At 44.8% G+C, this 124579-nt stretch overlaps 2 protein-coding genes across 2 annotated transcripts in view; one reads left to right on the plus strand and one right to left on the minus strand.

Annotated features, from left to right (window-relative positions):
• Positions 1-286: 286 nt before the first annotated feature.
• On the plus strand, positions 287-64103 carry NRDC (nardilysin convertase). The gene is made up of 31 exons (XM_068239073.1): positions 287-501; positions 5025-5265; positions 8509-8590; positions 10580-10733; positions 12227-12300; positions 12430-12525; positions 16307-16429; positions 16513-16570; positions 17714-17787; positions 18024-18093; positions 18210-18287; positions 20570-20690; positions 22266-22324; positions 22406-22460; positions 23956-24060; positions 27685-27808; positions 30856-30942; positions 32329-32448; positions 32581-32632; positions 34437-34587; positions 36790-36917; positions 40956-41118; positions 42534-42565; positions 44804-44942; positions 45020-45067; positions 49365-49417; positions 54625-54708; positions 55713-55803; positions 55969-56085; positions 57563-57652; positions 58789-64103. The coding sequence occupies exons 1-31, from the start codon at positions 296-298 to the stop codon at positions 58984-58986; spliced, it is 3273 nt and encodes a 1090-aa protein (XP_068095174.1). The 5' UTR covers positions 287-295; the 3' UTR covers positions 58987-64103.
• An 18581-nt stretch (positions 64104-82684) lies between these two features.
• The window catches only part of RAB3B (RAB3B, member RAS oncogene family), a 180522-nt gene continuing 138627 nt past the window's right edge, over positions 82685-124579 (minus strand). The window contains exons 3-5 of the mRNA XM_068239074.1: positions 98431-98549; positions 94242-94366; positions 82685-83052 (exon numbers count right to left, since the gene is read on the minus strand). Coding sequence (XP_068095175.1) covers positions 82865-83052; positions 94242-94366; positions 98431-98549 — 432 coding nt within the window. The 3' untranslated portion in view covers positions 82685-82864. The remainder of the gene's footprint in view (positions 83053-94241; positions 94367-98430; positions 98550-124579) is intronic.

A 124579-nucleotide genomic window follows, 5' to 3' on the forward strand; every position in this document is an offset into this window, starting at 1 on the left:
CTGTCCCAGTATTCTGCCTGATTAACATAGCGGGACTAATGTGACGAAACACCTACACCGGACACGTGCTCTTACTTCATCAGCTACGTCACAGATTCCCAGGCTGAGCAATTTCCTCATGAGTTGGGATCCCCTCTGCCCCCCCCCCCCCCGCTTCTCCTCTCCAGACCCAGTAAGAGCTTCCCCCTTCTACCGCCCCCTCCATGTCACGTGCTCCTCCTCGCCTCCCCGCCCATTCCCTCCGCTACAGTCTCCAAGCCCGCCCACTGGGGGAGGAGCCTCGCTGCTGGCGACCATGCGCTCTGCAGGTAGAGCGCTGATTGGTGGAGCGCTCCTCCTCAGGCACAGCAAGGCCCGTGGTGGAAGCACCAGAACGATGCCGGCCCGGAACCCCCACAAGACCGCCTGTCCAAGCCCCGCCGGCTGCGAGACCCCCGCGGGCAGAATGGAGGCAGGAGAGGCGGACATCACCAAATCTCCCAGCGACCCCAAGACCTACCGGTGAGTGCCAGACGTGCGCCTGCGCGCCCCCTGTGACGTCACTGCCGCAGCATGGATCTCCACGTGACGTCAGTGCCCTGGCCCTGCTCTCTGACGTATGTCTGCCCTGTGACGCAATGTCTGGGCTAAGCACCCTCTCTGACGTAACAACTGCCCTCCCAGGTGGAGTTGGCTGTCCATGAGATACGTTGTAAAGTTTACAATACTTACATGGCACATGTACTTTTTCCCCAGAGTGACATGCGCTGTAAATGACTGTTTCATGTGTAGCTGCCACTAACAGTACAGATTGGGCAGGTTTTGATCTAGAGCAGTGATGGCTAACCTTGGCACTCCAGCTGTGGTGGAACTACAAGTCCCATGAGGCATTGCAAATACTCTGACCGCTCTAAGCATAACTCGAGGAGGCAGATGCATGATGGGATTTGTAGTTTTGTCACAGCTGGACTGCCAAGGTTATCCATCACTGATCTATTCTAGAGTAACATGTACTTTGATTTACTTTTTCCTATGTACCTGTTACTTACAGTACAGATCATATGACAGGTTTTGATCTAGAGTAACACATACTGTAAGTTACTTTTTCCTATGTAGCTGCCTCTTACAGTACAGATCTGAAGTTTTTGGACTAGCGTGACATGTCATGTAAATACATTTTTGCTATGTATCTGCCTCTTACAGTACAGATCTGAAGTTTTTGGACTAGCGTGACATGTCATGTCAATACATTTTTGCTATGTCTCTGGCACTTACAGTACAGATCTGACAGGTTTTGGACGAGTGACATGTACTGTAAATTACCTTTCCTATGTAGCTGCGCAAGTTACAGTACAGACCTGAGGTTTTGGACTAGAGTGACATGCACTGTAAATAGTTGTGCTCTCTGCCTTTATTCTTTGCAAAAACATCCTCTGGAAAGGAACTTTGCAAAGATGCCAGCTGGCCTGCACTTGCACACCTTTTTAGCATCTGGACTGAGCAACTGTGTTTCCATTTGAAAATAAGAACATCTTGAGACCCTCTTATCAGTCTGGGATAAATGTACGGTAGATTCTACATGTATGTGGTTAAAATTTTACAATTTTTTTTTTGTGATCTTGTAATTCTCTTTTTGAGGTCACTACTTCTGACCTCACATTTGCCGGGCCGGAGCAGTGCTTTTCAGCGCTGCTAGATTTGGGCGCAGCCGGCGCCTCCATAGACTTCAATAGGAATCATTCCTATTGAAGTGCTCAGTGAGTAACGTCGGCTCCGTCAGAAGACGGAGCCGAAGTTGCTTAAAAACATAATAATTCGGCCTCCAGCAATCGCTGGAAGCCGAATTATTTCATTCCCCTACTATCCATGTCGGCCTGGAGGGGGAATAGTAATTAAATCGGCCCGGACTTGTGCAGAAGCAGGATCAGCTATATAACGCTGTATCCTGCGCCCAAGTCTACCGGCGCCGATATCAAATGTACGCTGCCGGGCTGATATCTCCCAAGTTATTCCTTAAAGAACAACTGTAGAGAGGCTGCCATGTTTTTTTTTTCCTTTTGTGCAATACCAGTTGCCTGGCTGTCCTGCTTTCCCCAATTATGATAAAATTGATTGCAAACTCTGAAAACATTGCTGGGGTGCGTATATTAATAAATTGGCAATCTAAAGCACATTATACAATCTTTAGAACAATTGAAGAAAAATTTCCAGCATTACGGATCAATAAAAATCAGGAAAAAAAAAGGAAATCCGGTCGGATTTTTCAGTCGAATGAAGAGAGAAAAAAAAAGCTTCTGATTTTTTTCAGGAGATGCGATCATATTTATCGAATTGCAGCAAAATCGGATCATTTTATTGTATCGTGTGTGTGGCCATTTTTACCTTTTTCCTCCCTAATCTTATTGCCTTATTCTGCTCTCTCGTCCGATGAGATGCTACCGAGTTTGCTGCAAAAAATATGCAGCCTAAACCAAAATTTTCTTTAAAGTGAACCTCCAGACTAAAAATCGACTCAGCAGAACTGAAAAGGCTTGGTGTTTCTTTAACCGTTTCACAGCAACAGAACTTTGTTTTTCTTACCAAAGCCTCATTTTTAGCTGCACAGAAGAAATCTGCCCGGGCTTTTTTCCCGATGCTGTGTAAAGCATGATGGGATTTCTGCTGTTGTTCTCCTTCTGCGGTTTTGGCGCAAATTTGTTTTTGTAAATTTTGAATTTGAGATTTGAAGCCTATCGCGCGCAGCTGGGAGGGGTGATCAGGACACAGGATAGTTGGAACCATGTCTCATGCTCCCTGTCACCTCCTTTCAACCAAAAAGATGGCTGCCCCCATGAAATCACAAACATTTTCCTGTTCTTTTAAAACAGGGTGGATAAGAGATTATATTACCTAACTAATGTAACTTAATGACAATATGTTTGTTTAGGCTGAAGTTCCTCTTTAACTTTTCAGTAAATTGTCCCCTGCCCTGCTGGCGTAACTCCCAGCGTTCTCTGCTGTCGCCTGTTATTGCAAGTGCCTGTTTTATGTGACACCATGCATGCACTTGTGACATCACACACAGGCCATATGGTACATGTGCCACATTGTACAGCATTCGGGGTGACAGCAGAAGAGTACAGGAGATACATTGGCGAACAGTTGACAATTTAAAAAAGGGTGGTGGGGGGCACACACGTCAAACTTGGTGGGGTGGCCAGGCAGGCGGCGTCGCTAGGCCAAATCCTGATCTGATAGATTTCATGCTGAAATCTAACAGTAATCAATCAGCGGCGTATGGGCAGGCAACATATTTCTCTGTCTGATCAGAAAGACATCTGTCTCATGGTCAGATTTGCCCATACATCACCTGGTGTAGGGGCACCATCAGGAAGGCATTACTCAAAAGCTTATGCAGAATACTGACCCTAATGCAAACAGAATTTTTAGCACTTGTACTGTTGAAGTGGAGCTGAACTCAGAACTTTCTCACTGCTGTAAAAGATTAACAGCATAACAACCTTAAAGAAAAACCTTTATTTGTTTGCGGATATAAATCTGCAGTGTCTTCTTCCTGCTTTCATGGAAGCAACGGAAGGTTAACATCCTGTGTTTTCAAATTGGCTGCTCTGCTAAGGCAGCCAGCTGACACAGCCAAGAGATCAAATTACAGTTATGAATAGTCACAGATGATGTTGAATTAGACAGGCTAAACTCTCTAAATACATACAGGGTGCATTTCTCTGGTTTCCTTCTGTCCTGTACAAGAGTTCAGCACCACCTTAAAGGTGTGATTTTTAGTTTCCCATAGATGTTCATTCTATGGGATCCAGAATCGGTAGAGGCTGGAACAGATTTATTTTATTTATTTATTTTTTGCGAGAGCTAATTAGATTTTAGAGCAATTTTTTTTTTTTGACTGCTTTAATTCATTTCCAAAGTATGGTAGAATCTCGTAATAGTAAAACTCTGGCTATAGTAAACTCAGTTCCCAGGTCACGACCACGTGCCTGTATAAATATACAATGTATGACCCAGGGCTGTGGAGTCGGTGCCAAAATCATCCAACTCCGACTCCTCAGTTTATGAAACCGCTGACTCCAGGTACACAAAATAGCTCCGACTCCTTGGTCTAATGCTTACCAGGGCAGTGGATTTGGTACAAAAAAATAATCCAACTCCTCAGTTTATGAAACCACCGATTCCGACTCCAGGCACCCAAAATTGCTTCGACTCCGATTCCACAGCCCTGGTATGGCCAATTCTGATGTAGTCAACTTCTGATATAGTAAAATGTCATACCAGGCCAAGTCCCTTTACTGTTTACAAGTTTACTACAAAGGGATTCTGCTGTATTTATCTGATAACTTTTGTGCCAGATTTTTTGATGTTGCTAGATGTCGTAAAAGCATACAGAGGAGCCCAGTGTCTACTGCAAGCATATGAGGCAAGCTATGTTTCAGAGGAGAATTTTACACAGCCCATCTCCTTCCTGGCACAGAGTTTCTCAATCTCGGGGCCAACATGTCCAATGATGGGGCTCGGTCACAAAACCGCGTTTTTGCCCTTTTTTCAAATACAGGCGATTTTCAAAATCACCCTAAGAACGCTTGTGCAATGATTCTTTATGGCAGGGTTCACATCTTAACTGTTTACAGTGATCGAATCTGCTGTATATCGGTGGGAATTCGAGCCAGTTTATGGGTGAGCCGGTTTATGGGTACCTTTAGATTACCTAGCAAGCTTGTGGTGAAGCAGAACTCCTAGAAGTGTGTAAGGGGCTACAAAGGGCGCAAATTACTATAAAAACAGCGTAATTCGGGTGCCAGCAATAGCTGGAAGCCGAATAACATCTTTCTCCACTATCCATGGCGTTCTTGAAGGGGAATGGTAATTAGCACCACCGGGACTTGTGCAGGAGCAGGGTGAGCTGTTTATCGACTTTATCCTGCGCCCAAATCTCCCAGCGATTAAGTCATATGTATGCAGCACTGGGCGGTAACCTATAGCTACTGTCTATTGTAGTGTGTACGTTTACCATGACCTTCCATGCGGTTTTTCTGCAGGTTCATACAGCTGGACAATGGCCTGCGAGCTCTGCTGATCTCTGACATGGCCTCTGCTGGTCATGGCATCTGTGACTCCTCCTCTTCCTCTGATGAAGAAGAAGATGATGATGAAGGTGATGAGGAAGATGACTCTGAGGAGGAGAGTGGAGATGAATCTGAGGGTGATGAGGAGGATGAGGATGAAAATGAATCAGACAGCCTGAATCCCAGAGACAAGAAAAGCTGCACTGAGAAACTGGTATTTTTCATTGTTACTGCCACTGCTTTATTACCCGTTGTTTGTCACGTGGCTATTTCCATCAAGGCTTGTAAAAACATATTGATCATACTTTCATTCATGACTCTTCCCAAAATTGACCTGAAGTAAGGCAGTGTATATTGGGGCAATAGATTTCTAGCATATTTGATCAAATTGATTGAATTGAGTATAAAAATAATTACGTGTATGCCTAACTTCAAGGTGGGGATTCAGAGTTTTGGCAGTGTGACAACTCCTGTGACTTTAAAGTGAACCTGCCGTGAAAATAAACGGATGTGATAAACAATTGTTTTAAGGCTACTTGCACACCAAGACGTTGCGTTAGGTGCTACATTAAGGTCGCATAACGTGCACCTAACACAACATATGCTGCTGCAAGAGCCGACGGTAGAGTGAGCCACGTTAGGCGGCTCGATTCCTATAATGTCTCCCAGAGTGGCGCTGATTGGCCGGCGGGACCACGTGATGCGGAGCGAGACACTCCGCATCACGTGGTCCCGCCGGCCAATCAGCGCCCGCCAGTGCAGTGAATATTAAGTAGCCATGTGCGCGGCTACTGTAGCTGGCTCTCCCCGCCTCCTCTCCGCCCCCCCACTGCGCATGTGCAAACAGTCTAACGCGGCTATAGCCGCTCCAACGCCGCATGCTGCACTTTGCGGAGAACGTGCAGCGTTACATGTAACGCAACGTGGGCTGTGTGAACAGCCCACTTGTGTTACATTGCTGTGCGTTGGGGGAGCGTTACAGGCGCACTAACGTGCGCCTGTAACGTCTTGGTGTGTAAGCAGCCTAAAAGAAGTCTGCATACAGATGCACAGCACTCTGCTCTAATATCAATACAAGCAACGCAAGTCCATATGCATCTTCAAGCTCAAAACGTTAGCAACTTCAGTTGCAGCAGTTTGTGTGCACACCCCACCACACCCTCAAGGCTGGGGGCTCACCCTCTTCCCTAGACCCCCTGCCAGTTGGATCTAGTGCGCGTGTGTGGGATACTCTCAGGCGATCCCCAGCCTTTAACGATACACAGCTTGCTTTCTTGCAGAGTCTTCATAAAGCATACACCTCAGAATAAAAGCACAAGGCTCCCACAGTGTAAAACCATCCAACAATTTATTAAAATATTAAAAATACTCACTCACATGTCCATGACTTTAATATAGGCATATAGTTTTTTTGTATGGGCTCTCCCCCATGTGTTGGCCACCAGGCTAGGCTTGTTGTCAGCGTCTCATGCCTCGCAGCACCTCGGCGTTCATCCCCCCCGCACGATAACTTCCTCATTGGTAGGCCCTAGGGGTCCAGGGAAGAGGGCGAGTGCCCGGCCTTGAGGGTGTGGTGGAGATGTGCACACTGAAACTGCTGCAACTGAAGTTGCCCACGTTTTGAGCTTGAAGATACATATGGACTTGCGTTGTTTGTATTGATCTTAGAGCAGAGTGCTGTGTATCTGTATGCAGAGACTTCTTTCTTTTAAAGCTGTAGCGCTTTTATATGATATTTTTGGTACAAGTTTTTTTCTTTGTAAACGCGCTCCGCCTCAAGGGGCCCATACACCCAACGATTGTCCCGCCGATATACAGCAGATTCGATCACTGGGATCGAATCTGCTGTGAAATCGTTGCGCAAACGCTGACAGAACGATCGATTTCCGTCCGAAATCAATCATTCCCGTCGATCCGTCCGTGCGGAAGATTTTTCTCGATTGCCGGCGGGTCGTGAGTGCCGGACGATCGACACAATACAACGGAGATGCATTACCTCTTCCAGCCGGCGCGACTCCCCCGGTCTCCGCTGTCTTCTTCTCCGCTCCAGGGCTGCAGCTTCACTGAACTTCCTGTCCCGGGAGGAAGTTTAAACAGTAGAGCACCCTCTACTGTTTAAACTTCCCCTGGACAGGAAGTTCAGTGAAGCAAGCCAGCCGGACCAGAGACCAGCGTGGAGAAGAAGACAGCGGACACCGGGGGAGTCGCGCCGGCCAGATCAGGTAATGTATACCTGGCGGCAGCTCCACAAATTGTGATCGGTTTCATGCTGAAATCGATTCACAATCTGTTTGCAGTAAAGGCAGCCATACGATCCCTCTCTGATCAGATACGATCAGAGAGGGATCTATCTGTTGGTCGAATCTGATGGCAAATCGACCAGTGTATGGCTACCTTTAGCGTCTTGCCAGCTCAATAGTCCCATGGTTTTAATTTATATTTAAACATTTACAAAGCAGATTGAATGTTTTATTGCCTCTGCTCAGTAGAAGCCTTTTAAGTGTTAAGAGCCCCAGAGTTAGTAAAAGGTAAATTGTTCATGAATTTAATCTCCCTCTGCTCTAAGAACTTGTATTCTGCCAGGAAAACCTTTACGGCTGTAATTTGCTTATCGGTGATGTTTACTATATTAACTAGTAACCACAAGACAGAAGCTGTCACTTCCATGCCTAGAAATTTAACTCTTTTAGGCAGCAAAATAAAACAAGTAAAACAGCCTGGTTATTAATGTTTTGAGCTGGACATAGCCATGTTTAAAGAGAACCCGAGGTGGGTTTGAAGAATATTATCTGCATACAGAGGATGGATCTGCCTATACAGCCCAGCCTCTGTTGCTATCCCAAACCCCCCTAAGGTCCCCCTGCACTCTGCAATCCCTCATAAATCACAGCCACGCTGCTGACAAACAGCTGGTCAGAGCTGGCTGTGTTTATCTCTATAGTGTCAGTCTGCTGCTCTCCCCGCCTCCTGCAGAACTCCAGTCCCCGCCTGCATCCCTTCCCTCCCTGCTGATTGGAGGGAAGGGACGGGGGCAGGGACCGGAGCTATGCAGGAGGCGGGGGAGCAGCTGAGACTGACAATACAGATGTAAACACAGCTTCACAGCACGGCTGTGATTTATGAGGGATTGCAGAGTGCAGGGGGACCTTAGTGGGGTTTGGGATAGCAACAGAGGCTGGGCTGTATAGGCAGATCCAGCCTCTGTATGCAGATAACATTCTTTAAACACACCTCGGGTTCTCTTTAACTCATCATGTCACATGTCGCCTCCGGTACACTTGAAACTGATATTTGAGCGCAGAGTGGTTGCTAATGACCAGAGATAAATGATCTGTTTTTCTTTAGAGTTACAGCATTGCAGTATTAGTGTAATATTTGTAGCTACCTATGTAGCTTAGACATGGATAGTCCTCTGTGCTAGCTCTGTCTTCATACTCTGCTCTTCCTCTGTCTTTAGTCTGCGGCTGCTCTTTGTATTGGAGTGGGGAGCTTCAGTGACCCAGATAATCTACCCGGATTGGCACACTTCTTAGAACACAGTGAGTATGTTTTTGTTCTGTCTGTAGGTTTAGGCTGTTCGTAGTTATTTACATTCAGTTGTAACTGATGCGCACACAATCTGTATAGTCACACAGGGCACAAAAATGTACATTAAAATTGCTTTAAAGGGAACATAAACTGAGAGGGATATGGATGTTTCCTTTTAAACAATACCAGTTGCCTGGCAGTCCTGCTGATCTCTTTGGCTGCAGCAGTGTCTGAATCACAGACCTGAAACAAGCATGCAGCTAATCCAGTCTGACTTCAGTCAGAGCACCTGATCTGCATGCTTGTTCAGGGGCTGTGGCTGAAAGTATTAGACACAGGATCAGCAGGAGAGTCAGGCAACTGGTATTATTTTAAAACGAAAAATCCATATCCTTCTCAGTTTAGGTTCCCTTTAAGACTATTCACCCCAGGCACCACCTCCATATGTAAGGCCTAATTTGCATACATGAAAAAGGTGCCTGTTTAACTTCTTCCATTGCTCTTCCCGTGTATTGTGGTACAATAAAAAAGCACACAAATTCCACGCTCCTTCCCTCAAGCTAGGACATTTAAACACTTGCAGATGTAATGGGGAGGTGCTGGAAGGGGTACAGGGCCAGAGTTGGGACACCTACGACACCAGGCTACCTCTACGTGGTGTATGTGACTACGCAAGAGACTTTATTCTTGTAACGAAGAGCCCAGCTTTTATCTTAGCTGTAGGGACATCATTGATTGCTGCAGGATTTTTGTGAATGGATTTCCATGAGTGTGCGGAAGTTAATTTTGACTTTGTTGCTTTGCTTGCCACACCCTTTCCAGCACCTCCCTGTTACATCTGCAAGTATTTAAATGTCCTAGCTTGAGGGGAGGAGCCTGGATTTTGTGGTTTTTGTTGTTGTTGTTGTATTTGATCCTTTGTGGCTAGGATTTTATCTAGTGCTCTCCCTCTTCCACTATTGGTGATCTTAAAGAGACACTGTAACATCAAAAATATCCCCTGGGGGGTACTCACCTCGGGTGGGGGAAGCCTCCGGATCCTAATGAGGCTTCCCACGCCGTCCTCTGTCACACGGGGGTCTCGCTGCAGCCCTCCGAACAGCCGGCGACAGACCCGACTGTCAATTCAATATTTACCGCTCCAGCGGAGGCGCTGTGGCTGCTTTCGGCTCCGAAGTAGATGGAAATACCCGATCTCCGTCAGGTCCGCTCTACTGCGCAGGCGCCGGAGACTTACGCCTGCGCAGTAGAGCAGACCCGACGGCGATCGGATATTTCCGCCTACTTCGGAGCCGACAGCCGTCAGAGCGCCTGCGCAGGAGCTGGGAAGGTAAATATTGACGTCACCGCTGTACGGAGGGCTGCAGCGAGACCCCAGAGGGACGGAGGACGGCGTGGGAAGCCTCATTAGGAGCCTGAGGCTTCCCCCACCCAAGGTGAGTACCCCCCAGGGGACATTTTGACGTTACAGATTCTCTTTAACACACAGCTTACTGATGTGTTCGCATGGTACATATGCAGGTATTAGCAGCTCCCTTGCAGGATAAGTAGATGCACTATCTGTCCCAGGGAGGACGGTAAGGATATGTGCTCCTATTCAGTCAGTCAGGACACCTACGACACTGGGCTACCTCTACGCGGTGTATGTGCATACGCAAGAGACTTTATTCTTGTAACGAAGATCCCAGCTTTTAACTTGGCTGTAGGGACAGCATTGATTGCTGCATGATTTTGTGAATGGATTTGCATGAGGATTTGCATGAGTGTTGCGGAAGTTCATTATGACTTTGGTGTATTGTGGTGCGTCCGGTCATTTACACTACATGCATTGCTTATAGACTTCCGTTACTCCACGCACTGTGCGCTAAGTGGGGTGCTTGTGGTAACGCGCCGTTGCCCTTGCATCGAAAAATTACTATAAAAATGAGTAACCTGAATAATTTTCTGCATTCTACTATATGTCACTACAGGACCTATATAATGTCTTTGTCACCTTACAGTGGTATTTATGGGCAGTGAGAAGTACCCTGATGAGAATGGCTTTGATGCTTTCCTTAAGAAACACGGAGGCAGCGACAACGCCTCCACGGACTGTGAGCGCACCATCTTCCAGTTCGACGTACAGCGGAAGCATTTCAAAGAAGCCTTGGACCGGTGAGTGACCTCTGATCTGAGTATAGCAGCTGGACGCTGAACTGTCTGTAATTCCATGTAAAACTGACTGCTGACTATTTATAGAATGTGGGCTTTACTGGGGAATTCCAGGCAGACTACAGGTGATCCCAGCCAGAACACTCTTTGCACAGAGTTTGTATGTTCTTCCTGTGTCTGTGTGGGTTTTCCCCGGGCACTCTGGTTTCCTCCCATACACACACACACACACACACACACACACACACACACACACACACACACACACACACACACACACACACACACACACACACACTCTAGGGTAGGGATTAGATCGTAAGCTCCTCTGAGGGACAGTTAAGTGACGTGACTATATATACTATATATTGCTACATAGTTACATAGTTATTTGGGTTGAAAAAAGACATACGTCCATCTAGTTCAACCAGAGTACAAAGTACAACACCAGTCTGCTCCCTCACATATCCCTGTTGATCCAGAGGAAGGCGAAAAACCCTTACAAGGCATGGTCCAATTAGCCCCAAAAGGGAAAAATTCCTTCCCGACTCCAGATGGCAATCAGATAAAATCCCTGGATCAACATCATTAGGCATTACCTAGTAATTGTAGCCATGGATGTCTTTCAATGCAAGGAAAGCATCTAAGCCCTCTTTAAATGCAGGTATAGAATTTGTTATAACTACTTCCTGTGGCAATGCATTCCACATCTTAATCACTCTTACCGTAAAGAACCCTTTCCTAAATAAATGGCTAAAATGTTTCCTCCATGCGCAGATCATGTCCTCTAGTCCTTTGAGAAGGCCTAGGGACAAAAAGCTAATCCGCCAAGCTTTTATATTGCCCTCTGATGTATTTATACATGTTAATTGGATCTCCTCTAAGGCGTCTTTTCTCTAGACTAAATAAACCCAGTTTATCTAACCTTTCTTGGTAAGCGAGACCTTCCATCCCACGTATCAATTTTGTTGCTCGTCTCTGCACCTGCTCTAAAACTGCAATATCTTTCCTGTAATGTGGTGCCCAGAACTGAATTCCATATTCCAGATGTGCCCTTACTAGAGAGTTAAACAGGGGCAATATTATGCTAGCATCTCGAGTTTTTATTTCCCTTTTTAATGCATGCCAAAATTTTGTTAGCTTTAGCTGCAGCGGCTTGGCATTGAGTACGATTATTAAACTTGTTGTCGATGAGTACTCCAAGTCCTTCTCCAAGTTTGATGTCCCCAACTGTATCCCATATAGCCATCCTATCCAGATCCTGTTGCAATAGGACACTATCTTCCTGAGAGTTGATGATTCTGCACAATTTTGTATCATCTGCAAAAATAGCAACATTGCTCACTACTGCATCTACTAGGTCGTTAATAAATATTTATTGCTTAAAAGGAAATAAATATGGCAGCCATATACCTCACATCTCAGGAACACTTTAATACAGCTTTTAAAGTTAGAGTTCTTTGATAGTAAATGCTCGTGCCCTTGTTTTCCTCCAGGTGGGCACAGTTCTTTATCGCACCGCTGATGGTCAGTGATGCCATAGACCGGGAAGTGCAGGCGGTGGACAGCGGTAAACTTTTTTTTTTTTTTTTTTTTTTTTTCTTCTTTTACTAAGATGCTTTTTGTTTTCCCACAATATATCGTCTACACATCAAACTACGCCATGTGTCAATGTTTTTCCCCTTGTTAACCCTTTCAGAATATGAGCTTGCTCGGCCTTCAGATTCCAACCGCAAAGAGATGTTATTCGGAAGTCTGGCAAAGCCTGGTCATCCGATGAGCAAATTCTTCTGGGGTGAGTCAATTATAGAAACATTGATATGGTGAATATTTCCGGAGAGTGTGATCACTAATGTATGATGCCATTGTGCCGTCACGGTCTAAAAAATGACCAGGCCATAGACTTGGACACTCCCTTGTAGTAATTTTTATTTGAAAGTGTTTCAACACCTTTGGGTCCCTTTTTCAAGGCAACAAACCCATAACTTATCCCTGGACCTTAATTTCTGCTTATGATTATTATTGTTGATTTATAAAGCGCCAACATAGTCTGTGGCACTGTACAAAGTAAGAAACAAACATGGGATACATAATTCAGACAATGGTGTACACCAATATACAAAATACAAAGTTGGTGACAAAATACAAAATTGATACAAAATAAGCTCTAGCAAAGCTATTTGCTGTACATAACTCTTATTATTATTCAGGTTAGTGTTTGTAATTAAAGGGGAACTGAAGAGATAGGTATATGGAGGCTGTCATGTTTATTTCCTTTTAGACAATACCAGTTGCCTGGCAGCCCTGCTGATCCTCTGCCTCGAATACTATTAGCCATAGCCCCTGAACAAGCATGCAGCAGATCAGGTGTTTCAGTGGTTCAGACTTATAAGTCAGATCTGACAAGACTAGCTGCATGCTTGTTTCTGGTTTTAATCAGATACTACTGCAGAGAAATAGACCAGCAGGGCTGCCAGGTAACTGGTATTGATTAAAAGGAAATAAACAGGACAGCCTCCATATACCTCTCTCTTCAGTTCCCCTTTAATGTTACATATCTTTTTGTATGTGGCAACACTATGCAGTATTTATTAATGTCGATTGAATGAGCGCCAACATATTCAGTGTACAGTGTAAGAAACAAATATGAGGTACATAATGAAGCCAGTGGCATACACAAAATTTAGCAGTACCGTAGTTCTTTTTTCCTGGTAGATCTAAATATGGCACCAACGGGGATTGACTGATGCTGGATAAATGTAGTTTCTGGTTGCTTGAGTGTCGATGTTAAAAATAGACCCAGCTTAAAAACAGTACTGTATGCCACACTGTATACTTACCATAAACAAAATAAGACCAATCATAGACTTAAAGTGGATCCGAGATGAACTCTTACTCATTGCATAATTGTGTTCTTTCCTATTGTTTATAGGGCATTCCTCAAGCCAAATACTTTTTTTGTTTTAATACTCTAATTCCCTATAAACTAAACAAACCACACCCACAGGTTTTCAGAGAGCTTTGGCAGTAGCCAGGGCTCATGGGAGCTCCAGTGTTCTCCTCAAGCTCTTTTAGCCGGGTGCTCCACCCGGCTAGTTTTGGTGAGCAACCGGCTGTCATCTCTTCTGAGTTGTGCAGAGAAGTGCCGGCCCAGTATTCCCTCATCTTGCCCCACCCGGCTACTTTTCCATGCCACCCAGCTGGAAAAAATTTCTGGGGAGAACACTGAGCTCAGTATGGGCAGGGGGAGGTGTTACTGGCCATTGATTTCAGAGGCAGAGGGGAGGAGGGGGGGGGGATTAGGTTTTTTTCACAGTCTGAGTGCTGATGGTGCAGATAAGCCTGCCTCTGTGTAATGTTTACAAAAAATATGGCTGCTGTCATTGTATCACAGGAAGAAATAATAATTTTCTATTAAATCTGTTTGCAGCTAGATTTGCTGTGTAAACTCTAAACTTTAGATAAGATATATAGGCAAGTTACTTGTTCTAGTTCGTTTTTCATCTCGGATCCGCTTTAACTTAGTGTAACAGAGGTTTATCACTGTATAAAGAAGTGTAAAAGTAGATTTATACATCCTGAAAGACCAGGATTTTTTTTTCTCTGGTTGCGTGAGACTTCTGATTAACTGACTTCTAGATATTGGGGGTTATACTGTAGAACCTAGGTTCTCAATGTGTGGTACACGTACCCTAGGGGGTAGTTCTGATGATTCCCAGGAGTACTCAGGCATGATATACTTAACTAAATATAAGAAATATATAGTTTTAACCACTTTACCCCCGCGCGTACGGATTTCTCCGCCCCTTTTTCCATCCTTTCACCCCCAGGGACGGAGAAATCCGTACTCTGCGCACTCCCGCCGCTGTCCGCGCTCCCGCTTGTAAACACGCCGCCCGCCGCTAGTAAACACGCCTCCGCCCGCTCGCCCAGAGAGCAACGAACGGGAAAATCCATTCCCGTTCGTTGATCTCAGCCCCGCAATGATCTGCTGCCGCTCGGCTGAGCAGCGCGATCATTGTGAAAAATAACAAAGTCCCAGCCTCTTTCTACTTCCTGCAAGCGTCCGGAAGGACGCTTGCAGGTCGCCTGAAACAAATTTGTAATGTTGCCATCTTGTGGCCAAATAGTAAAACTACACCCTAACCATTTTTTACACACAAACTTTTTACACAAAAAATTAACTCCTTACCTCCCACACTCCCCAATTTTTTTTTTTTTTTGTAATTAAAAAAAAAAAAAAAAAAAAATTTTTTACAATTTAAAAAAAATACATAAATAGTTACCTTCAGGGACTGAACTTTTTAAATATTTATGTCAAGAGGGTATAACACTGTTACTTTATAAACTATGGGCTTGTAATTAGGGATGGACGCAAAACTGAAAAAAATGCACCTTTATTTCCATCTAAAATATTGGCGGCAAACATTGTGATAGGGACATAATTTAAACGGTTTTATAACCGGGATAAATAGGCATATACATTTAATGGGTTTTAATTACAGTAGCATGCATTATTTAAAAACTATAAAGGCCGAAAACTGAATAATAATAAAAAAAATTTCCCACATTTTTTCCTATTTTCCCATTAAAACACATTTAGAATAGAATTATTCTTGGCATAATGTCCCACCTAAAGAAAGCCTAATTGGTGGCGAAAAAAACAAGATATAGTTCATTTCATTGCGATAAGTAATGATAAAATTATAGACGAATGAATGGAAGGAGCGCTGAAAGGTGAAAATTGCTCTGGTGGTCAGGGGGTAAAACCCCTCAGTTGGGAAGTGGTTAAAATATGATAAATCTTATATAAATAACTATAAATGTGCTGAAAAGTTACCCCCTCGGCTTATATGCGAGTCAGTGGAGCAGAACTGATGGTGGAGCAGGTTTTGTTACTGGCAGAAGAGCGTAAGGATTGTGCACTAGTGATTCTGTTTTTGCCAGCTGGCTCCATGCAGTGTCCATGCCCTCCATCCCCTGCAACAGGGTGTGCAGAGTGCACTGCCCAAGACTACCTGTGTCCCCTGGCTTGTGGAGCAGAGCATGCAAGAAGCATGTCAGCGGTGCAATGATCAGGGATTCTTCCTGTGAGGAGACTGCTGTGTCTCAAGTCTGACACCATCTAGTGGCATCTTGAGACACAGCTTGGATCATCCTTGGGTCACATCTGGCTATCGGGAGGGGGACTGGCTTGTACTGGGGGCACATCTGGCTATTGTGAAGGGGGCTTATACACAAGTCAATCACTTTTTTTTCTGTTTTCTGGGGGGAAAGTGGGTATCCCAGCTTATACGCAGGTCGGCTTATATGCGAGTATATACAGTAATTTAGCTAAATAAAAGCAATAGAAAATGTTTGGAAATTGTTTAGAACTAATTATCATGTACTATGATTAAATATATTGTATAATTGTGATAATGTTTAAAAACTATGCTAGGGGGTACTTGGTGAGTACAGGGTTTTAAAAGGGGTAGATACCAATGAAATGTTGAGAAACACTGCTGTAAAACACTTGGTCATAAAACCTTGGCAGTCTTTTATCTTGTCTTGTATCTCATTTTGCACCTTGACAGGAAATGCACAAACTCTGAAGTATGAGCCCAAAGAAAAGAATATCGACACACATGCCCACCTCAGGGAGTTCTACAAGACCAACTACTCTGCCCACTACATGACCCTGGCCGTGCAGTCCAATGGTATTTGCTGAATGATAACTGGGCTTTCTACCAGAGTCTGTGATCAGGGGAGTTGTTCACATCTTCTTTTCTTCTCCTTTCAGAGACTCTGGATACTCTGGAGGAGTGGGTCCGAGAGATCTTCAGCACGATTCCATCAAAGTAGGTTGTGTTCCAGGGCCACAGGGATGCTAATATGGTGCAGATATGCTTGTTCTCCTATCGCAAAACATGAACAAATAACTGCAACTCCAGGCAGGAATGTAAATGTAAACACAATATTAAAACTGTGTAATATTGTGTAGGTCCTCCTTGAGCTGCCACATCAGCTTTGACCCATCAGAGCATGAATTTTACAATGCTTGCAGGCGTGTCCGGTGGTATCTGGCACCAAGACATTAGCAGCAGTCTTGTAAGTTGCAAGATGGGGAATCCGTGGATCAGACTTATTTTTCCACCACTTCCCACAGATGCTTGATGAGATTGAGATTAGAAGGAAGGGCAAAGTGTGATCTATGTCATAGATGCAGGAGACGCTGTTGGCGGTTTAATGGAAAGTACTAACCATTGCACATGGGAAACAACCGCAAAAGATCTGCTGTTTTATGATGCAACACCTAGTTGTCTAACCCCAACAATTTAGACCTTGTCAGAGTTGCTGAGATCTTTGTGCTTGGCTGCTCTGCTGATCCTCTGCCTCGAATACTTAGTCATAGACACCAAACAAGCCCTGCAGATCATGTGTTTCTGATTGAAAAAAAAATCTTCCGACACCTCAGTTTATGAAACCACTGACTCCGACTCAAACTCCGGGTACCCAAAATGGCTCAGACTCCTTAGTCTCATACCTACCAGGGCTGTGGATTTTGTACAAAATCATCCAACTCCGACTCCTCAGTTTTTGAAATCTCCGACTCCACAGCCCTGCAATTTACTAAGCATTAGTACATTTCGCCCCTTTCAATCAAAAGCAAAGTTTACCATGCAGGTCTGGCTTTTCACAAAATTTGCTGTCCGATCCTTCAGGAAGCTGTAGCTGTGCTCCTGGCGGTGTGAGTGTGGACGCTGTGTCTTGGAGGATCGAACCACGCATGGGTGGCAAAAACTGCCTCCGTTTTGAAAGGTGTTTTTTTTTGTGTTTGTTTTTTTTTTTTTTGCACGAACAGCCCTTAGTAAATTGATGCCCAGCTACTTGAGGGAGAAAGGGTCAGTGCAGTTTGACTTGGGCCTGAGTCGCACTCCATAAAAGTAGGACACAGGTTTTTTTGGGGTTGCTCTGTAACGTCTTGTCTTGTGTGTTTTTAGTGGATTACAGAAGCCAAACTTCAGCCATCTGACAGAACCTTTTGACACCCCTGGCTTCAATGCACTCTACAGAGGTAAGTGGGCATAGGCTAGCACTTTATCTGGAGGTCACAAGATCTCATTATGAGAAGGTTTATTACTGAATATTTTAGTGGAATGTTTTTTGCATGATTTTTAGTTATTCATAAACTATGTTGGTTGACAGAGTAATTCCATCCGGTGTTCGTGTCTTGGAAGTGTGCCCTGTGTAGTCTTGTAAAGAATTTGTAGACTGTAAAAATGACCCATTAATATTATCTTGTACTTGCAGTTGTCCCAATTAAGAAGGTCCACGCTCTGACCATCACCTGGGCGCTGCCTCCTCAGGAGAAGTTTTACAAGTGAGACTCCTCTTTTATTTGCAGTTGGCAATGATCTGCTGTAGATCAGCTGTATGGGTAACTAAGCAGAACTTGCTCTTATTCTTATCATTATAGTCCTTTCTGACTCATTTCAGGGTGAAACCTCTCCACTACATTTCTTGGCTGATTGGACATGAGGGTAAAGGCAGCATCCTGTCTCTGCTGCGGAAAAAGTGAGTCGCTAGCTTGTGTATATTGTACCTGTGTATATATAAATAGTAAAATATGATAGTTAGGTTATTACAGCAAAGTTTCCAGCATCTGGTACTGGTGGGGATCGCCGGATGCCTGTGCTTGCCGGTTGCTTGAGCAACCAGCCAAAATATGACAAACCTCCCACCTGAAATACTTACTGTTTGGCAGTCTCCCTGAATCTCCTTGCGGGCTATGAACGGCTTTCCCAGTGCACGGAAGCTGGAGCGTCAGCTGACCCGCATTGGGTCATGTGACACTCCGGCTTTCATACACAGATGCTAGGAGCACGCAGGGAGCTGGAGCCTCAGTAAGTATTTTAAAGTCTGCCAGCCCCCACAGAGAGCCCGCCCCCCCCCCCCCCCCCCATAAGAGGTCCCTGTTATCCCTCAGGCATGCCGGTCAGTTGACACTTCAGGTTGCCTGAATTGTGGCTAACTGGGACCTTGCTGTATACGATAAACTTAGTCAAACCAGGGTAGCCATGTTCATCCTGCAAGAGAAAACAGATCGGTCGGTCAATTAACATACATTATTCATTAACGATCTGAGCTGAAACCCCACGCACAGCAAGCTGTGACTCTGGTAGTAAATAATATAAACTAGATTGTGGGGGGGGGAGGTGTCTTTGGAGGACCATACTGGATTCAGAAGAATTGAGGAGAATGAGGGGGGCCTCCGTGGAGGTGCGACCTGCACTCTGTCATTTGATTTGAATATATGCAGAGATTTTCGATGGTTTGGAATTTTGGGGCTAAAAAAAATCTGTTTTCAATCATTGATGTATCCAGTAGGGACATATAAATAGTCGTTGTTGTGGGGACCTGCACACACCTGCAGACACACAACCACTAATTCAGTAACATTTCACCTGGGCTCTCTGTACCGGTAGTGTGTATGACAAGAAAGAGTCTGCACAATCTTCCCATCAAATGGAAAACAGTCTTTCTAGGGAAGCTGAAGTGACTTGTGAGATGGGCATGTATATGTACAGTGCCGAGCACACAAATAACTATGCGGTGTTCCTTTTTTTCATTCTCTGCCTGAAAGAGTTAAATATCAGGTATGTAAGTGGCTGACTCAGTCCTGACTCAGACAGGAAGTGACTACAGTGTGACCCTCACTGATGAGAAATTCCCCTTTTTACCTCTTTCTTGCTCTCAGAAGCTATTTTCTGCTAGGAAAGTGTTTTATAGTTGGAATTTTTATAAGTGAGGGTCACACTGTAGTCTCTTCCTGTCTGAGTCAGGACTGAGTCAGCCACTTACATACCTGATATTTAACTCTTTCAGGCAGAGAATGAAAAAAAGGAACACCGCATAGTTATTTGTGTGCTCGGCACTGTACATACACATGTCTGTCTCATCATGTCACTTCGGGTATCCGTTTAAAGGAAAGTTGAAGTGAGGAATATGGAGGCTGACATATATATTTTATTTAGTTTTAAATTATACCAATTGCCTGGCAGTCCTGCTGATCCACTGCCTCTAAGGGTGCGTACAGACATGCGACTATAGTCGTTTAAAACGATCGTTACCGACGGCATTGCCCGGCGATCGTTCGTAAAAAGTGCATGAACGATCATTAAAACGACCGACCAACGAGATATGTCGTTGGTAAAGAACGATCCATTCTGCCAGATCTTTTCCAACGACCATCGTTCAAAAAGTAATGTCTGTACAACGATTGGTCGTTGATCGTTCGTTCTCAAAGCTTTGCACATGCTCAAACAGTTCTTTTTGACACTTGTGTATGAAATCAGTTTATACATCATGTTGCGCACGCAACGCTCGTTCCAAGATCGTTCGTACACGAACGATGTTCAAAGTAGCCTTTCTTCAAACGATCATCGGCCGATACCTCCTTTAACATCGTTCGTCGTTCAGAACGAACGATCGTTATCGTATGTCTGTACGTACCCTAATACTTCTAGCCAATTAACTGACAAAATTAGCTGCATGCTTGTTTCAGGTGTGTGATCCAGACAATTCTGCGGCCAGAGAGATCCGCAGGACTGCCGGGGAACTGGTATTGTTTAAAGGGAAATATCGCAGCCTCTGTGTACCTCTCACAGTTATGTTCACAATGCTGTCTAACCATTAGTAAACCAATACACGTGTGTTCACATTCCAGGTATAACGCACATAGATGAAAACTGCAGTATGTTGGGTTTCTGCATATTTTATATGGTGCCTAGCCAACTGGTATAGAAGGTTTGGCCAGTCCACCATGTTTGACAGAGTTGTTTGCTTTCATGTTGCAGGTGCTGGGCGCTGGCTCTGTTTGGCGGGAACAGTGAGACTGGCTTTGAGCAGAATACAACCTATTCTGTGTTCAGTATTTCAATTACACTGACAGACAATGGCTATGAGCACTTCTATGAGGTACAGACACTGCAACTTAACAAATTATTTTATTTCATTTGTTTTCCTGTGTGCTGAGTTCTGTTTTCTGAATTGATTTCTAGAGGGTTTCTATACAGTACTTGTTTTTTATTACACCAGGTATTTGACACAATCTCCCTGATGTCATTCCTACCATTATGCACTACTCAATATATTTGACCGGATTTCAGCAGAAATATGAGGGAATATCAGTTGGAGCATAGCCACTGTTGGCTGTGTAATGCTTGATGCAATGCAGAGTTATGCAGCCAATAATTGCATGCCTCCCCATCAATTAAATTTGAGGATAGACTGATGTTTTATAGTCATGTTTTGATGGGCACATTCCCTTTCCACAAGCAAACACAGCATGAACGTTGAAGACAGACGCAGTTGGAACTGGATGATGAGGAATTTTGGGGGGTTGGTCTCCATTACACTTAAAGAGAAGGTTCACGCTGCACATAAAAAAAAAAAACTGCACTCACCTGGGGCTTCTTCCAGCTCCTGGCAGTCGATCGGTGCCCTCACCACAGCTCCTCTCCCTCCCAGTGTCCAGCGGTGAAGATGCCGACCTCTCTAGGTCGGCTTCTGTGTGCTCCACGGCGGGGGGTCACGTGGTGTAGGGATGTCATCGGGTCTCTACTGCTCAGGCGCAGAATTACTGCGCCTGCACAGTAGAGACCCGATGACGTCACGTACACCACGTGGAACGCACATGACACCGACCCGGAAGCCACCTGGCGAGGTCGGCTTCTTCACCGCTGGAAGAAGCCCCAGGTAAGTGCAGTTTTGTTTTTTTGTTTTTTTTATGTGCAGCGCGGATCTTCCCTTTAAAGGAAACCTGAGATGGGTTTCCTTGGTGTATTTATACTTACCTGGGGCTTCCCCAGCCCCATGAGATGCTTGGGGTCCCTCGCCGTCCTTTCCGACCAATCTATTCTCTTATAAGCACCCTCTGTAATCTGGCCAGCTGCGCTTTTCTGCGCATGCACGGCTTGCATGCGCACCCCTGTCATGCTTCTGCAGCTGGGACATCCTGTGCAGTAGTACTGTGGAAAGATCCCAGGCATGGGGCTGGAGGAAGCCCTAGGTAACTATAAATACACCCATACACCCCATCTCAGGTATACTTTAACAGGCAGGAACTATATCACACCGCGCCTTAATCTTTTCCATCTCACACTTCAGTCACTTTTGGCATAATCTGTAATACAGATAAAGGATGCATTGGGGTGATTTTCTCTACATCTTGCACTTAGCAACCAATGGTGACACACAAAATGTAATCAATATACCGGAACAACTAGTGTTGGTGTTCGCATTCAGCTTATTGAAATTCAGAAACCTGAATTCACCAATCACCACACTTGTTAATCACACGGAGCACAAATAAGTGACCTCCCCCTGACCCTTTGCGCATTTCTGGGTCCTGAGTGTGGTGATGGGCGAATTCATTACAACGTCCTGGATTGCGTTGTTGGTCAGAACAGTTGAATCTTATTACCAAAGACATGTGATGAGAGCCTGGATACTAGAACTCTCATGTAGCTTTCTCTATAAATTGTTCTGCAGGTCACTCATCTGGTGTTCCAGTATATAAAGATGCTGCAGCAGTTGGGGCCTCAGGAGAGGTAATTCCTCTTTTTATATCTGCAGAAATAATCTGAACTTAAATGAAGAAGTTGTGCTAAACAATGTTTTTAATATTCTAGGATATTTCAGGAAATCCAGAAGATCGAGGCCAATGAGTTTCACTATCAGGAGCAGGTATGTGTATTGGCAGGTCGTTCTATAGGAGGATTTCCTGTACAGCACCAACGTAACCTGCTGCTTGTTATGCATCATCCTCCATTCCAAGAAGAGGCCCTAGTGCATGCTGGGAGATGTAGCGTGCCCGGGCCCTAGTGCACACCTGGAGATGTAGCGTGCCCGGGCCCTAGTGCACACCTGGAAATGTTTTGTGCCCGGGCCCTAGTGCACACCTGGAAATGTTTTGTGCCCGGGCCCTAGTGCACACTTGGAGATGTTTCGTGCCCGGGCCCTAGTGCACACCTGGAGATGTAGCAGGCCCTAGTGCACACCTGGAGATGTTGCGTGCCCGGGCCCTAGTGCACACCTGGAGATGTAGCAGGCCCTAGTGCACACCTGGAGATGTTGCGTGCCCGGGCCCTAGTGCACACTTGGAGATGTTGCGTGCCCGGGCCCTAGTGCACACTTGGAGATGTTGCGTGCCCGGGCCCTAGTGCACACCTGGAGATGTTGCGTGCCCAGGCTCTAGTGCACACCTGGAGATGTTTCGTGCCCGGGCCCTAGTGCACACCTGAAGATGTTGCGTGCCCGGACCCTAGTGCACACCTGGAGATGTTTCGTGCCCGGGCCCTAGTGCACACTTGGAGATGTTTCGTGCCCGGGCCCTAGTGCACACCTGGAGATGTTGCGTGCCCAGGCTCTAGTGCACACCTGGAGATGTTGCGTGCCCGGGCCCTAGTGCACACCTGGAGATGTTTCGTGCCCGGGCCCTAGTGCACACCTGGAGATGTTTCGTGCCCGGGCCCTAGTGCACACCTGGAGATGTTGCGTGCCCGGGCCCTAGTGCACACCTGGAGATGTTGCGTGCCCGGGCCCTAGTGCACACCTGGAGATGTTGCGTGCCCAGGCTCTAGTGCACACCTGGAGATGTTGCGTGCCCGGGCCCTAGTGCACACCTGGAGATGTTGCGTGCCCGGGCCCTAGTGCACACCTGGAGATGTTGCGTGCCCGGGCCCTAGTGCACACCTGGAGATGTTTCGTGCCCGGGCCCTAGTGCACACCTGGAGATGTTGCGTGCCCGGGCCCTAGTGCACACCTGGAGATGTTGCGTGCCCGGGCCCTAGTGCACACCTGGAGATGTTGCGTGCCCGGGCCCTAGTGCACACCTGGAGATGTAGCGTGCCCAGGCCTTATTGTATGCCAGGAGATGTAGCGTGCCCGGGCCCTAGTACGTGCCGGAAGATGTAGTTTGCTTGGGCCCTAGTGCATGCCGTGACCGTAATTCTGATAACTATTTTGTTTTTTGATTATGTGCACCTAGACACCTATGCGACTTGCATTTAAATGTGAATATTTTTTGCATAGGATTCCACAGACTTCACTCCAGCTTTTCTTCTGCAGTGATGTTGGTGTCCTCTGTATTGCTGTATTACCTGAATAAACGTGGTGTACTAAGTGACACAAGAGAATGATCTGTATATTAAATGTTTTCTTGTATGCTTCTTCTGGATAGACGGATCCCATAGAGTTTGTTGAGAATGTCTGTGAGAACATGCAGCTATTCCCCAAAGAAGACATCCTGACCGGAGACCAGCTGCTGTTTGAATACAACCCTGACGTGAGTATTGTAACGGTGTACAAATAACAGAGAAACGCTGTTCAGTGCTGCTGCTTTTATTGCAGAAAGCGTGCAACCTCTGTCAGGTGCTGTGTAGGGAGATTTTTTTTTTTCTTTTTTTTTTTTTTTCTTTTTTTGAAGCACAATACAGACATAGTAAAAAACTCAATGTACATTTCCAAATTAATTTTGAACATACACATTTATAACTTGAAGAACAATATTAATTCAGTACATATAAGGTGCATCAATACAAAATTACAGCCAATCAACGGTAGTGGGACACAGTTATTAAAGAACATCCGAGGTGAAAATAAACTGATGAGGTAAACAATTGTATCTATCCTCCTCCTCCTTATAAATGACTTTTTTTTTTTTTTTAGATATCACGCGGTTTTATTTTATATTTAAATTTAGTTTTGTATTGTTTCATTGGTCTCTGCTCAATGACACCTTCATTGAAGTATGCCAGGGCTAAAATCTATAAATTATTGACCCTTTTTTATCTCTTTCCTGTTTCAGGAAGCCATTTACTGACAGTGTTTTATGGCTGTAAATACTTATCAGTGAGGGTTATGCTATGGTCCCACCCAGGTCCTGACCCGGACAGAAACTGTGGCTTGCATACCTGATGTTTAACTCTCTTTCAGGCAGAGAAAGAAACAAATCAACACAGCATAGTTATTTGTGTGCTAGGCGCTGTACAAACACATGTCTATCTCATCATGTCACATGTCACCTCGGGTGTCCTTTAAGGAGAACATCAGATCTGGTACATTTTAAGTGTACCTCAGACAAAGGTAGTGTCAGGTTTTATACTTGGGACCTCCTCCAGCCCCATTGAGGTTGCTTAGTCCATCTGGCTCTCCCTGGGCCAAGCATCCCCTGCTGGACGGCTCGGTACTCTGGCCAAGTCGTGTCTCTCCTCGCAAGTAAAGAGAACATTGAACAATTGCTAAGGGCCTGTTTGGACACAATGTGATACAGGGTGGAGTATACCATTCTGCACTTTTTTCTGACTGTTACTACCCACGTTCCCCTTTCACCCACCTGTTTAGTGTACATGGTTTATCCTGCTGTAGTAGAAATGTTGGCTGGCCACATATTGGTATCAAAATTTTTATTGAACATTTCGGTAATAACTATAGTGTCAACATACGTACATGTAGGGAACAGTGATGCATCCTACGCAGGGGAGCCAGTAAACCCACACGTCATAGGCACAATGGAGTCTCCAGTAGCTGTTAAAGCGAGATTGTCACCATAAAAATCAAATTTCAACAGCAACTGGTCTGAGTGTATTAAGTGATAAAGATGCTAATCCTGCATTCAAAACTTTCAAAACTTTTTCTGCTATGGTTTGGAGTTATCACATACCTTAGGAGCACTGGCTCTTTAATTGCCATCGGCTGGCAGAACAGTTGCATTCCGGGGCGGTCTTTTTTTATCTATAATATATTCCCATTCCTCCTCTTCCCTTTATTTCCCCCTCCTTCTAATGACATAAGACAGTGCACTTCCTAGTATAGAGCTCAGTGGGAGTGGCTGAAGACTCTGGGAGGAGGGTGGGTAACGAATACACAATTAGCAAGAGGAGAAAAAAGAGTGAGGGGGGAAATGTCAGGATTAGCTTCATTCAAAGGTAACCAAGATGGAAACTGCCTACAATAGGATTCTCTGCTTTTCCTTTATAAAATTCACAGGAATCCTAACGTGGACAGTTCAATACATCTGTTATGTAAGTAGAACTAGTATTTATCTTCTTATATATGTTTTTTTTTATTTCTTTTTAGCATGTGCCACTTGTTCTTTAAAGGACCACAGTCGCGAAAAATTGTAAACACATGAAAACGCATACAAATAAAAAGTAGGTTTCTTCCAGAGTAAAATGAGGCATTAATTACTTTTCTCCTATGTTACTGTTGTGTTTACATTAGATAGTAGAAATCTGACAGAACCGACAGGTTTTGACTAGTCCAACCCTTCATGGGGGATTCTCAGCATGGCCGTTATTCTTTATACAGACATTCCCTGAAAACATCTATACAAAGATACTGGCCTGCCTCCCTGCTCACCGCACACTTGGCAGTTGGATGGTGCAACTGCCATTCACCCTGCTTGCTGAAAATAAATAACATCCTAAAACCTGTCGTTTCTGTCAGACTTTTACTACCTTGTGCAAGTGACAGCAACATAGGAGAAAAGTAATTTAAAGAGACACTGAAGCGAAAAAAATATATGATATAATGAATGATTACTAGAAGATTAGCAGCAAAGAAAATATTCTCAGATTTTTATTTTTGGGTATATAGTGTTTTTTTTCTAACATTGCATCATTCTATAATATGTGCAGATTACACAACACTCAGCATTGAAAATGATTCTTTCAGAGCAGTCTGTGAAGTAATGACCTCTCCTCTGGCAGAGAAAAAAGTAAATAGTTCAATAACAGTTGAGATAATAAAAGTCAGAAGACAGCCCTCTCCACGACTTTGAAAAGTCGTAGAGCTTAATGGCTTTTTTGCATAGAGATAACAACTGGAGTTTCTTAACTCTTCATGTACTGGAAACAATTAGACTGATGTATCTGATCTTGTTTTATTTCTTAGCTGTGATACACATACAAATCATAATATCATAATTTTTTTTTTTGCTTCAGTGTCTCTTTAAGGCCCATTTTACTCTGAAAGAAACGTACTACTTATTTGTATGTTTTTACATGTATTTAAAATGTAGCCATTTTTGTGATAGTGGTCCTTTTTATAAGCCTCTTGTACTGGAGGGACCTACATTGTAAACCACAATTGTAAACCGAACAAATAAACCCTGTAGGTCCTGCCGCAAGCAGTGCCATACACCTGTAGTCCTGAAAAGGGAGTATAAATGAGGATAGGGAGATTCCTCCCATCCTCTAGGTGTGCCCACCCCTTTTCCACCTGGGTGGGGAAATAAGGAGATGGGGAAATAAGAGAGAAGAGGTAGAAAGAGGAGGAGAAGGGAAAAAAAGAAAAAGATGGGAGAGAAGAGTAGGCTGGCCACATTTTTGTGTTGGATGTGTGGCTCAATTATATTGACTTGGGCCATGCTGCACAGTACAATATGACAGCCTGCAGCAGGGCTGAGCGTCAATGCACTGCATGCGTGATCAGATCTCCTTGTGGGGGTCTAACTTTACATTTGTGATCATTGCTGCCTTAAAGGGGAACTGAAGTAAGAGTTATACGGAGGCTGCCATATTTATTTCCTTTTAATCAATACCAGTTGCATGGCAGCCCTGCTGGTCTATTTCTCTGCACTAGTATCTGAATAACACCAGAAACAAGCATGCAGCTAGTCTTGTCAGATCTGACTTTAAAGTCTGAAACACCTGATCTGCTGCATGCTTGTTCAGGGGCTATGGCTAATAGTATTAGAGGCAGAGGATCAGCAGGGCTGCCAGGCAACTGGTATTGCTTAAAAGGAAATAAATATGGCAGCCTCCACATTACTTCAGGTTCCCTTTAAGTGGCTTGGATTGGTTGCACACATATTCTGTTCTGGGTTTCTGGCTTACATGGGTGGGTTTGGGCTGTGGTGTGACACAGGATGTTGCTAACTGGTCATCCTTCTTTGTGTAACATTCAGGTAATTGCAGACGCTCTCCGAGGTCTCACTCCTGACAAAGCAAACCTCCTGCTCCTCTCTCCAGCCCATGAGGGGAAGTGTGAGCTGAAGGAGAAGTGGTTCGGCACACAGTACAGTGTTGAAGGTAACGCACGATTGTGATCTTATTTTTGGGATCCTATTGTGGGTCCAAGAAGGTAAATCCATTGCTATATCCTGATAGAAAACGGTTTACTACAAGTACTGCTGCTTTCTTGCCCTGTAAAGTTAGGTTCCCACTTGAGCCAGCAGTAGCGGACAGTGTAGTGTCTGTCCTGACGGTCTGGTTGGAGATCGGGCAAACGCATTTCAATCATAGACTGTATAGGAAACCAATCCGATCTTCTGGAATAATCGCGGACAGCACAGAAGTGCAGTGTACTTACCACAATGAATCCAATGGGACGGTTGCAGACTGACAAGTGTGAATAGATCCTATTTATAAAATAGGCTCCATTCACTTTTAGTTTTCTAATGCAGTAGTGGAAACAAAGCCGGAGTTTTTTTTTTTTTTTTTTTTAAACCTCTTCTTTATCCAGCCTGACAAAAATGTGATCATGGCATGATTTATCGACGCCTTTGTTCAGCCTCTTTTCTACCTCCCTTCCATCACATGAGTTATGCTGTCTGTTCTGCACATACGAGAACACACAGAGCAGCTGTCTTGTTTCTGCACACACCACAACAGACAGTGTGAGTCACCAGAAGGGATTGAACAGAGAGGCTGGGCAGAGCTGCAGATCAATCATGTTATCAAACGTCAATACTGTTTATTTTACAAGCATAAAGGCCCGTAGTAAAGGCAACGACGGGTCCGTCGTCACCTCCCGCTGGGCGGGCGTTCCAGCGACAGTCCGGCATGTGTACGGTCTGTCTGCAGACTGATCAGGCTGTTCCTGAGCGATTCGCCCGGCGGATCGATTCAGAAACGGCCTTATCAGTCCACTGACAAACTGTACACACGCTGTACTGTCTGCTGAAAACCCACCCAGCAGGAGGTGCCGACGGACCCGTCGTTGCCTTTAGTACGGCATGTGTACGGGCCTTAAAGAGAATCTGTATTGTTAAAATCGCACAAAAGTAAACATACCAGTGCGTTAGGGGACATCTCCTATTACCCTCTGTCACAATTTTGCCGCTCCTCGTCGCATTAACCACTTCAGCACCACAGGGTTTTTTGCTTAAAAACCAGAGCAATTTTCACATTTCAGCGCTCCTCCCATTCATTCACCAATAACTTTATTGCTACTCATCAGATGTAAATGATCTATATCTTGTTTTTTTTGCCACAAATTATGCTTTGTGAGGGTGATATTTGCTTTTAGTAATTATGTTATTATCTGTGCATTTTAAAGGGAAAAATGAGAAAAAAAAAGAAAAAATACACTATTTCTCCATTTCCATCCACTATAGTTTTCAAATAAACAATGTTACCATAGGTAAAACCCACACATTGTATTTGCTAATTTGTCCTGGTTATCTCAACATTTAAATAATGTTCCTAGTACAATGTATGGCGAAAATATATTAGTTTCTGGTTTGTTTTTTGTTTTCTCATTGTACTCTATCAGTAATTAAAAGCCCTTATCTTCATGATTAACAGTAATACACTCTCATGGCATACATATTTTAAAAGCTAAGTCCCTAGGGTAACTATGTATTCTCTTTTCAATGCTGTCACTTTTGTTGTTTTTACAAGTATTTATTTGGGGGTATAGAGTACATGAAAATAACAGTTTTATTGCTTTTCATTCAGTTTTCCGGTAAAAAAAATCACATGACTTAGCCCTCAGTTGTCAAACACCACAAAATCTATTCTCTCACTTGTCACGGTTAAAATGACACCCTATATACATAATCAGATAGCTTATTGGGCATACAGCACACTGTTTACCACAAGTACGCCTATCTACTCCCCTGAGCTTCAAGTAAAGTTCTGTGGGGAGTAGATAAGCGTAGCAAGGGTTTCAAAGTGGTTAAAAGTGGTTAAAAACAGTTTTAAAAAGTTTGTTTATAGACAAACAAAATGGCCACCAAAACAGGAAGTAGGTTGATGTACAGTATGTCCACACATAGAAAATACATCCATACTCAAGCAGGCTGTACACAGCCTTCCTTTTGAATCTCTAGAGATCATTTGTGTGTTTCTTTCCCCCTGCAGCTATCTTCCACGGAAGTGTCAGGCTGTTTCTTCCTGCAGCGTGCAGACAGCTCTTCCCGTATGTAATTCATCAGTATGTGAAAGCCCAGCCAGCTCAGAGGAGGATTTATCCAGCTTGTAAAAGATAAGAGAGAAGTTGCTCTAATCTAAATAATACACAGGCAGTGTGCAGAGAGGGGCCTGGATGGGGGAGATGCATCACAGAACCACAACACTGAAGAACTTGGCAGCCTTCCAGACACAGGCCTGACAAGTCTGACAAGAGAGAGATAAGTTGATTTATTACAGAGATGGTGATAGTAGAACGTGCTGCAGTAAGCCAGAACACATTAGAATAGCTTTTGGAACTTGTAGGATGATAAAAAACAGGATGCAATTTTTGTTACGGAGTCTCTTTAACCTTCCTGGAGGTAAGCCCGAGCTGAGCTCGGGCTATGCCGCCGGAAGGCACCGCTCAGGCCCCGCTGGGCCGATTTTCATAATTTTTTTTTGCTGCACGCAGCTAGCACTTTGCTAGCTGCGTGCAGTGCCCGATCGCCGCCGATCCGCCGCTATCCGTCGCGCCGCAGCTGCCCCCCCCCCCCCCAGACCCCGTGCGCTGCCTGGCCAATCAGTGCCAGGCAGCTCTATGGGGTGGATAGGAATCCCCTTTGACGTGATGACGTCGGTGACGCCATGGCGACGGGGGAAGCCCTCCAGGAGATCCCGTTCTCCTGATCGCCGGCTATCATGTAGCGAGACTTTGTCTCACTACATGAAAAAAAAAAATTTGCTGCCCCCTGGCGATTTTTTTTTTTTTTTTTTTTTTTTTTTTTTTTTAGCAAACCGCCAGGAGGGTTAAGGAATCACATCAGTACTCTTGGTAAACACTTCTCTTGTGGAATATTGATTCATGTACTTGGATCTACCACAGGGTCCTATTAAGCAAATCCTGGCTATATCCATACTCGCTATAAGGCTAGACACTGATAATTATTTTGTGCCGTTGACAGACATTCATGCCAAATGGAAGGATCTATGGACCACTGACTTTCCCTTAAATCCAGACCTCCACCTCCCAGCAGAGAACAAATTCATTGGTAAGTATGGCTGAAGTGAATGGCTGTGTGTGTGTTCAGAGCACAAACGATGCCAGACACTGTGTACATTAAAATAGGATGAAACTCCATATTAACTGCAAAAAAATAAGAAAAAAAATCATCCAATAAGAAATGACTCATGTATTTTACATATCCTATTGTTTTTTAGTGTTCATTATCAGATTTAACCAGTTCCCCTCCTCAGACGAGTATCTACGTCTCTGCATATTTCCTCTTCACCTCACAGCTCCCACAGACAGAGCACACTGGCACTGAGCCACACACATACCGCCTGGGCATGCAGCGCCAGCGAGTGGGGATCCTGACAATATGGTGGAGGAGAGCGGCAGCCGGGGAGGAGGGGGGGTGGGCAGGATGCGGTTCTCACCGGCCGCACCTCTCTCTTTGCCTACTCTAATTGGCTGTGTGCTGCTCTGCACAGGGCAGCACAATTACATGGTACAGCAGCGCTGCACAGTCAGTGTCTGGCGTACTATTTTAAAACGCAGACCGCGATCTACCCAGCAGTCCTTCGCGATCCACGCAGTGGGCAGCCCTGCTTTTATCCGAAATAGGAAGCTTTCTGCTGTTTGCATGGTGAGATAAGCTTGTTACTATGGCTAAAAGAAAAAACCTTCCCACAATCCCACTGGCACTGCACAGTTTATGCTGTTAGGCAAATTCACCCAGACCAGACAAAAATTATAAAATTTGGGGGAAGGTTTACATATATTTTTGGGCCCTCATTTTTATTTTTTTGCTTTTTTTGGAGGGGGGGGGGGAAATGTTACAGCCCCCTTTAAAAAAAAAATGTACTGACCTTTGTTGTCCAGAAAACTTTACCATACAGTGAAAATTAAATGTAGTCCGTACATTAATAAGGTTTGTGATTAAAAATGAGTGTTAATTATAGTAGGTAAATTCCATTTCCTAAATTTTTGCTATTTTGATTGTAATTGTTTCGCAGGTAGTCTTAAAGTTACTGTAATGGTTGGAAATTACGCGGTTACATTCATGGAATCCACTAACCAATTTTAAACACATTTTCATGTTGATGAGTAGAATGTGAAAATTACCATAATGTTCCGCCAAACACACGTTCATATTGGCGGGTCGTTCATAAGTCGGGCGTCTGTAAACCGGGGACTACCTGTACATTAAACTCAAATGAACATGAAAAACACATTTTTGCATAGATTAATATTTTTGCAAGACTGCGTTCTAATTGTGTGCAGGGTAAATTTTGCAGTTGTTTTTTGCACTTAAATTGTAAGTTTTGCTGCAAAATTCCTATCATGCTAATAAAGATCGGCCACTGTTAGGAGCATCAGATCTCAATGTCTTCTCTCTCATCATCCTGACAATGACCGGTCATTTGTCACACAGCTACTGACTTTGCTCTGAAGGCCTCAGACTGTCCTGACACGGAATATCCAGAGAAGGTTGAGAACTCAGAGCTGGGATGCCTCTGGTACAAGAAAGACAACAAGTTTAAGATCCCTAAAGGTAAGGCTGGTGCAGTGAGTCATGGGGAGGGGATTCCGTGGCCACTGCTGGTGTCCTATATAAGCAGAGGTCCAGGGATAGCGCTGTTCTTAACTGGTCACTGACAATAACTCTGTTCTTTTCCTTTTCCAGCTTATATCCGCTTCCATCTAATCTCTCCAATAATCCAGCAGAAGCCTGAAAAGTAAGTTCTGTGTGTTGTTGGCAGAGTTGTCCCAACTTCTCTATAAAGGGGAGGGGTTCTGATATTGGTCTGACAGAAACCTTAAAGGAAACCAGAGAGGAACTCTCTTTAAAAACAGAAAAAGCTTTTATACATACCTGGGGCTTCTTCCAGCCCCATACGCACGGATCGCTCCCACGCCGCCGTCCACCGCTTCCTGTATCGGCAGTACCGGGTCCCGTCACTTCAGGCGGACGCGGACAATTGTCCGCATGAGCAGGGGCTCCCTCCATACCTTTACGCGTGCGGATGCTCAGTATGCGGCTGCACGCCTAAGTGTATGCCGGGAGCCCCTGTGATGTGGACAATTGGCCGCGTCCTGCCGCCGACTGGCCGAAACTACGGGACCCGGTACCGCCGGATACAGGAAGCGGAGGACGGCGGCGTGGGAGCGATCCGTGCGTATGGAGCAGGAGGAAGCCCCAGGTATGTATAATAGCTTTTTTGTGGGGCCTCTGGTTCCCTTTAAAGGATAGTAGTCACTTATTAGTAAATGTAAAATAGAAGCCAGAATACACACCTTTCTGCTTATGTAATGTGCTTTCTGGTTTTCTCCGAAGTCTAAGCAGATTAATTCTCAAATTGGAAAGTATAAAAAAAAATTGTGTGTCCACCTTTTAGATTTACTACAGTGAGGTTTTTCTCTGTTGACCATGCCTGAGAGATTCTCGTTGTGTTTTTTGTTTTTTTTACTCAGAACTTCCTCGCCGTTTTAAAAGATAAGCAGCAGCATAATAACCTTTAAAGAAATACATCTTTGATGCAGCTATTACAAATCCTGCAATACAATCTGCAGTGTGTCTACTTCCTACTTTCATGGAGGCAGATATGGGGTTAACATCCTGTGTTTACAAATTAGCAGCTCTCCAGTGGCTAAAGAGATCAAATTACAACTAGTGATTAGTTACTGATGAGGGGGAATTGGGCTTTAAGGAAACCAGAGATAACTGAGAAAGATTTTCGACATACCTGGATCGCTCCCATGCTGCCGTCCTTCGCTGTTTGCAGCTTCGGGAGCCTGGTCCCGTCACTGACGTCATCGGAGCCAGCCTACACAGGAGAAACAGCGCACTTCTCTTTCGCTATACTGGCTCCGACTGACTGAAGTGACGGGACCCGGCTTCTGAAGCTGCAGACAGCGGAGGACAGCGGCGTGGGAGCGATCCAGGTGAATGGGGCTGGGGGAAGACCCAGGTATGTGTATAAAGCCTCATCTACACGAGGCCATCCGGCGACTCAATTAGCCGCCGGATCGCCTCTTCCGCATCCCCGCTCGCGTGTCGGATTCGATCCGCCCTCGTCCCCGCCCGGCACCACTTATCTTCCGCTCGATTCCCTGCCATTGTCCCCTCGTGGGGAACGAACAGGGAATCGGCAGTTGCAAGATCCGACCAGCGGCTCGATTGATAATGCACATCGGAGCCTCATCTACGCGTGTAGATGAGGCTTAACATCTTTTTCATTTTCTGATTCACTTTAACTCTCTAAATACACACAAGGTGCAATTTTTCTCTGTTCTCCTTCTATGCTGTGCAAGAGTTCAGGTTCACTGTAACCCTTTTTATGAAAGAGGAGCAATGTGTGCTTTATTAGGTCTTTACAAAGTGATTGGGTATTGGAAATTGTTCTCTGACATAATGCTGTACTTGCCCATCACTGCATCTATTTTGCTGCTGACTCAGGCAGATCCTTTGCTTCTAATAGCCCCGAGAACATTTCTCCTGGACAGCTATTAACAGTCCTCTGCGTTCTTCTGCTGTTTCAGCTTGGTGCTGTTTGACATCTTTGTCAATATCTTGGCTCACACGCTGGCAGAACCGGCCTACGAGGCGGATGTCGCCCAGCTGGAGTATAAGCTAGTGGCCGGAGAACATGGGCTGGTCATCAAAGTGAAGGGCTTCAACCACAAGCTTCCAGTGAGTATGAGTGCTCTGGCTTGTCAGTGCAGAGGTAATATGGAGCAGCAGGTGCTGATGTACAATGTGACTCTGCTGTGTGTCTTCTCATAACATTATTCAAGCTGCATGTTTGCTAAGCATATCTGGATGGATCCCCATAGTTTCAATAGGAAGTGCCACCCCTTTGACCTTTTTAAAGTGGATCCGAGATGAACTTTTACTCATTGCATAATTGTGTTCCTTTCCTATAGTTTATAGGGCGTTCCTCAAGCCAAATATTTTTTTGTTTTGTTTTAATACTCTAATTCCCCATAAACTAAACAAGCCTTGCCCACGGCTTTTCAGAGTGCCTTGGCATTTTCAGACAGTAGCAAGGGCTTATAGGAGCTCACTCTGGGCAGGAGGAGGGGGAGGTGTTACTAGCCAGAGATTTCAGAGGCAGAGGGGAGGAGGAGGGGGGATTAGGTTTTCACAGGCTGAGGCTGGAGATGCAGATCAGCTTTGCCTGTGTGTAATGTTTACAAACAGAACATGGCTGCTCTCATTGTATTACATGAAGAAATAATCATATACTGTTGAAACTGTTTGCAGCTAGATTTGCTATGTAAACTATCTAAACTTTAGATAAGATATATAGACAAGTTACTTGTTATAGTTAGTTTTTCATCTCCGATCCACTTTAAAGGGAACCTAAAGTGAGAGTGATATTGAGGCTGACCTATGTATTTCTTTTTTAATCCTTTAGAAGCCAAATAAAGTAAAACTTTGTGGCTACAGGGCCAATTATTGTGTCTACCACTGGGTAAGTGTGCCTTCCTCAGCATGGCAGGGTATGCAGCAGTGCGGGCGGTGGTGATAGAGGTGTAATGGAGTCTCTTCCATCTTTTCTGTTGCCCCTCTTCCACCACCAGAGGGTGCTGCACTGCTGACACTATCCTCTGAGTCCCCATCACCTGTAATAACATGTGATTGAAAGTCAGTAGAGGATGCTGGGAATGTATCGCCGCAGGTGACGGAAGGGGAGAGCTCCGCTCTGCATGACCTCAGTAGGCAGGACGAGGTATGCCGACTGAAGTTAAAATGGGTGCCGCATCTTCAACTGAAATATTTTTTTTCAAGATGCTAGCGGGTTAAACAAATGCAAGTTGCGTAGCTGTCCTCCTCCTGATCCTGTGCCTCTAATGGCCCATACTCACGAGGGACTTTTGTCGCCTCAACACGCGGCGCGCGCGTGTTGCGGCGACAGGTCGCCCGTGAGTATGGGCCGTTGCCCGCGCGCGCACCCCGAACTGTCGCCCGTCGCTCATGTCGCCATGCGATTGAAAGTTTCAATCGCATGGCGACAGTCGCCGCCGCACCTCCCCCGCAACTGTCGCTAGTCCGCGTGAGTACGCGGACTAGCGACAGCAACCTCCATTGTATCAAATGGAGCTTCCGGCGGGGGGAGGAGGAACGTCGGCGACAGCTTCCGCCTCGCCGCTGGTCCCTCTTCCGCGTGTGTACGCGGAGGGACCTGGCGAGAAGCTGTCGCCGGCCTGTCGCCCACACGCTCACGTGTGCTGGCGACAGGCAACATTTGCAGCCCGTGAGTACGGGCCTTAATACTTATAGCCATAAACCCTGAATAAACATGCAGATCTTACTGGAGATGCCAAATGCTTGTTTCAGGCGTGTGATTTAGATACTGATGCCAGAAAGATCAACATGACTGCCAGGCAACTGGAATTCTTTAAAAGTAAATGGATAGGGCAGCCTCCATATCGCTCTCACTTCAGGTTCACTTTAAATGTAGATGAGAACTGCCTTATTGTCCCCTAATCACAGGAGGACTTCTGTATGCAGATTGACATCCCACTGTCCAAATTCCTTTCCCCCATATATGCAACAGCTATGGATGAGGAGTGTCATGCTGCAGCCCCCTTCCTAGGTCTTGACTCCTCCCTCCCAAGCAGCAGCAGTCATGTAACCATTGCAGCATCTTTCTAAATGTTTAGGTATTTATCCATTTTAATCCCTTACACTTGGCTTATGTGACTGAAGAGGGAGTGGTTTGAATGTACCAGGAGAGGAGCTTTAATTATTTGATTGGAAGATGCCTCTGTTGTAGGAGCTACTGTGTTGCTTGGCCCTCACTGCCTTGCTTTGGAGTGTGTAAATCAGTGTTTTGTACCGTAAGCAGTAATGACCTCCGCTGTGCATTTCCCCTTCTGTATTTTCTAGCTTCTTTTCGAGTTGATCGTCGACCATTTGGCAGAATTCTCAGCCTCTCCTGACGTCTTTGAGATGATCACACAGCAGCTGAAAAAGACTTACTACAATCTTCTAATAAAACCAGAGAAGCTTGGAAAGTGAGTGTTCATTGCTCCAGATGTTCTGTCAGCCGCCTCCTCTGATGTTACGGGAGTGTCTGGGGAAGTAGCAGAGAACGGTTGTATGTTGGGGAAGTTACCGTATCCCATGGTGCATCTCATGAACAGGCCTAGCGAGGATCGGGGTTCTAGTAGGATGGGCTGGATAGGCTTTTGGGCCAATGCTGAAATCCATGATATTATTGAAATCACCTGATCTAATTGATGGGGTTTGCAGAAATGTATTGGAAGGCCTACAACAATTTGAATCCCCAGCAGAAAATAATAAAATAATTCAAAGGTACATAATACACCAAGCCTGCAGAGGACTTGCCAAAATGAATAATATTGATCTTCTGAGCCGTTTATGATGTGGAGAAAATAGAGTAAAGTTTGTCATAGTGGTATATTTTTTTGAACTACTTTTAGTTCCCTCTTCCATGCAGCATTTGGCGTTTAGTGGTCCCTCTCCCTCCCCCATGCAGTGTCACCTGGTGTCTAGTAATCCTCCTCCCACCTCCTTATTGTTACCTGGTGTCTAGTGGTCCACCCTCCTTCCCCAATACAATGTACCCTCTCTTCCCTCATCTGCTAGTAGCAGAATAATAGCGGCGGAGATGGATCAAGATCAATCTCACCTGATCCAGGGGAGGACAAACTCCGACACTCTTCGTGTCTCCCATCAGATTTGTCCTGTAGCATCTGCGCTCACTCTCCACTTCCTGGTTCTGGCACGCATAGAGCGAGTGCAGGCCCAAGAGTAGAAATAGTGAGGGTGTGCTATATGTGGGAGAGTGCCAGCTCCTATATAAAATAGGTAACCAACTATGGAGAATACTAACTCAGTGAAGCGTTAGTTCTCCTCAGATCGGTCAGATGGGTTCTTAACCAGTCATACCAACAATATATATTTTTAGTATCACATATATCCCCAATGAAATAATGAGTCTCAGACCAAGATCACTTTTTATCTTAAAATAAATGTATTCTTGTAATAATAAACATAGAATATACAAAGATCACATAGAACAGGGTTATTATAAAAAAGGCAATAGTAAAAATATCTAGCAACATTTCTCAGCCATCAGGAGTACATAAATTAAAAAGATACGTACCACCTCCCTTACAGCATATCTCGGCAATGTCTTATCTGAACAGAGCCTTGACCTATATTTATAGGGGACATCGTACCTAAACCAAGTTTCACTCACGTGAGTTCCACAGTCGTCACAAGAGACAGACATGTGAGGGGGAGTTGGCCTTGGATGGGGCCAACTTGAAATTTACGACTCCAGGGTTTATGCACAGTTGAATGGGTCACTTAAAGTTCATTCTCTCTAGGTGAGAGTTGAATTCACAGAGTTTACCTAGAGTTTGAGCTTACTGGGTGAAGGTTCACCAACAGTTTAGCTTACTAGGTGAGAGGGTATCTATAGTTCATAAGCAGTTCATACGGTTATTATAATTCACAGCACACCAGATATAATAGGATTATTAAACACACACTGCACATGATATAATAATGCAAACAGTTACATTAGTCATATACCATAAGATATGCATATATGTTTTTCTAATTATAGTGCTTACACTATTTCAGTTTACCTAATGACAACCTGATAATAAAGATTAAATATGTTTGACAAGAGAGAGGAAAGAAGTTTCCACTCCCCACGCATCTCCTGCACTGACCCGAGTATAAACTGAGATTTTGTTTTTGGAGGTAATGTTAGGAGTAGAGTTAAAAAAAAAAAAAAAAAAAACTTGGTTTATGCTCATATATACAGTATTTCTATATATTACTTGGTTAGATTAAATAAGTTTAAAAAAAAAATGGCTCCTTCGTTTAGTACAGAGATGGAGAAGGGAGCAGGAACATGTGTTGCCGGGAAAATAAGGGGTTTGCACTAACCAGGGCACGAATGAAGACAAAATTCTGTTTGTGATGAATATTTTGGTGCAGAGATTTGAAGCTGACAGATTTTAGTTAACCTCCCTGGCGGTTAATTTTTTTTTTTCCAAATGGGCAAAAATCTTTTTTTTTTTTTTTAAATTTTTTTTTTGTTTCATGTAAAGCTACCAGAGTGGTAGCTACATGAAACAACACTAGAGGGCACATGTGTCCCTCTAGTGCGATCGTCGCCGGCACTAATAGCAAACAGGGGAGCGCGTATATAACGCGTTCCCCTGTTTGGCTTCTCCTGTCGCCATGGCGACGATCGGAATGACGTCAGCCGACGTCCTGACGTCAGGCGCACCTGATCCAGCCCATAGCGCTGCCCGGAACTCATTGGTCCGGGCAGGGCTCTGGCGGGGGGGCCTCTTTCGCCGCTGCGTGCGGGCGATCGCCGCAGAGCGGCGGCGATCAAGCTGTGCGCGCGGCTAGCAAAGTGCTGGCTGCGCGCACAGCACTTTGAATGTAGCGAATCGCCCCAATAGAGCCAGAGAAATCCTCATGCACGGCATAGCCCGAGCTCAGCTCGGGCTTACCGCCAGGGAGGTTAAAGGACAACCGAGGTGACATGATGGGATAGACATGTGTATACATAGTGCCAAGTACGCAGATAACTGGGCTGTGTTCTTCTTCTTCTCTCTCTTTTTTTTTTTTTTTCCCCCTGCCTGAAAAAGTTAATCAGGTATGCAAGTGACAGTTTTTGTCTGGGTCAAATCCTAGCATAACCCTCACTGATAAGTGATTACAGCCATGAACACTTTCTTGTCAGTACATGACTTCTGAGAGCAGGAAAGAGATAAAAAGGGTCAATAATTCATAGTTTTGAGCTCTAGCATACTTCAATGAAGGTGGCGTTGAGCAGAGACAACGAAGCAGTAAAATTTGTTTTCCTCATCAGTTTTTCACCTTGGATGTCCTTTAGCACTGACACCTCACTAGAGTAGTAAAAGTATCCCGCATGATACGCCCAACCCACTCACCTCTATTTAAAGTGGATTCGAGATAAACTTTTACTCATAATTGTGTTCCTTTCATATAGTTTATTGGGCATTCCATAAGCCAAATACTTTTTATTTTTTTTTAATACTCTAATTCCCTATTAACTAAACAAGTCTTGTCCACAGCTCCTCCAGTGCATAGGCATTCTAAAACCCATGTAGCAAGGGATTATGGGAGCTCAGTCTGGGCAGGAGGAGGTGTTACCAGCCAGAGATTGCAGAGGGGAGGAAGAGAGGGGAGTGAAGTTTTCACAGGCTGAGGGCTGGAGATGCAAAGCAGCTTGCCTGTGTATAATGATCACAAGCAAAACATGGCTGCTCTCATTGTATCATAGGAAGAAATAATCATATACTGTTGAAGCTGTTTGCAGCTAGATATGCTGTGCAAACTATCTAAACTTTCGATAAGATTATATAGACAAGTTGCTTGTTCTTAGTATTTAGTTTTTCATCTCAGATGCACTTTAAGGCTAATTTCACACCAGGACGTTGCGTTAGAGGGGGCGTTAAGGTCGCATAACGTCCCCCTAACGGAACGCCTGGTGGTGCTGGATCTGGACGTCAGAGTGAGCCGCGTAGTGCAGCTCACTCTGGCGTCAGTGATGCCGTGATGCGCACTCTTGTGCGCATGCGGCATCACGTGGTCCCGCCGGCCAATCGCCGCACAGAGTGGCCGCTCCAGGAAGTAAACACTGCACGTCACAACGTCCAGTGCATATTAATTAGCCATGTGCCTGGCCGCTCTCCGCTCCTCCCCAACGTTACTGAGCATGTGCAAGCAGTCTAACGCGGCTCAGCCGCGTCTAAAGTACTGCATGCAGTACGTTGCCTTGTGACGCAGCGTTACAATGTAACGCAACGTAGGCACTGTGAACAGCCCCATTGATTTTTCATTACTGTGCGGTGGGCTGCGTTACAGGCTGCTCTAACGTGCGCCTGTAATGTCCCACTGTGAAACCAGCCTAAGAGTAGTACTTTTATTACTCACAAGATGCATTTTTTGAAGACTTAGTGTTGCTGATCTCCATGGTAAAGTTCTTTTTGTGAGATCTTGTATCTGAAGCATGTCTTGTATTTTTTCTCCAGAGACGTTCGCCTCCTCATTTTGGAACATAATCGATGGTCTATGATTGAGAAATACCGAACCATCCTGAAGGGTGTAAGCTTGGAACAACTCACCTCCTTTGTGGAGCAGTCCAGGTCGCAGCTGTATGTGGAAGGCTTGGTACAGGGTAACTTCACCAGCAAGGTGGGTGAGACTTCTAAAATATCAGGATTTAGCACTTGTGTGAAGTGTTTCCAAAGTCGCATGTAACAGGAGGGGTTTCTCAGATCTTTCCTTGTCCATCCAACACTTCATATTTTATGACTGTAACAAGTGGTTAAAGGGAATCTGAAGTGAAAATAAACTTATGAAATAATGAATTGTGTGTAGTACAGCTAATAAATAGAACATTAGTAGCAAAAATAGGTCTCTTATTGTTTCCAGTACAGGAAGCGTTAACAAACTTCACTTGTTATATATGCAAAAGAGCTCTGAGCTCTTCCACCCAACTTGCTACAGTTCAGAACTTCTACATCAAAGAAACAGTGAGAGGCAGCTTCAGATATGGTTTTCCTGTAGGGTAGTTCAAAAGGTCATTAGCTGTACTCTGTTTCATAGTTAAAAATACAATGTGTGGTTTGTAAATTGCATATTGACAGAGTGATGGATTGTTATATGAAGAAAAGCTATATAACTGAAAATAAAGATGACTCTTCTTTTTTTTTTTTTTTTTTGCTTCTAATGTTCTATTAATTATCCGTACTACACATACAGTGCATTATCTCATAATTTTTTTTTATTTTTTTTTCTTTCTGCTTCAGTGTCACTTTAAAGGAAAACTCCTCTTGTGAAAAACTTTTATTTTAGATTGGTTAATTTTGTTTTCTTATGTGCATATAAAGTAGTCACTTTAGTGTTTCTAACTGTAACTGGTAGATAGGTGTGTTAGTTTGCTTACAATTAGGCCAAGTGTAGAAAACGAGTAACAATCTCGCTGGCTCTGTGTAGTGAATTCTACAGCCAGGAAGGAGTTTCTGGATAATGTCTTCATGACCGTAATCCAAACAGAACTGTTGCCAAGTTTGTAAAGAAAATAAACTTGAGGTTACTGGAAGTTTTAGAAGCTCCTAGCTGCTCATAACTCCATCCCCTGCCCCCCTTCGATCTATTGTGGACGCATCCCAAAAATACCTACGTCACTCCTACATTGCTGCCTACTCCGCATGACATAACCACAACCATGCCTTCTTCCTCTCCCCCACCGCTTGATATATGTGGCTGATGCCTCCACATCTGCTTATGTAACCACCATTGAAGCTCCCAGATGGGCCACTGTAGGATCATGGGGGCCCGCTTCCAGAACCTGACAGGGACTAGGATAGAATCCCCAGTGGGATGTCTTTTGAAGGGGTCTTGTGAGTATATGGATGGGAAGTTTCAGGGAAAGGGGAACCACTTGCATGTTAGGTGTGGTTCGATGGTATAGAGGGGAACAGGGACTTGATAACATGCATATTTCTGACTGCCGAGTGTGCCGGGTTTTCTAGTTCTGATAATGAAATCAGTTCTGTCTGTCAGGTTTTTATAACTTCCCAGTTTTTATGTCCTTTATTCCCCAGGAATCCAGGGAGTTCCTGAACTATGTGATCAGGTGAGTCTATATGTGGCTTCTGCATAGTCTATGGTGTGTAGACAGTGGTGTCCTACAGCAAAATTTATATGGGGTGCTCAGATTTAGGCACTCTTAACCTTTTGGAGACCGCCTCTGTTAGATCCTACGCTGCATTTGTGGCTGTTCTAGCCTGATGAGGCATAGGATCTACGCTGCCCGCCGTTTCCGCTCCTGACGAGATCGTGCGCACCCAAGAGGGGAGATTAAGCTGTCATATGACAGTTGACATCTCCCCTCAGTGATCAGGATCACGTGATTACTATGATCACCAGCGGATCATAGTGATCACTGTGACAACTGCAGCGGGGGGGAAGAAGAGGCCAGCATTTCCACTCGCTCTGACGTCAGTACCGGGTCCTTGCTTGATGACATAATTAAGCCGCAACCCGGAACTGAGCGGCAGTACGAGTGGGGATGTCGGCGAGAGCAGAGGGGGCTATTGCGGCTCATCGCTGGAACCTGTGAGGTGAGTAAAGGCTTCTGGTGAAAGGGGCGGGGACATCTGGCTTAAGGGGGGACATCTGGCCCAATATGCCAAACTGGGGATCCGGCTGCCTGACCCAACACCTCCCCCCCTTCCCCCCCCCCCCCCCCCCAGCATCTTGCAGTCGATGGAGATTTATGGGATGCACATCCAGGGCACGAAGCTCCTGTTCCACCACACCCCAAAGATATTCTATTGGCTTGAGATCTGGTGACTGTGGGGGCCATTTTAGTCCAGTGAATTATTTTGCTCGAAGTAGCCACCAGAGGATGGGTACATAGTGGTCATGAAGGGATGGGCATTGGCAGAAAAAATGCTCAGGTAGCCCGTGTCATTTAAACGATGCCCAATTGGCACTAAGGGGCCAAAAGTGTGCCAAGAAAACATCCCCCACAACGTTACACCACCACCACCAGCCTGCAAAGTGGTAACAAGGCATGATGGATCCATGTTCTCATTCTGTTTACGCCAAATTCTGACTCTATCGAGACTCATCAGACCAGGCAACATTTTTCCAGTCTTCAACTGTCCAATTTTTTGGGGAGATCGTGCAAATTGTAGCCTCTTTTTCCTATTTGTAGTGGAGATGAGTGGTACCTAGTAGGGTCTTCTGCTGTTATAACCCATCCACCTCAAGGTTGTGCATGTTGTGGCTTCACAAATGCTTTGCTGCATACCTCGGTTGTAATGAGTGGTTATTTAGTCAACGTTGCTTTTCTATCAGCTTGAATCAGTCGGCCCACTCTCCTCTGACCTCTAGCACCAACAAGGCATTTTTGCCCACAGGACTGCCGCATACTGGATGTTTTTCCCTTTTAACACCATTCTTTGTAAACCCTAGACATGGTTGTGCATGAAAATCCCAGTAACTGAGCAGATTGTGAAATACTTAGACCAGCCCATCTGGCACCAACAACCATGCCACGCTCTAAATTGCTTAAATCCCCTTTCTTTCCCATTCTGACATTCAGTTTGGAGTTCAGGAGATTGCCTTGACCAGGAACACACCCCTAAATGCATTGCAGCAAATGTCAAGTGATTGGTTGATTAGATAATTGCATTAATGAGAAATTGAACAGGTTTTCCTAATAATCCTTTAGGTGAGTGTATATGTACCATCTGCAGTCTATATACGGTCTAAGTTTGAGTCTGTGCAAGGGACGAGCTCCTGTCTCCTACCCCTTCTTTTGTCTCTTCCCTTTATTCATTATTTTGAGGATGGTATCCTGGCCCAGAGTCAAACCTGGGGCCCTAGCACTGCAAGGTAAGAGAGGGCTATTCATTACACCAGTGATCTGCAAAATTGGCTCTCCAGCTGTTAAGGAACTACAAGTCCCACAATACATTTGCCGTTATGAATTATGACTGTGGCTGTCAGACTCCCGTAATGCATTGTGGGACTCGTAGTTCCTTAACAGCTGGAGAGCCAAGTTTGCAGATCACTGCACTACACCATTGTGATGCCCATACTACTCCAGTGTGTCTCCGTTCAGCATAGTCTTCAGCTCACCACCTGGACCATAATTCTTTCTAGTGAATAATTGTCCATAACTGTTTGCTAATCAGTGGCTTTTACAGATACAATATAGAGTTATTGTGTACTTTGGCAGGTTTCATGCAGTCAGTACCTGGGAATAGGAACACTCTGTGTGAACGTAGTCTGAACTTGTATGATAATCTTCATTGTGTGGCTTTCTATGCATCGGATGTAATCTGCCATACTTCTCCTGTAGAAAGCTGCAGTATCGGCCTCTGGAGAAGAAGATACCGGTGCAGTTCCAGGTGGTTGAACTTCCCACCTCTCATCACTTGTGTAAAGTGAAATCTCTCAACAAAGGAGACACCAACTCGGAGGTCACTGTCTACTACCAGGTGAGGGCTGAACTCTCTGCTGATCTGCCCAAATAACTATGTCCTCTACAACATTCTGACGCTTGTGTTTATTACAGTCCGGTGCTAGGAATCTACGGGAGTATGCACTCATGGAGCTCTTAGTGGTAAGTGCCTGTGTCTTGTCTTTGTCATTACATTTGCAATGTAGTATTCTCAGCTCTTCCTCTTGTCTGCTTTTTCTGCTGGATGGGCACGATTATTATTATTATTATTATTATTATTTCGTATTTATATAGCGCCAACATCTTCCACAGCGCTTTACAGAGTATATTGTCTTGTCACTTTACTGTCCCTCAGAGGGGCTCACAATCTAATCCCTACCATAGTCCTATGTATGTATTGTGCAGTGTATGTGTCGTAGTCTAGGGCCAATTAAGGGTGAAGTCAATTAACTTATCTGTATGGTTTTTTTGGAAGTGGGGGTGCCCGGGGAAACCCGCACAGACACTGGGAGAACATACAAACTGCAGATAGTGCTCTGGCTGGGATGCAAGGCAAGAGTGCTAACCGCTTTGCCACTGTGCTGCTCAAGAAAGCATTGGAGATGGCCAATCAGTTGTCATTTACACACACAGTGAAGGATCAGGAGGCAGAAGCCCATTCCCAAATGTTATTTTTTTCCTTTCTGCTGTATGCAGTTCTCTTCTGACCTATCCTGTGTCAGAATGATGGCTCCATTCACACTGAGAGGGGCAGAGCTCAGTACAGCAAGCTGCGTCTGCAAGATGCAAATTCTTAAAGGGAACCTAAACTGAGAAGGATATGGATGTTTCCTTTTAAACAATACCAGTTGCCTGGCAGTCCTGCTGATATCTTTGGCTGCAGTAGTAGCTGAATCACACACCTGAAACAAGCATAAAGCTAATGCAGTCTGACTTCAGTCAGAGCACCTGATCTGCATGCTTTGTCAGGGGCTGAGGCTGAAACTATTAGAGACACAGGATCAGCAGGAGAGTCAGGCAACTGGTATTTAAAAAGGAAAAATCCATATCCTTCCCCGGTTAGATTCACTTTAAAGAGGAGCTGTCAGCCATACTATCTCAGAAAAAACACACATATAAAAGTAGATAAATTCTTGCTCTACTTACATAACATATGTAGTTAATACAGAGGGTGGCGCTACGAACAGGCAGAGCCGAGACTCGAACACTGGTTGCCTGTGTCAAAGGCAGAGCCCTCAACCACTACACTATCCAGCCACCACTGGCTGGACTATTCCGGGATGTATAGTTATTATGCACACAATACAATATATATATGAAAGGATAACGTCAGTTTTTCTAGGTATATAAATTTGTTTATTAAAAGTACAATTTCACATAAATATTAAGGTCTGATAAAAATGCCAGGCTTGCTCACAATTAAAACAATGGTCATCTGAATATTTCAAACCAACAACATTCACTCACATATTTCATACTATTATTAGGTATGCACTCTCCTATGCCGTGTTCTCACATGCATAAATCACTCACAGCTTGCACACAATGGAGCCACCTGATCCAAAAGAGACAAAAAAATGATAAAAAATAACCTAAATAAGAAAAAATGTATACAAAGATCTCTTCTGTTCAAAAATTGCCCTCACAAGTTCTGTGTAGCACTATAGTCTGCTGTAACACTGTAGTCTGCCATTCTAATAGAGCTGCCAAATAGCTTTTGTTAGGAGTGCTTGCAATAGTAGTGCTTAATCGCGTTTCTCATAAGGTTACTCACGCGTCTTCTAACAGTTATTGATTCTCTCCATGCGGTCTCCGGCCGGTAGCCTCGCACTAAAGTCCCCCACTCAGAGTGCAGTACGTCCGCTTCCTATGCGTAACTGTATCCGCGTAGTTCCAGCAGTACAGTAGCGGTGAAATCAGCTCTGCCTATAGCTTCCGGGCAAGTGGTTGACTGGGAGTGACGTCACTTCCCCCTGGAGTTTATTGCGTTCCACCTTGCTTTCCAACGCGGCTGTCAGTCTCCAGGCTCGTTTTAGCAGCCCGTGGATAATGCAAGAGTGTCCACACTGGTAGCTCCTCTATCAGCTTGCTCAAAACTCCTTTTAGATCGACATGTTTCAATGGCTGACGGCCATCTTCCTCAGGATCAGGGTCACCAGCCATTTCCCACTTCCTGTTTTATACACAAGTCCAGCCCTTAGCCTGCTGTCTCCTCTTAAAGGGGAACTGTCCTTTTTGTTATAGTTGATATTATCTTTATGTTCCACAGCAATTCTGTATCTTGTTAAATCAATTGTCAATAATAATTAACCTCCTCCACATTTCTGCAGAGTTACACTGCTTAGGGATACAGGTGTTCCATTGATCAGGTGGTTCCCATTCATACTATGTTAAAAAGCCAAACATTTCCCATTCCTCATTTAAACCCCTTGGTGTCATAGTATTTAAATTAAAAATCCACTGACTTTCCTTCCTAGACATTTTCGCTATGTAGTTGCCACCTCTCAGGTCCCTCCCAACAATCTCCAAGCCAAAGTATACAACATCGTTTATTTTACTTCCATGCTTCTGTTTAAAATGTTTTGAGAGGGGGTGTTCCTCCCACCCCTTTAGGATGTTGTTTAAATGCTCACCTATTCGCCTATGGAGTTCCCTCTTGGTGCGGCCTACATACCTCCTGCCGCACGGGCATATAATGCAATAAATGACACCCTTAGTGTCACACGTTATCAATTCTCTGATTTTATATACTTCTCTCCCTTCACTGAGTGGGGGACTTAGTGCGAGGCTAGTGGCGCCATCCTCTGTATTAACTTTTTTTGCTCCAAGTATTGGTAGGGGTAAAGGGAAACCCCAGACCTTGAGGAATAGGCAGCTCTAAATTAATATAGCAGCGCCCTTCAATTAACTCGTTTACATAACATATGTATTGCACTGTCCATGTTTTGATTTTAGTGATTTTTCTACAGTAAAAAAAAAAGAGAAAATCCTTCTTAGCATTTCCCATTTTAAAGAGACACTGAAGCGAAAAAAAAATATGATATAATGAATTGGTTGTGTACTATGAATAATTACTAGAAGATTAGCAGCAAAGAAAATATTCTCATATTTTTATTTTCAGGTATATAGTGTTTTTTCTAACATTGCATCACTCTATAATATGTCCAGATTACACAACACTCAGCATTCAAAATGAGTCTTTAGGCCCGTACACACGCTAGACAGGCTGGAACGACGGGTCCGTCAGACCCTCCCGCTGGGCGGGCGTTCCAGCAACAGTCCGGCGTGTGTACAGTCTGTCTGCAGACTGATAAGGCTGTTTCTGAGCGATCCGCCCGGCGGATCGTTCAGAAACAGCCTTATCAGTCTGCAGACAGACTATACACACGCCGGACTGTCGCTGGAACGCCCGCCCAACGGGAGGGTCTGACGGACCCGTCGTTCCAGCCTGTCTAGCGTGTGTACGGGCCTTTACAGAGCAGTCTGTGAAGTAATAAACTCTCCTCTGCTAGAGGAAAAGTAAACAGTTCAATTACAGTTGAGATAATAAAAGTCAGATAACAGCCCTCTCCACAACCAAGTTGGTTGGAGAGCTTAATAGCTTTTTTGCATAGAGATAACAACTGGAGTTTCTCAACTCTTCCTGCACTAGAAACAATTAGACTGATGTATCTGATCTTAATGTTTTTTTTCTTAGCTGTACTACACATACAAATCATAATATCATCCTTTTTTTTTCGCTTCAGTGTCTCTTTAAGTGTGGCTATTTTGAAGTCAATCCTGCTGTCATTTCCTCCCTTACTCTCCTCTGCCTGCCTGATTTGCCTGCCCTTCTCTATAGAAAGTGCATTGTCTCAGCATGGGAAATATTGGCCAATCAGAGAGGAACAGAGGTGTGGGAGGGGAAAACAGGAGGGAAAGTGGCTTTCAGCCAATCAGGCTGCATTGGTGAAGTCTGAGGGGAAATAGAAGCAAAAAAGGACAACCCAGCATGCCCTGCAACTTCCTTTTTATGTACCAAATTTTGTGTGTTCCAAATAAGAGTCAGGTAAACTGGGGAATGATCATTTATCAACAAGAAAAGTAATAGTGATTTTAACTTTTGGATTGTCTGGTTAGCATCCTTATTACTGTACTTGCTTACCAGATAAAAATTAGATTTTATGCCCGACAGTTACACTTTAAGCTAGGTATACACGATGCAATTTTCTGACAGATTTACTGTGAGAGCGACTATTTCCAACATGTCCAGTTTGATTTCCGATCGATTTTTTTTCCATCTCAAAAAATTGCACTGTGTGTACCTAGCATTACTTATCCGAAGGAGTTTGTTTTTTTTCTTTCTATTGTTTCTTTTTAATATTTGCATTAATTTAATGTTTCAAAAGGAAGGCCTCAAAAATATACTTTTATTTGAAATAAAGTAATGACCGCAAAATTGACTCTGGATGTTTTGCAGATGCACATGGAAGAGCCTTGCTTTGACTTCCTGCGGACAAAACAGACCCTGGGGTAAGAGGCATCAGGGGTAGACCTGGTACTAGTCATGTATAACTTCAATATTGTGTGCTGTATTGTGTAATGCTGCTTAGTCTGGCCACAGAGAGGATCTCCAGATGATGCATTTGTAGAAATTTCTGAATGCAAATTATAGAAGCTATGCAGGCACTTCAAGCGATGTCTCCTGTTTACATGTATCCCTGAAACACCAATCACCATGTCCCTATACCGATCTGGAGAGCAAGCAAAAATACATGTCTGAGGATAGGGATGGCAATGCTTAGAACTCGCGGAGAAGCATGTGATCAGTTTGGCCAGCTGATAGATTTGTAAAGCTCTGATTTGCTGGTCATGATCATGTGCTAAAGTAGGAAGTCATCACAGCAAATCAGAATCTTACAAATCTATCAGCTGATCAAACTGGTCACATTCGTCTCCATGAGTTCCCCCTAAGCATTGCCATCCCTATGACTGAGAACTTACAGGGCTAATATTTTTTTTACTGGAGTCTGGTTTGAAGTGTACCATACTTACCTGGAGATTCCTGAAGCCCCCTTGAGGCCGCTGGGAGCGGGAGTAGTACTGTTGAAGTGCAGAACACTTCTAGCCACGGTAGAGTGCGCCGCGCCGAGCATGTGTGACTAAGCTCGACTGCCAGGCTTTTGGGCACCATTGTGGTTGACAGGAGCCACCCAGGGAGACTGCGAGGGACGAGCACCCTTAAGGGGGCTTAAAGAGAACCAGAGACGAAGCACCCGCATGTATTTTACCTTATAAATCAGTGGGAACATGACAGTAAACACCTAATCTGCTCTTTGTTTCATTGTTCTCTGATTGTTATCACCTCTGATAAGAATCTCCGACTGAGCACTCAGTCTAGCTTTGCTACGGAAAGATTATAGCTGAGTCTGTCTTCTCTGGTGTCTTTTCAAGCCCAAGCTTGCCCCCTTGTGGCTCTGCTATAATGACTCAGCTATAATTATTCCCTGCAAAGCCAGACTGAATGCTCAGTCCAGGATTCTTATCACAGCTGATAACAGACACTTTTAGCAGTGAGGATGAAACAGAGAGCATGGTAAGTGTTTTCTCTGTTTTTACTGATATATATGGTAAAATACACAAGGGTGCTTCGTCTCTGGTTCCCTTTAAAGCAGATCAGAGATGAAAAACTAATTATAACAAGTTACTTGTCTATATATCTTATCTAAAGTTTAGATGGTTTACACAGCTAATCTAGCTGCAAACAGCTTCAAAAGAATATGATTATTTCTTCCTGTGATACAATGACAGCAGCCATGTTGTTTGTAAACATTACACAGAGGCAGGCATATCTGCATCTTCTGTGAACAAAAACCTAATCCCCCCCCCCCCCTCCTCCTCCCTCCTCCCCTCTGCCTCTGAAATCTCTGGCTAGTAACAGAATCAGAAAACTTTATTTTGCCAAGCATGACTGGGTCATGCCCGGAATTGTTTTTGGCACAATACATCTGGCTCAGAGAGAAGACATAGATAGACATAGATAGATAGCAGCGATAACATCTCCCCCTCCTCCTGCCCAGACTGAGCTCCCATGAGCCCTTGCTACTGCCAAGGCTCTCTGAAAAACTGTGGGCGAGGCTTGTTTAGTTTATAGGGAATTAGCGTATTACAACAAAACAAAAACAAAAAAGTATTTGGCTTGAGGAATGCCCTATAAACAATAGGAAAGGAACACAATTATGCAATGAGTAAAAGTTCATCTCGGATCCACTTTAACCACTTCCGGATTCCGGGTGGTTTGGCTGATCTGTGCTGCGGGGGCTCTTCAGCCCGCAGCACAGATCAGAAATCAGGCAGGGCGATCAGACTCCCCCCCCCCCCCCCCCTCCCCCCCCTCCCCCCCCTTTTTTTTCCCCACTAGGGGGATGTCCTGCTGGGGGGGGGGTCTGATCGCCGCCGCGCTGCTGTGCCTAGCGGGGGGGGGGGGCTCCTCAAAGCCCCCCTCCGCAGCACTAGTCCTCTCTCTGCCTCCTTCCCTCCCTCTCCCGTCCCCTGTGTGCGGCGCAGGACGGTAAGCCGTCCTGCGCCGGATAGGATAGGCATTAGCCTATCAGATGCCGTCGATCCCCGGCCAATCAGAGGCCGGGGATCGCCGATCTCCTCTACGAGCGGCCGTTTCCATGCAATCCACTTCAGGATTCAGGGGCGTAGTTAAGCGTGAAGTGGTTAAGGCAGCCCCAGGTTAAGTATGGAACTGCGGCGCTTCTCCACTCAGGTTCTCTTTAAATGTCTTAGCTCACACTTGTCAGAATTACAATAGCGTCACATCAGCATTGCATTTTTCTACAAGGCTGTGGAGTCAGAGTCGAGGAGTCTGAGCAATTTTGGGTACCTGAAGTCTGAATCGATGGTTTCAATAATCTGAAGAGTCGGATCCATAGCCTTTGTAAAAATTAGACTAAGGATTCGATGAGTCGGAGCAGTTTTGGGTACCTGGAGTCGGTGGCTTCATAAACTGAGGAGTCTGAGTCAGATGATTTATGTACTGACTCTACTGCCCTGTATTTTCTATGTGACTTTCTTTTAGGAGGGATCCAAATTTTCTAGGTGAAAAATTCATTCTGCTTTTTCCCTTGTGCTATGTATGAGTCATATTTAATCCAAGACAATGGCGAGTCTGGAAAATTTTATGTACGGAAAATCATGCGAAATATTGACATTCGATGCATTTTCATGGACATTGACATCATTCTGGTAAACAATTTTTATTGTTTTTCAACAAAGGAAACAATACAAACATATAAACATCCCACACCCTATCCCATCAGTCCCTGAGTCCTGGGCCTATGCCCAAAGTTCTTGATCTGCATCAAAAAAGAACCATGGCCAAGTATATTTAAAATTGTTAGAGAAAGTACAAATCAATACAGGATATATACATCATTCCATATAAGAGAGAGTTACATATCAATTTTAAATTTAGACGGACATTAACATCATTGGTATGTACAGACCAAACACAATCTGAAAATCTGCACACAAAAATTGCAAACCGATACCTGAAAAATCACAAAATGCAGATTTGTATATGTAAAATTTGTACTGAAAACTGTGCTCTGCATCAATCTGGAACAGTGATAATTTATGTAGTACAGGTAGTCCCCGACTTACGAACGGCATTGATTCTGTGTTTCCATGGGAACAAGTAAAAAAAAAAGTTTCATATTAGACTTGTAGTTTTTGAGAAAATCGATTTTTTTAAAAAATTCAAAGAAAAAAATGGCTTTTAAACTTGTATAAGCAGGTACAGAAGGCAAAGGTGACACAGAGGGGGATACTGGAGGCACAGAGGAGGTACAGGGGCAGAGATGGCAGTGTTCCGACTTATGAACAGATTCAGGTTAAGAACGAACCTACAGTCACTATCTCGTTCGTTAACTGGAGACTTCCTGTATTATTTATCTAATGCTGGGGATACACTGTACGTTTTGTACCGTGTATCAAGCCGCTTGATAGATTCCGGCGCGTCCCTGCAGGTGGCTTCTTCCGCTCGTTTCTTCTATTGTCCTGCCCGCCGGTATCGAGCGCGGAATCGATCCGGCGGGGTATCGGGCACGTTGGAAATTATCAATCGAGCCATCAGCGGCTCGATTGATTGATTAAAAAAAAGTACCGTGTATCCCCAGCATTAGTCTGACTTTCAGATACTAGCACCTCACCTCAGGTTTATATGGTGTAGCTATATGGTGTAGTACTGATAGTAATCTGTGACTCCTGCTTGAGAAGTGCACTACTAAAATGTTCCCTCTGCATATGGGGGGGAGGCTACTTAAAGGACAACTGTAGCGAGAGGCATGTGGAGGCTGCCATATTTATTTCATTTAAGCAATACCAGTTGCCTGGCTGTCCTGTTGATCTTCTGCCACTATTACTTTTAGCTATAGACGCTGAACAAGCATGCAGCAGATCAGGTGTTTCTGACATTGTCAGACCTGACAAGATTAGCTGCATGCTTGCTTCTGGTGTGATTCAGACACTACTGCAGCCAAAAAGCTCAGCAGGGCTGTCAGGCAACTGGGATTGTTTAGAAGGAAATAAATATGGCAGCCTCATATTCCTCTCGCTTCAGTTGTCTTTTAATACTGGAGGCACACCTGGCTATCTGTGCTGGGATGGGGGGCTGGTAATACTGGGGGAAAAATCTTGCTGGGAGGAGGTTACCTAATACTGGGGGCACACCATGCTATCTGGGGGGGGGGGGGGCAGTGCAAGAAAATATTAAGCAAGTACACATATCAAATAAGCACAAAGTTCTTACAGGGTAAGACTCTCTAAATGTGACAGATGACAACAAACAAAACCTATTTAAAAGCAAAGTGAAGTGTTCGTGACCCCTACAAGTTTAATTGCCCCTTCATTTCCTGTTCCTGTAAGTATCCATTTTTCATATTAAACCCACAGTGAGTAGGTCCCTGGAAGCAGGAAGTTAGACAATGTCTAGCTAATAGGGAGTCAGACACAGCTAGCAATAAATCCCCGCCATAAGTTTCTAACGCCCTTCATATAATAATTAAAAGTAAAATTAAGAAACAAAATGTTAATATAATTTGGCTTAAAAGGGGAACTGAAGTAAGAGGTATACGGAGGCTGCCATATTTATTTCCTTTTAATCAATACCAGCTGCCTGGCAGCCCTGCTGGTCTATTTCTCTGCAGTAGTATCTGAATAACACCAGAAATAAGCATGCAGCTAGTCTTGTCAGATCTGACTGTAAAGTCTGAAACGCCTGATCTGCTGCATGCTTGTTCAGGGGCTATGGCTAATAGTATTAGAGGCAGAGGATCAGCAGGGCTGCCAGGTAACTGGTATTGCTTAAAAGGAAATAAACATGGCAGCCTCCATATACCGCTCTCTTCAGTTCCCCTTTAAGCACACAGACAGTTTGACTCATCGGTTGTTGGTTTCTCATCATTACAAATTCAGCGGTGAAGGTTACTCTTTACTCCCCCCAACGCCCCCCCCCCCTGCACTCTCTGGTCTCTGCAGGGTCATGTGATATAAAAACAAGTCTGTGCACCTTCTGCAGGACATTTCCAAGTCTTATCCCAGCAGCCAATCACTTTCCCTCTAACTTGTTATGCCAGGACAGGAGTGCAGCACAAAACATTTCACACGTTTGTATCATTCAAGCCTTAAAATTGCAGTAAGGGAATAATACATTTCTTCCATCACATATGTAGGTATCACGTGTATCCCATGTGCAGAAACACGTCTGGAATTCTGGGATTTTCTGTCACCGTGGAAACGCAAGCAAACAAATACAAGTAAGTGTGACAGAGAGAGCTATATGTGGGTATTTATGGGGTGGAAGTCTATTGCAGCTCTAGATTTATTAAAGGAAATCTGAAGCAAAAGAAGAGAAATTTAAGTTTTCATCCATACCTATGTAGAGTTAATGCTTTGCCATACCATAGAGCCTTCCCGGTCCTCACTTCATCCTCTCTTTCCTGCGCTGTCCCCAGTGGTCTATGGGTGGAAGCTGTTCAACCAGGTCTGTTGAAGAGCTATTCAGCACTGCTTTATGCTGTGTATGCTCGAGTTTAGGCTTGCATGTACGCAGTACGGGATGTGCTCACCTTTGGAAGTACTCGGTGATGCAAGAAAATCTGAAGGCACGGGCCGTGTACAAGAGCTAGGAGAACAGGTAGCTTCCACTGGGGGCAGCGCAGGAACGACGGGATGGACTCAGTACCGGGAAGGGTCTATTATATCCAGAGCCTTTGTTCTACATAGGTATGTACAAATGGGCTGCAGGTGCAGGCACGCTATGGACATGATGCGGGTTTGAGCGGAGAAAGACACGATAGTACCATGTGTATGAAAGTTATTATTAATAATTGAAACATGTTTCGAGAGAGTAAACAACCCTCTCTTCTTCAGGCAAATCAGAGGCGGTTTACTCCCTTGAAACACGTCACAATTATAAGTAAATAACTTTTATACACACAGTAGTAATGTATCTGTTATTTCTCTTGTTTTTCCGTTATCTTGCAGAGAAGGGCTGCTATGGTCCACTCACCCTCGGCCCTTGGGGGTGTGGGGTCGGGGGTGTTGGGGGGTTGGTGCACTTGGGAGCTTGCTGCAGCTCCTGAGCCCATGGTCCATTCACCCCCTCTGCCCTCATAGGGAGGGAAACCTGGGAGCCTGCTGAAGCACTCCCCCTCTACCCTCAGACTTCTAGGAGCTCGCTGCAACTCCTGACCTGAATCGCTGGGCTTGGTGCAGCCGCAGAGTAAAGCCAACCAAATATTGTGTTTTTATCCCACAGCTCTGAAGTGGTGGACAAGAAGATAGAAGAGTTCCTGGTCTGCTTTGGTGAGAAAATCAGCAACTTAACTGATGAAGCCTTTGAAACACAGGTATTCTTCCTGGCTCACACATTAGGTTTTTTCAGAACAAAAGTTGGGGGGGGTTTGCCTGTACATAGGACAGCGTATATACGGGTACTGTTGGTTGGTAGATCCTCCCACTGGAAAATGAAAGAATAAGATTGGTTGGTTTAGGCTTGTATTTTGTCTCTGCAGGTAAAGGCTCTGATTAAGCTGAAAGAATGTGAAGACACCCACCTTGGGGAGGAAGTGGACCGGAATTGGGGGGAGGTGCTAACACAGCAGTATCTCTTCGACCGCCTGGAACATGAGGTATAAAATAGAATGGAGCATTCTCTAGTGTCCTGCTTACATCAAGACAGGTCCCCTTTCCATATGTTATTAATGTTTGCCTTTTCTGCGGAGGACAGAATTAGTAGAAGATGCACTTTTGCTGTATTTAAAAGTATACTATCGATTAACATGTGTTTTATAACCTGAGTTTGAAAGAGTTCCAGAAGTGCTGATAAATGATTTATACATTTAATTTGCTTATCTCTTTTGTTTACTGTAACAAATTCCTTTCACTCTGAGGCTACGTTTCCATTGTAGCGTTACATTTTCGCCTGCAAAAAATCGTATAAGGTTTGTCTGGTGAAAATTAGCATGTAAATTTGTATGCTTTTTTTAATGCAAATTTTCGTACGCAAAAAATTTGCATTAGTTAAATATACATAATCTGCCTAGTAACAGCTTAGTCATGACTGCAGACAACTTCCTGTAACCATGGCTCTAGTGCGAATTTTCATGCAAATAACATGAAAATTCGCATTGCCTATACAAAGCATTGTATGCAATGTCCGAAAATATGATGCAGGATCTCAGATTTTTTTCACGTGTACGAACGCGTACGAAAATTCGCATAGAGTGGAACCAGCTGCATTGACTAAAATTAGTTTTAAAGTCTATGCAAATTTTCTGAGCAAAAAAACTAACACAAAACGCACAAGTGGAAACATAGCCTGAACTGATGCAGTCTGCTTATTTTGTGACAGCAGAGTGAACAATGAGGGGAGGGGGATTTCCTCACTGTTATCTCTGTGTGTAACTGTATGTGAGAGAGCTCTGAGAAGCTGCCTGTGTTTCTGAGCTGTCTGCAGAGAGCAGAGGAAATGTAACTTGTTTTAAACATCAATTGTCAGTGACTCAACAGCTTTTCATACCTTTTTTGCTTTCAGGGAAAACACTCTGAAGTTTGATATGCAAAAAACAGCACTGGCTGTGCAATGAAGCAGACACCCCTTTGCAAATGATTTGTCCCAATAGAGTTAAATCCTATACACAATGTATTAAAGCTTTTGCCTCTGATATTTAACATGAAAATTAGGAAAAATTTTACACCGCTACTTAGACATTATTTGTGCATTGTCGTTTTAGAACACTTGGTTATTGATAGAGAAACCGTGACCAAGAATTGAACTTCATCCCAATCAGTAGCCGATACCCCCTTTCCCATGAGAAATCTATTCCTTTTCACAAACTGATCATCAGGGGGCTTCTGTATGGCTGATATTGTGGAGAAACCCCTCCCACAAGAAAAAAATGTAGAGGATCATGGTCCTTTTAAGTTTCCTGTCTGTGAACCTCGTTGCATTGTGGGAAATAGGAAGATAATGGCAACAAAATCATAAAATACTTTGCAAATATTTTTTATATCCCTAATGGGTTTTGTTGAAGCTGTTCTGCCAGTAAGACAGTCACACTAGATGCATTTTTGTGAAACTTGCGCTAATGCCATTTCCTATTGCAGATCGAGGCCTTGAAGACCTTCAGCAAGCCGGAAATGGTGAACTGTTTTAAGGACCACCGAGGCAGTGACAGGAGGGTCCTCAGTGTCCACGTGAGTCAGTGTTTGGGCTTTCAGTGCAGAATTGTTGCCTTGTTGTTGCAATTTTTACTGAAAGGGGTTGGTGCTGCCTTCTCTACTATCTGTTAGATGTATGACTACATTTCCCATGATCCTGGGCGGGGACTGGTGGCTGCCAGACTGCAGCCACTCTCAAGCACTGCAAGGCCAAAATATCCAATCGGCATTCGCTTTTCCTTCCCTCCTAGCAAAGAAAACCTTGCAGAGCCAGCCTCAAGTGTTTTTTTTTCTAAAAGTGGCCAAGACTGAAAACTTTGAACTTCACGGCAGTGTCCCCCGTTTTGTGAACAGGATGGGACAGAAATGAAGGCGCTGCTTCTGTTTTTCACTGTCTGAGGAAGTGGGCTGAGTCCCACGAAACGCATCAGTTTTTGGAGTACGAAATAAAGAATTGTGATGGCCGTATTTTGCTGAATTGTTTATGGGGACGTTGACCATATGGAGAGCGCAACGAAGATGCATTCATCTAAAAATCCTTTTTATGGTTTATAAGTTATACATTCATTATGGATATGTTTCATTCCACTTACCGTATGGTCTCTCATATAGGCCAACCCACATATAAACCAAGGTACCCACTTTTCCCTCTGAAACCAGGAAAAAGTGATTGACTCGTATATAAGCCCCCTCCCCAGTAGCCAGATGTGCCCCCAGTACAAGTTGGCCCCTCTCCCAACAGCCAGATGTGCCCTATGATGATACAGCTGTGTCTCAAGACTCCACTAAATGTCGTCATAGATAAGAGACACAGAGATTGCCACACAGGAAGAATCCCCGAACATTGCACCGCTGACCCATTGCTTGCACGCTCCACTCCACAATCCAGGGGACACAAGTAGTCTTGGGCAGCGCACTCTGCACACCATGTTGCGAGGGATGAGTGGGACACAGACACAGCAGGGAGTCAGCTGGCATGAGCAGGATCACTAATGCATGATCCTTACGCACCTCTGCCAGAAACAAAACCTGCTCCACTATCCGTTCTGCTCCACTGACTCACATATAAGCCGAGGGGGTAACTTTTCAGCACATTTTTTTTGTGCTTAAAAATTAGGCTTGTATGCGAGTATATAAGGTACTTTGCTAACTTTTGTTCTCTCCTTCAACAGGTGGTTGGATTTGGAGAGAAGGAGCCAGATGTGGTGCCCACACAGTCACCCGCTGGGGAACCAGAGTCTTCCTATGACATCACCAACCTGATCTTCCTTTTACCTTCTCCACTCATGGCAGACACTGTGCCAATCCAAGACATTCGCAGCTTTAATGCTACCCTAAGACTGCTGCCGTACCACAAGATCATCAAGTGAGGCACTGTTCATCCAGCATGGAGGGCCTTTCTGATGCTCAATCAGATGCACCAATTCTGATGCACCATCGCCACAAGTGAGGGGATCCAGCCGACAGGATGAGACTTTCGTAGCAGATTTTTACACTTAGAAACTTTTGGGGTGTGAAATAATTTTACAGATTAATCTGTTCAGGGCGTCTGTGAAGTCCATAGCAACCAATCAACATCTCCCTTGGTTTCTAAGGCAGATTTTACAAGTGGATTGGCTTATATGGGCAACACAGATTGGTTTTTGCTTAGGCATTGTGAATCCTGGTGTGGTTTTATCTTATGCTTGGTCTGGGAGGAGGAGGTGGTGAATTGGCTTTCCAGTACAACTCTGCCTAATAAAAATCTGAAAATTCTACAATGCACACAAGCTATTTTACTCTTAAAGGACTCCTGAACTGAGACATATGGAGGCTGCCATATTTGTTTCCTTTTAAACAATACCACTTGCCTGATGTGTCTGAATCGCTTACCTTAACCAGTTCCTGAATCCTGTACGGTATATCTACGACCCTTGAGACTTCATCTTAGCTCCAGGGGCGTAGATTTACGCACTTCGTCACAATCACCCTGCCACTGCTCGTTAGGACGCTGATCAGTAAATGAGAACAGGCGTTCCCAAAGCCGATCATAGTGGCTGTAATGAATGGCATCAGTGAGATGCTGGTGGTCATTACCAAAGTAAAAGTGTGGAATAAAGTGTGGGGACATATAGTGGCCAAAGAATAAACTTACAATAATACGGTAACCTTTGTAAAGTGCTTTTCTCCCATAGGACTCAAAGCACATCTACATGCATTAAAATATATAAATAAAACCCCCATTAATTAACCCCTTACCACCCCCTCCCTATAGTTGCCAAAATTGTGTAAGCAAAAAAAGACAGCATTTTAAAAAACAACAAATAGTTACCTTAGGGACTAAACCTTTTTAATATGTATTTCATGAGGATATATTACTGTTATTTTTCAAATAAGGGCTCTTCATTAGTGTTATGCTATAAAGAAACACAAAACGGAAAAAATACACCTTCATTTCCAAATTAAATATTGTCGCCATACATTGAACATAGTTTAAAGCGGATCCGAGATGAAAAACTAACTATAACAAGAAAATTGTCAATCTATCTTATCTAAAGTTTAGATAGTTTACACAGCAAATCTAGCTGCAAACAGCTTTAATAGAAACTTATGTCTTCCTGTGATACAATGACAGCAGCCATGTTGTTTGTAAACGCACAGTGTTAGGCTTATCTGTGTCACTCTAGTGTCTAGTAACACCTCCTCCTCCTCCTGCCCAGGCTGGGCTCCCATGAGCCCTTGCTGCTGCCAAGGCTCTCTGAAAACCTGTGGGCGTGGTTTATTTAGTTTATAGGGAATCAGAGTAATAAAACAAAAACAAAAAAGTATTTTTTTTTAAATTCCTATTATTCCAGTTAATAAAATAAAATAATTCTTATTAAAAAGTACCACCCAAAGAAAGCCCAATTTGTGATGAAAAATAAAACATTGTATGGACTGTTTAGGTGGGATAAGTAGTGATAAAGTTATTGGCAAATGACTGGGAGGAGCGCTGAAATGTGAAAATTGCTCTGGTCCATAAGGGGGAAAACCCCTTAGTGGTGAAGTGTTTGAACAAGCATGCAGCTAATGCAGTCAGGGTTAGGTTAGAAATATGTGATCTGCATGCTTGTTCAGGGTCTGTGACTAAAAGTATTGGTGGCAGAGGATTATCAGGACAGCCAGGGAATGTGCATTGTTTAAAAGCAAATAAATGTCATCCTCCATATCCTTCTCAGTACAAGTGTCCTTTAAAATCTATGTCTTTCTTCCATAGTGTAAGCAGACCTAAATGATACCTGATGTGCTGGGAGCCATTCTGTAATATTCATGAGTAGCAACAGCTGGGCCAATGAGAGATTCTGTAATATGCTCTAATACAGATTTATGCAGTACAGAGAACAGCCACTCCCTCACTTTCCCCACACGTTCTTTGTCAGTAAAGTGGTGCTAATTTTTTGCTCAAAGAAAACATCAAATAGTATCTCAGGCCAGTGTACACCTTCAGCATGTTGTAGCTGTTTTGTTCACTTGACTTCATGCTTCTGATGTAACGTTCCGGTTTTTAAAAACCAAAACCGTATAAAGCCAAGTCCGCACATTAGACTGTCGCCCATTGGTGATCGTGAAATTTCTCAGATGACCGTTTGAGGCACAATGCTCTGTTCTGTTGGTATGGCAGGAAGAATGGACAGCGCAGGACTGAGCAGCTTCCTGTTTGGGGAAATCCGTAAAGTGAACCTAAGACGAGGGGGCATAACAGGTTTATATATATACCTGGGGCTTCCTCCAGCCCCCTCCGCACAGATCAATCCCTCGCTGCGGTCTAAAGCCTCCTAGATTTTTCCGTAGCAGCCCTGTTCTCCTCGCCAGTCGGCATAGACGCATTGCAGCCAAGCATGCTCCCGCGGCTGGGAGCGTTCTGCGAGAACTCTGCCGGTTTCGGGGTGGACCGCGCATGCGCTGTATGCCCAACTGGCTGCGAAGAACTGCCTGCTACGGGAGAATCTCGGAGGCTTTACACTGTGTTGAGGAAGTGATCTATGTTGAGGGGGCTGGAGGAAGCCTCAGGTATGTATAAAACGTTTATGCTCCCTCGTCTCAGATTCACTTTAAAGGACATCCGAGGTGACAGGATGAGATAGACATGTGTATGTACAGTGCCAGGCACACAAATAACTAGGCTGTGTTCCTTTTTTCCTTTCCCTGAAAAATTTAAAAATCCGTGTATGCAAGTGTCCAGGTCAGACTATAGCATAACCCTCACTGATAAGTAATTACAGCCATAAAACACTTTCCTGTCAGTAAATGGCTTCTGAGAGCAGGAAAGAGATAAAGCGTCAATAATTCATAGATTTGAGCTCTGGGATACTTCAGTGAAGGTGTCATTGAGCAGAGGGAATGAAACCGTAAAAACTTACTAGATTTAAATATAAAATAAAACTGCCGGATATCTAAAAAATTCATTTTTAAGAGGAGGATAGATATAAATGTTTTTCTCATCAGTTTATTTTCACCTCGAATGTCCTTTAAAAACCTGCTGGGCGTTCTGCCGCACGGCCGCGGGAGGGTTTTTTTTCGCCCCAATTTTTTTTTTATCCTGTAGCTAGCCTGTCGCTAGCTACATGATTCCCCCCTCCCTGCTCCATCCCTCCCACCCTTCCGATTGCCGCCGGCGATAATGCCCATCAGAAAATCCTGTTCTGAACAGGGTTTCCTTCAGGGCTTCACCAGGGGACCAGGAGGACAGTGATGGAGCCCACGGCCGACATGGGGCTGAAGGAAGCCCCAGGTAAGTATAAATGATGCTGCTAATTATGTCTCAAATTTCCTTTAAAGCTTAATAGCTTGGCCCACAAACCTGCTCCCTGTAGGTGGAGTCAAGGAGATTGTGTTGATGTCATCACTACCCCTGACCTGCTGGAAAAGTTACACAGCCCATGCTGAATGATGGTAGGCACTGTGACTTTGAGGTTTTCCCCTTGCCCAGTCATTTTAAAAGCAAATGGTGAGAGTTTTTTAACTCTAGATTTGATATTTTATATGGTTTTAATTTGGTTATGATCACTGCAGGCTGACTTCCTGCTGAACGGGACCAATTATTAATGTGGTAATCACAAAGTTCTAATTTGTGTGCCACCATAGACCACAATGTCCATTGCGGACATAGACCTTACTAGTTGATGTGCAGGAGGGGAGGATTCGTGTAAAGGTGGCCGCTAACGATCCAATTTCTAAAGAAAAATTATTTCACGCGATCAGATAATTCTGATAGGAAGCAAAGATTGGTTCATTAATGGTGCAGTGAACGATTTTACTTCCAATCTATCACAACAGACAAGAAAATCCAAATTTTCGTTTGATGAAAATTTAATCAGACAACATTTTTTTTTTTATAATCGTTTGTAATAGATTGTGCCCATCAATGGAGATTATTTACAACCAATACGATCAGGATTTCTGATCGCTCTAACGATTTTTTGCTAGAAATTTAACTGTTAGTGGCCACCTGAAAGGATACCCAAAGTGACATGATGAGATAGACGTGTAAGTACAGTGCCAAGCACAATAACTATGCTGTGTTCCTTTTTTTTTTTTTCCTGCCTGAAAGAGTTAAATATCAGTCTCAGACTCAGTCCTGACTCAGACAGGAGGTGACTACAGTGTGACCTTCACTGATAAGAAATTCCAACTATAAAACCCTTTCCTAGCAGAAAATGGCTTCTGAGAGCATGAAAGAGATAAAAAGGGTCAATAGTTCATAGATTTTACCTTTGGCATACTTCAATGAATGTGTAATTGAGCAAAAATAATAAAACAGTTAAAACTTAAAAAGTAGATTTAAAAATAAGATAAAACTGTGGAATATCTTAAAAAGTAATTTTTAGGAGAAGGAAGATAGATACAATCGTTTATTTCGTTAGTTTATTTTTGCTTCGGGTGTCCTTTAAGGCTTGGGGGGGGAGGGTTAGTGTGAGAAGTAGGATATTGCTGATATTCCACTAGCAGCTTCACCCAGTGCCCTTTTTAACCGCTTTGCATTCCTGGGTTTTCACCCCATAACATTCCTAAAAATGAGGGAAGAGCATTGGACATCGGCGTGTAGGGGGGTGCCATATTTACTCCCTTTTAAACAATACCAGTTGCCTGGCAGACCTGCCGATTGGTGTATTTCTCAAGCCACATTAAAAAAAAAAATCACTTGGAATTATTCCCATCTCATTGACCATCGTTACTGATCACTCTTATAAGAAAAGCAAATTGTTTATAGAAGTAAAGCTGCATTAACAACACCTATACAAGTTCTCCCATGAGCCCAGCTGTGTACAGTTCTCTCCCATATCTTCACTAAGGATATAAATCCGATACGTTAGTGAAGCAGTGCGAGTCCTCTTATGCGTAGGATGCTTGTGGACAGGATGGCTGCCAGCACAGTCTGCTTGGGGTAAATTATTTATTGCTTTATAGTGGACGGGAGGAACTGTGTTCTTAACAGTTTTGTATTTTTATTAAAATGGACTGCTGTGTACCGAGTGTGAAGTGATCTCTTCTTCCTCTGAGACAAAGTCAAGAAGAATGTGGTATAACGGCCATAAAGGCTCTGGGTGTGGTCGGGTGGTTGGTGACCTCACCTCTGAATTGCCACTTCCTGTGAGAGGCTCAGGGCTGAGATTCTACAGATCACAGGCCTGTACTATGGCATCTGCGGCGTGAGATCCTGTTTGGGGAAATGCTTAAAGGGAAGGTACGAAAATATATATTTCATACTTTTTCCTGGAGCTTATGTCAGTGCAATCCAATTCCACCATAATGCCTGCATTCAACAGCGATTCCGGTTCTGACCTCCAAGGTTGGGTTCCCTGACCCAGAACGCTGTGTGCTCATGCAGGCGCAGTAAAACTGTAAATGCGGTTTGAGACAGCGGGAAAGGCACAACACAGGAGGTATTTTTATTGTTCAGGCAATCATCTTTTATGTGTCCTTTAAAGGACTTACGAGGCCAAAATAGGGGAAAACAGTTAATTACCTGCACAGCCTTTTACGGCACGGAGGACGCCGTCCGCACCCTCCGTGCCGATCCGCCGGGTCCCCCCGCTCGTTAGCCCCCCGGGCCGGCTCTCGGCCCGGGTCGGGCTCCCCTGCCTCTCCCAAAATGGCCGCTTGCTATGCCCGCGGCTGCGCAGTCAGCGTAGCCGCGAGTGCGGCTGCGCAGCTCTAGGGCCAACCTCCCTGATCCACAGCGACATGTAATCCGTCATCCCTGAGATTCTCCTCAGCCATTTGGCAGTAGCAGAATTAAAGTGAACTCAGATGAGAGGCATATGGAGGCAGCCATGTTTATTTAATTTTAAACAATACCAATTTCCTGGCATCCTGCTGGTCCATTTGGCTGCAGTAGTGTCTGAATAACATCAGAAACAAGCATGCAGCAGCTAATGTCAGAAACCCCTGATCTGCTGCATGCTTGTTCAGGGGCTATGGCTGAAAGTATCGGAGGATAAGCAGGACAGCCAGGCAACTGATACTGCGTAAATGGAAATAAACATGGCAGCCTCCACATGTCTCTCACTTCAGGTTCACCTTAAAGTGTAACTGTCTGACATAAAATAAAAAAATCAATTCTTTATTTTTATCTGGTAAACTAGTAATATGGATGCTAACCAGGCAATCCAAAAGTTAAAATCACTGTTACTTTTCTTGTTGATAAATGATCGTTTCCCAGTTTACCTGACTCCTATTTGGTACACACAAAATTTGGTACACAAAAAGGCAGTTGCAGGGCATGCTGGGTTGTCCTTTTTTGCTTCTCTAGTAGAGAAGTAGAAGAGAAGCAAAAGATGACAACCCAGCATGACCTGCAACTTCCTTTTTGTGTACCAAATTTTGTGTGTACCAAATAGGAGTCAGATAAACTGGAGAATGATCATTTATCAACAAGAAAAGTAATAGAGACTTTAACTTTTGGATTGCCTGGTTAGCATCCTTTTTACTGTACTTGTTTACCGGATAAAAATAAAGAATTGATTTTATGCCCGACAGTTACACTTTAAAGGACAACTGTAGTGAGAAGTATATGGAGGCTGCCATTAGGGCTGCACGGTTTTTCGGTTTAAAACCGAAACCGCGGTTCGTGGCAAGACGCTCTGCTGATCGTCATTGCCTTTGGTTTTTCGGTCCGCTGTCTGTAATACTTTGCTTCTGGCCCCACTGTGCGCGGATTGGCCAGAAGCAGTGAATATGTATGAGTGTTAATGAGCGGGGGGGGGGGGGGTGGTGGATCCACTCGAGCAGGCGGCTGAGCACATACAGCATTACCAATCACTGGCTAGCGCTGGAATGACGGCAGCGGTAGGCGGAGCTGTATGCTCTGTACATCTCCGCCTACCGCTGCCGTCATTCCATCGCTAGCCGGGGATTGGTAATGCTGTATGTGCCCGGCCGCTCGCTCGAGTGGATCCGCCAACCCCCCCCCCCCCCGCTCATTAACACTCATACATATTCACTGCTTCTGGCCAATCCGCGCACAGCGAGGCCAGAAGCAAAGTATTACAGTCAGCGGACTGGCCAGTGCGCCCCCCCCCCCCCCGCCCCCCAGCATTTGAAAAAAAAATCGGGAAAAAATCGAAATTGCAATTTCTGAGAGAAAAATCGCAATTTCGATTTTTCCCTAAAATCGTGCAGCCCTAGCTGCCATATTTATTTCCTTTTAAACAATACCAGTGCCCTGGCAGCCCTGCTGGTCTACTTGGCTGTAGTAGTGTTTGAATCAGACCAGAAACAAGCATGCAGCTTATCCTGTCAGATCTGACAATAATGTCAGAAACGCCTAATCTGCTGCATGCTTGTTTAGGGTCTATGGCTGAAAGTATTAGGCAGATGATTTCTAGGCAACTGGTGTTGCTTAAAAAGTAGTAAATACTGCAGCCTCCATATACCTCTCATTACAGTTGTCCTTTAAGCTGGCCACCCACTGGTTGATGTGTACATCAGATAGATCCCTCCCCGATCATCATCTGATAGTATTCCTCCTCTCACTACGCACAGATGTGTCTCTAACCACCTACCCTGGCAGTGCAGAGTGTAAGGGCAGCAGAGCTGCTCTCACCTGCCTGCTGGCGCGCCCTCTTGTCTCTTCACTCCTGGTGAACTGTGTGTCACCTGACTGAACACTAGAGGCAACATGGCACATACCTTACATGACCACTCGTGGCCTCTAGTGTTTGTCATGTGACACACTGCTGCCTGGGAGCGAAGAGACAGGGAGAAGCCCCGGCGGTGGAGATAAGACATGGGAGGAAGGATGCTGCTGCATTGCTCCTTGCAAAACCGAACACTGCTAGTGACACACACCTGACCAGCCACAGATCAAGCACAAACTTCCATCCAGCATGATTGACCAAATTAATCGATTTTACCTGAAAATCTATCATATGGAATTGTTTACAACATTGATTTTTTTTTTTTAGCAGAGTTGATCAAATTGGCTGGATATCGATAAAAAGAAAAAAATGGGCCAGTGTATGGCTGCCTTTAGGCCGGTGACCTCTGTTCTCATTCCAGAGCAGTGAAGCAGTGATGATGTGAAGTCAACCCTAGTGAATGCTAATCATTCCAGCTTACAGGCAGCTTAGAATTGGGCCAATCAGAATTGGCAGGAAGTGGATTTCATGGTCCCGGTTCCAAGCTCTGTAAGATTTGTATGCTAGTTGGAATTATCAGCATGTCATTAACCATCTCCCAGGGCTGTGGAGTCTGTCCAAAAATCATCCGGTGACTGAGTTTATAAAACCTCCCAATCCAGGTACCGAAAATTGCTCCAACTCCTCAACTTTGACTACCTTTTTTATCATTTAAAGCTTTATTGAAAGGCCCTTAGTCTAATTCTTACCAGAATTGTGGAGTTGGTACAAAAGTCATCCAACTCCTCAGTTTATGAAACATCAAACCGAACCCAGGTACCCAACTCCACAGCCCTGCTTGTAACCACCATTACAACAATGGGGACAAGGATTTAAATTTGTGTTTTAACTACTTTGTCTTCCTTGACGTATAAAAACGTCAAGGAGGACAGGCGCGCTCCTGCGGCCGATCGCGCGCGTGCACGCGCACTCCCGGCCGCGGATTCGGTAGCCACGGAATCAATGTATCGGGCTATGGAGCCCGATCACTGATTCCTCTCCCCCGCTGAAGAAGCGACAGCTTCTCTCGGAAGCTACGCTTTTTCTGAAGCTATGTCCCTCTAAGCGTACATTGTACGCTTAGAGTGACGTCATGTAAACAAACTCAAGATTGCCGTCTTGTGGCCAAAAAGTAAAACTACAAGTAAAAGTAAAAAGACATTACAATACACAAATATTTCCCCAAATAAAACACTATTTATATCCCACCCTCCCAAAAATGCCCACATAAAATGTTTAATAAAAAACACAAAAAACATTATTATAAAGGAAAAAAAAAACACATAAATATTTATTTACCTAAGGGTCTAAACTTTTTAAATATCTATGTAAAGATGAAATATTTCTCTCATTTTTTTTTCTTATTCTTACTATTAAAATGCATTTACAGTAAGGTAGCTCTTAGCAAAATGTACCCCCAAAGAAAGCCTAATTGGTGGCGGAAAAAACAAGATATAGATCAGTTCATTGTGATAAGTAGTGATAAAGTTATAGGCTAATGAATGGGAGGTGAACATTGCTTGGATGCATAAAGTGAAAACGACTGAGAGCTTAAGTGGTTAATGAATGCACATCCTGCAGTGTATGACCTTATTGTGGTGTAAGGGTCAAGTACTTATTTAGGTTCCAAAATAGTTTGCATGCAAATGACGAACATCCTCCAATAATGGTAATTTGTTGTATCTGGTTGGAATGCAAGGTGTGCATGTTGCCTATAAGTTGGCTCTTCACACTTATACAGGAACTCCTGGAATTACTAGGTAATGCCCAGTGATGTTGATCCAGGGATTTTATCTGATTGCCATCTGGACTCGGGAAGGCTTTTTTCCCCTTTTGGGGCTATTTGGACCATGACTTGTAAGGGTTTTTCACCTTCCTCTGGATCAACAGGGATATGGGGGGAGCAGGCTGGTGGTGTACTTTGTTTTCTGTTTTAACTCGATGGACGCATGTCTTTTTTTTCAACCCAAATAAGTATGTAACAATCGCAAACGGATTTGATGTGTGCACTGTATGGTCTGAGCACTGACATGTTAACACCCCCACCCGTTTAACCTCTGCAGAAAGTCTGCCAGCAATCATACATCTGTTTGCAAAAAGACAACCTCTCGATATGATGCCGAGCATGTCCACTCAACCTCTTTGGTCGACCATGGTGAGGCCTGTTCTGAGTGGAACCTGTCCTGTCATACCACTGTATCAGTGGCGGACAAAGCCAACGATGGGCCCCTGTGCAGAATGAATGAGGTGGGCCCCATGTGAGTGGGCGTGGTCATAACATCATGGTTGGCTCCAAACAATGTTGATAAGATTAACCAGCCTAGCGGTATGGACGAGCTCAGCTCGTCCATTACCGCCGCAGGCTGCCGCTCAGGCCCTGCTGGGCTGATTTTTGTCAAATAAAAAGGTGCACACGCAGCTGGCACTTTGCCAGCTGCGTGTGCTACCTGATCGCCAGCGGCGATCCGCCGCGTGCAGTGGCGAAAGAGGGTCCCCCCAGCCGCCCGAGCCCAGCACAGCCGGACCAAATAGTTCCGGCCAGCGCTAAGGGCTGGATCGGAGGCGGCTGACGTCCATGACGTCACTCCGCTCATCGCCATGGCGACGAGGAAAGCAAAACGAGAGGCCGCTCATCGGGGCATTTCTTGTTACTTCTGATCGGCGGAGGCGATCAGAAGTACGCGACAGGAGCGCCCTCTAGTGGGCTTTCATGCACCCAACTTTTAGTTGGCTGCGTGCAATCGTTTTTTTTTTTTTTCAATTAAAAAAAACCCGTCTGGTCGCCAGATCTTAATAGCACGCCAGGCTGGTTAAAGTACATGAACCCAGGTCACATTCTGTAGGCTCTGTATTTATGTAGCACACCTTTTAAACTTGTATATGACTGGGGTACAAGTTATTATCACTGTTTCTCTTGAGTTTCAGAGATAGATACATGGAGAAAGCCTAGAGGATAATAATAGGCCCTAACTGGTGCAGTTGCATGGGCCCTAGAGGACATGGGGCCCCTGTGCGGCTGCCAGTGTTGCAAACTCATCCCTTTAATTACTGACACATATGAAAAATACAGGTTTCGTGGCTAGGTAGATGCAGTTAAAGAGGAACTGTAACGACAAAACGGCCCCTGGGGGGTACTCACCTCGGGTGGGGGAAGCCTCAGGATCCTAATGAGGCTTCCCACGCCGTCCTGCGTCCCTCGGGGGTCTCGCTGTAGCCCTCCGTGCAGCGGTGACGCAATATTTACCTTCCTGGCTCCTGCGCAGGCGCTCTGATGCCTCTCGGCGCCGAAGTAGGCGGAAATACCCGATCGCCGTCGGGTCTGCTCTACTGCGCAGGCGCAAGTTTCCGGCGCCTGCGCAGTAGAGCGGAACCGACGGAGATCGGGTATTTCCGTCTATTTCCGTGCCGAAAGTCGCCACAGCGCCCCCGCTGGAGCCAGCAAAGGTAAATATTGAACTGACAGTCGGCACAGTCGCCGGCTGTTCGGAGGGCTGCGGCGAGACCCCCGTGGGACAGAGGACGGCGTGGGAAGCCTCATTAGGATCCGGAGGCTTCCCCCACCCGAGGTGAGTACCCCCCAGGGGAGGTTTTTGTTGTTACAGAGTCTCTTTAAGGCACTGGTTATGTGTAAGTAGTCCCAGAACCTGTATAACTTAGATGTCGGTTATTAAAGGGATGAGTTGGCAACACTGGCGGCTGCACGGCCTGTAAAGGCCTATGTCTGCCTCTGCACTGTATGGTCTTGGCCAGCATGTTAGAACTCAGTTTCAGTGTGTCGGTAATCTTTTTATAGCCTAGGCCATCTTAATGTAGAGCAATATTTTTTTTCTAAGATCCTCATACAGTAGGTGCCAGTATGTGTCATGCTTACAAAATAAATTTCCTTTACTCTATAATATGCCCATTAAGTGGCAGGTCTCCATGCAGAAGTCAACCTCCCACTGTGACACACAAAAAAAAAATAGTCTGAACAGTTTTGTGCTGAATTGGTACTCATTGCATCATTATCATAGCTCCCAACTGTCCCTCTGTCTCTCTTTCCTCCTCATTTACAATACAATAACATTTGTAAAGCGCTTTTCTCCCATAGGACTCAAAGCACATAGTTGTGTCTCAGATTAATACAGGGTTGCAGGCTGGGTTGTGTTACAGAGGAGATAGTCAGATGTTCATGAATGCCAGACTGAAGAGGTAGGTTTTCAGTTTAGACTTAAATGCTTCCAGGGATGAAGCTGTCCCTCTTTCTATATAAATATATATATTTCTCTCTAACTTACTCCCATCCTTTAAATTGATATATTACTAATTTTATAATGTTACTATGAAGGAAAATGAATCAGGATAGAGAGGGCCAATGTGGTTTGAATTTTAAAACATATTTTTCTTATGAAATCTTTCTGGTATGTGTGACTAGGGGTGTGACAAGGGAGTGGTCAGGAGTGTGGCAGGGGTGTGGCTTAAGTGTCCCTCTATCTCATCTCAAAAAGTTGGGAGGTATGCATTATGTTTTAAATAAAGCTGCTTGTGTCTTTGCAGGGGTCTATCTTCTCCACAGAGTTCCCCTTTAAGTTCTAGAGTTCTCTGTTGAGGGTTGGAGGATATACAGGGCCTTGTAGTTTCCCTTCAGATGTACTGCTGGCTGCCAGTGAGTATTCTAAACAGCAGTCAGAATGGTGAGTGTGGGGCTGCAGATTAGCAGGATAAGGAAGGGATTTATCTAATCATGTGAGATTAAGCGAACTGGAGAGACAGGATCCCAGCAGGATGAGACATTATATGTCTTGTCTGCCCCTCCAGCACTGATCAGAGGGAGGCTTCAGGCTGGTGTATTCTGGGGATTTTACTGCAGCTTCTATCCTCTCCACTATGCAACCCGGCTACTGTATCATCAGATTGCTTCAGTTTTATCATTTTGATTACAGATGGTTAAATGAGATGTTATTTTTTATTCTGTCCCGCTTAAATGGGCCCATACAGTCAGCCGATTATCGGCTGATCGATCGTAAATCGATTGCCCGATCGATTTGCGGCCGATTTCAATCGATCTGACATGATGGAAAATCTAGGTGGATCTGTTGAGATTGCTTATCATTTTGCATTGGACCTAATGGAAATCTGATGGCAAACAAATGCCATCAGATCGATTTTCAATAGATTTCAGTATGAAATCTATTGGAAATCTGTTCCTGGTAAAAAATGTTCCTGGTAAAAAATGTTCCTAAACACATCCGATAGATCAGAGATCTATCTGAAGATATATCTGCTGCTAATCTAACGAGTGTATGGCCACCTTTAAGGATACCCAAAGTGACATGGAGATAGACATGTGTATGTACAGTGCCTAGCACACAAATAACTATGCTGCTTTCCTTTTTTCTTTCTCTGCTTGAAAGAGTTAAATATCAGGTATGTAAGTGGCTGACTCAGACAGGAAGTGACTACAGTGTGACCCTCACTGATAAGAAATTCCCCTTTTTATCTCTTTCTTGCTCTCAGAGGCCATTTTCTGCTAAGAAATTCCAACTATAAAACACTTTCCTAGCAGAAAATGGCCTCTGAGAGCAAGAAAGAGATAAAAAGGGGAATTTCTTATCAGTGAGGGTCACACTGTAGTCACTTCCTGTCTGAGTCAGGACTGAGTCAGCAACTTGCATACCTGATATTTAACTCTTTCAAGCAGAAAAGGAACACAGCACAGTTATTAGTGTGCTTGGCACTGTACATACCCATGTCTATCTCATCATGACACGTTACCTCGGGTATCCTTTAAAGCAGACCTGAACTCAGAACTTCTTTTCTGCTGTAAAAAATATGCAACAGCATAATAACCTTTAAAGAAAACCATTTTTGTTACAGCTGATACAAATTCTGCAATAGATCTGCTGTGTCTGCTTCCTGCTTTCCTGGAAGCAGACATATTGTTAACATCCTGTGCTTACAAATTGGCTGCTCTGCCAAGGCAGCCAGCTGAAATCAAATTACAACTTGTGACTAGTCACAGATGAGTGGGTATTAGACAGGCTAAACTCTCTAAATACTGTACATACAATGTGCATTTTTCTATGTTTACCTTCTGTCCTGTGCAAAAGTCCAGTGGAGGCCAGGTCCATTTTAAGGTGGCCATACATTTAGCAATTTATGGGCAGATTACACCAATGTCAGAGAGAGAGCTGTTAGCTGCCCAAACACCGCAGAACAATTCCTGATAAATTTCAGCATGAAATCCTTTGGGAATCGGACTTTGACCTCATCACCCCCGGCCGCTGTCCCCCTAAATGTAAGATTCAGCTCCCCCCCCCAGTGCCCTTGCATGTAAATTTACCTGTCCGTTGCCCCCGAGTGTCTGCGCTGTACTTCCACATTTGTGTTCCACGTGACTGCCGGCATGTAGTAGGTGGGGCGTTGTGACATCACGCATGCACCCTACGTGATAGATACTGGACAGTGGCCGGGGGTTCTATCGCATTCGATGGTCGTTGTAATATCGCACACTGTTACCGCCACACACACACACACACACACACACCTACCTACCTAATCAGCCATGTTGGCCCGAGAGTTTCCAGCATTTCCGATTGATAAATTTAACCTAATCGTCAATCGGGCATGCTTGTTCATCCAATTTGATAATAAAGAATTGGATGGTTAATAGGCCACAAAATCTATAGATGTATGGTCCACTGATTGCTGGGACCCTCCTTTTCTTTGTGGTCACTTAGGGCCCATTCTCACTGTGGTGCGATTACCGATAATCGGGGAATCGCCGGTTATCGATAGCACTTTTTTAAAGCGCTAGCGTAATAACTATAAGGCACTGATCTCACTGCCACGATTGCCGGTGATTCGCAATTAATGCTGATCGCCAAACACGGTGCATGTAGCATTTTATCGTAATTCTAGAGTGATCCCGATTACAATGCTAAAAAGCACTAATCGCAATCGCTCATAAATCGCAAGAGTGTACAGTGATTTTACCGTGTAAAATGTGGTTAAATCGCCAGCACAAAACGCTAGCGATTGCGATTAAAAGTGAGAATGGGCCCATATAGGTGTTAGAGCACAGCCTCATTATGCAGACACACTGACTCCCTACGCCTGCGCAGTAGCTTGGTGTCGCTTGTGCACAAAGGTCTTGCGTTTGTTCAGTGTGGTCATACTTGGATTGGAGCACAGCCTCGCAAACCTACACGGCAAGCCCTTGTCAGTTAGGTTAAGAGGGTCCTAACGCTGGAACGACAAGCTAGAGGGGGATGGGGGACGCCTCTGAATTACCCAGAAGCTTCATTCTACAGAGTTAAAGGGGCACTATGGCGCAAAATTGTAAAATTTAAAATATGTGCAAACATATACAAATAAGAAGTGTGTTTTTTTTCCCAGAGTAAAATGAGCCATAAATTATTTTTCTTTTATGTTGCTGTCACTTACAGTAGGTAGTAGAAACCTGACAGAAGCGACAGGTTTTGGACTAGCCCATCTCCTCATAGGGGATTCTCAGGGATTTATTTATTTTCAAAAGCACTTAGTGAATGGCAGTTGCTCTGTCCTACTGCCAAAAAACGTGTAGCAAGCAGGGAAGCTGGCCAGCATCATTGTTGAAATCCTTTTTAGGGAATAACTTTTCAGGGAATCTCCTATGAAGAGATGGACTAGTCCAAAACCTGTCACTTGTGTCAGATTTCTACTACCTACTTAAGAGATAGCAACATAGGGGAAAAGTAATTTATGGCTCATTTTACTCTGAGAAAAAACATACTTATTGGTCTATGTTTGCACATATTTTACATTTTAACAATTTTTCGCCATAGTGCCCCTTTAAGGATCTAACTTTTCCCCTAAATTTCACTTGCGGTACATTTTAAATAGGGCTGTTTAGAATTATACAGGGTGGTCAAACAGGGTGTAGATTCCAGAGTTCCTGTGTGGAGTTGGATGGCAGCTGCTATAGGAGTATCTGGCATGTTTACACAGTGCAATGAGTTCCTGCTTTTAGCACACTAGAATTATAGAGACCACTGCTGATCCAGGAGGCTTGTTGTACTCCTGAGGCTTAAAGAGAACTTGTACTGAAAATAAAAAGTCAAAATAACCATACACTGGTCATACTTACCTCCTGTGTAGTCTACTCATCAATCTCTTTCTCCTCTCCTGCGTCCTGTTTGTACACTGTGATTAATGGAATTCTCCGTCCTCCATTTTAAAAATGGCCATTAACCCATAATAGCTTCCTGGTCAGCACACTGTTAAACTGTAATATCACCCACTTGAGCCATAGGGAAACATGGACATTACCTTGCACATTCAGTTGTAACTGACAGCTGCTGATATATAACTGAAAGTAACTGGTATATTTCAACTCTAACAAAATATTGTCAGAACTGGAAGGGATCACTGTAATGCTGGGAATACACGGATCGTATTGTACCGTGTATCGAGCCGCACGACAGATTCCGGCGCGTCCCCGCGGGCGCCCGGATCAATTCCCGCCCGTCCCCATGGGCAGCTTCTTATCTTCCGCTCGTTTATTCTTTTGTCCTGCCCGCCGGTATCAAGCGCGGAATCGATCCGGGGGGGGGGCGGGGGTTATCGGACACGTCGGAAATTATCAATTGAGCCATCAGCGGCTCGATTACATGGTACAAACGTACCGTGTATGCCCAGCATTAGATTTACCTGCCAGATAGATAAAGTTTAACATGTTGGAAATGTATCTATCTTACAATGTATCTGCCGAGCAATTAAGCATTGTTCTACTCAGCAGGAGATCACCAGAAGACAATGCACCAGAGATAATGACCATTCTCTACAGAAAATAATCTAATTATGCATTCTAATGCTGGGAATACACGTTTAGTTTTTGCCTTCGTTTAAACCTTCGTTTAAACCTTCGTTTCGATTGTGCCTTTTGTCCTTTTCGATCCCGAAATAATCGACCGTACGGTTAATATCACCACCCACGGTTTCGTTTTTTTTTCGATTCTGATGGTTTCGTTTTTCCAATGATCGAAGGCTGCAAAGAAACGAAACGTAGTACAGGGACGGACGGCATAAACGAATATATAATCGATCTGAACAGCCATCAAGCCTACCAATGGCTCGATTAGATGGATAGAGAGATAATATCAAACATGTTCGATCACTAGTCGTTCGTTTTTGGGGTCTATTAATCAAAACTATAATGAGATTATGACTATTTTCACATACGTTTTCAACACTCGATTCGTTTACCGAACGAATCGAAGGCTAAAACGAAGGCAAAAACGAAACGTGTATTCCCAGCATTACAGAAAATCTAACAAGAATCTAAAGCCCCATCTACACGATACGATTCGATTACGATTCTATTTACGATCAGATTAAATCCGACATGTCCAATCGGGATTCGATTCAATTCAATGTGCCATTGTTTTGCAATGGCAAATCGAATTGAATCCTGATCGGACATGTCGGATTTAATCGGGTCGTAAATAGAATCGTATCGTGTAGACTGGGCTTAACAGAAGAATCTAACAGAAAATTGTATGGTGTAAACCCAGTATAAGAAGAGAATGGTGAGCTTCTGAGAGGAATTGACTGTGAGGTAAGTATGTAATATTCATTTGCAGCTACTTCATGTGTTTATTTTTAATATTTTTCCTCGCTTCAGGTTCCCTTTAAAGGAATCCTAATGTCAGGCAACAACAACAAAAAAAAAAAAAAACAGTTGAGTCACTGCTGGTGGTCTGCGCTGTCCTTCCGAGACCCTGTGGCCATCAGCGGCGACCCCCTGAAAGCCGGCCAGCCATGCGCCTCTTTGTCCCGAGCACAGCAGCGTTCTACTCTGCATGGGGACTATGAGCTCAAAGAGGTTGATACACAAAAGTGCGGTAATATTGGCATGCACAGGAGTGCACAGCAATATTTCTGTTACAGCTGGCAGTGTGTACCGTAAGTTACACTATCAGCGGGACTCGTGGTACTTGAGTAGCGTGAGCATAGCTATGGTAACAAGCATTACCATAGCAACGCTCACATCACTTCAGTCAGCTGGATAGTGTTCTGGTACTGATGTAGGATTTGAGCCTTCTACCAAAGTTGGAATACCAGCTCCAGCCAGTACATAAAACACTGAGGAATCTTTGGGCAAGGCTCCCTAATGATCCTGGTTGGCCACGGAGCATGCCCTAAGTGGCTGAAGCCCCGAAGTGCTGTGACTCCGCCAGAAGAAAAGCACACAATAAATGTATTATGTCTTGGCAATATTACTGCACTTTTGTGCATCAACCTTACAGGGCATGGGCAGCACAGTGGCGTAGTGGTTAGCGCTCTCGCCTTGCAGCGCTGGGCCCCCGATTCGAATCCCAGCCAGGTCAACATCTGCAAGGATGTTCTCCCTGAGTCTGCATGGGTTTCCTCTGGACACTCTGGTTTCCTCCCACACCCCAAAAACATACAGATAAGTTAATTGGCTTTCCCCTAAAAAATTGGCCCTAGACTACAATACATACAGTACACAATACATACATAGACATAAGACTATGGTAGGGACTAGATTGTGAGCTCCTCCGAGGGACAGTTAGTGACAGGACTAAATACAGTGGAGGAAATAATTATTTGACCCATCACTGATTTTGTAAGTTTGTCCAATGACAAAGAAATGAAAAGTCTCAGAACAGTATCATTTCAATGGTAGGTTTATTTTAACAGTGGCAGATAGCACATCAAAAGGAAAATCGAAAAAATAACGTTAAATAAAAGATAGCAACTGATTTGCATTTCATTGAGTGAAATAAGTTTTTGAACCCCTACCAACCATTAAGAGTTCTGGCTCCCACAGAGTGGTTAGACACTTCTACTCAATTAGTCACCCTCATTAAGGACACCTGTCTTAACTAGTCACCTGTATAAAAGACACCTGTCCACAGAATCAATCAATTAAGCAGACTCCAAACTCTCCAACATGGGAAAGACCAAAGAGCTGTCCAAGGATGTCAGAGACAAAATTGTAGACCTGCACAAGGCTGGAATGGGCTACAAAACCATTAGCAAGAAGCTGGGAGAGAAGGTGACAACTGTTGGTGCGATTGTTCGAAAATGAAAGGAGCACAAAATGACCATCAATCAACCTCGCTCTGGGGCTCCACGCAAGATCTCACCTCGTGGGGTGTCAATGGTTCTGAGAAAGGTGAAAAAGCATCCTAGAACTACACGGGAGGAGTTAGTGAATGACCTCAAATTAGCAGGGACCACAGTCACCAAGAAAACCATTGGAAACACATTACACCGCAATGGATTAAAATCCTGCAGGGCTCGCAAGGTCCCCCTGCTCAAGAAGGCACATGTGCAGGCCCGTCTGAAGTTTGCCAATGAACACCTGAATGATTCTGTGAGTGACTGGGAGAAGGTGCTGTGGTCTGATGAGACCAAAATAGAGCTCTTTGGCATTAACTCAACTTGCTGTGTTTGAAGGAAGAAAAATGCTGCCTATGACCCCCAAAACACTGTCCCCACCGTCAAGCATGGGGGTGGAAACATTTTGCTTTGGGGGTGTTTTTCTGCTAAGGGCACAGGACAACTTAATCGAATTAACGGGAAAATGGACGGAGCCATGTATCGTGAAATCCTGAACGACAACCTCCTTTCCTCTGCCAGGAAACTGAAAATGGGTCGTGGATGGGTGTTCTAGCACGACAATGACCCAAAACATACAGCAAAGGCAACAAATGAGTGGCTCAAGAAGAAGCACTTTAAGGTCATGGAGTGGCCTAGTCAGTCTCTGGACCTTAATCCAATAGAAAACCTATGAAGGGAGCTCAAGCTCAGAGTTGCACAGAGACAGCCTCGAAACCTTAGGGATTTAGAGATGATCTGCAAAGAGGAGTGGACCAACATTCCTCCTAAAATGTGTGCAAACTTGGTCATCAATTACAAGAAACGTTTGACCTCTGTGCTTGCAAACAAGGGTTTTTCCACTAAGTATTAAGTCTTTTATTGTTAGAGGGTTCAAAAACTTATTTCACTCAATGAAATGCAAATCAGTTGCTATCTTTTATTTGAGGTTATTTTTTCGATTTTCCTTTTGATGTGCTATCTGCCACTGTTAAAATAAACCTACCATTGAAATGATACTGTTCTGAGACTTTTCATTTCTTTGTCATTGGACAAACTTACAAAATCAGTGAGGGGTCAAATAATTATTTCCTCCACTGTATACTCTGTACAGCACTGCGGAAGATGTCGACGCTATGTAAATAATAATAATATCCAGAGAAACATGGAGTCTGCTTCGTCTTTTGTCCTGCTCAATCCGTGTGCCGTCATCTCTCTGTACCTCTCAAATGCAGTTAGGAAAAAATATACCAAGCAATATTCATTTCTAACAAAGAAGGACTTTAATATCTAGACATTGAAATATATATATTCAATATTTATATATGTACATTTCTATGACATAAAAAAAAAATACCTGCATACACATCAAGAGACACACATCTCAGAAACAGTAACAAAAACGCAAGTGTAAGAACACAGTCTATTCTGCAGCACAATGTCACAAATCGCACACAAGTAAGACGGTTTCAGTGGCTGTAAACCAGCAGAAGCCTCGGCCCACCCAGCTGGGAGGGCATGCTGGGACTTTTAGTTCATCACCAGACAGTTTTTATAGAAAGTTAAAACTGGGGACCGATTGAAATCCCTACATCTAACCCACCAAAACATCAAATGGCGAACCTGAATACATCTACAGATCAGCGGCCTCAGTGCTTCATGATTGCCCCAGGTTAGTGACTCGCTACATAATAAAACTGGTATAAAAGAAAAAAAAGGTGTGTACACACATCCAATTTTGATTGGCCAATTTTACCACTTCCGTGTAGAACGAGAGCTTGCCTAAATAATGTATTCACAGTATCTGTTTGCTACATGAAAGTGGTAACATTGGTTTGTTTCCGGTAACTGCCGGTTTCTGGCACTTAGCTCCGCCCATTTCAGAGAAATGTTGTGACGCTTCTGTGGTACTCTCACTCTTGGATAGAGAGAGTTACCATGGTACTCATCTGAAAGGGGGCAGGGCTAAGTGCCGGTGCATGGTTGGAGGGGAAAGGGGGAGTCAGGAAACGTACCTGGAAGGTAATTATAAAACTTTCTCTGCAAAGGAGTTTAGAGGATTGTTTTTTCACTGCAGTGTCTCTTTAAAGGATACCCGAACTGACATGTGACATGATGGGATAGACGTGTATGTACAGTGCCTAGCACACTAATAACTATGCTGTGTTCCTTTTTTTTTCCCTTTCTCTGCCTGAAAGAGTTAAATATCAGTTATGTAAGTGGCTGACTCAGTCCTGACTCAGACAGGAAGTGACTACAGTGTGACCTTTAACTGATAAGAAATTCCCCTTTTTACCTCTTACTTGCTCTCAGAAGCCATTTTCTGCTATCAAAGTGTTTTATAGTTGGAATTTCTTATCAGTGAGGGTCACACTGTAGTCACTTCCTGTCTGAGTCAGGACTGAATCAGCCACTTACATACCTGATATTTAATTATTTCAGGCAGAGAAAGAAAAAACGGAACACAGCATAGTTATTTGTGTGCTAGGCACTGTACATACACATGTCTATCTCATCATGTCACATGTCAGTTCGGGTATCCTTTAAGAACTAAAGCAAATGTACAGGGACTAATCTTTTCAATATATTTAATACGTTTTTATTTGTTACTTATGCTATATTACAAGTCAATGTTTTGTGGAGCTCCACCCCCTCATTTGACTGAGATTTTGTATGCAATAAGTAATGTTAAGTCATGTCTTTTGGGAAATAATTACAGTAGGCCCCATTGCGTACCATGAAATAAGCCTTATTACAAAGCAATAAACCTCAAATGATTTATCTACTGTACATAAAACCTGTCTGCCAAACAAGCAGGTGGAGCTCAAAGAAAAATGAATATTCATACTTTACTTAATTTAAAGTTAAAACTCTTGTTAAAGTGGAATTTTTCTCCCAACCAAAATTATAAATATGTAATTTTTGCATTTTAATGTTATTAAAAACTAACATTATAAATTTCAGACAGCCATCAATTTCCAAAAACACAAGGCACAGACTGCACTTATTTTCTGGCCTGGAATCTGCACTCTTGGAGAAATGGCTGTGTTGTCTGCACTCAAAGAGCCGCCCTGAGTTTTGAGCCTAACAAATTGCTGAATTTTTATTGGCCTGGGGAAGTGGGCGAGCACCCACAAAACGCATTACCCGTGCAAATACAATTTTCTTGTCCTATAATTTTGTTGTTAATAAGAGGTAAGCCACCTCTACCATTTCTATTTTTTTTTTTTTTTTGCATTAATTCTGGGAGTGAGGGACAGTCTACAGTAGCTAAGCCACTAGTTGTACTAGCCCGCCCCCCTCGACCATCCTGCATCCAGCCATTCCTGGAGGTACTAGAGTGGAGACAGGCTTGTGATCTCCTCTTGCTCTCCATGGTTGGTTGCTTGTCACGCAACCCTTCTTTGTGAGTATACTTCCCATCACTTATTCTTCCTATACAAAAATACCTAGTGACATATTGCGCTATTTGGCTTCCGATGTCTGTGTTTTTTCTAAAGGTGTTCTTATTCTGAGCCGATATTTTAAAGGTTCTTTTTTGTGTGTGTGGGAGGATGGGGACAAACAGTAGGTTTGTTCACAGTAAAGAAGATTTTCTTCTTTAACCTCCCTAGCGGTCTGGACGAGCTGTGCTCGTCCAGAGACGCTAGAGGGCACCGCTCAGGCCCCGCTGGGCCGATTTTGATAATGTTTTTTTTCCAAACACACAGCTAGCACTTTGCTAGCTGCGTGTTTGCCCCGATCGCCGCCGCTACCCGCCGATCCGCCGCGGGAGGTTTTTCTCGCCCGATTTTTTTTTTGAAATTGAAATGCCCAGCAGGTTAAGTTCAGTTAGTCATCCATCTAGTGGTAAGTTTTTGTTTATGTTTGGTTACCTGTTTTCTGCACATATTGTAAATAGCCTGTACAAAAAAAATAAAGCACTGTCGGGGCCATTTCTTGGGCAGTGCTGACCAGTAAGTAGAAGAAGGGGGGTGCAGACAGAAGGACATAACCGCTAGGGAGCTGGTGACACGCAGTGCAGCCAAATGGAAGAAGAAGATTACCGGGGCAATCACCTTCCTTGACTCCTCCTGGGCTGCCTGCGTCAGACATCAAGTCATCATCACGTCACCACCGCGTGCTGACACCCGATGTCCTGTAGCAGTACTGCAGGGTGTCAGTGCGTGGCGCCCATGGAGGAGTCGGCTTTCCGGGTTCCCTTCACCTGTATTTTTTCCTAGTCCCTGCTTCCTCCTGGATGAGTGGCTGGTCACTAGTAAGTAGGCAGATCTACTTGTGACCTGTGGCTGTGTGACTATCCCTAAAGAGTAAGGGTTTGCAAGTCCACGTGGATGGGGGGGGGAAGGAGCTCAATTTTTACGCCCTCGCCCGGAGTGCAATTTAGCTTAGAAACTGTCCTGAGCACTGGTGTTGATTAATCACAAAAAATGTCTGCAGACTTGCTATGCATTGTGCCTGTACCAGAAATCAAAAAACCCTCACTACCCACCTCCCCCAGTTATCTTTCACACCTGCACTAACTCAATGACTGGCAACATCTTGGATACTGACAAACTGATCATGATGGAGGGGCTCAGAATCAATGTACACAACAGCTTGTTGAACATTGTTGGACATCATTCATGTGTAGAATTGAACTGACGTGTTCTTAAAAGTGGAGACTAACTTTATGAAACTCTCCATTCAGAAGTTGCAAACTCTGACGAGGTCTTTTCTGAAAACACAAGTCTGCTATGGCAGCTCTCGTAGTGCTATAAAAAGTTCCCTTTAACTCATTCTAAGGACATCCACAGAGGGTCTCCAGTTATGAGCCAGTCAGTACTTTCGGGGGGGGGGGGGGGGGGGGGGGAGATGCTCTGTTACAGGAGGTGGGATCCCCGCTTATGTATCTGGGGTCTCTTCTAAGCAGTGGTTACAGTGCAGCCATTCCAGCAGCCAGAGGGGCACAAATCCGCAAGAAACGATAGTTCAGTCTGTATGTTTGAGGAGTTTCCGGTGGGTCCGAGACGAGGTGGAGATGGGATTAACATGAACATTTCTGCTGCATAGAGGGATTAGCGTCTGTAAAGCGCATGTTCTTCCCTCCGCTGCCCGGCGCATTCTCATTCTCAAGGCTGTCGGACATCTTATCGCAGATGATGTCAACAAGGCGTTCGAAGACCTGTTTCACTTGGATGTTCTCCTTGGCGCTGGCTTCAAAGAACTCAAAACCTGAAAAAAGGAAAACCAAGCATAGAATGAGAGACTTACACAGAAAAGATGCAATCATTAACCCCCTGCACTCATGACACTCACATCAAGCTGGAATACTAGCAGCATTAAAAACAACTACAGTATGTTGCAAAACTATGCAATTGAAAAACGGGGACGTCAGCTTCCAAAATGGATTGCATGTATTAGCATTGTGTACTAGACCCAGCGATGAGGTCACCTCGTTAATGGTAAGGGTACCCTTACCATTAACGGGGAACCCTCATCGCTGGGTTAATGGTCTAGTACACAATGCTATTGCATGCAATCCATTTTGGAAGCTAATGTCCCCTTTCTTCAATTGCATAATTTTGCAACCTACTGTAGTTGTTTTTAATGCTGCTAGTTTGAAGGAGACAAAAGGAAACCGAGAGCCCAATATAGTGTAGTATCTCAGTGACAATTAGTCAGGTGTACAACAAAGTAATGGTTATACTCACAAACGTGGGTCGCCACAAAGGCAACCACTGGATAAGCGGGCGGGGAGAATTATAACCTGACCCCGCTCAGGTTTAAGAAGCCGCTCTCTGTAGACAGGAAGGAATGGGGATACACCCCTCCACCAAGGGCGGACTAGACAATTTGTAAAGCAGTAACACAGAGGCGCCAAGTAGAGTAAAATTGATTAAAAACTGTTTAAAAGGGGGAAGTTGGTGGACTCATCTCCCTCGTAGAAAGAAAGACCGGACAATGGGACGTTACTCACAGTATAAAGTAACTTTTTATTAAAAGCTCCAAAGTTGCAACGCGTTTCACGGGTCACAATCCCACTTCATCAGGCAAAAATTTTTGGAGGGTACAAAATCTGGTCAATGGCCTGGCTGAGCGACTGTCATTTGCATTGAGCTTTGCTCACACAAGCTAATGTATGCACCAGCACTTTATTGATGTCAAATAAACCTCACAGTGTTATGCTGGGTACACACGTTGCGATTTCCCGCTCGAGCCGCGGGATCGATTGGATCGATTCGATTATGTCCAACATATTAAGTATGCAAAATCGACGGCTGTATCCATTGAAACCCGATCGAACATGTTGGAAATAATCAAATCGACCCAATCGATCCCGCGGATCAAGCGGGAAATCGCAACATGTGTACCCAGCATAAGACCTTCTGTTCTTCTCAAAGCCTTTATACGGATGGATGGATGGATGGATGGAGGGTGGGTGGTTATACAGTCTGTACTCCACAAGCCGGTCCTGATAACTATACAGCGGGGACACAATGCAGACTGATGACTGGGGATGTTCTATAGACGCCTGCACAATGCACACAATCAGCTGGAAGCAGAACAAAGAGCTGCCTCCTGAACATTCAGCTGATGCCATGATCAGCCATTGTGCTGGTCTGAGGGGCCGGGTGACAGTGACGGGGACGTGTAGCTATTCCTCATCCACCTATACCGCGCAATTCACACAGGCCTCTGCTCACATGATCAAACAGTCAGCTCCTAAGCCGTTTATAGGAAAGAGACTATTTTCTTATGTTAGACACAAGCGGAAAATAAATAAATCCATACATTGCAGAGTGAGAACTTAGTTAAATAAGATACAGTCCTGCCCATAATTATTTTAATAATGATATTTTAATAATTGATTACATTAATAATTATTATTATTATTATGGGATTGGGATTGAAAACGTATCGGATCGACTGGTACATTAGATCAGTTTTAATGGATCCGTTTGCCACTAACGCAAGTGTGAACCGGGCCTGACACATCAAGATAATAGGTTTATTTTATTCATATGATGCAACATGACTTATCACTGTTATTATCCAAATTCATATTTCCCTTGAATTGTTTTTTTTTTCATGCGACTCGGTAAAGTCTGCGCGTTTTTGCGCAGTGTTTTATTTGCAGACTTAATGGATCTTTTCCAATAAACCTTAACCTTCTTGGCGGTAACGTTCGGGGTAAGCCGCCGGAGGGTGCCGCTCAGGCCCTGCTGGGCCGATTTGTTTATTTTTTTTTTTGCTGGACGCAGCTTGCACTTTGCTAGCTGCGCCAGCACCCCGATCGCCGCCGCCGCGCGCCCGATCGCCGCTATACGGTGCGGCGCGCGGCCCCCCCCCCCCCCCCCCAGACCCCGTGCGCTGCCTGGCCAATCAGTGCCAGGCAGCGCCGAGGGGTGGCCCGGGACTCCCAATGACGTCCCGACGTCAGTGACGTCATCCCGCCCGTCGCCATGGCGACGGGGGAAGCCCTCCAGGAAATCCCATTCTTTGAACGGGATTTCCTGATCGGAGATCGCCGAAGGCGATCGAAGAGGGCGGGGGGATGCCGCTGAGCAGCGGCTATCATGTAGCGAGCCCTGGGCTCGCTACATGATATAGAAAAAAAAAATAAAAAAAAAACTGCCGCGCTGCCTCCTGGCGTATTTTTTTTATACCGCCAGGAGGGTTTAAGGTGCGTACACACGCACTACGGCTGCCAACGACAGGTCCGTCAGACCCTCCCGCTGGGCGGACTTTCAGGCGACAGTAGCACGGGTACACGCTGTCGGCAGACTGATAAGGCTGTTTCTGAACAATCCGCTGAGCAGATCTCTCAGAAACAGCCTTATAAGTCTGCCGACAGCGCGTACACGTGCTACTGTCGCCTGAAAGTCCGCCCAGCGGGAGGGTCTGATTGACCTGTTGTTGGCGGCCGTAGTGCGTGTGTACGCACCTTTAAGTGTTAAGCCAAAACAAACAAGATGACATGTTGAGAAGCGAGGCCTGGAGGCCTGACAGACCCTTGTAGTTGCCAAGGACACGGAGAGCTTTCAGTAGTCTGGGGACCATTTTTCTGAAAAGTCCACATGGATATGGGAGTTACATCAGATATGGGCCAGAGGCATTTCCTATCCCGAGACTATAAATTATCCTACAAACTTGGCTTCAATTTATGAAACATGTAAACAAATAAATGAGAAGTCTTTTGCTGTGGGTGTTGGGCCTGGTTCACACGTGAAAAGAACAAACCACTGGGTCTCGACCTGGATTTATGCAATTATAGCTTGATTTATTAGTAGCACAGCCACTAGATCTGTGGTCTGAGCGATTGGGCAAATCTTTTTTTTTTTCTGTGGTGCCTGGTTCACACTGCCAAAGCTTTTTTAGCACTAGTGATTTGACTTTTGTGACTTTTATAAAATCACATTGCTCAAGTGAAAACAAATTCATAACATTACATAAGCAAGAGCTTATAAAAGTAAAAACGCTTAGATAAAGCTCTTGCAGTGTGAGCCAGCCCTTGCTTGTGCATGTGACTGCATTCTCATAGAAGTCACTTGTTGATCTATGTTTGTTTTGTCAGTTGAACATTGGTAAAAAAAACTTCTTTAGGAGTCGAATAACAGCGTGAGTTGTGCGGCCAAGGTCGGATTTATGCAAGAATCGTTCAATACATACATTGATTGACACCATCCACCAACCACTCTTTACTTCCTATCCATCACAACCTATTAGAAAAAACTTTTTTCCAATCGACAACATTGTCATTGAATGAACTTTTTAAGAATCATTTGCAGTCTACTGGAGACACCAATCCCATTGCAATTGACTGATTAGAGACACCAGGAAGAATAAAATAAACTAACATCAGCCTGCTGAGAGCTCGTAATCAGTTACTCCTGTGAATTGCCTGATGAAGTGGGTGAATTACCTGCGAAACGCATCACACTGTTTTGTGGAGCATTCAACAACATTTGCCTGAATCAGACAATTCTGTCTCCAATGGGGTGGCAACATACCGGTAGCTCCCAACTGTCCCTCTTTTGGAGAAACAGTCCCTCTTTGGGAACCCTGTCCCTCTTTCATCCTCATGTGCCCCTCTTTCAGGACTGATGTACAGATCTGTGTAAATATATGTATTTTTCTCCTGAAATAGGTGTTTAATTAAAACTTTATTCCCTTCCTTTACATTGATATATTTCTTATTTTCTAGTGTTAATATGAATTGAAATGAACCAGGGTAGAAAGGACCAGCGGAGTCTGAATTATAAAACAACATATTTTACTTATGAAAACTTTATGGTGTGCGCGACTAGGGGTGTGTCGGGGCATGACTAGGGGTGTGGCAGGGGCGTGGCTTAAGTGTCCCTCTTACTTATCTTAAAAAGTTGGGAGTTATGAGGTATGTCCACCACTACCTCCTGTTTTTAAACTGTTTTTAGTGTATTCCTCCTGATGCCTCTGTTTTGTCCTATTTCCTGTAAGTTAGTCCACCCAGAGCGGTTTCTTGGGCAGTGCGACAGGGCAAAGGCCTTGGCCGCAGACCGGCAAGCAGGCATGGTCGGAATAGCCGATTTCCGTTTCCGGCACAATTCCGCATTCCGACATATAGAAATTCCGTTACCGTTCCATTCCGACAGTATACCGGGTCAGTTCCGCGGAATTCCGATTTACACGGAATTCCGTCGGAAAAATTTTAAAATCTCTCCTCCTCCTCCTCCTCCTCCTCCTCCTCCTCCTCCTCCTCCTCCTCCTCCTCCTCCTCCTCCTCCTCCTCCTCCTCCTCCTCCTCCTCCTCCTCCTCCTCCTCCTCCTCCTCCTCCTCCTCCTCCTCCTCCTCCTCCTCCTCCTCCATCCATCCATCCATCCATCCATCCATCCATCCATCCATCCATCCATCCATCCATCTCATGCAGTAGGGAATTGCAGATTTTTAAAACAGCTTATATACCATAGCTGGGATTTGAACCCAGAACCTAGTGTGTAGTAGGTATGTGTCTTACCCTCTAGACCATGACCCACACTGCATGCTAAAGCTGCCGGTAGCATAAACCATACTTCCATTATGATCAATTCGATAGAAAAAGTAGCATGATTAAGGATTTGTACTTTTTGAAAAGCATGCTTATTTATATACCATAGCTGGGATTTGAACCCAGGACCTAGTGTGTAGTAGGTATCTGTCTTACCCTCTAGACCATGAACCACACTGCATGGAAGTAGGTATCTGTCTTACCCACTAGTAAGGCTGAGGCTGGAGAGGCTGCAGCCTCAGGGCGCAGTGTAGGAGGGGGTGCACAATTCATTCAGCTGTCATTCCCAATTGTGTTTGAAGCAGAAAGAAATAAGAAAAGGTGATACATGGCAGCGACAGCAAGCCAGATAAGTAGAGATTAAGGTGGGGGGGGGGGGCCCTGGGGCACCTCTTAGTGTAATAGCAATCAGTGTGTGACAGCTGGGGTGGGAGGGATGGGGGGGCGCACTTTGCTGTCTCAGCCTTGGGTGCTGAAGGACCTTGTCCCACCTCTGACCACACTACATGCTAAAGCCTGGCCCTGAGTGTGGTTGATGGTCTAGAGCAGTGGTCCTCAAACTAAGGCCCGCGGGCCGAATGTGGCCCCCTAAGGCTTTCTTACCGGCCCCCCACACAGAAAATGTATTGCTTATAAATGCAGTCAGCTACATCTTTAAATATTGGTGGTCCACATATGGAATAGCAGTGCAGCACCCCCCATCCACATGGAAGCCAGAAAGCAGAAATTTTGCTGGTTTCCAATCAAATTCCACATCAGGTGACACTGCTGTCCAATTGGCTTGCAGATTGTCACCTGGGTATGCTTCACTGTCTGGTCCGCAAAGACTTCTACATCATTTTATGTTTACTCCGGCCCACCAGCGGTCTGAAGTATGTTGACCCGGCCCTCAACCCAAAATGTTTGGGGACCCCTGGTCTAGAGGGTAAGACAGATACCTACTACACACTAGGTCCTGGGTTCAAATCCCAGCTATGGTATATAAGCATGCTTTTCAAAAAGTACAAATCCTTAATCATGCTACTTTTTCTATCGAATTGATCATAATGGAAGTATGGTTCATGCTACCGGCAGCTTTAGCATGCAGTGTGGGTCATGGTCTAGAGGGTAAGACAGATACCTACTACACACTAGGTTCTGGGTTCAAATCCCAGCTATGGTATATAAGCTGTTTTGAAAATCTGCAATTCCCTACTGCATGGGATGGATGGATGGATGGATGGATGGATGGATGGATGGGAGGAGGAGGAGGAGGAGGAGGAGGAGGAGGAGGAGGAGGAGGAGGAGGAGGAGGAGGAGGAGGAGTTATGCTATTGCGGAAAATTCCGTCGGAATTATAAAATTTCCGCGGAATTCCGTTTGAGAGCTATAGGAATTCCGATTTGACTACCGCAATCGGAATTAACCTAATTCCGGCCGGAATCACGGAATTTATAATTCCGCGGAATTTTCCGAGCATCCCTACCGGCAAGTAGAAGAAGGGGGCGAGGGCGGAAGGACATAACCACTAGGGAGCTGGTGACACGCAGTACAGTCAAATGGAAGAAGAAGATTACCAGCTCGATCACCTTCCTTGACTCCTCCTAAGCTGCCTGCGTCAGACTTCAAGTCATCATCACGTCACCACCGCGGGACGACACCTGATGTCCTGTAGCGGTATTGCAGGCTGTCAGTGTGCAGCCCATGGAGGAGTCAGCTTTCCGGGCTCTCTTCACCTGTGTGTTCTCCTGGTCCCTGCTTCCTCCTGGATGAGCGGCTGGTTACTAGTAAGTAGGCAGATCTACATGTGACCTGTGGCTGTGTGACTGTCCCTAAAGAGTAAGAGTTTGCATGTCCATGGGGGTTGGGGGGAAGGGGGCCCAATTTTTACACCCTCATCCTGGGTGCAACTCAGCCTAGAAACTGCCCTGAGTCCACCCTTGGTGTAGGTGTGTCCTCCCTATTTTTTTTATCTGCAGAGAGCGACTTCTTAACCTGAGTGGGGTCGGGTGTAATCTCCCCCCCTGTGAATACATTGGTTGCCATAGTGGTAACCCACACTTGTGACTATTCATTCACATTGACTTAATAGGCAACAGCATAATAACCTTTGCAGAAAAACATTTCTTTGTTACAGCTGATACAAATCCTGCGATAAATCTGCAGTGTGTCTACTTCCTGTTTTCATGGAAGCAGGCATAGGGTTAACATCCTGTGTTTACAAATTAGCTGCTCTGCAGTGGCAGGGGGGATTCCTGAGCTGACACAGCTGAGAGATCAAATAACAGTGATGATTAGTAACAGAGGGAATTAGACAAGCTAAACTCTCTAAATACAAACAGAGTGGATTTCTCTACGTTTTCCTTTTGTCCTGTGCAAGAGTTCAGGTCCACTTAAAAATACTACACTATTGTGGGCTCCCGATTTCCTTTTAGTTTTTACAAGTACAATGACCTGATTGCTCATACGTTTCTTCACTAGATATTGGACCATTAGTGGCCAACGTAACTTTTTTGTTCGACTTAGTTGTATTTTAATGGATTATGCTTTTGGCAATTCTTGCTATGCTCATATTGTCCGCCTGCTAGACAGTTTGTAATAAATTCTGGCTTCATTTTCCAGATCACGCACACTCTCTTCTAACCTCAAAATACCTGGGGTGGACGTTCTGTTTTTGTGAAAAGTGCTTTTCTAAGCGTTTTCCTCGAGTGTTTTTTTAATGCACTCCCTGACGCAAGTCAGGAAGTGAACTCTTTGACCCAGAAAAGAATAAATACATTGGGCTCAATTCTGGTAGCTGTGCGAGGTGAAGTAATCAGCAGTCGGGAAAATACCTCACACGTTATTTTTTTTTACTTTGCCTAATTCTGGTACATTTTCCCACCTGCTGCTTATGGTCGCTAAATTACCGAAATGCAGGGGGAAAACAGTGAGGTATTTTCCCGACTGCTGGAAGCCCCGGCCAGCCCGCCTCCTGAGGGTCCCAGAGCTGAGGAGGGGGGCACAGCGCAGGAAGGGGGGAAATTGTGCAGAGCAGCTGGGAGGGAAGCCTCCCCCCTCACCTAGGGGCCCCCCCTCCCGCGCTCCCCCTCCCTCCAAAAGTGCAGCCAGCCAGCGGCAGCAGCGAGAAATCACTTACCGGCAATGATCAGAGCTATAGCGCTGCGTGCCACTGGGCTGGTCTCCGTCTCCTGCACTGACCAATCACGCTCTCGTAGGAAGTACTGCGAGAGCATGATTGGTCAGTGCAGGAGACGGAGACCAGCCCAGCGGCACGCAGCGCTATAGCTCTGATCATTGCCGGTAAGTGATTTCTCGCTGCTGCCGCTGGCTGGCTGCACTTTTGGACGGAGGGGGGAGCGCGGGAGGGGGGGCCCCTAGGTGAGGGGAGGCGTCCCCCCTCCCCGCTGCTCTGTGCACAATTTCACCCCTTCCTGCGCTGTGCCCCCTCCTCAGCTCTGTGACCCCCACTAACTTAGGGGCTGCATTTGTAGGGAAATCTGCTGCCAATCTCGTCGCATTTGTGGGGCAATCTGCTGCCAATAAGATTGTATTTGTGGGGATATCTGCTGCCAATCTCGTTGCATATGTGGGGAAATTTGCTGCCAATCTAGTATTTGTGGAGATATCTGCTGCCAATCTCGTTGCATATGTGGGGAAACCTGCTGCCAATCTCGTTGCATATGTGGGGAAATCTGCTGCCAATCTCGTATTTGTGGGGATATTTGCTGCCAATCTCGTTGCATTTGTGGGGAAATCTGCTGCCAATATCGTATTTGTGGGGATATTGTTAAGCTTGGAGGTGTAATCTCCACAGTCAGCATGCAACACATAAGCTGACGTGAAGGAGGTACACACACCAGCACAAGGAATCAGGATATCCCCAGTTTAGTGGAGGAGAGGACTGACTCCAATAGGAGATTGTGGTGCACAGAGCCGGTGCAGATCCGAACAGCCACAAACAACACTTTCGTAATAACGTCTCAGCGCAAAGTAGCGCTAAGCGCATAAACCAGGACTGAGGAGATCAGGACAGGTAGACAGAATGAACGCTTGCTTAACTAGCCACTACTTAGTGACAGCAAGCGTCCACAATAAAACAGACTGGAATGAGGTAGCCAATGCGTTTGCAGCAATGGCGTGCCTCACAAAGACAGGACAGGATAGTCAGGAAATAGCAGGATCAAGATAGATGAACGTAACACAGATAAATATACAATAAGTATGATTTCCTAGCGTATTACAATTACAGCTATCAATGAAACTATTTGTAACGTCTGACTAACATATGTATATATCGGCAATGAACCGATATATGACATAAGCAGGAACTCTGACTAAGACTGGAGTAATACAGGGAACAGGACTCAGAAGGATTCGCTATCTCTTCGCAGAGATGAACGCAATCCACAAACAGGACCAGGAACAGGATAACTAGCTCAGCGTGCTGGAACGCTGACTAACGGAACACAGGATATAAACAGTTCGTGTACGTATATATCAGCGACACTGATGTATCAACGTAACACGAATACAAGGAAAATAATAAACGTGCAAGTATGCTTATATATTGGCGATGAACCAATATATGACACAAGACAAGCAAAGTAACAACTTCTAGAAACAAGAGCAGAACTAGGAGGACTCGCTGACCCCTTCGCAGGAGTCAGCGCAGTCCACACGGACTAGGAACGAGGTGGGGCACGGGCAGAGTAACAGACTGAATCTGAGACTATGGTAGCCCATCAAGCATTGCAGGAAGCAGTTCTTTATACTGAGGTCATCCAATGGGAGCAGACCTGCAGATTCCCACACAAGTGAATGGTAATTAATCACAGGCTGACAGCAGGAAAAGGCAGACAATGATATGCAGCCTGCAGGAAAGGGATTGCCCCTCCATTGCAGCAGACAATGTTTGTGTACACAAAAGCATATTAAACTGTCATTAACTTCAGAGCGACTGCAGATGGAATCAGCAACTAGTTTAAGTGCAAACCAAACTATGCAAGAAAATGCATGTAATGACATCAGAACTGCTTGGGTTACAATACCACTGCAGCCAGCAGTAAACGCTGCAGACATGATCATAACAGATATCTGCTGCCAATCTCGTTGCATTTGTGGGGAAATCTGCTCCCAATCTTGTATTTGTGGAGATATCTGCTGCCAATCTCGTTGCATTTGTGGGGAAATCTGCTGCCAATCTCGTATTTGTGGGGATATCTGCTGCCAATCTTGTTACATTTGTGGGGAAATCTGCTGCCAATCTTGTCGCATTTGTGGGGAAATCATAAGATTGCATTTGTGGGGAAATCTGCCAATCTCGTTGCATTTGTGGGGAAATCTGCCAATATCATTACATTTGTGGGTAAATCTGCTGCCAATCTTGTCGCATTTGTGGGTAAATCTGCTGCCAATCTCGTTGCATTTGTGGGGAAATGTGCTGCCAATCTCGTCGCATTTGTGGGGATATCTGCTGCCAATCTGATTGCATTTTTTTGAGAATCTGCTATCACTCTAATTGCATTTTGTGGTGAAACTGCTGCAATTTTTTTTTTTGTGGGGGTGGGGGGCGGCCGGCCCTCCACCATGTGGTCTGGAAAAAAAAACGGCCCTCCGAGCCCGCAAAAGTTGGACAGCACTGTTTTAGAGGATGGGGGTCGTGGGGGGTGGTAGGTCGGAGCACTTTTAGAGGCTGGGGGTCGAGGGGAGGGGGGGGGGGAGGGCGGGGTTGGAACAAAACACAAGCTGAAAAGGCTCCATGTTATGTGACAGATATCACAATTCTGTCACAGCACTGCATTTATCATGTGGTAGAGGTAGGTCTAATTATGTGAGGTAAAAGACATGCAAACACGCACCTCATTTCACTTCAGAATTCAAGTGTGAGGTATTTCACTACTAAATACCACACATTTATAGTAGAAAATTACCCCATGAATTACCTCATGAAATTACATGAGGTAAAACTTTACTTAAACTACCAGAATTCAAAAGTTGATTTCCCTCATGAGGTAAACCCAATTCCATGAGGTAATTATTTACTAAACGCTACCAGAATTGAGCCCAATGTATTTATTCTTTAAAATGCGAACACAATCTCCCCACAAAGCGATTTTGTGAGCATTTAGCGCTCTTCCTATACCTTCCATTATAGCAAAATCGCCCCAAAAATGGTCCAGGCACCGATTTGCTGCACGCGCAGCGCACGAACCATGCTGATATAAACCTTCTCATAGAAATTCATTGCACAAGTGTTTTTGGGGCAATTTTGACAATCGCTTGCACTCGAAAAAAGGTCAAAAACGCCCGTAGTGTGAACCATAAACTCTCTCGCTGTGTCTCGTTCTTCTAAAATCCAGTCCCTTGTAAGTACAGAGTGGCCACCAGCAGAGGGTGCTGCAGCACAACACATACCCAGTTGGTCCGCTAGATGTTTCCCCTTCTCCGGAGGAATCACCCGCTCGTCCTCCATGTCACACTTATTGCCCACCAGGATGACCTGTGCGTTATCCCAGGAATAGGTCTTTATCTGCGTTGCCCTAAATATAAAGGAGAAAAAAAAACTAAAAGGTCAGTATGAAAAAAAGGGGTATTTCAGTGTACTGTACTTTTTCATCAAGGCCGGATTTATACTTTTTCTGCCCCTAGACCAACTTTCTTGGAGCTCCCCTTCCATGTGCAGCACTCCCTCCTATTCCTTGTGCAGCACTCCCTTCCTATTCCTTGTGCAGCCCCCTCTTTCATGTCTAGCATTCATGTACAGCAGCCTCCTTCAGTTCTATACCGGTCCCTTGGGCAGCAGCTCCCTATCTCCATGTGTTGCTCCTTATTGGCAACCTCTGTATTCCATTTGCAGTAATCCCTCTTTCATGTCCAGCCGCCCCTTGGCCTACTCCTGCCCAAGGCTGGGGCCTTTGTGGCCTCTCCAGAAATCCATCCCTGTGTATCATTTTTCTAGTGCCCCCCACAGGAGGGTAGGGCTGGTCAATTATCATCATGCTTGAAAATAAAGCAATTAAATCTTGCATACAAAATGTGCATAATCCTGTCAATGGGGGAACTTAGTTTTTAGAGTCTCTAAATAAGAGCCGGCACCAGAGACAACAGACTAGCGTCATTTATGTGATTTTCTTTAATTGTTTATCTTAATTTAAAAAAAATGTAATGGTTTCCTTTTTCTTTTGTTCAGATGTTAAATAGCATTCACGTCAAACTTTGGGCTACTGGCCACATCTGGCCCACAGAGCCATCAAACTTGGCCCACAAGGGATTTCCTCACTTTGCATTGTTTGACGCACTCTAAACCACCAGGGTAGCTATATTGGGGGTGGAGCCCTAGATCACAAGGAAGCCATGCAGGGGAGGAAAGGGAAAAACAGTGGATGCCAGGGAACTGTATAGAGGAAGGAGGGGGTCACTAGACAACAGGGAACTTTTTAGGGGTGTGAGTGGGGACTACTAGGCACCAGGGAACTCTTTAGGAAAGTGAGTGTGGAGCACTAGACACCAGGGAACAATTTAGGGGTGGAAGGAAAACCACGGGACATCAAGGAACTGTATAGGGGTGGGAGGGGAGCCACAAGACACCAGGGAATTGTATGGGGAGGGGGTCACTAGACACCAGGGAGCTATTTAGGAGTAGGAGGGGAGCCACTAGACACCAGGGAACTGTAAAAGGTAGGAAGGAAGGTAGGAAGGAGGCATTAGACACCAGGGAAAAATTTTGTGTATAGAACCTAAATAGTATTGAGTGTGTGCTCTATGTGCAGGTACCAGCACTGGTATAAGTATGACACTTGCAAAAAGAGAAGAGGACAAACCAGTAAATGCTGCTCAAAAACTGCACTTTATTTTTTGGTAATTAAAACACACACATAAGTTACATGAAAATGTCAGGTGATTCCTGACAGTAAATAGTACTGTAAATACAATATATGTGCTGCAATCTAAGAGGACAGTAAGGAAAAAGTCCCTTTTGAAAAGCCTATTTGTCTATATGGGGATCCATCCCTACCAAGCTGAATTAAAGGTACATAGGAGGAGGGCACAGCTAATATATCCAGCAAGTGTGCAGCTGCCAGCCCACCCCTAAAGTAAGTGAAGCTGGTATGATGTCTTTGGTGACGTCCCAACTGTGACCCCGAAAGGGGACCCAGGTATAAATATCCTGGGTGGTGAGTGGTATTTGCCCCCAGGATATTTATACCTGGGTCCCCTTTCGGGGTCACAGTTGGGACGTCACCAAAGACATCATACCAGCTTCACTTACTTTAGGGGTGGGCTGGCAGCTGCACACTTGCTGGATATATTAGCTGTGCCCTACTCCTATGTACCTTTAATTCAGCTTGGTAGGGATGGATCCCCATATAGACAAATAGGCTTTTCAAAAGGGACTTTTTCCTTACTGTCCTCTTAGATTGCAGCACGTATATTGTATTTACAGTACTATTTACTGTCAGGAATCACCTGACATTTTCATGTAACTTATGTGTGTGTTTTAATTACCAAAAAATAAAGTGCAGTTTTTGAGCAGCATTTACTGGTTTGTCCTCTTCTCTTTTTGCAAATTAGACACCAGGGAACTGTATAGGTTGATTGGGGGGGGGGGGGGGAGATTAGACACCAGGTAACTTGAGGAAGTGGCCACTAGACATTCAGGTTGGCCTGTGACTTGGTCCCAGTGTTCAGTCTTGGCCCGCTTTCTATTTCAACTTGACACCCCTGTAACAGAAGGAGGGGGGGGGGGGGGGGTGTTCCTCAGACTTGCTCTATTCAGAAGCTATGCAAGCAGGAATCCGGGTTGCACAGGAGAGGATATCACCACAGCAATTTGTGGATTGAGATTTCAGGATATAATTAAAATTTCTAATAAGACAAATCAGACTTCAGCCTGTCCATGGTGACAATGGCTTGCTCTGCCTTTTTCCTTGTTAGCAAACTGTCACCTAATGAAGGCCACCGCTAGGTTTCCCGTAATCCGCAGCACAGCGCTAACAGCCACCTTATTTCCCCGCAGAATATGGATATTATCACGCCCGGTGGGAGCCTTGTTATGAATGATGTGTATAGAAGGCAGAGACGCTCTACGAAAGGTCACCCTACGGAACGATTGTGCCAAGAAATGAAGAAAGATATATTTATGCATCAGGATCTCTGTTGGTGACATTTACAAAACTTGATTGTGCGCAGGACACTCAATAATTGATCAGTCCTTCAGCAATTTGGATGGCATCAGAGTGATCAGCGTGCAAAGCAAGGAGAATGGAGAGCTTTGATTCATCCGCCCAGATGGAATTAACTTTTTCTCCTGAGTTTACTACTCGGTAATTCTTTCACGCCTTGCCAATAAAATGCTTTTTAAAAAACAAAATGTAACCAAGAATTGAACTACTTTTTCTCAAATTGATCATCAGAGGTTATGTGTGGCTAATATTGTGGTGAAACCTCCACAGTGTGATGTCATGACAATGTCCTGACAGTTTCCTGTCTGTGACCCTTGTTGCACTGAGGGAAATAACAGCTGTTTCCAACTGCCAAGCAACCAGTATCTCCCACTGTGCATATGTATAGCAATAAAAAAACAACCTTTTAGCCTATCACATTGTTCCACTGCAGGGTGACAAGTATGAATGGTGCTTATGTATGAAATAGTAGCTGTTCACTGTCAGTTTTGTGATGAGCTGAGAACGAACAAAAAAATGTCAGTTCTCCACTCAAGTGCGTACACAACCTAACCTGCCTCGGCTGCGTAAATGTAAAAAGGGCATCACGGTGCCTAGTTCAAAAGCGCCTGTGCCTGCAGCACGGCCATGGGTACTTACTGGAGGATATTCAACCAAGGACATTGTCCAATATTGAAGAGCTTGAGAACAGGGAACGGGAGGGACACTGAAGACAAAGAGCAGTACGATCAATAGCAGGTAATCTAGCCCACCATGGCACTTAAAGAGGAACTGTAGTGAAAATTACATGATTGAATGAATAAAATTGCTTATTTTTTACAATATTCATTTATAGATTATTTAGTCAGTGTTTGCCCATTGTAAAATCATTCCTCTCGCTGATTTACATTCTAAAATGTATCACTTAGTTTATCTTTAGTTCTACCAGGTGACCTGTGTGGAATGTTCCTCACTGAGAGTTCTATGCACAGAGGGAGATACCGCTTGCTTGGCAGGTGGAAAAAACGTTATTTCCCACAATGCAACAAGGTACAGACTGCAAACTGTCAGGACCTAGGTCATGACATCACAATGTGGGAGGGGTTTCACCACAATATCAGCCATACAGATGTCCCTGGTGATCTATTTGAGAAGAGGAAAAGATTTCTCATGGGAAAGGGGGTATCAGCTACTGATTGGGTAGAAGTTCAATCCTGGGTTACAGTTCTTTAGAGAGGGAAGACTTGCTCTGGCTGTAGTTGAACATCTGTTTTTCCTGATTTAAAAATTATCCAAGGAATTTATATTGAAGTTAATTTAGGCCAGTAAGAGTAACTCGTGTGCCAGCGGTAGGGGGATAGGCCCGGGTTTTCACCATTTCACCCCACCATAAAAATAATGAGTATTGTATCTTACATAGCTCTAGAGCAGAAGGTACTCACCAGTCTTGGACAGCATTATAGGACTCCTCATTTGTGATATCGTACATGAGAATGAATCCCATCGCCCCTCTGTAATAAGCAGTGGTGATGGTTCTGTACCTCTCCTGGCCAGCTGTGTCCTGCAGAAATGGAGCAATAAGAGTTAAGTACCAAACATCCTCTTTTTGTTTGCAAAAGCAGATATTAAATCAACTTCAGTCTTGTAAATTATTACTTAAAGTGGACCTCTGCTGTAAATTCCAAAGTGAAAAAGAGCAATAATGACACTTACTAAGACTGTTACCCCTCTCTTTTCTCCCAAGATAGTAACCGCTAACGGCTGGCTCAGTGGCACAGGTGGAAGCAGAGTACGTCTTTGTGATAGGCTGGCTCAGTAGCACAGGTAGAAGCAGAGTACGTCTTTGTGGCAGGCTGGCTCAGTGGCACAGGTAGAAGCAGAGTACCTCACTGGAATAGGCTGGCTCAGTGGTACAGGTAGAAGCAGAGTACCTCTCTGGGATAGGCTGGCTCAGTGGTACAGGTAGAAGCAGAGTACCTCTCTGGGATAGGCTGGCTCAGTGGTACAGGTAGAAGCAGAGTACCTCTCTGGGATAGGCTGGCTCAGTGGCACAGGTAGAAGCAGTGTACATCTCTGAGATAGGCTGGCTCAGTGGCACAGGTAGAAGCAGAGTACCTCACTGGGATAGGCTGGCTCAGTGACACGGGTAGGACAGAGTACCCCTCTGTGATAGGCTGGCTCAGTGGCACAGGTAGAAGCAGAGTACGTCTTTGTGATAGGCTGGCTCAGTGGCACAGGTAGAAGCAAAGTACCTCTCTGTGATAGGCTGGCTCAGTGGCACAGGTAGAAGCAGAGTACGTCTTTGTGATAGGCTGGCTCAGTGGCACAGGTAGAAACAGAGTACCTCACTGGGATAGGCTGGCTCAGTGGCACAGGTAGAAGCAGAGTACGTCTTTGTGATAGGCTGGCTCAGTGGCACAGGTAGAAACAGAGTACCCCTCTGTGATAGGCTGTCTCAGTGGCACAGGTAGAAGCAGAGTACCCCTCAGGCCACAGCAGGAGGTTCCTTCCACCCATAATCTCTGAAATGGCAAAGGCAGAAATCTACCATGGCAGTTTTCCAGAAAGGGGGCGTGGCTAACCATCAAAACCTAGATTTTATGGCACAAGCGGTCATATTTTGGACTTTTTTTTTCATAGCTACTCTGTTGGGTTTTTGGTTTGTTTGTTTTTATACACCGGGGTCCACTTTAAAGTCCCAAATCAAACACAATTGCCTTTCTAGATTTGCCTAGGCAGACAGTTGCAGAGCGTGTTTATATCTATGCAGGAGTTCCTTAGGTAGCTAGTGTCAATTACATCACTTGTAAAATCACTTATTTATGGATTTAAAAAAAAATATTGTAACTGGTGAGGAGCCCTGACACTGGCCACTTCCTGTCACACAGACTGTCTGTGCACCTGATGAAGGGCCAGGTTGGATTCTTACTGTGTACAGCGCCATGGAAAATGATGAAAATGCAAATCAATAATATTAAAGGACAACTAAAGTGAGAAGAATGTGGAGGATGCCATATTTATTTCCTTTTAAACAATACCAGTTTCCTGGCAGCTCTGCTGATCTATTTGGCTGCAGCAGTGTCTGAATAACACCAGAAACAAGCATGCAGCTAATCTTGTCAGATCTGACAATAATATCAGAAACACCTGACCTGCTGCATGCTTGTTCAGGGTCTATGGCTAAAAGTATCAGAGGTAGAGGATCAGCAGGGCTGCCAGGCAACTGGTATTGCTTAAAAGGAAATAAATATGGCAGCCTCCATACTCCTCTCACTTCAGTTGTCCTTTAAAGCAGTGGCATAGCTAAGTAGCTATGGGCCCCGGTACAAGTTTTACATACACCCCCCCCCCTCCCCCCCTTCAAGCACTCTATAGTCTATACATAACAATTGATACGGTGCACCAAAACCTGCCAAGTATAACTACAGTGTCAGAGGTGCAAGAAGGGGATGGGAAACAGTTTGCTAATGATTATTACTATTTAAAGCAATGCATCTATAGAAGTGATTATTACCAGCACAGGACCAATAGAGAACAAATATTGGTATTGAGGGAGGACCCCTTGGGGCCCCTCTGGCCCAAGGGCCCCGATGCGGTCGCTACCTCTGCAACCCCTATTGCTACGCCACTGCTTTAAAGGGCAACTGAAACGAGGGATATGGAGGCTGACATATTTATTTCATTTAAAGCAATACCAGCTGCTGATCCTCTGCCTCTATTCCATTTAGCCATAGCCCCTGAACAAGCATGCAGCAGATCAGATGTTTCAGACATTATTGGCAGATCTGACGATTAGCTGCATGCTTGTTTCTGGTGTGATTCAAACACTTCTGCAACTAAATAGACCAGGACATCTGCCAGGCAACTGGCATTGTTTAACAGGAAATAAATATGGCAGCCTCCATATTCCTCTCACTTAGGTTGTCCTTTAAGGACTCAAGTAGTTGAACTTAATAGAGACGTCCTATTTTTTTTTTTACCCAGATATCATTGTGACTGTATACACAATGCCTTAGTGCGCGGTACAATACTCAAAAACTTATTTTGTGATTCATCACACAGTTGTTTTTGGCCCAGCCAGGCAGCTGTAGCAGTTGGGGCATTGCATGCACACCAGTTAGATGCACACCAGTTAGATGCACACCAGTTTAAAGATAGTAGTAAGAAGTTGTTGCTGGAAAATTTGATCACTGGAAAGTGACAGTTATGGTGGATGAATAGCAAGTGCAGTTCTGACTTAAGCTGGCCACTAACGGTCCAATTTCTAGTGAAAAATCGTTTGAGCGATCAGAAATTCTGATCGGATTGGTTGTAAATAATCTCAGTTGATGGGCACATTTGATAATGAACGATTATAAAAACAATCGTCCGATTGAATTTTCGTTGAACCAAAATTTGGATTTTCGTTGAACCAAAATTTGGATTTTCGTGTTGGTCGTGATAGATAGGAAGCAATAAATGGTTAGTTGATGGTGTAGTGAATGATTTTTCGTCCAATCATAATTTCTGATCGCTCAAACGATTTTTTCGCTAGAAATTGGACCATTAGTGGCCACCTTTAAAGTGGAGACTTGGTTGAACTTACAGATTTGTTATGAGAAGAAGCAATAAGAATGAAAAGGGAAAAAAATGACTAAGTTATTCTGAACAAGTTGTTACATTAATTGTGTATGCTTTCCTGATACTCAAACCGCATTTGTACTACAAAAAACACTTCATATACAGCTTGTTTTGCTACATGGTTGAATCCCAGTCAGCATGGCACTGCATGGAATTTTAGTTTGTTCCATGTTTGTGTAGCGGTTCTCTTGTTGCTCACTGAAATATACAGTATACCTGCAATGGCTTTCATGCTTACGCTGTGCGTATCCTCAGTGGCCACAAGATGGCAATGTGCAATTTGTGAAAGTGCACTTTCCACTTTATGTGCTGTTTTGTTACTCTACTCCATTGTAGTTTTTCATAGTTTTTTTTTTCGTTGGTGACAGAATGACAGATAAACTTCCTATGCTGCTGTTATCCAATTGTTGTGGCTGTTATCCCATAGTTATGCACAACTAAGGTCTTTCTTGTTACTTGCAGCTGAGAGGAGTTTAATCTTTAAAGCAAACCTGAACTGAAAATTAAAAGTCAAAATAAAACATACACACATCATACTTACCTCCTGTGTAGTCTACTCATTGATCTCTTTCTCCTCTCCTGCATTTTGTTTATCCACTGTGATCAATGGAATTCTCCATCCTCCATTTTGAAAATGGCCATTACCCCATAATAGCTTCCTGTTTAGCACACTGTTAAACTGTGACATCTCCCACTTGAGCGATAGGGAAACATGGACATTACCTTGCTCATCAGTTGTCCTTTCAGTTATAACTGACAACAACTGATATATAACAGACAGCAACTGATATACTGTATTTCAGTTCTGACAAAATCTTGTCAGAAATGGAAGGAATTGTTCGAAGAAGAAAATGGTGAGCTTTTGAGAGCTGACGGCGAGGTAAGTATCGTATTTCCACTAAAATAAGACCTCCCCCAAAAATAAGACCTATCTTATATTTCAAGCATGCTTGAAATATAAGACATCCCCCAAAAATAAGACCTAGTTGTATAGCGGTGAGAAGCTATACTTTTTCACGGACCTCAGTTGCCATGGGGTTACATCCTTCCTGCTTGTGACGTGGGATGCTGAACGGATGTGACGAGGAGGGAGTGGAAGGAGAGGAAAGGCACCGCGGCTTTCAGCTCACTTTAGCCGGGTGGATTCTGTCAGCCGCTTCAGGCACTTCTTTTCCTGGCGGTATAACACACGTTTTCATATGCTCTCCACCCACCGCTAATGCCCGCAGATGTTGCTTTCACTCTCCGCACTTCTGCCAGCTCACTTGCGCCAGGTAAGTTAGTTATTATTACGGTACCGGTAGTTACTCTGCACTGCTCACTGCCCTATTGCTGTTAGCAAGGCAGACGGGTGGCATTTTGCTTAGCTGATATTGGCTGATTTACCTTGGATTTGTCCGATTCACCTAGGCTTACGCTTTCTGTGGCTGTTAGCCGGTCACTCCAGTGGCAGTAGTTGTGGTTGCTGCAGCTGCTGCTGCTGAAAGATACAAGCCCTCCCGAAAATAAGCCCTACCACATATTTTGGAGGCAAAATTAATATAAGACAGTGACTTATTTTCGGGGGAAACACTGTATCTAGTATTCATTTGCAGGTGCATAGTGTTAATCTCACTAATATTATACATGAAAAAGTCTGGAAGTCTGGATGTTTGTTAATTACACAACAATGGCTGAACGGATTTGAAGGAATTTGGCACCCACATAATACATTATCTGGAACAACATTATGGATACTTTTTATCCCCATAACCAAAAAGTAGGCGGAGACAGATACAAATTTCACTGGGAAAATGTAAACTGCAGCCATTCTTACACTGTTAATGGCAGGGTTCCCAAACTTTGCACAGTTGGTCACTGAGTGACTCGGATTAATATTCAGAAAAGTGGGTGGAGCCTACAAAAGCCAATCAAAATTCACCTATTGATTATCAAAGAGAATATTTAATTGCTGCCATTCTTGCACTGTTAATGGCACAGGCCTCAATCCTGCTACAATTGCTCATTGGGTGACTGGTGTTCAAATTCAGAAAAGGGGGTGGAGCCATAAACAGCCAATCAGATTTGTTTCATTTCAATGCAAATTATTGATGCCAAAGACTGCAAAGCTCACAAACTAGGTCATTGAGTGTTTGTGTGTTAGGGTTAGAAAAAGTGAGAAGAGCCAACACCAGCCTAACACATATCCGGGCAATGCCGGCCATCAGCTAGTTTTAAATCAATTCACTCGGTTCATGTTCACTTTAAAAATCCACACAGACTGAGTATTTGGAATCCCCCAAAGTTGGGGTTGGACTATGGCAGCGCCATTAGATTGTAAGCCCCCCGAGGTACGGTTGATGGTAGCCGATTCAACGTTAACTAGAAATGTGCCCGTAATTTTTATCCTTCGACATTACAGCCGCTCACATCACATGGACTTTCTGTAAAAAACAGGCTCATTAGAAAGTGTCCCCTTTTATGAAGCATTCCAAGGGGAATACAAATAATCTTCTAACCTCATCTTCCACAAATCAAAGGATATGAGCCGGAACGCCAATATATTTTAAATAACAGTCATTATCGTCGACTAAATGTGTCTGTGTAGCAGGTTAAAAGCTGCCATTTCCCCAAAGCAGACCTGTCCTTTCAAACACTTTAAAAGGTCCATCTGCATTGCCTCGCAGGTCAGGCTGATCTCGGATGACAAGTCATTTTGCTAATGACCCAATCCGTCCGCCTGGAGCTGCGCAGAGTGATTCATACAGATCCAGCGATTATGCGCAGCAATTAGCGGCAGCAGTAAAATGAGCTCTTTCCATCAGAAGGTTACAAACTCTCCTAAAGCATCAAATAGAGCTTATAACGCGGGGGTGGCGGGTGGGGGACGACTCTACAAGAGCAATTCATCGACAGTCAAATAGGAGATAATACTTGTTGACTTGTCCCCACGGGAGTCCTCACATCAGAAAGGCTCTGTGGTTTGAAAATTGATGTCAGTAACATGAGAGCTGAGCTAATCTACAAGAATACTAAACTGATTTTAAAGCGGACCTGAACTCAGAACTTCCTCTCTGCTCTAAAAGAGAAGCAACAGCATATTAACTTTTCAAGGAAAAAACATTTTTGATACAGCTGATACAAATCCTGCAATCAATCTGAAGTGTGTCTACTTCCTGCTTTCATGGAAGCAGACATAGGGTTAACATCCTGTGTTTACAAATCAGCTGCTCTGCGGAGGTAGCCAGCTGACACAGCTGAGAGATCAAATTACAGTTGTGGTTAGTCAGATAAAGGGGCATTACACAGGCTAAACTCTCTAAATACATACAGGGTGCACTTCTCTCTGTTTTCCTTCTGTCCTGTGCAAGAGTTCAGGTCCACTTTAAGTATCCCTTTAAGATCTTAATTTTTTCCCAGCAGTGAGTGGAAAATGAAGGCTGCCACCTTTACCCCTGTTAAGAATTCCATTTTCACAACTTCCGCACCAAATATTTTTGCTTAGGTACATTGAGACACACCCGGGACAAACATGGAGCCAGTGTAGTAAAAATTTTTTATCTGATTTCTCGGAAGAAAAGAATACCTTTATAATATACAGGTTTTCCTTTCCGTTAAATTTCTTTGTCAAACCTCTACCTTCCCCACCATGTGTGTAGCGATGACCCTGCGACCCCTGCCATCGCAGGGGGGCCAGGAGGCTTTAGGGGCCCCCCACCTCCCTCTCCCCAACCGCAAGTGCAGCCAATTAGCAAAGAAACCTAGCCACTAATGAAAACAGACCGCAGGAGCCCGTGTCATTTTTTCCTGCTTCCAGTGGCTGCTTCATAGTTCAACACTCTCTGCTGCCATTTTCCGGCTCCCAATCCCGTGGGTTTCTGGGATAAACGGGGACCCATGCTATCATTTTTACAGGGGGGCCCTATTAAGTCTAGTTATGCCCCTGTTCCCCACCATCTCCATCATCAGAGTTTCTGGCTGTCCATGGAATTTTGAACATCCCTCACATTATCCACCCCCCAAATGCCAATAAAGTTATTTTACTGTGTTTAAAGAACAAGCGACACCCATGCTAACCTAGAAATAAAAAACACATATATAAGTAGATAAATACTACTTCTACTTACATAACAGATGTATTGTGCTATCCACCTAATGATTCATGTGAATTTTATAAAGGAAAAGCAGAAAATCCTATTCTAGGCAGTGGCCATCTTGCCAAGCTAATGCTGACATCATATCCTCCCTGACTCTTGTTTTCCCCCCTCCCTTCTCTTGCTCATTGTGTATTCATTAGCTGCCCTCCTCCTAGTGTCTTCAGACACTCCCACTGAGGTGTATATTAACAACTGTGTGGTGATATATTGGGGTGCTGATGCTGTTAAGGATAATACAGTAATATATTTTCAGTTTCCCATTTTTATATCTGCTGTGTTATGTGAAAGGTGTAGATATGCCAGTCTAGATTCATGGACTGTTCATGTGATTGTGTGTGTGGGTCAATAGACCTACATTTGCATCTAAGAGGACTTCAGTGAATAGAGCTGGGGTAATCAGACAATGGCAGAAGTGAAGTGTTGAAGTCATTGACACTTGAAACATTTACACTTTTGTTGATGAAGGCTGTTAAAGCATTGTGAAGAACTGTAGACTAGTCAGGAAGAGTCTCTTCACCAAAAGTTGACATGTGTGTTAAACACTATTTCATTGTGAGGAAATTGAATTATTGGTGGAGGTGCAAACTATACCCTGTAAATTACATCTATGGGAAGGGGTTTGAAATCTCTGCAGACTTTAAAAATGGAGACAGGAAAAAGCCTTAATCAAGTTTTCACCTGGAGTTGAAAAGCCTCACTTCACAATCTTTTGATGTATAGACTTTTACCTGGAAATGGAATTATGTCTGAGATTTAATTAAAAACGAGTTCCTCCCCTCCCCAAGGAAGTTGCAGCCTCCAGGCGTATCTCACAATATAAAATAGCAGCTAGGATAGCCACAACTGGTAGTTCTTGGAGATAGCACACACGGCTAGAACTAACCTGGTTCCTGACCAGAAAGTCCGCAACAACGCCAGATCGATACGCTGGTACGTTTATTTCCCCGTTTATTTTGGTAAGCAAATCGCTTTGTGTGTATTTTTGTAACTTTTATCTTTGTAACTTTTTACTTTGTTTTTGTAATCTTTTGTATATATTCTGTTCTGCATTGTTCCACTTTTTCCCTGGAATATTAAATTATTATTTAATAAGCTTGACTTCTGCTGTACTAAACTAACACTCATAGCCTAGAAGAGATTGAAGTGTGTACAAGTCCGTGCCTGATTGTATGATTGAGCGACACTACCGTATAAGATTGTAATTGCATTGTGTGTGGGGCGTTTGTCATACGTTGGCCTAAAACGCGCAGCTGACCCAACGTACGAAAACACCAGTGCGAGTAGCTCAACAGCTGAGTGGCTAACAGTATCGTTCGGAGCGACTGTTAGTGGTTTTGCTTCACTACAGTGTAAGATTGCAACTGTGTGTGTGTGTGTGTGTGTGTGTGTGGGTGCGTGGCGTTCATGTATTCGGCCTAAGCGCAAAGCTGACCCGAATACGAAAACGCGGATTGCGCGCTGAGGACTCGACAGCAGAGTGGAAGTGTCTAGCGAACTGCTAGTGGTGGCAGTGAGAGGTGTTCTGAGGGGTCCCAGCCTTGTTTTAGCTCGAATAAGGCTGCTCCCCGCTTGATCTGGTCAAACCCGCAGTCGGGAACCGTATACGCAGGCGTGCCGCAGGCCGGTTCCTGGCAAACTGCACTTTTTTTTTTTAAACAATTAAGTTTTATTGAAAGATATATAGACAACAACATATGAATGCCAATTGAAAAGCATTGAACAGACATCACCGACTTAATATGTGACAGAGCATACAATATAACAATGCCTTGCAAATGCCGAAGCATAAGAACTGTCGCCTGTTAGGCTTCATTATAGAGATCATGTTGAAAGTTTAAGAACGGGAGATAAACTACAATTCTATATAAGCATAACGTTAACTGCTGGTATACATCTGTGCCACCACGGGGAAGGAAAGGAAGATGAAAGTTGGTCAGTAGAGCAGGGATAGGAGATGTCAGTGTAGAAATAGGGGGGGAAAAGAAAGATAGGTTAGGGAAAGAGATGCAGTCAGCTGATTGAGACCAGGTTAATTGGGGTCCATGATATGTTTGTAGGTATCTGAACACTGGAAATCCGTCCAGACCGACCACGTCCTGGAATATTGTTCAGATCGCTCGTGCGATAAGAGGATTAGGTGCTCCATGTGCTCGATAAATTCAATTCTCTTAATCCATGACTTTATGGACGGTGCATTGGGGGACTTCCAGTGGAGGGGAATCATTGCCCTTGCAGCATTGATCAGGTGAATAGTTATTGATTTTTTGTATGACTTAATGGAATCATGGGTGCTATGAAGAAGAAGTAAGACATCTGGGCGAAAGGGAATTTTGTCCCATGTGATTGCTTCCATTAATTGGTGAGCCTCCCTCCAAAAGGGGACAATAGCAGAGCAGGACCAAAATATATGGAAGATATCGCACCCACCAGCCCCACATCTCCAACAAGAGTCAGGAGATGAGGGGAAGATTCTGTGTAATATTTGTGGAGTCTTGTACCAACGAGATAATATTTTAAACCCAAGTTTTTGGGTATTTGCATTCAAGGAGCCTTTATGATTAAGACTGAAGATTTTCTGCCATTGCTCTTCCTCGAGGGTTTGTCCCAGGTCTCTCTCCCACGCCTCCTGATAACCAAATTTATCTGGAGTTGTGGCGCTCACCAGGATCTGGTATGTAGCAGAGATTAGGTGTCTGTGTGGCGCTGGGCTTACTATTAAGTTTTCAAATGGAGTTAGAGTCGGGGCCCAGTTCCCACTTTTGAGTATGGAGTGCATAAAGTGTCGAATTTGGAAATATTGCCAGTTGGAAAGGGGTGTCATGTCTCTCATCCTAACCATTTCCTGGTGTGTTTTGGTTTTCCCTGCAGACACAAAGTCTCTCGCCCTAGGGGGATGGTGGGGGTCCCAGGATGTGAGGAAAGGTATATCTGCCGCTGGTTTAAATGCTGGATTGTCTTTTAGGGGAGTAAGTGGGCCTGATAGGTTCGCAAGGTTTAGGGACGTGGCATGTTTTCTGAAACATTTGATAGTGGCTTCCATGAGTGGGTTTTGCCAAGTTGCCTGCACTCTACGTGGGATATCCACCCTTCCAAGGGCAGAGGCCTGGATACCCGCCAATTCTTGCTCAATTGTGACCCACGGTTTAGGGTTCTCCGCCACGGCCCATTCAACCACCCTACTTAGCTGGGAGGCCAGGTGATATTTCTGTAGGTCAGGGAGCCCAGCCCCACCCAAGTCTTTTGGGACTGTGAGTGTGGATCTCTTGATCCGTGGGGGTTTATTGCCCCATATGAATTTGTTGATTGCCCCTTGTAGGCTTTTCAAAAAGGTAGGAGGGAGATGTATCGGGATACACTGGCTTATGTATAGGATACGGGGCAGGAGGTTCATTTTAATGGAAGATATTCTTCCAAACCATGACAAGTGGGGTTGGTTACCCCAACTGGTGAGATCAGTTTTCAATGTCGAGTCTAATTTGATAAAGTTTGCAGAGAATTGGTTTTTCAAGTTAGAGGTGATATTAATGCCCAGGTATCTAAGTTGGTTTTGGGACCACTGGAAAGGGAAGCTGGTCTTGCAAGTCTGTATTGTGCTATCGTCAAGCGAGATGTTTAGGGCCTGTGACTTCTGAAAGTTGATTTTTAAATTAGATAATTGGCCAAATTCCGTGAATCTGCGTATTAGATTGGGGATAGAGATCATCGGGTTTTGCAGGAAGAAAAGTAAGTCGTCAGCAAAGGCGGCTACCAGATGGTCTGATGGGCCTACAGGGATACCATGGATATCTGGATCTGAACGAACAGCATTTAGAAAGGGCTCCAGGGTGAGTATGTATATTAGTGGTGAAAGGGGACATCCCTGCCGGGTCCCGTTTGTTATCTTGAATGGGTCTGAGAAAGCGCCGTTGACTCTGATTTTTGCAGAAGGGTTAGTGTATAACAATCCAATAAGGTTGCACATAGTATCCCCGATTCCCAGCCCTGACAGGACCGCTCGGGTATAGTCCCAAGCGACCCTGTCAAAGGCCTTCTCTGCATCAGTTGAGAGCAGAAACGCTTTAACCCCCCTCACTTTGGCGAAGGACATGATGTCTACTGTCCTCATGACATTGTCCTTTGCTTCACGACCAGGGACAAAGCCAGCTTGGTCTGGGTTGACGTGTCTAGAGACAAATGGGATTAGGCGGTTAGCTAGTATTTTGGCCAGGATCTTGGCGTCTAAATTTAAAAGGGAAATAGGTCTGTAGCTGGGGCATTGTGCAGGGTCCTTGTCTGGCTTGGGAATTACTACTATGTGGGCTTCTAGAAACTGAGTGGATGGAATGGTGTTAGGGGTAATCGAGTTGAAAGCGTTAACAAACGCTGGGGCTAGAGTACCTCTAAAAGCTTTATAGTATTGGCTCGTGAGACCGTCAGGGCCTGGTGCCTTGCCCGGCTTCAAAGATCCGACTGCCACCTGGAACTCGTCCTCCGTGAGGGGATTCCAGGTCTTCCTTGTCTGATTGGTCTAGGGGTAAGCTGGTCGCATGCTGAGCGAGAAAGTTGGAGATGGCAGAGGTTCTGATATTATGTTGTTCGGGTGATTGGCTGTGATTGTGCAAGTTGTACAGGGAGGCATAATATGACTTGAATTCATCTGCGATTTCCTTCGGTTTGAAGACCTGGGTCTGCTTTTTGGTAGTAATACATGTGACATTCATGTGCAGGGTTCTTTTCCTCAAGGCACGGGCAAGGTATTTGCCACTTTTATTGCCCTGCTCGTAATATATTTTTTTGACGGACATTAACTTCCGTCTAGCTTCGGAATATAAGAGTTTGTCAAGAGCACTTCTAGCTTTATTAAGTTCTTCTAGGTTTGCTAAGGCTAAGTTTAGTTTGTGGGCGCGTTCCAGACGGTTAATATCTGCCATCAGTTTGACGGTCATTTCTGTCCTTTCCTTCTTAAGTCTAGAGCCCATCCTAATGAAGTGTCCCCGAATTACTGCTTTGTGTGCCTCCCATGTTGTGAGTTTAGATGTTGCTTGGTTGTTGTTAATGGAAAAGTAATCGTCAAGGGCCTCCGAGACTATTTGTCTCCTACCGGCCTCTGCCAGGAGATTTGGGTTCAATCTCCAGTTCCAGATTTTCGTGGAGGAGTCAGGGGTGGATATGGTGAGAAAGACCGGGGAATGATCTGAGATCGTTCTGTTACCTATGTCAGTGTTGATAACTAGAGATAGGTCTCTCTGTGGCAAAAAAAAGTAGTCGATCCTTGAATACTTATTATGAATGGCAGAAAAGAAGGTATAGTCCTTCACCTGTGGGTGGGATATCCTCCAAGGATCCATTAAGTATAGGCTCTGCAATTGGGATTTAATGCGCCGTAAGGCCGCGTATGAGAGGGTGGTTGAACCATTAGAGCAGTCTTGGATAGGGTTAATGGGGATGTTAAAGTCTCCTCCTACAATTAGTACACCACTGGTAAAAGCAGCTAATTTAGCTAGCGTGGAGGATAAAAAGGATGGTTGGTGCTTGTTGGGGACATATACATTAGCCATGGTGACTGTGTGATTAGCAATTTTCCCCTTAATAAAAAGATAACGACCCTCTGGGTTCACACACTGACTCGTCCAGCGTGAACGGTATATCTCGATGCAGGAAGATAGAGACTCCTTTGGTTTTAGAAGTTGGCGATGTAGCATGAAAAGCCAACGGGTAACGGGAATTAAATCTCGTAGGGATATGGTTAGCTCGTAAATGAGTCTCTTGCAAATAAGCAATCTGCACTTTTTGATGATGGAGAAAGTCAAAAATAATCGATCTTTTCTCCGGTGTGTTAAGGCCGTTCACGTTAAACGAGACCAGCTTCCAGTTTGCTCGATGCGTGTGCATTATCACAGTTGCCTGTCCTGCTGGTAGTTCCAGCCCCCAACAACCCAAATTTTTCCCCGTAGAAGTAGTGGATAGAGAAAGGAGCGAAAGTAGGAAAAAGAGGCCAAGGGAAGTGAGAAAGGAGAAACGAAGAATACAGGAAGAGCGGTCCTCCCCGTGATGGACCAACATACGTATTGATATGAACAGACAGAAATAGCTTTTAGGAAATAATTCCCACGTGTGTGCGACTTGGCGGGCCGCACACACTTCCTAAAGTGGGATATGTGTAGTCAGTGTATAAATCACACACTGGGTGGGGGTGATGAAAGACACCGCCAGAATATGACCGCAAATAGACGCTACCGCATACGGGAAATTCCGTATGTTTGGGAGTGACACTTCGCGTTCATAATCCACTCTGGCCGCCATATTAGAAAACAAACTTATGAAATTAAACCAACGGGTTATGAAGTGGGGGCTTCATGTTCCCGGGCGGGCCCCAACCCGACCCCCACGAAAGCGAGGTGCGGGAGAAGAGGGGCCCGCCAGGGAGCACGCCTGAGCCTCCGCCAGGACCGCAGTTTGGTCTTCAGCCCGTACCTGAGAAAGAAAAAGTCCCTAAGATTGCGTTCTTATTAGATTCCCCTTTACTGGGTCATTTTTACCTTCAGAGTAAGCCCCCCACGTGTTAGCCTCTAAGAAGTCTAAAAGGGGTCTCATGTAGGGGGAGGAAGGCCACCGAATAAACAGGTCTAGATTATAGAGAGTCAACAGCCCGACCCCTGTGCGGGTGTATAGGGTGTCCTATTAAGTGATTGATGGTTCCTCCCTCTCTTCTCTTCCTCCTATTGGGATTTCCCCCCTCTAAGAGAAACAAGCTCTGGCCTATATTGCTCTATACTAAGATGGGTATGAGTAGATAAGTTTATATACCAGGCTGTCAGTGTATTATGCTGGAAATTATTTAAGACATAAACCCCCGCTTTGTATGTGGATTTTACCTCGTCCTCTGTCACTGAATAAGGCAAAGGGGCAGTTTGGTGGGCTAAGTGGCCTAGTAAGCTAAAGGAGGAAAATTGGTGACAGAGTCTCTTCAGCCAGGGGCTAGGGGGAGGGCATGCATACGGATATGACCTTATGAGGGAACTATTGAGGTAAGCCAGGGAATGAAGAAGAGCATAACATCACAGTACTTCCTATGACCCAAATAACACAATATTAATAAAATCAATAACATGCTAAAATAAAAGAGTACGATGTGGTCTTTCCGTATTAGCTATAAGACATATTGAATACAATACCGAATGTCATGTATTCTGAGTGATCAGGCCACCGCATAGCCTCAGGAAGTGTCAGGGGACTTGATTCATATGAGGGGGGGGGGGGGGGGGAGCGGTAACTTCTATGAGGTGGAGGGAGAGATCCAAATGTCTTATGAGTTGAGGAGAGAAAAAGAAGGGGGACAAAAATGCCACAAAGGAGTAGGGCAGCCGAGACCGTTTGTTCCTAGGTGTGTAGGATGCAATCCGAACAGGGGTGAAGTAAATGAGCTTGGCATATCAGGTAAGACCGTGCATGGCAGTATAGTTACCGGATCCAAGGCAAGGTACCGCTTACAACGCCTTTACTTGCTGGGGATTGATGCAATAGATCTGCAGCACGGGTGTAGATTAGCCATCTTCCGCCGATGAGGAGAAATCGCGGCGAGGGTGAGTAGTCTCCGTTCCAGATTTCGAATCTCTGCTTCTGGAGCGGTGGAATGCCTTCTGGTTGTTAGGTGGATGTCGCTGAGAGGACCCGGATGCCTGTGTGTTTGGTCGTTGGAATGCTAGGTCTCCGTCCCAGTCCGGGAGGTCAATCACATGGATATCCAGGTCGCTGCAGAAGTCTTTCAGGTCGGCTGCTGCACGTAAGGTGTATGTCTTCCCCTCAGACGTAACAGACAGTGAGAAAGGAAAACGCCATTTATACAACAGGCCTTTCTTTCTGATTGCTTGCAGGAGAGGTTTTAGGACTCTTCGCTTGAGTAATAGCGGACAGGTCCTGGTACAGTTGAACGGGCGTTTCGTTGAACAGGATCTGGTCTTGTGTTCGTGCTGCCCTCATGATATTCTCTTTTAGCTGAAATGACTCCAGGCAGCAGATGACGTCTCGTGTTTTCTCGCTGTCATTGCTCCGCGGACGCAAGGCTCTATGAGCGCGGGTAAAGGCGATCTCGGAGTCCGCAGGCCTGTCCAGCAGGTTATTAAAGATGGCTGAGAGTGCGTCGCAGATCTTTTCAGGGGCTACTGATTCTGGTAGGCCTTTCAGTCTGATGTTACATCTGCGGCCGCGGTTGTCCAAGTCCTCGAGGTATCTAGTGTGGTCTGTTAGCCTAGATGAGTGCTTGTCAGAGGTTTTAGCTAGCTTTTTCAGCTGCGAGGTTGTTTGAGTGTTGGCCGCCTCTAAGGTATGCAGTCTAGAGCCTAATGCGGCGACGTCCGCTCGAACCTCCGACACTGCAGATAGCATGGATGCCTTGATATCATCTGCAAATAACTGTAGGTCAGCGAGAGTAGGGGATCTCTGCTGTTTGCCCGAGAGTTTGCCTGAGTCAGTAGGTGAGGAGTCTGGCGACGATTGGGCCTGTCCTTCTCTGATTTTGTCTGGCGCCATCTTGGATGTCTGAGCGTGGTCCTTTTGAGATCGGAATATGTCCGGTAAGGTCTTTCCTGCTTTCTTGGGATTGCTTCTGCCAGTTGCCGGTGTGTTCTGCTGACTGCGGGTACCCGGCATATCTGTTGGGAGCCCGTTGGATTGGCCAAATAGCAAGCTTTAGCGGCTGTCGAGCGGGAGAGAGGAGATTAGGCAGCCATCTTCCAGCAGCGTCAAGCCACGCCCCCTGCACTTTTTTTTAATTTACACATCCAATCACTGAGTCATCTCAGCCTTGCTTGTAAACAAGTAATCAGAGGGTGTTTCCGAAAGCAGCTAGATACGGAAATAAATGGAAGAGGAGGAATAGATTATAGATAAAAAGAACTCCCAGCATTCAACTCTTTGGCACGGTTTGGCACTAGGGCCAGTGCTCCTAAAGTATGTGATAACTCCAAACCATAACAGCAGAACAAGTTTTGCAAGTTTTGAATGCAGGATTAGCATCTTTATTACTTAATACTCTCAGATCAGTTGCTGTTGAAATTTTATTTTTATGGTGACAATACCGGTTTAAAGGACAACTGAAGTGAGAGGTATAGGGAGGCTGCCATATTTGTTTCCTTTTAAACAATACCAGTTGCCTGGCAGCCCTGCTGATCTATTTGGCTGCAGTAGTGTGTCTGAATCACACCAGAAACAAGCATGCAGCTAATCTTGTCAGACCGGACAATAATGTCAGAGACACCTGATCTGCTGCATGCTTGTTCCGGGTCTATGGCTAAAAGTATTAAAGGCAAAGGATCAGCAGGGCAGCCAGGCAACTGGTATTTGTGCATGGCGAGGAAAGGAACAGCGCTACTTAAAAACAGATTGCATCCTTATGACTACCTGCTTGAGAGTGCAAGCCCCACTGGTGGGATAAAATACACACCCAGCATTCAAATAAAATGCACCTGTCTAGCATTGGAGAATGTTGGTTTCCATTGCATCTCCCTAAAATCACATGTGCATTGAATCTCTATCAGAAGGTTCATATCAGCGCGTATATCAGTGCGTTTCGTCTGCTTTTCCGCTCAGCAAAGCGCTGCCTGTACTATTTTTAGGGCAATTTTGCTACAATGGAAGGTATAGGAAAAGCGCAAAACACTCGCAAAATTGATTTGTGCAGCAATTGCGTTCACGCTTACCTGAATAAACACATTGTATTTATTCTTTTCCGGGTCAAAGAGTTCACTTCCTGACGCAAAAACTCTTTGAAAAGCGCTTTACCCAAAATCAAAGTGCGCAGGTAAGCGCTGGGAGGGGGAAAAAAAGCGCTAAAAAAAAATCGAAAATCGCTGCCGTCATTTTAGATGTGAACAACGCCTCAGTCTGTTTTGTAGTCATAGTCAGCAGCATCATGGAATATATTGGCGATTTATAAAACAATAACAATAATAAATAGTTCTCTAGAAGTCAATAGGGTTTTTAATTATCAAGTGCAGATATTGCAGTTTCAATCTTAATTTAATAGTTGGCCCTACCACTTCTCAGTGATGAAATGCCAGAGATACAGAACCTCCCAAAAGAGAGTACACCTCTCATGTTTTTATAAATATTTTATTACATGTTTTCATGGGACAGCACTGAAGACACTTCGATAAAATGAAAAAGTAGTACAGCTTGTATAAGAGTTTAAAGGACCACTATCGCGAAAAAAAGTAGGCATTTAAAATCTGACAGAACCGACAGGTTTTGGGACAATCCATCTCCTCATAGGGTATTTCAAGGGTTTGCCTTGTTTTCAACAGCATTTCCTGAACAGCAGTAGAGTTGGGCCGAACCTCTGATTTTAGGTTCGCGAACCAGGTTCGCGAACTTCCGCGGAAGGTTCGGTTCACGTTAAAGTTCGCGAACCGCAATAGACTTCAATGGGGATGCGAACTTTGAAAAAAAAAATTATGCTGGCCACAAAAGTGATGGAAAAGAGGTTTCAAGGGGTCTAACACCTGGAGTTTTGCATGGCGGAGTGGGATACACGCCCAAAGTCCCCGGGAAAAATCTGGATTTGATGCAAAGCAGCGTTTTAAGGGCAGAAATCACATTGAATGCTAAATGACAGGCCTAAAGTGCTTAAAAACATCTTGCATGTGTTTACATCAATCAGGTAGTGTAATTAAGGTACTGCTTCACACTGACACACCAAACTGTTCACTGAACAAAAACAGGTATACAGTGGCGGGTTCACTGAACAGAACAGGTATGCAGTGGCAGGTTCACTGAACAGGTATACAGTGGCGGGTTCACTGAACAGAACAGGTATACAGTGGCGGGTTCACTGAACAGAACAGGTATGCAGTGGCGGGTTCACTGAACAGAACAGGTATACAGTGGCGGGTTCACTGAACAGAACAGGTATGCAGTGGCGGGTTCACTGAACAGGTATGCAGTGGTGGGTTCACAGTACAGGTATGCAGTGGTGGGTTCACTGAACAGGTATGCAGTGGTGGGTTCACTGAACAGGTATGCAGTGGTGGGTTCACTGAACAGGTATGCAGTGGTGGGTTCACAGTAAAGGTATGCAGTGGTGGGTTCACAGTACAGGTATGCAGTTTAACTGCCAAAATAGCAAGATACCAGCCGGCCTCCCTACTCATTTGCACACTATTATGTCAGTTTGTTCACAGTACAGGTATGTAGTGGTGGGTTCACAGAACAGGTATGCAGTGGTGGGTTCACAGTACAGGTATGCAGTGGTGGGTTCACAGTACAGGTATGCAGTGGTGGGTTCACAGTACAGGTATGCAGTGGCAGGTTCACTGAACAGGTATGCAGTGGTGGGTTCACAGTACTGGTATGCAGTGGTGGGTTCACAGAACAGGTATGCAGTGGGCTCACTGAACAGAACAGGTATGGTGGGCTCACTGAACAGAACAGGTATGCAGCCAGGAAGGAACAAGCTAAGCCTAACTAATCTTTCCCTATGAGAGACAGTCTGCAGCAGCTCGCCCTACTCTCACTAATGCAGGCACACGAGTGACCGTAATGGCCGCCGCTGCCTGCCTTTTATTAGGGGGGGGGAGTGGCTCCAGGGGCTAGTGTAGCCTAATTGGCTACACTGAGCCTGCTGACTGTGATGTAGAGGGTCAAAGTTGACCCTCATGGTGCATTATGGGGCGAACCACTGCGGGACGCGAACGCGAACCACTGAAGTTCGCAGGCGAACCGTTCGGCCCAACTCTAAACAGCAGTTTAACTGCCAAAATAGCAAGATACCAGCCGGCCTCCCTACTCATTTGCACACTATTATGTCAGTTTGTTTTCAACAGCATTTCCTGAACAACAGTTGCAAAATCTAAGAAAGCCCCGAGAATCCCCCTTAAAAAGATGGACTGGCCCAAAACCTGTCATCTGTCACATTTTAACTGCCTACTCTTTTCGCGATAGTGGTCCTTTAAACAGGGCCGGTTCTAGACTTTTTGCAGCCTGAAGCTGCAATTGTGAGGACACCCCTCCCCACTGTGTGCGCACAGCCGAACTGCAGAGGAGTACCTCTGCTTCCTCTGACAGCATCTCCTCCCTGCTGGCCCGCAGCATCTGATCCCCAGGATGCCGGGTATGTGCTGCACCTCCTCCCATAGCATCTCCTCCCTGCTGGCCTGCAGCATCTGATCCCCAGGATGCCGGGTATGTGCTGCACCTCCTCCCATAGCATCTCCTCCCTGCTGGCCCTCAGCATCTGATCCCCAGGATGCCGGGTATGTGCTGCACCTCCTCCCATAGCATCTCCTCCCTGCTGGCCTGCAGCATCTGATCTCCAGGATGCTGGGTATGTGCTGCACCTGCTCCCATAGCATCTCCTCCCTGCTGGCCCTCAGCATCTGATCCCCAGGATGCCGGGTATGTGCTGCACCTCCTCCCATAGCATCTCCTCCCTGCTGGCCCGCAGCATCTGATCCCCAGGATGCCGGGTATGTGCTGCACCTCCTCCCATAGCATCTCCTCCCTGCTGGCCTGCAGCATCTGATCTCCAGGATGCCGGGTATGTGCTGCACCTCCTCCCATAGCATCTCCTCCCTGCTGGCCCTCAGCATCTGATCCCCAGGATGCCGGGTATGTGCTGCACCTCCTCCCATAGCATCTCCTCCCTGCTGGCCTGCAGCATCTGATCTCCAGGATGCTGGGTATGTGCTGCACCTGCTCCCATAGCATCTCCTCCCTGCTGGCCCGCAGCATCTGATCCCCAGGATGCCGGGTGTGTGCTGCACCTCCTCCCATAGCATCTCCTCCCTGCTGGCCTGCAGCATCTGATCTCCAGGATGCCGGGTGTGTGCTGCACCTCCTCCCATAGCATAGCCGGCCTTTGACCTGTGCGACCAGAGCGGTCGCTCAGGGCGCCGGCTTCCAAGGGGGCGCCTAATAGCTGGTAACCTATACTGAGGGCACCTACACCTGATTTCCTATACTGGGGGCAACTATGGCTGGCTACCTTTAAGGAGGGCACCAACACATGGCTACCTATACTGGAGGCACCTACGCCTGTCTACCTATGGGGGCGATGGAGACCTTCAACTGACCTCCTATACTGGGGACACCTATGCTTGGCAACCTATATTGAGGGCACCTACACATGAGATCCTATACTGGGGGTACCTATGCTTGGCAACCTATATTGAGGGCACCTACACATGAGATCGGGGGGGGGGCATTTTTTTTGGGGGGCGCACTGCGGCTATAACGTGTGGTGCAAATTTTTGGTGCTGTGCTATCATTCTAAATGGGGGGGGGGGGGGGGCGGCTAACTGTCCCACTGATTGTTTTTATTAATATTCCTGAAAGGTTCTAGCCTTCAGGATAATGCACTCTTTCCATCCATTCGTGGTTATTAGTAGTATTTTTCCTATTATACATATGTGCTGTGTCACAGAGATCTGAGCATTTGGCGTGATGTGTCACAACATCAAAATGGTTGCTAACCACTGTCCTAGGAGATATCTCATGAGTAAAGGTGAATTGCATATGGCCCTATGTGTGTGAGTGCGTGTGTGTGCACGCACGTGGGAAGAGGATGAAGGTGGGCGCAAAAATCAGGTTTCGCTCAGGGCGCTGTGAAACCTAAGGCCGGCCCTGTCCCATAGCATCTCCTCCCTGCTGGCCCGCAGCACCTGATCCCCAGGATGCCGGGTATGTGCTGCACCTCCTCCCATAGCATCTCCTCCCTGCTGGCCCACAGCATCTGATCCCCAGGATGCTGGGTATGTGGTGCACCTCCTCCCATAGCATCTCCTCCCTGCTGGCCCGCAGCATCTGATCCCCAGGATGCCGGGTATGTGCTGCACCTCCTCCCATAGCATCTCCTCCCTGCTGGCCCACAGCATCTGATCCCCAGGATGCTGGGTATGTGGTGCACCTCCTCCCATAGCATCTCCTCCCTGCTGGCCCGCAGCATCTGATCTCCAGGATGCCGGGTATGTGCTGCACCTCCTCCCATAGCATCTCCTCCCTGCTGGCCCACAGCATCTGATCCCCAGGATGCCGGGTATGTGCTGCACCTCCTCCCATAGCATCTCCTCCCTGCTGGCCTGCAGCATCTGATCCCCAGGATGCCGGGTATGTGCTGCACCTCCTCCCATAGCATCTCCTCCCTGCTGGCCCGCAGCATCTGATCCCCAGGATGCCGGGGATGTGCTGCACCTCCTCCCATAGCATCTCCTCCCTGCTGGCCCACAGCATCTGATCCCCAGGATGCCGGGTATGTGCTGCACCTCCTCCCATAGCATCTCCTCCCTGCTGGCCCGCAGCATCTGATCCCCAGGATGCCGGGTATGTGCTGCACCTCCTCCCATAGCATCTCCTCCCTGCTGGCACATAGCATCTGATCCCCAGGATGCCGGGTATATGCTGCACCTCCTCCCATAGCATCTCCTCCCTGCTGGCCCACAGCATCTGATCCCCAGGATGCCGGGTATGTGCTGCACCTCCTCCCATAGCATCTCCTCCCTGCTGGCCTGCAGCATCTGATCCCCAGGATGCCGGGTATGTGCTGCACCTCCTCCCATAGCATCTCCTCCCTGCTGGCCCACAGCATCTGATCCCCAGGATGCCGGGGATGTGCTGCACCGGCGCCGCATCACTCACCCATTCTCAGCAGATTAGCGATGGGCAGGGCCGGATTTACCATGAGGCACTGTAGGCATGTGCCTATACGCGCCTGAGGATAGAAAGGTGGCTCACTCCCCTCTCCAAACGCCTCCCTCCCTCTATTCCTATGCAGAGTCCTGATGGAGTGTAAATGAGAGGTTACTCACCCTGCTCTCTGCATTCCACTGATGAGATCTCCCTTCAGATAGACTCAGGAGCACCTCTAGCTACTTAATACTGAGGGTACTTCTGGCTGCCTAATACTAAGGGGCACCTGTATCTACCTATGACAGGCAAGGGAAATAAGGGAGAAGTGACAGTTGGGACAGCCAGCACACTTGCAGTGCAGTTTGGTGGGGGTTGTAGGTTCATAAAGGGTGAAGTCTAAGGTGCTAGGACGTCTATGCCTATAGGCTCCTGTGAAGTAAATCCGGGCCTAGCGATGGGATTACCACCTACACATGAAGCTCTACTTCCTCTCTGTCTACAGCAGCGCTTCATTTCACCCAGCAGCACATAGCAGGTCACATGAGGCACCGCTGTAGCCATGGATATAAGATGCCGGATAAGCAGATGAAGATCACATTGCTGGTCGCTGGAACACTGCAAGCAGGTAAATAAAGCAGCGCCAGGCATCTAGGGAGGGGGTGATGGGGAGTGCGAGGAAGGGAGCCGCCTTTTGCCGCCCTCTAATTGTTGCTGACCTGAAGCACACGATTCCCGTTGCTTCATGGAAGAACTGCCCCTGAGTGTACATTTTCCATCCCATAAAATACATACAACATACAACCTATGGATATGCTGCTGAGCACATGCACTCAACTTCTTTGATTGACCATGGTGAGGCCTGTTCTCAATGGAACCTGTCCTGTTATACTGCTGTATGGTCTCGCTATAGCCCAGGCCATCCTTATGTAGAGCAACAATTCTTAAGATCCTCAGTCAGAACATTCATATCACGCTTTTCTCCTGGTGGACTCAAAGCTGCAGCCACTAGGACTCACTCTATGGGCAGTAGCAGTGTTAGGGAGTCTGGCCCTAGGACTCCTTGCTGAATAGGTGCTGGCTTACTGGACAGGAAGAGCCGAGATTGGAACCCTGGTCTCCTGTGTCAGAGGCGGAGCCCTTAAAGAGGAACTCCAGTGAAAATAATGTAATAAAAAAAGGTGCTTCATTTTTACAATAAATATTTATTTATTTATTGTATTTATAAAGTGTCAACATATTACGCAGCGCTGGACATTAGTTTAGGTTACAGACAATATTTAGGGGTGACATACAGCAAAATGTATATTATGTATATATTGTAATTATGTATATACTGTAAAATCTTTCCTCTCCCTGATTTACTTTCTGACATTTATCACATGGGGACATTTTTTACTGCTGGCTGGTGATGTCAGTGGAAGGAGATGCTCCTTGCTTTGTTGGCAGTTGGAAACAGTTCACCACAATATCAGCCAGACAGAGCCCCCTGATGATGGGTTTGTGAAAAGGAAAAAAATTCTCATGGAAAAGGGGGTATCAGCTACTGATTGGGATGAAGTTAATTTCTTGGTTACGGTTTCTCTTTAACCAGTACACTATCCAGCCCCAGTCAGTCCTCTGTCATGAGGTGACCAGTATGAGAGAGTGTGTGAGCGGTAACAACAAATATAACACACCTGCTCCTCATTCACACCTCATAACATGTAATGTGTAACATGACCGGGGTGGGACAATGTCTAATTGGGCAGAATTTTGACATTCTTCACTTAGGGGTGTATTCACGTTTGTCGCCTGCGGTTTAGACATTAATGGCGGTGTGTTGCGTGTTATGCAAGCTGTACATTTACAACTGTATGTTGTATCAAAGTGTCAAATCTTCAGTATTGTCCCATGAAAAGTTATCATAAAATATTTACAAAAATTTGAGGGCCCGTTTCCACTAGAGCGAATCTACATGCGTTTTCTGCATGCAGAGTCGCATAGCCAATGTAAAGTAATGGGCCTGTTTCCACTTGTCAGGAAATCTGTGCGGCGTGCTGTGCATAAAAAATCTGCACAGCAGAGCCAATAGAATTCTCACACCGCAAGGCTAATGTGCGTTTCGCATGTAATGTAATTAATAGGAAATACGCATGCGTTTTCGCTTAAAATCAATGTAAAAGCACATAGGCACTGACACGGTTAAAACGCAGGTTCTTTTCCGTTAGCCGGGTGCAACCACTGGGTGGCGCTAAAACTCAGTTAGCCTGGCGCAACTGAGCTAAGTAATGTAGAATGTTATCTCCCTCGCCAGCTGGCAGCAGAGTTCCATCTTTCCCTACTATCCATGGCGGCCTGGAGGGGGAATAGTAATTAACACCGCTGGGATTTTGCAGGACGAGGGGGATTACATTCTACATTACTTAGCGCCACCTAGTGGTTGCGCCCGGGTAACGGAATAGTAACAAAACGCATACTTACAAACAGATGCAAATTTTAATGCGTTTATGCATTTTGCGCAAAGAAATCGCACTGCACTAGTGGAAAGTGAAAACGGGCCCTGAGAGGTGTACTCACTTTTGTCAGATACTGTATGTAGATTTCTGCACCTGTTTACTCCAATACTGATGTTTCATCAGCCAAGTTTCCTTTGTTAGTTACCATGTCTTCATTATTCTGTTAATGCACTTCGGAGCGTCCTGCAGGATAAAAGGAATCGTGTAAAAGGAGTTTGTGCTTCTTTTTCGGAATGCGTAGGATGAACCCATCATGGTTGTTGGGAGAATTCTGTGCCAGTCGGTACACAGTCCAGATTTCCTCCTCTGCCAGTTCTGTTCACATCAATCTACATTCTCTACAGCACACCTGCTAAATCAATCTTTCAACAAAAAAGTTTTTAGTTTTAAGTTAAAGGACACCAGAGGTGAAAATAAACTAATGAAATAAACAATTGTATCTATCCTCCTTCTAAAAATGACTTTTTAAGATATTCCACGGTTTTATTTTATATTTAAATCTACTTTTTACGTTTTTGCTGTTTTATGGTTTTTGCTCAATGACACATTCATTGAAATATGCCAGAGCTAAAATCTATGAACTATTGACCCCTTTATCTCTCTGCTCTCAGAAGCCATTTTCTGCTAGGAATGTGTCATATAGTTGTCATTTTTTATCAGTGAGGGTCACAGTGAAGTCTGACCCAGTCCTGACTCAGACAGTAACTGCCACTTACTGTACATACTTGATGTTTAACTCTTTCAGGCAGATAAAGAAAAAAAAAGGAACATCGCATAGTTATTTGTGTGCCAGGCACTTTACATACCCATGTCTATCTCATGTCACATGTCACCTCTGGTATCCTTTAACCACTTCGCATCCAGACGTTTTTTCCCCACTTGTGGACCAGAGCAGTTTTAACAGTTTAGCTATGTCCTTATTTAATCAGAAATATCTTTATCCCTACTTACGACACAGAAATTAAATATAGATTGTTTTTTTCAAGACAAACTAGGCTTTCATTGTATGCCATTTTTTTCCCTCAGACAATTTTGTTTTCTATGAATTTTAATCGGAAAACAAAGAAAAAAATAGAAAAACCATTTCTCAGTTTTACCAATTCCAGTTTAAAAATAAAAAGTGCTACTGTAGATTAAAAAAAAACACATTTTGTTTGGCTATTCTTACTGCTTATCACAAAACTTAGATTATGTTCCGGTCACAATTTATGGTGAAGATATTTGATTCTGAAATAATGCTAGAGTGTATTTTTCACTATGAAATGAGAATATAAAAGTATTTTTAATAGTAAAAAGCAATCTCATTAGCTCAGGAAACCTATATTCCCATTCACCAATTAGTGCTGCATCAGATAGTGCCAGAAATGTGCACAGGAGCAAGCCCAATCCTGCACAGCACTGCTTCTGCTACTAGACGTATATCTACTGACTCATGGCTTAGATGAAGTCACAGAGGACGTATATATACTGACTTGTGGATAAAGTGGTTAACATCAGTGCCACAGAAGGTTTTGTATTTATGTTATATTAAATACTACCTTTACGTTACAGTCTGATCTGCAGTCAGCTATGCTTCAACAGACATGGCAGGGGATTCACAACAGGGGATACAGAGGTTGTGGCCACACCAGGGCTCCTGGACCAAAGGGGGCTTCCTTTAACTGCTGCATTAGCACTTCAATAGTGCTACCCTGGTAATGGTCACCTCTATATGTGCTTTGAATAGTGGTAACCATTAACCA

Source organism: Hyperolius riggenbachi, chromosome 6 (genome assembly GCF_040937935.1).
Source record: "Hyperolius riggenbachi isolate aHypRig1 chromosome 6, aHypRig1.pri, whole genome shotgun sequence".
Taxonomy (NCBI): domain Eukaryota; kingdom Metazoa; phylum Chordata; class Amphibia; order Anura; family Hyperoliidae; genus Hyperolius; species Hyperolius riggenbachi.

Bases quoted from the DNA above. Each gene is read 5' to 3' on its own strand.
- NRDC (XM_068239073.1), top strand. From the start codon at position 296: ATGCGCTCTGCAGGTAGAGCGCTGATTGGTGGAGCGCTCCTCCTCAGG. The intron at 5,266-8,508 runs GTATTTTTCATT...CTCTGTCTTTAG, and splicing joins AAAGCTGCACTGAGAAACTG to TCTGCGGCTGCTCTTTGTAT. The intron at 20,691-22,265 runs GTACAGACACTG...ATTGTTCTGCAG, and splicing joins GCTATGAGCACTTCTATGAG to GTCACTCATCTGGTGTTCCA.